Below are 106,175 nucleotides of genomic sequence, written 5' to 3' on the forward strand. Positions count from 1 at the left end.
ATAAAAACAACACACTCTTTTTCCACACGATAACTCCAGAAATACTTGTTATATTTTATTGAAATATCGTCTATTAAGTAGTTGTGATATATAACAAAAATCTTTCGAATATCGAGAGATATCGTTAAACAATAAAACAATATATAACCCAATAAATGTAGTGTGTTAATTAAGCGCGAAAAACACTAGCCGAATTTAAGCCATCTAATTTTCGTTCAAAGAGGGCGCGATGCACAATATTAGTGGTCGCACCCGTATAACTTTTGTCAAAAATTCAGGGGAAAAACTTGTCTTAATATACACTGCAGCATTTATTTTCGTTGCATTCATTGTTTTCGTCTACTGTTCCCGTCGATTTTAATTTTGTGAGTGTTATATATCACGACCAATTATTGAACGAAATTTTGATTCAATGGAATGTGTTTTTCTTTAGTTATCTTCTCCACTAAAAGGGTGTTTTATTTTTGTTCAATAAAAATTGACTTGTGTTTGGATTGAATTTTTCGCGAACTTACATTGAATTTTCTATAATCATATTTCGTTTTTCTTCAACGGTTCCCGTCAACTTTCAATGTCTTTGTTTCATATATCACGTCCAATCTTCAGACGCAATTTCAATTCAATGCAATGTGTTTTTCTGGAGTTATCGTCTCCACAAAGAGTGTTTTATTTTTGCAATTAAAATGGAGTGGTGTTTGGGTTGATTTTTTTCGCGAATAATACACTGTATTTTCTGTAATCATATTTCATTTTTCTTCAACGGTGTCCGTCCATTTTCACTCTCCTTGCTTCATATATCATGACCAATATTCAGACGAAATTTCAATTCAATGCAATGTATTTTTCTTGAGTTATCTTCTCCACATAAGAGTGTTTTATTTTTGTTCAATGAAAGCCGACTTCGGTTGGACAGATCTCTGCGTTCACAGAAGTCTTCAATTTACGGTGGTGACCGCTATTTGTGTAGCGCGCCCTCTTTTGGACGAAATTGCTGTTGGCAAAATTTATGTATGGGATTGCCCAAGGCCTAATTACACATTGCAGCAATTGTTTTCGTTGCATTCATTGTTTTCGTCAACGGTTCCCGTCGATTTTCACAAAGTTTGTGTCATTTATTACAACCAATTATTGAACGAAATTTCGATTCAATTCAATGTGTTTTTCTGGAGTTATCGTCTCCACAAAGAGTGTTTTATTTCTTGTGCCATTAAAATTGACTTCGGCTGGACAGATCTCCGCGGCTGCGTTCACAGAAGTCTTAAATTTACGGTGGTGACCGCTATTTGTGTAGCGCGCCCTCTTCTTTTTGGACGAAATTGCTGTTGGCAAAATGCCTTTTCATTATGGATGTCTAGAGTTGTTCGATATTTAGGGGACAAATTGGCACTAATTGCCGACGTTTGAGTTCAAGTCCAAGGCTTTCTAGAGTTGTCCGCGATTTAACATTGGAGGACAAATTGGCACTAGCTATAGCCGAGGCTCTTTAGCCCAAGAGCGTGAATTTCTAGAATAAGTCCGAGATTTAGGGAACGAAAGCACTAAACTTGCCGAGTTTTAAGGACTCCCCTTTCTACATTTCCAGCACGTTGTCGTAAAAGTTGGTACCTTGATCCGGTCTTAACTTCTTCTTTCAAATGGGGGCTTGCGGTCGCTACCAAAGTTAATTGAACGTGATGGGGAGTAATAAATAACCGTCTGATATTTTCTTCACAAACCCCCAGTGTAGGGGGTTTTGCATAGAAATTTTCAGATACCAACTTTTACGACAATGTGTTAGTAATGATTGGTTGCGCCTAAAACACTGTATTGTTACGGTCAATATTGCTTCATTGTTTGACGGTTTCTTATGAAATTAAATCTCGTAATGTTTAAACATGATGACAAATCACTGGACGAAAATTCAATTTAAAACATTTTGTGTTTCTGGAGTTGTTGCCCCTCAAACGAGTTTGGTGGTGGATTATCGACGGACCACTATTTATGTGGCGCGCCCTCTACTGAAAGAATATTAAAGTGCGAGACCAGCCGATGCTGCACCATTGAACAAAAATGAACAACTCGATTTCCGATGAACAACTCCAGAAATACATGTATTGAACTGAATTTTCGTGGACTGATTTTCCATGATGTGTGTAAGAGGTGTATCGAATATCACGAGAAACAGTGCGACAATACAAATGATATGGTCGTAACAATTTAGTGTTTTACACGCGAAAAATCCACATTGACTTTCATTCGGATTGCATTTGTCGCGCTTAAAACACTGTATTGTTACGGTCAATATAGCTTCATTGCTTGACGGTTTCTAATGAAATTAAATCTCGTAACGTTGAACATAATGACAAATCACTACTTGAAAATTAAATTTAATACGTCTTGTATTTCTGGAGTTGTTGCCCCCCCCCAAACGAGTTTGGTGGTAGATAATTTTCGACACCACTATTTATGTGGCGCGCCCTCTACTGAAACTTGACTAATTTTTAAACTCCTAGAATGTTTGCTTCCCTTTCTCTGAAACATCTTAGTCTTCATTTTCCTTGCTTCCCGTGCGCTTGTTGAGTGCACCTTCGTGTAATGTTGTATGCTGCCACCGTTGATTTTGTAATTCATTTTAGTAGCTAAAGGACATTTTCAATTTGACAGCAATTAATTTGACAGCTATTTTGTATAATGTGATTAAAAGAACTGATGTGAAAAAACTGAGAAATAGTTTTGTGTCTGATCGCGTCAAAATTCTAGTTTTATTGCGAATTATGATGTGAAATTTTTTTACAATAACATTACATGTAATTGTAGCACCTTATTTCTTCAAGTCTTTTTTTTTCACTGAAATTACACTACCAATTAATTATCAAGTTGAATTCGACCTGTTGCCTTCAAATTTGTTCCAGAAAAAAACGTCGAAAAATCAGATCAACCTGTACATTGTACATCAACACGAATTCCATTTAATATTCCCTCCTTAGTGTTACTAGTCCCGCCCCCATTATTGTTACCCCGCCTTCCTGCCTGCTGATCAATATTATATACATGCAACAGTCGTAGAATAAGCCCCATCCAGAAAAATCATGCCTAGTCTGGTACTCGTCTCCACGTTTCGCGTATGGATAAAGCTATGCGAAGGTATCAAGACTTTGCTATGACGTCATTTAGGTAGACGCCATTTTTGAGTAACGAAGTGATAATCGTGGAAAGGTGCAAGGATTTCCTTAGATTTCTTCATGTTGAATGGTTGACCGCTCTACTTTATTCAAATTTTCGGTAAGTTGAATAACATCCGTAATTTTCGTCGAAGTTGAAATCAAACGTGTGAATTCAGATCTTTGTTTGCGCTTGATTAAATCGTGGTCAATACATCATGTTGGATAAGTTTACACGCTCAATATTTCTGCATGGCACGAAGGGTGAGGGCGACATTTTCGGCGATCATGTAGTAGTGTAGGGCTCGGTTCCTTACAAGGGAACAAGATCCACTTTAACTTATGAGACCGACCAAACTAGTTGGCGATATTCTCAATAAACAGATAGGCCTAGTGGGCAGGTCAAGCCCAGGTTTTGATTTTTTGAGGGAAAATTGGGACTAAAAATGACGATGACATTGTGGGCGTGGCGACAACACGCAACCTGAAAATTTAATGGCGATCACCGCGCGATGTACTGTGAGCAAGCACGGTGTGCTGAATCGCAAAGGCACAGACCGTGCAGGAAAATCGTGATTTCTACCCCAAGAAACTGTTCAAAATTGCAAAACGGGTGCCGGGGTGTCATTAGAATTGAGAAAACTCTGCTTTTGATTGTAAAGGTGATTTTTGAGCACTAAAAAAAAAAAAAAACATTTTGACTCTAATTTCATCAAAACAAAACAGGGGCCCTACACTACACGATCGCAGCATTTTTTAGTCCCGAGTACAGTCGTTTTCCTAGCCCCAAATGTGGCCAGTTTACTGGACTGCCTCCGTAAACATAGGCCACACATCCGCCATCACTGAACCTACTCGGCAAAGTTTTCAAAGTGATTTCCACATTGCGACTTCAGACCCAGTTCATTAATGCTTTAAAAATACACTCACCCTCTTAATAACAAAGTTTGAACCTGCTTCCAGTGTCCGTTGCCCAGCTGCTGCGTAATTTACGATATTTTCTGGAGCCTTCTTGGCAACTTTTCGGTCCAACTGAACAATGACCTCGCGCAATACCTGACGGGATACGAACCAATATGCAGGGATTGTTCACCTGTCAATCACGCGTGCACGAGGCACGCCGCAGGCCCGGTGGTAGTCCAGTAAACTGGCCACATTTGGGGCTATCGTTTTCCAAGCTCCGGATTTTCCTGAGGTAAAGAATGTTGCATTCTGATGACACTTTTTTTCATCGTAAACTAGCTCGGTGGAGGTTACTCTGACACTGCAACTATGTTGAAAAGACATGAATCTGGGACTGAGAAACATTTCCAATTGAAAACACTTTGAAAATGCACTCAGCTCTCCATAGACAATGAATGATAGACTTTGTACACAACCAAAGAAGTGGCGTATGAATTGTGCGATTGTGTAGTTACGGCCCCTCTTTAGTTTCGACCAAATTAGAGTCAAGAGTGTTTTTTTAATTCAAAAATGACCCTTTCAATCATCAAATCTAAATCAAACTTCTCTCGATAAATGACACCTTTTTTTGTAGCTTGAAGTTTCCAGCTTTAAGGCTTAAGGTTCACATACTAAATTTTATAGGAAATATACTAAACATATACTTAAGGCGAAGTAAAAAAAACCATGTTTCTCGTCCCCCCCCCCCCCCCCCCCGCTTCCTTTCTTTTAAGGCCGCCTGGATTTTTTATTATTTTTTATTTTTGATAAATGCAGTAAAAAAAACCACCGAAAAAGTCAAATGCATCTGAAACTGTTCATTGTAGACCAATACAACTCTAAATGACACTGTAAATATGTTCAGTTCTCTTGTCCAACTTGTCTTTCATTTTAAAAGTGTCTTTGAACAGTGGAAACACCAACGGTTGCAGGAAATTTTTTAAATGTAGGCCATCTTGAAGAAAATAAAAAACAAAAAATAAAAAGGCCCGCTTCCTCCTTTTTTTTTTCAAAAACCCGGACAAGAAACATGTTTTTTTTTGTTTATTCGGCCTAAAATGCGGATGTCACAGTGGTCAGGTGATGGTGACATTTTTGGAATTTAGATTCCCATATATCTGGCCATCACTTGTCACCCTGTGCACAAACCGTATCAGACTGTTCTGAAAATTTCTAAAAGTGTTTTCTCAGTGAATACAAGTGTACATGTACTTCAATATTTTCCCTGCTAAATTTTACTTTTTGGGACATATCACTATTTCTGATGGCTGATAGGCCACTGAAGGGAAAAAATTAGTGATGGCCACATATGGGAATCTGTTAACGTTTTTTTCTGATATTTTCCATTTCCGTAAAACTTACAAGCAAAAATTCACCTATCAGTATCACAGGCTATAATCCTTAAAGGGAACATGCAATACGATTTTTATGACTGAAATACATTTAAAATATCTTTCTGGCTATGTAACTATGACTTTCTGACTCGTTTGTTGCAGTAAAAGGGAGTAATTTCAACATTTTAGTTTTTATGCTAATGAAATTTCCATATTCATGAACCAAAACGTGATGTCATTCAAGGCAGAACAGTAATGACTCCATAGCTTTCTGTACAAATATATATCAAACTTTTAAAATTTTCTTGGAGTAAGTTCGAATTTTTACTTGTTTATCATGTTGAAAAGCTTGTTTGGACAATAGTAGTGGCCAATATTCCTTCAAAACTTTTTTGTGGTTATAAATTTTGAAGGACTTATTTTTGTACTGTTCATATGCACTTTTGACACGGAGTACCTTTTGTGACAAAAGTAAAATAGCCCCCTCTTGTACCGATGAAAGCACTTGCTAATATGTAATATTTGAAAAACTACAACTTTTTTTATCACTTCCAATGAAAACAAGCATCAAGAATTTGTATGTGTTGTAGCAAAACAAAGTAATGTGCGTGAAGACAAGCTGAATTTCCACTGCATGTTCCTGTTATTGCAGCAAAGGATCCTCTCACAATGACAATACGATCAAGCTGAACCCTGGAAAAAAAGAGGTTTTTTTAGCGCAACTCCCGGAGTGCACATCTGCATTTTTTGGTCAGGTCATCTGATTTGTGTAAGTTGGTATAACACCACGCCGCTACACAGTGCTATACCATCTTTGGCCAGCAAGTTACCAGACTAGACCAAAACACCACTTTCGGGCAGCCCGCAGCAACTATTTGTCGACAACTGATCGGTTTTGCCTGGTAACCTATACACAAAATATAGCTCTTCCATCGAATGTTTGTTAAAGGGAATGTACATCATTGGCTTTTGCTGTAATTTTCAGAAATGAACTATTTGAGGGGTTAGTATAATAGATCAAATTTTGTTACACTGACATGTTTGAAGTTTTTTGTTTGAAAATGCTGGAAAAACCAAGAAAAACAAAAAAATGTTCAAGTAGTCTGGTTCCCTGACTCCACTAAAGATAAAATGGATCAATTTCAAGATGCCGGAAAAATTGTAAGGTAAGGGAACAAGTCTAGCTGACCTCCACCCATGTAACCAATTGCAAACAAAATTTGAACTGAATAAAAAACGGTAAATTTGGAGCAGTAGTTGCAAAATAGTTAGGTTTTTCCAACGGTGGTCAGCCCCCCCCCCCCCCCCCCACTGGAAATGTATACAAAAAAACAATTTTCTTGAAAATGACTTCAAACCAGGTGCCATAATTTTACAGGATGCTTTAGACTGTCATTTACCAACATCCTAGTAAGGTATTTCGTAAAAACTTGGTAGTTTTATTTTTCGATGTTTGCAAATGTTGTATATTCCCTTTAATATGAGTTGAAGAGTGTACAATATTTGTAAATTCACCAACACTCTGGACTCACTGCTAGCTACATGTAGCTGTCCCCATATTTGAAGTCCGAAGGACAATGGGGACAAGGATTCTCAGAGAACCACACTATGGGGGGAAAAATGATGATGTACATTTCACTGTAAATGTTGTGTTTACTACTGTCAGTGACACCGTTCATAACAAGTCATGCAGGAAATTTGAGGTTTCCTGTTCTGTTGTACAATTCTTCCTGCCCAGTGCCTATATCATGTTTACAAGTTCTCCTTGTATCCACGTGTGTTTTAATTGTCGAAGCCTTGATGTACCGGTAAGATAAGCAAACACGGTGTTGTTTTGGGTGAAATATTTTTAACGACAACGAATCCCCTTGGCGTGACATGGAGGAGTGAGTTAAAAACAAACAAGTTCCAAGTTCATCATCAGGACCCGTGCCAAATTCGTGTACATAGGAGAATGATCTAATCGCAAAAAAATTACACCTGTGTAATTCAACCATTGATCTTATATAAATAAAACAGGGTTCTAAAAACACACCTTCTGTAACTTGTAAACAACCAAAGATTGTTAGATAAAAAAACCCACATTAGTCATAATTTGGCAATTGGGATCTTTTACATTTTTGCAGTATTGATTGAATAAATTCTCCCTTCATACATTTACAGCCCATACAATGCTCACTGATGTAATCTTTTTCAGCGGCTAAAGAATAACAAATGAAGCGATATTTTGGTTGTGTTTCAAGACAAGTTGAAACATGTCCCTATTCACTGAACATGTACGAGTGGGGCAGTGGCTGAAGCATCACTTCTGAATTTGCCACTTTTTTTCACGGCTTTCACCGGGCATTGCGTTCTTGGACAGGATCCAAGAAAATTGTGACCTTCACCCATTGTGATGTAGATGGGCTATGACTAGTGTGTTATAATCTTGCACAACATGCGTTTATCAGCCAGAGTTCCTTTGATGAGACAGGGACCAATATGTTTGTGTATTACTTTGTCCTTGTTTACATGTGCCAACGTTGTCATCTTTGTGTGGACTTGAAAACAAAACAAGGTCCACACTATGCAGGTTGTGTGAACCTTCTGTGGACTAAGCCAGGTGCACACAAGGTTTCCCCCTCTCTGAAACACTGGTTTAGAGGCTTTAAACTTTGTACTCAAATTGTACCCAACAAAATAATTTGTTGCTAAGTACTGTACATTGTACATTCATGAACACATACATGTACAAATCCATATATTGTGTAGCTTTTCTGACAAACCATCCTAAAGTTCAGTCTTTTTGAACAGACATGTACACAATTTACATGTACAATGTTAGATTTAAAAAAAAATTGGCCTCACACTTGATTTTGGACTTTGGCAACAGCGTCCTACACATACATGTAGGTAAATCTTTTCAGAAATAACTTTCCGAGAAGTCCAGGTACCGGTAACTACTGTGGTAATTCTAGGTATTTTCAAAGCCCATTGAACCATAGAGAAAGCGAAACAAGAACGGAACCTCTCTCTGAAATAGTGGTTTCTTGTTGAGAATTAGAGTTTTGGAAGAGCCCAAACAATGAGTCATGATGATGTCATTTCACTATACAGACAAAGGATAACCCCCAACAGTCTCAATACAACAACCCCCACCACCCATTTGTTGACAAAAGTACCCAATCAAACCCAGTGATAAGGAAATCTGTTCTGGGCCCTGCAAACATGCCTGTGGTTGGCTAGCATTCTTCTTGCACAAAAGCGTAGCAATTTTTTATATTAAACTTTTGGTGGCATCCTGGTACTTGTAGTTTCCACTCGCTGATCAAGTTGACTGAATTTACTTGCTACACTTATTTTAACATTGTAAAAGCTGGTTACATGTACTTAGAATAGTCTGTTTCCCCATGGCTTGCATCGTTCTATACATTGTGAGTAAAAAAAAACGAAACCCAAATGTCGGGACCATTGTTTTAGTAAAGTTCTGCATGTAGCACTTTCAAAATCTAGCATATGAAAGCCCAATTCATAAGCTTTCTTTTAGTACAAGAATCATTTAAATCACTCATGTACTTTTCAAGTTATGGAATTTTGAACAGAACCACCGTTTTAAAGTTCTGTCCACGGATCACAAAAAAGGTGTGCGTTCTTCCAGCAAATACCCTATGTGATTTGTTTTCGTTTTGCTGAAAGAACACTTAACCTTCTTGTGATCTGTGGACAGAACAGTGGTTGTGGTTAAAATTCTGTAACTTGAAAAGTACTTAAGTGATTTGAATGATTCTTGTACTGAACGAAAGCTTACGAAATGGGCTTTCATATCCTAGATTTTCAAAGTGCTACGTGCAGAACTTCACTAAAACAATAGTCCCAACATTTGCGTTTCGTCTTTTTTTTACTCATCCTGTACACTTGTTTTAACTAGGAAAAGCTGGTTAGAACAGTCTGTTTCCCCATGGCTTGCATTCTTCTATATGTAGCATTTTTTTTATATAAAGTTTTGGTGGCTTCCTGGTAGTTTCCACTCACTGGTTAATTTTATTAAATTTAAACTGGTTAGATCCTGAAAAAGTCTGTTTCCCCATGGCTCGCATCGTTCTATACACAAGTGTAGCGATAGTTGTTTAAAGTTTCGGCGGTATCCTGGTAAATTCCACTAGCATTGCATGTCGGAAATGCTGGTAACATCCTCATGTATCCCCATTTGTATTGAATAGCAGTATTCATTTAGTTTCATTTCGATGTGGTAAGGATAATATTTCCGGTACATATTTCCTGGAAAGACAGAAATGTGGGATATTGCCTTTTTTATTATAACTTTGAGCGTAAAGGGAAGATACAACTTATGCAAACAGCAAAAAACAAAATTATCAAATTATCTCGAAATACTTTAAGTATTGGATTGTTAGGATATGACAGTCAATGACAAGCATCCTGTAAAATCGTAACTCCTGGTGTGCTGACATTTTCCAAGAAATATTGTATTTTTCCAATGCTGGTCGGCCGACCAGCATTGGAGAAAACTGTCTGTTTTCAAAAACTGCTTCTACATTTTCATATTTAGTTATTGCCCATTTTCTTTGCAATGGATTACACACCTGTGAAATAGGTACAAGCCTACCAGACTGATTCTCTGATCTTACAATTCCCCAAAGTCTATACATTGCTATGTTTCATCTTAAGTGGGGTCAGGGAACCAGACTACAAAAACATGATTGGTTTTCTTGGTTTTTCCAGCATCTACAAGTCCAAAACGTGAAACAAGCCAGTTTAACAATATTTCCAATAACATCCTCCAAATCCATTTATGTCGGAAATTGCAGCAAAAGCAAATGTTGTACATTCCCTATAATGGATTGCTTCATCCTTTGTGAAACGAGTCTGGAATCATTTTTCCATTCAAAACAAAATACTTTTCAATTAAAAATAAATATGATATAAAACAGTGCCTCCTTGTTCCAGAACACAGCACCTTCTGACTGTGCTCAGAAATGACATCACCAGATTGGAATTTCGACTGTGCATGACAAAGCGTTGTCATCTAACGAGCTTGACTATTGCATCCTAACATTTTAATTTTGCTGGAATGTCGGACATGGGCGTAACTTTTTGTCAGCAGATCAATAATTAACGGAGATATTTGGAGCAAGGTTTCAAGGTACGATTTAGACACGTGTTGCCCACATACATTTATTTTTAAAAAAAAGTCAAGATGTTTTTGAAATTTTGTTTAATATTTTTATCCATACCATCCCATATGTTTACAGACAGGAATAATTAAGCAGAATATCCTAGTTCCAAATACATTGTAAATGGTACGTGTAGGTGTTCATTGTTGCACTTTTCATAGCATCATATTAAAACTTTTAAATTTGGCCCGCACTTATATTTAATATGATTCTATCAATTAATCAGATTAAAGGGAATAAACAACATTTGCAAACATCGAAAAATAAAACTACCAAGTTTTTATGAAATACCTTACTAGGATGTTGGTAAATGACAGTGTAAAGCATTCTGTAAAATAACGGCACCTGGTGTGAAGTCATTTTCAAGAAAATTGTATTTTTGTATACTTTTCCAACGGTGGTCGGCCGACCACCGTTGGAAAAACCTAACTATTTTTCAACTACTGCTCCAAATTTACCCTTTTTTAGTCCAAATTCTGTTTGCTATTGGTTACATGTTCATGAACGGGTGCAGGCCAGCTAGACTGGTTCCCTTACCATACAATTTTCTGGCATCTATAAATTGATCCATTTTATTTTTTGGGGTGTCAGGGAACCAGACTACTTGAACATTTTAGTTTTTCTTGGTTTTTCCAGCATTTTCGAACAAAAAATTTCAAGCATGTAAGTGTAACAAAATTTGATCCATAATTATACTAACCCCTCAAATAGTTCATTTCTGAAAATTACAGCAAAAGCCAATGATGTACATTCCCTTTAACATTCAAAAACATACACACTTTACCGTCGATATATCCATATTACATGTACATGTGCTTGATTATTCGATATTATTGTGATATCGATATCGCCGAGATTTTTAATCATTTCAAAAATCTAAATTTTGGATATAGAGGAATGATATCGAAACTACCGGGTATACAAAATGTGTCAGATTGTCATCAAAATAAATCTCCGTTTGTGCTTTTACTTTGTGTTTAAAGTTTGCTGTACAATGAAATAAAATCTGGCGGCAACTTGTGCTTGTGACTCAAAAAAAACCATTGTGAAATGTAAAGCGGCGTCGCTTTGTGCTCTGCGTTCGCTGGAATTCGCGGTCTCCCCAATGTAAAACCTAAAAAAAACACCACCTAAAAAAAACACCACCTGTTCTGGACAGACTGTCGGTGCGGAGATTTCAAGATTTGTTTTAAAAAGTTTGAACAATATGCTCAAGAGAAAAAAAAAATCTAATTATGTTTCTTTTTTAATCAGAGTGTCATCTTTATGATTTTTAACTTTCACATGGGATAATCGATATATTGAATATTCTCGATATCAGATTAACCGGTAGATGTATCGATTGATTGAAAATTCTGATGTTGACTGTTTTTGCACACACTGTATACAGTTCATCTACGCATGTAATTGAACTACATGTACATGTATTGATAAAAAAAAATTAACATTTATGGTGAAAGTGCTCTGATAAATATCAATACAAACATTTGAAGGCAGAATTTTGATCAAATGTGCATGTGCTTAATTGAAGCATGTATTCTACTAAATTATACAACCAACCCTTTAAAATCCTGAGAACAATGTGCTGTCCCACACATGCGCATGCAAATGATGCCTTTTGTTCTGAAATTCAACGGTGCACCCCCACTCCACCCACCCCGCTGTCCCTTCCAAGGGCCTGTTATGGGCCGACGTGTCTAGACTTGTCCCATTGGCCTAGGCATTGAGCTTGCCCTGTCTCAAGTTGTTGCCATCACATTGTGGAAAAATGTTGTTGGGAGCAAAACAAGTTGTGAAGGCAGATTTGAAGCTTTGCTCACCGCATTGACTGAGATGGTTTGTTTTTAGCCAGGAAGGCTTGCGGTCGGATTATGGAAGACTACGCTGAAACCTGTGGTAAGGCAATGATTGACACAGAAAGGCATTCACCATCTAAATACACTGTGCTTTGAAAGTTTAAGAACCACAAACTTGTGTCTTCGACGTACACATGCTGTCTGTCTTTTACGTGCATTCTGTTGAGAAATTTGATCCTGTTTTTATAATTGACCAAGGCAATTGAATTTTCTGTTAACATTGTAGGCACATACCTTACGTATACATGTACATGTAACAAAACATTTTTCCTTTGAATACTGGAAATCCACTCTTTTTTGGAATTCTGCAAACTATTGTTCAAAAGCTGAAAACTCACTTTTATGCAGAACATCATACTGTTTTGTACGTGTACATGTACATGTATGTACACATAAATAACAAAATAAACCTGAAGGACAAGTTGTTGGGTTGACAAAAAAAAAAGTGCTTTACCTGAGCAATTTACAAGTAAGATATAAAATATTGGCAATTGTGTAGTTTAGGGCCCCTCTTTAATTTTGATCAAATTATAGTCAAGAGTTTTTTTTTTTTTATAATTCAAAAATGACCTTTTCAACCTAAAGCAGACTTCTCTCAATTGTAATGACACCTTTTTGTAATTTTGAACAGTTTCTTGGGGTGGAAATTGTGATATTTGTACAAGGTTTACGGTTGGTGCCGTGCGATTCAGCATGGTGTTGCGTGTTCATGGTACATCCCGGTGATCGCTATCTTTGTTTTTGTGTTGTATTTTGTCGTCGTCATCGTCATTTTACCCCCAAATTTCCCTCAAAAATTTGATGCTCTTAATGTGAATAATGTCGCCAACTATTTGGTAAACTAAAAGTGGATTTTGTTCTCTTATGGGGAACAGGGCCCTACACTACAGGGTGTAGGTTTCTATGTCACACATACCTGTACATGTACATAAAATTGAAAACCTAGGGGAAACATACATGTATGTAATTATTCATTTATTTAGAGTTCTTAATGAACATCTGTAATTTCTTGAGGGATTTCCCATGAGCAATCAGACACATCATCACCTAATTCCGACAATTTTTTTATAATTGCAAAATGACTTTCAGGCGTGAGCAACAATTACGTCTTCATTGCACTAGTGGACTGCAAACAAGGTTACACCTACAACATGAAAATCAGAAACGTGTTAGGTGTCATCTGATTGGCTATTACGAGGATGATGTCACTGCATCTGAGTGATGACATCATCACTAGGAGCTAGAGATGCTCAGAATTTGTACATGCACGAGTACAGGTGTCCCCTTTTAGGCCTTTTATTTATGCGCAATGTATTTTCCGTATAATTGGTTAAATATATGCATTATGTAATAATAATACTGTACAAATGTACGTACCGTACTTGTGCAATTTACACATTTGTACACGTGTACAAGTTCGAACATGTATTTGCATGCATCATTTTACAATTTCCTGCTTTAGCAATACAGTCTCAAATTAAAGTGTGACTAAATTTGAGGATTTTTGGAATGCGTCAGGCAAGTCCATGCATACATGCACACTTTTTTTGGACTCTGTTATTGTGCGTTGTCAGTCAAGCGTACGTACACTTGCACTTTTAAGCGGATGCTGTTATAAATTACTAGTGCCAGATGCTCTGAACCGTTGCATTATTCTCGTTATTTCCTCTGGAATCTTTTCTGCAGATTTTTTTTTATTATTAAATTTTATTGGGGTTTTCCCCTTTACTCACTGGAACTCCTGAGGATTGTTTGGACACATGTGTAACTCTGGGCTGGATGTACCTTTAGGGTCAAAATTGTTTTCCAATTTCTTCAAAATCCATTTTAAGAAACAGGTTCTGGTATCACATGCACAGGTTTAAGTACAATGTAGTGGTGGGAGCAACTGGAGATTTCAAAATCCCGATATCCAGTTATTTTGTCAAACTCTAAAATGGTTATTCGATTTCACCAGATCATCAGCTCACAGTCATGCCAACAAAAAGTGACGGGTGAGGTGTCACATGCAATGCCCTCCACAATGATTGGAATTTGAAGGATTCAATTATCATTCGGCCTTTATAAAAAACACTTGAGAGCTGTAATGTTGACAAAATGGGTAGGAACTCTCCGATAAGTTACATGGGCAGATTATTCATATACCAAGAACACCACCACTAGCAAGTTAATGCAGACTTTACGTTTACAATCAGAGACCACATAGCAAATTAGGGGATTCTTTAGCCTGTGTCACAAAAGAAATTGAAAAGTTGGTTTTGAATATCTTTTGATTGATTATTTAGTAGCATATCATCCTAATGATGTAAGGACACTAAAAAAGATTTCTCAAATAGTACCCAATATTAGGACATTTCAAATGCAAGGTATTTAAATTTTTAGGCGAGGTTGTCGATAAAATAAATTATTGCCGTACATGTACTAACAGAAATTTCTTTTATTGGCCCCTTTTCTTGTTTTAAACTTTAGTGACTTAACTTCAAGGGATCTTTCGTGAGCCACCCCCCCCCCCCTCATTAGTGATGTGGCTTTAATCCTAACTCCCTAGCGTCTTTTACTAGGAACCGGACCAAGTCCATCAAAATCCATCAATCACTGTGCGTTTAATACAAAACTGTACATGACATAATGGAATCCACCACTGACGCACTGGTTGACATTCATAGACTTGCTAAACATGGCTTTTATCACAATAGCATTACAGGAAGCTAGGCAAAATCAATTGGATACCCCTAGCACTGCTTTAGGCCATTAGGCCCAAGTCTGTCATACTCCATCAATATTTAGTCACGCCAGGCCTTCTGGACCAAGTCCCCCAAAATCCACCAAAATGGGGGATGGATTTTGATGGAGTTGGGGTGGTTAGGATTAAAGAATAACAGCGCAGAGTCGACCAAAGCACAATTTACCGGTATATCGTGCATGTACCGTGCATGTACATGTTCATAGTCATACGTGTAACTGTGGATGATTTACGTTTAAAAAAAAAAGGGGGTTAGGGGTAAAGTATCATGAACAAATTGATTGTGTTTTAATTTTCGGCCCAGGGGAATTTAGTGTTTTTCTTTGATTACAATGTAGTTTTTGCAGACCATGACACATTTTGTAAAAATGTTTTAGTGTTGCCTGTATCACATAAAAACCAGATGCCAGCCAACATTTGTTAAGAAAAAAAACGTATGAACTTGTCCAGTGTGCATTTGGGGACAGCTGCCCCTCAACGCCATGGGTTTCAAAAGAGGAACTGCGCGTATGCATTTCAAAATCACAAAAAATGAAACAGGGTTCGGGGTAGTTTATGTACCAGGTGGTACCAGCAACAAGTGTGCAATGTTTGAAACCCCCCCCCCCCCAAAAAAAATTGAAATCATCATGTCACTGTCCAATTTAAGCTGGGATGTTTAATTAAAGGGACACTGCGTCCTAGAGCAGCCCAATTGGGCTACGAAACGTGCTTTGAATGAAATGATGTTAATCGGAAAGAATATTTAAAATTATCCTTTAAAAACTGGGCTTTTTTGTGCTGTTCCTGTAATATGGGTGCGACAACGTCTTTCGGGCACTTTTGCGACCTCAAAAGTCGAGCTGCTTGGGTGCTAGTTGTGATTTCGCCTTTAGCGGATGTGTAAGAAACCACATTTTGTGCATTGGTGATTGGTCAGCGCTGTTCGCAAGCACGGTGCTGGGTACGTACGTGTGTTAAATACTAGACACACACAATGTACAATAATCATACATTGTATGAAACGACAGGAAAAACATTCGTACTCCGTCATGTCTGTTGTAAACAACTAGTTTTTTTTCCGTCTTTTCATGGGAACAGTAAGACATTAGGTTGGTTTCCTTTCAACCAGATGTTTGAAATAGGATAAGTAAAAAAGTGCAAAACATGAAGTCTTCGGTGATTTCAGGACCTACATGTAGTGCCCCTTTAAGGTAATGGACATGAGGGGCTTTATATTTGGGGGAACTCCCTAAATTTGTAAATCTTTACTGATAATGCCACACAGCTTGGGACTGTCGCTTCCATTTTGGCTTGTGGCCAAGACATTTGTTTTGTACCACCAGGATCACTGCAGAGTGAATCCCTAAAAAGAATGCTCCGTTGTTCACATCTGAGGTTGATATCTTGGCAAATGTCCAATTGTTTTTGCTCCTGTTTTGTAACAATAAACAAACCCCTCCCAAATGCTACATTGTGTGATATTTACGTGTTTGTACCTGATCTGATAATGCAATTCTTTAAGAAGAAATGCCCCCTTTTTCAAGGTGTTTTCCACACAAGTACCTGTGTAACCTAACACAGTAACAGAGGGAACAACCCAAAGAAAAATAGTATGCTGATAAAGTTGGACTGTCTTTTCCAAATTCCCGTTTTTTCCCCATTGCATGCATTAACGCATTATATCACCCTTATGATGTAAGGACACTCAAAAAGAAATTTCTCAAACAGTACTCAATATTAGATCAGTTCAAATGCAAGGTATTTAAATTTTTGCCCATGTCGTTTTTTTGTTAGGCGTAGTAATCGATAAAATAATTTATTGCCATACAGTACAGGGTACTAACAGTTATTGGCCCCTTTTTTTTGTTTTAAACTCTAGTCACTTAACTTCAAGGGATCTTTCGTGAGCCAGCCCCCCCCCCCCCCCAACCAGTGATTTGGCTTTTGGTTAGTGTTGCCTGTATCACATAAAAACCATAAGATGCCAGCCAACATTTGTTTAAAAAAAAACCCCAAAACATGTACATGTATGAACTTGTCCAGTGTGCATTTGGAGGCAGCTGCCCCTTGACGCCATCAATTTCAAAAGAGGGTATTTATTTCAAAATCACATACAGGGTACAAGGTAGTTGATGGATCAGGTGGTACCACTACCAGCAACAAGTGTGCAATGTTTTTGAGGTTTTGGGTTCGAAAATGCTATAAAAACCAAGAAAAACAATCATTTTCCTGTAGTCTGGTTCCCTGACTCCATATAAGAAGAAACAGAGCAGTTTACATACAATGGGGAATTGTAAGGTCAGGGAACCAGTCTAGCTGGCTTGTACCCGTTGAATAGGTGTGTAATCGATTGCAAACAAGTGCGATGGTCAATTGGGGCCAGTATTAGAAAAAAAGCCAGTGTTTTCCAACGCTGGTCGGCTGACCAGCGTTGGACATTGGAAAAAAATACCACTTTTCTTGAAAATGGCAGTATACCAGGTGCCATGATTTTACAGGATGCTTTACACTGTCATTCACTAACAGTCCAGCAAGGTATTTCAAAATGATTTGGTAGTTTTATTTTTGATGTTTGCAAATGTTGTAGTTTCCCTTTAAAGATGGGATGTGTATGTTCATGCATGGAGGAATGGTTCATGCAAATTCGGGACTCTATATTTTTATATTTGGGGGAAATTCCCATTGTAGCTTTACTGATGTTGCCACATGGCTATGGACTGTCACTTGTATACACATTGTATTTTGGCTTTTGGCCAAGACATTGTTGTGCTCCACCTGGATCATGGCAAAGTACATGTAGATCAATAAGAAGAATGCCCCATTGTTTTCATGTGAAATTAAAATCTTGGCAGATTTCCAATTTTGTTGCTCCTTTTTTGTAACAATTAACAAACCCCTCCCGAATGCTACATTGTGTAATATTTACGTGTTTGTACCTGATCTTTAAGAAGAAATCCCCCTTTTTCAAGGTGTTTTCCACACAAGTACCTGTGTAACCTAACAGAGGGAACAACCCATATACAATGTACATCTAATTTTTAAGCCTTGAATTTAGTTGAAATATAATGACCTAATGGTTTATTTTGCAATTGTTAAAATTCAAACATTTATGTCTGTATGGTACATACATGTGCATGTACCGGGTACATGTACATGTACAAATGTACATGAATGCACAGTACATACATGTACATCAAATGTTATTTTGCCGAACAGATACAAGTGTGTTAGGCAAAGTACATTGTACATGTAAGATACATGTACATGCACTTGTATGTACCGGTATATGTTGTACAAATACCAGTGCATGTACATGTACATGTACATGCCAACTTTTGTTTCAAAGGCGTGCATCGACTTGTCCAATGAAAATGGGAAATCCCATTCCACTTCACGTATCAGATGTCATACATGTATCAGATTTCATAAGTGAGAAATTTGATTTTGGAAAAAATATTTGTCCACCAATATATTGCCAGTCACTGTACAGTATGTATACATCATGCAATTTCAGTGAATGAAAGATGGCCCAAATTCTATGGCGCATTGACGTGTTCACACGTAAAAACCTTTGATGATTTTTTCAACCCAGTTTTGGGGATTCCCCTGTTTATTTTCTTGTATTTTTTTTAGCACAGTGACAGTCCACATTTTGATCATGCTTGGATGGTCACACAATGAACCTATTATTAAACATGTACGCACATAAAGCACAACTGCTTTGCAAAGTTATGATTTACCACATAGTGGGACTATTTAGATCTTTTGAAAAATTCCTGAATTTTGTTTCTTAAAACTTGAACAGCTACCACCCAAAACCCCGAGGGGATCCCCCCCTTTCCAGAAAAAAAAGTGTCGCAATATGGATAAGATCTAGTGACCTCTGTATGACTGATAATGATATGTACATGTAAAGGGAAAAGTCCATTTACAGTACATGTAAACTTTGGTTTACAGAATTAAAAAAAGAATACCACCTTTTTCTTGTTTCATGAGTAATGGATGGACAATCATGTAATTTTACTTTTACTGTGACACTTTACTTGTAAAATTTTCTTCACTGCTTGTCAGTGTTCATGAATGCCTTATTTGCTTCATGCCGCCTCCTCCCTCACCCCGGCCCCTCCCCTTTCCGAGTTTTTGGCAAAGACATAAAAAAAACACCCCAAAACAAAGAATGGGTTTTTCCATACACAGACATTGCATCTCAGGTGATAAGGAAATACATGTGCATCCTTAATTTAATCAACATTTGTTGGGAACTCATATACCTGTATACAGCCTGTCTAAAAAAAAAATGGTACAATCGAAAACGATTTTTTTTTTTTCAATATTAAATCCCAACATAAATAAGTCGTTTTGAGCATCACATTAAAGAAAAAAGACCAGGCTTTCCAATACTTTTTGTTTCATCTCATTTGCTTTTGTCAATCCAGAGATAACTCCAGTTTACTGCGGAACACAAAAATCGAGTTTGTGCCACTTTCTGGTTGCCATCTTTTGTGAGCTTCAAGACAGCATGGCACAGTGCTCGAAACAACTCTGCCCGTGCATAAAAGTGGCACAAAATTGATTTTGGTGTATCGCACTAAATTGATTATATCTCTGAATTGACAAAAGCAAATAAGATCAAACAAACACTATTGGAAAGCCCAGTCTTTGTTCTTTAATATTATGTCAAGTAAGAATGACTTAATTTTGAAATTTCATACTTAACCAATTTTTTTTTTCTGATTATACCATTTTTTTGAGACAGGCTGTAGTGTGGTCACTGTCAGTATAGAATATCTTTTCGTATTCTTTTTTAATTTTGGAATTCATGTCCTAAATGGGGAATTTTTTTTTTCAGAAGCATGTGATTGTTACTTGTATTACCATATATGGTACTGTACACTTTTGACAGTTGCAGGTAGTGTCGTGATGTGCAATTTTAAACAAAGCAATTAAAGTTATTTCTGTCATTTGCTGTGGTCATCGACATTAATAGAGAGTAAATGCAGAACAAACCAGTAATTTATTAGAAGCTTCTAGAGTTTGTGTACATGTACATGCGTTTCCTGTTTTGAAATTTCAGACTTCCCACACGGGATGTGAATATGTCACTAGCATGTCCGAAAAAAGCCACGTGTTTAGTTTCATTTTCAGTGGCAATAGATGACCTGGTGGTTTTAGCACTGAGGAAATTATGCAAAGCGGGGGAATACCCGTTTGAAAAACTAATTGTTCACTGCCTGGTATTTGCCGGAACTGTGCCGTTTGCCGGTACGTTTGTGTCGCGCGTGAGTGAGTGTCAGTACTAGGAAATGTACAAGAGATGGTGGTAACTTTCAGTTTATTGGTGAGCAGCTGCATATGACTTGCTTAATTTTTACATAAAGTTTCCACTCAAACATCGGGAAGTAATTTTTACCTGTTGTTGGTAAGTTCGGAATTGTTTGTTGTATTATCAAGTTGGGGGAAATGCAAAACTAAACAGATAATACCGGTAACTTGATTGAGGTTTAACTGCAGGTTTTACGAAGTTTCTCGAGGTTGAATCTCAGAGTTAACTCCCTGGGCCTTTTTGCTAGGATGTAGCCTCAATCCTGCAAAATCCTCCAATTGGCCTCATGGGAAAATAGCATATAGCCTCGATCCTGCAAATTCCTCCATTATTTCTTGAAAATGCTCCGTGGAGGGGTGGCCACTGCCTCAGCCAAAATCCTGCAAAATTCTGCAGCAGTGACTGTCAATATGTCGATGCTTGGCCAGTGACATCCTGGAGCAGCATGGATGATTTCAAGCATAATCCAGGCCTACATTAAGTGCATGGCTGGGCAAAAACAACACAAAGTCCGTAACGCACTTTTGCCATGTAACCTCAATCCTCTAAATTCCTCCACTTTGGCAAGGAGGATTTTGACGGATTCAGGGCGGTTAGGGTTAATTTCGCATTCTTCCCTTACATTGTGCATAAATTTGACTCTTCACCTTATAATCCATGCCTAATAGGACAAATTTCTGACTATGTGTACTGGTATATTCTGATTTTGTTATTAAAGAAGAAAAAAGAAGAAGTTTAATTTGGGTTGGCACTTGTTGGACAGAGCAGGCTTCACATTCATTTGGGTAATTCCAGCATTACGTAACAAGCTCAGTGAATAAACCTGAATTTGTATTTTCCTAATCTTTTTCATCCATTACCTAGTAATGGTCAAGAAGATTACAGATTTGAGTTTTGGATCATTTTTTGCTAAATATTTATAAAATTAGATACCATGGTTAATTGGCTCTGCTAGGGACATTACACTGCCTTTCATAACCTTGGAATAGCACATTTAATACTGTCAGTAGATTCAGATGAAAACTGTAATAGGGCACAGAAAAATCGAAGAGTCATAAACAGGTACATGTATAATAACACTTTTTTCTGCAGGGAGAATTTTCAACCACTGTGTCCGACCTTAAAGCTGTTGCTTTTTTTTTTAATGATTCACTCCAGACAAATAACACCATATGGGGATTCACCTCCTGAACAGTAATTTGCATGAATCACACACACACACATGTGGTCAACGTTGTAAACACTCTTCATTTGTTATGGCCGGGTTTTCCGTCCACACTATTACCCAAACAAATTAGCTAGACTAGTGACTCAAATGCATTGTTCATCTCCTTCATACATTATTCAAAAGTCCCGCATTTTGGTCTCCTGTGCAACAACAAGGTGAGTCGGCACCCTAAAATAACTGCCCAGTTCCTTTGTTCCTTGACTGCATGCGTGCAACGTTAGTCACAAAAGCACACACACACACACAGACTGGGTGGAGTTAATAATAGCCATGACTTTGGCCCCGCACGTGCCATGCAGTTGACTGTCTTTGTATATAGTGGGTTGTTGACAACTTTTGTGGTACAGTACTTAATTTGACACCAAACGATTCGGACCAAAGAGTTTTGAGCAGCGGGTGTACGCGGTGTTCGGAAGATATCTGCCTAGATCCTTTTCTACTGGTTGAGCCACCAAGCTGCTTACATTTTAACTTGTGTTTTACTAAACTGAACACAAAAAGCCTGCTTTTGCAAGTGTTGCACATAACATTGTATGTGTACATTACAATGTACATATTCAGAGTTGCTGCTCTGTGCACAAACCAACTTCTACAAGCTTCTATTTATTGCGGTCACCAGAGTTTTCTCCAGTTCACCTCCAGACACCATTGTGCTTGTTCACTGACCTTGATTTTGAACTCGACTTGCTGAAGTCGTTTATTCTGTCCACGTGCATCTAACACAACACAGTCAGTCCTGCATCAAACTTTTTTGTGTGGTTTCTAAACGGAAGATCTGAAGTCGGTGGAAATACAAATTCGGAGAAAAAACTGTCGAGTGCCACGTTGTATCTGAAGGAACGTACTTACCTGTGCCTTAGGCAAACCCTGAACTCAGAAACGATGGGTCATTTTTCACCGTCTATCAGTGCACAGTGCGTGTGCACGTGTACGTCGCCTGTCAGCCTCCATCCCACGCTGAGGATAAACCAAGGTAAGTAGTGGGGCATCCCTGACTGTGGCAGATTGAACATTGCTCCGTCCTGATAAAACGTGACTAATCAAAAGTACATGTCCAGTCACCAGTACACGACGTACTGTAGCACGTTGCGCATTATAAATTTTGTATGGTGGTGTGTCACAAGAGTGCGTATTGATTGTTATTGATTAGATTTTGTCTTACTGTCAAAGTCAAATGGCAAGATACAATGTACATGTTGTACATGCATACAGTGCATGTATTAGTACTAGAACCGGTGTACTGTACGTGTATGAAATGTTTTTAAAATTGTAAAAACGTGGATCATGACAAAATGTGCACTTTCATGTTCTAGAGTTACATACATGTACATGTACATATTATGTGTACACATGAGACTTGTCTGTTCATCACTCGGCTATTAAAACAAAATCTGCCAATAAAAAAGAAAGAATTTTTCCATTGCATTCAGAGTTAAAAACTTGCAGCTCATAAACTTTTTTAAACCCTGGCTGTGACTCTTTAAATTAACCCTCCTTTGCAAACACACATTCTGTGCCAAGTTGTCATTTCAGCCAAAATCAATCAAGTGGCTGTTTTCAACAGTTAAGAGCTCCCAGCCTACTGGTACATACATAGCAGGATTGACTGGCTGTGACTGTTTGTTTAACTTGACATACATGTAGCTATTCTTTGACTGTAGGTGATTGATAAGCCAGCTGTGCCTTCCACTTGCCTGTTTTTGTCTGTTGACTGAATTGGACTAGTCACAGGACTTGCTTGAAATAGGATCTGACTGTTGGGTGACTAGCCTGTGTAAAAGCCATGGCAGGGGAAGAGGATTGAATTTTTTTGACTGTCTGTGACTGTTCAGATAGCAGGAGGGGTAGGTCCAAATTCCACGGAACAAAGTATAACTTCACATTACATGTACATTTACATGTAAATGTCTGGGTTGGTTAAACAGTTAACAGAACATGTATGAAAATTGACATCGTCTTCCCTTGTTCACCCTAACATCACCTAAAGCTACAAAATACTACTCAGTGGTAACCTGTAGTATGCATTTCTTTCCATACAAGTGTGGTATTCCTGTAGTATTCTGTGGTATTTGGTACTTGTCTTGTCTTTGGTATTTTGCCTGTTTTCTTTCGAAGAGGAATTGTTTTGAGAGGGAGCGGGTTCCTTTTGCCTTTAAAGACGGGGAAAACAGTCCGAAACCCATTGTGCATCTTGCTCTGCATCCGTACTTTTATCCTCCATTGTAGAAGGGAGGCTACCACAAACACTTCCTGTTTCCGTCTCACAAATCCAGCATCATCATCGTCTTGTTTACCTCCAATGTTCGCTCCTCCAATGACTCATTCCTCATTAGAATGACAATGGCCCCCTACAGGGAGCCACAAGATCTGTGGTGTCCACCTCTTGACATCTACCTAACCCCTTGTCCTCAGGATGAACTCACTTTAGGGGGAAAACCAACAACAACATTGTAAGCGTAGCCTGCTCAGCGAACGTGCCACATTGCAATTATCTTTTATAATTAGATGTAGATCCTTCCATTGTACATTGTATGATGACGTTGCGTTGCAGTCACTGTGTGTATCTAGCTTACTCTCTGATGTGTCAGTTCACAGATAGCTTTAGGACATCCACGTAATTGCATTTTTTCGGGGCCATCTAGCACTGAGCATTATCTGATAACATGGATAATGGGTTTAGTTTTTTTTTATAATTTTATTTTTGTGATAGATCGTTAGCGCATTATTTTAGGCCATTTGACTTTCAGTTATTCACTTTTCTTTTTATATTTAACTATTTTTTTATGAGACAGTAACAAAATGAAGGAGTTATAAAGAAACACTGAAACCATTCTACCATCATTGATCACAAAGTTGGTACATATTACTATGAATATTATTTTTTTTTAAATAATGCAAAATGAAATCTAGAGAATTTATACTTTTTAGCAAAATATACAATTAATTAAGAGTTTATGATGGTGGCCCGATTTATATCTAAACCTTTGTAAAACTTTTTATTGACTTAAGATATTGATTAAAAAAGATATGGATTAAAAAAAAATATAATGGTAGTTAAAAAAAAATACAAACATTAATAAGTATGGGGTTGTAGAAGTATACAAGATTGTCATATTCTTCGAACTTTCCTAGTAGGGAGCTTCATTAAATTTCTATGTGGCACTCGTATCAATTAAAAATTTTACTTAAGAAACTTGACTGAGTATCATGAGTAACATTGACCTCTTTCAAATACACATTTTTTTGATAGACGAAACTGGAAAGTGTCAGAAAAAGTTCAGCTCAATTTTCCCTTGCTATGATTGGTCACACTTATGAAAGTATTACCTTGATCTTCTGTAACTCCTAAGCAGCCTCGCGGGTCCAGAATCTCATTAAATGACACAATGTTGATAACTTCCTGTCATGAGGCAACCTTGGCCCTGAAGGCTTGATAATCACTGTCTTCTTTGTTTTGATTATGTCGGAACCTTGTTTGTGTCCAGGCCCCAGCGTGCATGAACTGTACATGCCCCCCGGCCTATTGCATGGCCCGATGCGATCAATTTATTCCAATCTTTATCTCATTAGCGCCGTGACATCCAAACATGTGTGGTTTGCAAATTGAATCTCGGCACTCCCCGTGTGCATGGCAAGGACACAGCTCTTCATGTGAGATTGCAATCAATGTTTTGTCCGAGCGCGAGTCCTTAACCCGGCCAGTACGGGTTGGGCCGGATGCGCTTGGGGTGTACATGGACATGTATGCTCATTCTTCTGAGCATGCTCATTAAGTAGGGGATAACGCTGACCGCTATATTGCACGGCCATCTGTGCCAGTAACAGGTGTCCCTGAACGTTTGACATTCCGGATGAACTCGTTAACGCCGCCAAGCCTATTTAAGTGACGAGCCAAATCTGATTCCAGTTAGATGATAACTCTTGTCAGTGCTGTCCAGATCGGATCAATTCTGCCCAGCTCATTACGTAGACTATTGTGCGTGTAAGTGTTGCACAAACACGCTGCAAGACATATCTGACTGTAGCATTTGACAATTGGACTAGCGCATCACCAACAGCCATTGAGTAATTGAGATCACATTGTCATTCAGGCCAGCTGTGCTGTCGTCAACTGTTTCTGTGTTACCCTGCTTGATTTAAACAGTGAACTGGTTTTGCGTGCAACCATATCACACTGATTGAAACTAACGCAACTTTTGCGCCACTGTGAAGATGGCTGTACCTATCTTGCCTATTGAACTCATCAGAGTGTTCCTAATTCATCGTTTTATTATAGAAAACGAGGAGGACGAGACAAGACAGCAGCGGAATCCACAGCAGCAGCATCAGCCGCAACCCCACGAAGTGCCGTCCCACGCCGCCTCCTGCATGAGGCTGAATGACACCCCCACAGCCAATCTAGCCCAGCGGAGACTCAGCCGAACCGTCAACCCGCAAATCATGGCCACCTACCAGCCCACGACCACGCAAACAGAGAGACTGTCCCCCGACAACGAGGAGAATGTCGTCGAGCAGACGGAGTCAATAGTGAGAAACTACATGTATATCAGATACCAGACTGATATGCAGTCGGAGGAGAGCGAGTTGTCCATTGCCACGCCAAGGATACCAGAGTTCCGGTGCTTCACAGCAAATCCCCTCAGGTGAGTGGCCTTTTTACTTTTGAGACCGAATACTTTTTTGGTGTTCCCAAAAGTACCAGCCTACTGTCCTCTTTATATAGTGGTGTTCCCTAACGTTTCCCTCGACTTTCCTCATGTAGTGTTGCCATCCCTTTTTTTTGACGAACTTCAGATTCACTCAGTTAAATACTGGTGATTTTACCCTAATAGTGCTTGCTGTTGAGCCTTTGTGAACAATTTCAGTGTCATGAAATTTGGTTAAAATCAAAAACGGTGGTGTCCAGAAATTGGGCACAAAATCGGCAGAGTGTTCCCTAACATGGCGCATTTTGAACAAATCTCAGAAAAATCTCAAGTTAACATTTAAGAATGTTTTGTTGACAAATTTTGATAAAACCTTTCTTGTCTCCACTCATATACCCAAGTACAAGGTTGTCGGAAATTTTTTTTCTTGTTTTAATTGGGCGCATTGAGTTTCATTGTGTACAAATCCGAAAATCACGCCAAAATATAATTTCTCTGCTAATTTTGTAACAGGCAGGTAAATGTAAGATGTATGAACGGGAATGTTAAGAGCTTGATGAAATTTCGCTTACTGTGAAATTTCAGGTGCAACTTTTGCTCTAGCAAGGCCTAGAGGCAAAAGAATCTTAGTGCGCCACATTAGGGGCCGCGCCTCATTAGGGGACATCAGCAATACCTACATGTATGGCGTGGGGTTCGGAACCTGCTTAAGGGCACCTAAACAGACGCTTTGTGGTACGATCTGGGGCAAATTTCTGACCACTTTAACCTTTTTTTTGTAAGCAAAAGATCAACATTTAAACATCATAGTCGAGTTTGGAGTCATGGAATCAGCTATTTTGAGCTATAGAATCAAAAATTGGCTACAATTTATTATTCGGGGACAAAAAAGAGGGGGGGGGGAATGATATGATATCCCCACCACTTTCAAAAGACATGGGTCCCCCCCCCACCCCCCACCGATTGACGCCCATGGAGTAGAGAGTTAAAAAAAAAGATTTAAAAAATAAAAACCGAATATTCCCATGTTTTCCTGCTATGTGGTTAATTGTAGAAAGTTTGGGAAAATCCTATTGATGCCTTTTAATTTTGGATTAATCTTGATAATTTTTTTGGGTTTCACCAACAGCCCCACGTCACAGGTCGGACGACGGCTGGCGGAAATCGGCGACCAGATCAACTCCCAGTACCAGTGCGAATTTAGCGAGATGATAAGCCAGCTCCGCATCACGCCCGCCACGGCCTACGAGGCGTTTGCCGGGGTTGCTAGAAGGTAAAAAGCAAATTCAGGCAAAACTTCTGACCAAAAATTGACATTGTTTACAAACCACAGTGAAGGGGAATTTAACCTTTATAATTCCAGACTTCAATCTTGAAAACTTAATAAGTCTTGTAGATAAAAAGAAGGGACTAGCAAATCAGTTGTGAATCACTGGCTGTTTGGTGTTTCTCATGTTCTTAACTTGCTGAGGTCTAGGCTTTGCGTAGTTGTTTATTTGTTTATTATTGTTTATTTTCTAGTGCAATCAGTGTAGCATTCTTATTGCCAAGGGCAGCCCAGGGTTCCCTTTGGAGATGTTAAAGGGTTTCGAGTCAACTCGCACCCAAAACAACTCGGACCCAAGCCAACTCGTACCCAGACCAACCTGGACCTAAACCAACTCGTACCCAGACCGATTTGGCCCAAGACCAACTGGGACCCAAACCAACTCGTACCCTGACCAACTCGGACCCAGACCATCTCTGACTCAGACCAACTCGGACCCAGACCAACTCGGACTCTGACCAACTCGGACCCAAACCAACTCGGACCAAATACTTCTGCCCCATTTCAAGTACGTTTTAACTTACGGTATTTTGAGGTTTTTTTGTAATTCTGGGAATCAAACCCAGGCCATCAGAAATATAAATGGTTTTGGGGCTGAAGAAATTGACAGTTAATTAACCATATTCCCCTCACACGATTGTGTGAAGTACCATTCGCCATTGAATCTAAACTTGAAAGTGGGCACATCAAACCACAGAGTGTCAATAAAAAATGGCCTCATAATGTAGGGTCCCAGTAGTTCCTTTTAAGTTTGAGAGATCTTGCCAGAATATCAGACACTGCCTGGCCACAATAGAGACGTTTTGTACTATATGGAGTTAGAATATTGTAGTTACTGTATGTCATGCATAACTAATACCCTTTGTTTATATTTTTATATTTCATTTATTTAAACTTTTAGACTATTCACCCAAGGCATCAACTGGGGGAGAATAGCGGCCCTATTGTCTTTCGGCTACCAGGTGGCACTGAGCGTCAAGGCTGGCATTGGCGAGTTCATCAGCAAGATCATCAACAGCATCGTCAAGTTCATTTGTACCGAGAAGATTGCGCATTGGATATCGGAGCAAGGTGGATGGGTAAGTAATCTTTTGTTTGTTTGCTAAGTAAGCTATTTGTGATTGGATACAAAAATAGATTCAAGGGCGACTCGGCCAATCAAATGATATCTATTTTAAAAGTTGGGACAATATGAAGGAGTCTAGTAATAGTTTTTGCATCTTTTTATCCCTTCTTTTTTTCAATACTGCAGTCATCTATAGTTAAGGTTATTCTCACCTTCCATTACTTTTTCTGCGTACTCACGCGAAACGCTGCGAAACGCTGCGAAATGCTTAACGCAGTACCCTATTGGTACATGGGTAAATGTTAATAGGTTGACCTCTATGTGAGGTCAACCTGACAATCTACGCGCTACCTGGTACCCAACTTTAATTGGCTGTCCACAATAATCCTCCATTTTGAGTCTTTATTCAGACTTGTAATAACAAGCTTTTCAGGAAATAACAAGTGCGAGTGCACATAAGCTCTGGCAAAAAAAGCGAAGCCTATGGCACATATGGAACACCATACTTTTGGTCAATTTTCGGGACAGACAGATCGACAGACAGACCGACCACCAAGTGACATGTAGAAGCTCCTGTCAGAGCTTAAATTGTATGATAAAAAATGTACCCTCCATATTTTTTCTTCTTTTTTTTCTTCAACAGCGTGCTGCCCTCAGCTACAAGTTTGAGACTTCAGAAAGCCTCAGGTTATTTTTTGCAATCAGCGTGGCAGCAGCAGCAACAGCAGGCCTCATGTACTGGCTAGGACGTCGGTGAAACCTGCCTCCTCTCCACGACTTTTATCATCATCCATCGACGTCAATGAACACATGCGAAAGTACTAAGGGGCTTCTGGGAGAATTCTGCCCCACTGGCTCAACGCCTTTGACGGAATATTTGTACAGAAAAAAGACTGTACCAGCAGTGAATGCACAGAACAATGGACAGCTGCGTGTTATTGAAAACTCGGTTGTGCTTGAGTTTGATGACGGCTGAAACACGACAGTGCGATAAGCGAAGTCCGATTCACATAGTGAAAAACTACAAGCATCTTCAAAGCCAGATTAGGAAGTGGGTCTCCAACACTTCAGAATAATGTAAAAACCGACAGTTACCACATAGCTGTCTGCACACTCAATTTGGCCAACTCGTATATCAAAGTGAGTTGAACCTCATAGACCTTTGTGCAGGGAGGCGGAGTCCGAGGGCAATGGCTTTGTATTGCGTGGATCCATTGTTACTAAATTATAATAACAAAGCACGGCCTCTGAGATCCATGCAACGATTGGACAAAAAGCTGTCACGTGACTGATGGCTTTTTCTTGCTGCACTCATGTCAATATCATTACAGCATAAATCTAAACTTGTCCTTATCCCTACCAAGTTTCAAGAACGCTGTTTTTTTTTTGCAGTTGAATTTAGGGGGAAAATGTAAATGTAGGAAAAAAATGGCAAGGTATCTACAATGCTATTGGTTTTTTAACACTATAAATCTAAACTTATCTATATCTATACAAATTTTCAAGGATGCTGTTTCTTTGCAGTTGAATTGTGGGGGAAAATGTAAACGTTTGTGGAAAAAATGGCAACATATCCACAATCCTATTTTTTTTTTAAATTAATGAAACGGATCCGAATATACACTTGTAGATTTCCAGTTTTTCATTGGGCTCAACTTTGTGTGCAGACAGCAATCAGAAAAGTAAAAGTTCATGAATAATAGATTGATTTTGTTCATATTTTTTTTTTTTAAAGGAAAGACCTACGTACGTTGTGTATACAAAATGTAAAACTGTACAGAACCTGTAAAAATAATTGGGTTATCTTGTTCTTTTACCTGGTTTTGCGACAAGGCAGGAGAACTTTTTAAATGAACAAGAAAAAAACAAGATCCAAGCAAAACAGATTTTTTATTTCAAAATTCAAGTTCAACATTTTTTGAAAACTTGATTTTTTGGGGCATCGTAAAAAGAAAATGTCAGACACGACATTTGAAAGAAACAATTCCATTTGTCAGAAATTTAATAAATCCTGCTGTGAAATCAGATTGCACATGAACAATACACAGTTGAGCCACAGATGTCTAGTCTTATTTCGCTAAAATCGCAACGAATAATACCTTTAACCATTTAAGGGTCGGAATATTATCAACATATAGTCCATGCGCTCCTATACATCTCTTGCATGTGGATTCAGTGTTGAAATATTTTGTCACCAACTGCCTGCTGCTTAAGTTAATGCTGTATTTATTTTACGTGTGTGATTATACTCATTCATAATAATAATACCTTAAATGACGGGATGGACGTGTCACTTTCGAATTGACTTTGTAATTAATTTACACTAAAGACACGTACATGTTATCTATAGTACTCCTGTTTTAATGAAATATCCAGACCGTTTGTTGAGTCCATTGTTTATAAAGTACTTGAGTCTGATGTGTTAACGGTATCATTAGGTAAATTGAAATTTTCCTTAAAGAGTCAGATTTTATAAAAAATGTCAGTATAACTCATCCACCAAGTGAATCACTGAAGCACTGTTGATGGTATGCTGCATCGTATTAAAGTTAATATACAACATTTGCTTTTGCTGTAATTTTCAGAAATGGACGTTTCGGGGGTTGGTATTTTATAGCAAATATCGTTCCACTGACCTGTTTAACGTTTTGTGTTGATGAATGCCGGAAAATCAAGAAGAAAAATAAAACATAGTCTGGTTCCCTGACCCAATGCTTCAGACGAAATGCAACAATTTATAGACGTCTGGGAATTGTCAAGTCAGGGAACCAGACTCTGTGGCTTGTGCCGTTCATGGATATATAACCCATTGCAAAAAAATGTGGACTGACTAAATTCAGTCAATTGGGGCAGTATTTGAAAACAGGTTTTTTTTATTCCAATGATGGCTGGGCCGAACCATCGTTAAAAAATGACACAAAATTCCACTTTCCTTGAAAGTTACAGTATACCAGGCGAAACGATTCCACAAGATGCTCGAGACTGTTATTCACTTACAGTGCATGTATTTCATAATACTTGTAATGTGGTGGTTACCGTTTTCAATGTTTGCAAATGTTGTATGTTACCTTTAAACTATGTTGCCGCAATAATATAAGCACAGTAAAGTCAGTGCTGTTGAAGATTATTTTGGCCCAAGCTGAGCTTGAAAAGCCAGAAATTGTCAAGCTCCTATAAAATGTTTACATTATGGTACCATAAACAACACCTTTTGATTTGTGTGTGTGTACACGCCTCTACCTTGACTATAATGGACCTAATTGTGACCTCTCTTGATCGCATTTCTCGCCAAGATTGTTTTTGTACCACCCTTGCACCCCAAACTCCCAAATTATTGATTAGCCTTCGAAAAAATAGTCTTTGAATTGAATTTAGTGTTAAAATCATTAAGAGGAAATTGGTACAAGTATCGTGGTGTACTGTCCAGAAATTTATTGAAGTGAGCATTTTTTTTTGTACGGCAACTAAAACTTGAACAGATTAATTATCTTTTGTCTAAACTGAACAGATGCTGCATTTGGTACTGAAGTATTGTTGATGCATCCAAATTTTGTCAACAAAGTTTGTCTGGTTGTTGAGTTGTAATTATTTTTGGCTAATCTAGTGAAACGTCATTGTACGTGTACATTTCCTTGTCATATATGAATTGCGTATGGAGCATTTGATGCCTTGCAGAACGGTAGCCTGGCTGATCAGAAATCTTTATTTAATCAGATATTCCAAGAGTATCACTATGAATGGTGCAAGGATGGAAGCTAGGCTATTTTGTTCTCAGTTTGTGATAATCTCTGTAAACTGTACGTGTATATTATGGTTGTTTTCTTTTCTCTCTTTGATTTCACCAAATGTCAATAAATTTGATAATGTACAAATGAAAACGATAAATTTGAACAAATTTGTGTTTTCTATGGACGTAGTGTGGGGGTTTTTCAAAGGGGAATGTATTATTAATTATTGAGCGAGCAAAATCAACAGACTTTTTGGACTATTTGGTTTAGGTAAACTACAATAATGACCCAAATGTACTAAAAATAAATAGCGCCCTCCTGTTTTGTCCTTAAAAAAGTTTAACGTAAACCATAGGCTTGATTATTTTCATCGGGGTACAACAAAATAATCTGCCACCTCCCCCATAAGATTGTCATAGCGCCCTCTCTTGGTATTTCAGTCACGTGATCAACACAATCCCACGAAATTAATTCAAGATGGCGGACAATACTTGACATGTCAAGGATCTAGAGAAGGCTGGGCCACATTCCTTTTGTAAAGTAAGCTATTTTTATTTATCCAAAGTACGAAAATTTAGTATTCTATTTAAAGAATGAAGCTTAAAGGATACTTGTGTTTTTCGTTATTTTTTTTGGTCATTGTTTTCAGTTAAAATAAAGAGGAAATAAGCTTTCATTTTTTAAAGTCAAACTTCAACGACAACATGTTCAATCAATTAAAACATGATCAAAATGACATTGTCATGATTGTCGGCAAAATTAAATAGCAGAATACCCGGGTACCCCACCACTTATCTATCCTACCTCATAGCCGCCTATGTGGATATGGAGTCGTGCTTGACTGCTCACCCGAAGTACGCGTGCACTTCCCGCTCCGTATTCTCGTATCCGCGTTTTACGTCTAGCCCATAAATGTGGCCAATTTACTGGACTACCTCCGTAAATACGAAGTGGCTATCGTTACGGCAGCCGTTGTTTAGCGCCCTCTACGATACTTTTTTGATACGCACGCAGATATATAATTATTTGTTTCCCCACGATTTAGCGAGCAGTGCCACAGCTCAGTCGATAGAGGGTAGGATTTTGCACCGCGAGGTTGCGGGTTCACATTTCAGTTTTGCACTCGAATTTGTTTCCTTTTCTAACCTGAGGCTTTGGAGGATTTTTTTTAAAAGGGAAATAAAGTCCGAATTTCATAACGTTCAAATTCACTTTTTTCCTTCTAATTTTATATTTTCTTCTCATGTTTTTATATAAGTTGCAGTCTACCGTAACGATAGAAAATGGGAAATGCGTTACGGCTGCCGTAACAATAGCCACTGTGCCGTAAATAAAGGCCACACTTTGACATGTGCTTAGTTTTGTAGTTTAGTTTTGCTTTAGAAGCATACTCACCCTTTTTATTATAGGCTAATCAGAATGTGCTGCCTTTTTCAGATGTCTATTTTTTGTGAAATTTCCAGATTCATTAACACACTTTTGCGTATCAAAATTTCAACATGAAATTTTACGAAAAATAGACATCTGAAAAAAACAGTGCTTTCTGATTAGCCTATAAAGAGGGTGAATATGCTTTTGCTTCTAAAGCAAAAATAAACTACAAACTAAGCCTAAATGTGAAAATCAAAATTTGACAAAGTCCTACATATGTTTTTGTACATGTTCCAAGTGTGGCCTTTATTTACGGAGGTAGTCCAGTAAATTGGCCACATTTATGGGGCTACCCCGTATCCACTTTCCGAATTGACGAATATCTGTGTACTTTTTTTCATTGATTGGGGAAAGTTTCCAGTTCATTTCAATATTGCAAAGTGCCATTGTAAAAACCACAATATTAAATTGTTTACTTTTTAATTTGTTTTTCTTGAAGATCTAACTGCAGTTCTTTAACATGTTTGTAAATCATTTCCCAATTTTTCGTTTACTCTAGTTTGCTGTGCGCACACATTCTTCTGTTGATGGTGTACTCTATAAGTAAACCTACATTTATTCACTGAAGGACAACGTGGTCAACTGGTGAATTTGGTTCATGTGACACACACTATAAGATTTTGAGACGTTCGTTATGAAGACATGTTTTACCAGTAGTTGGAGGTTAATACCATATAACCATCATGTGTAAGTATAATTTCAGACATGTTATTTTTGATGAACTCTGGGTTGGTTTCCGTTTGTGTTTTCAGATTGTTGCTAATTTTGCATCCCTTTGCCTGGACTGAGGCCCCAAGTTTAGGAACAAAAAGCCTGAAAAACAAAAGCAGGCCAATTCACGCACCTTTGTTAAGAGCCAACGAAATTCTCTGAAATTGTACACATAGGGCCTTCTACTGGTTGTTTCTTTCACTATCACTGTCGTTTGAGCAAGTCTGTTATCTTGTATAAATACAGTTTTCCCATTCCTATTGGTTGAGAGCCTGTCACGTATATGGTCTTAAGCCGCTGTTTAAACACCGGTCAGCAATGTTTACGACCAGTGTTTAAAACTCTGTCTACGCGCCGCGTGCACCAGCTACCAGCAGCTGCTTGAGAACCACTAATATGATCTTATGTCAGATGTACATGTAAGGCCAAATAAAAAAAACATATTTAGCATCTCCGCCCGCCCGCTTCCTCTTTTGAGGCTGCCTCCTTTTTTTTTTTTAAATGAAAGAATTATGAATTTTAAACAGTGACACCATTTTGGCCTCTTGTCTGTTGCATCTAGCCCATATAAAGCTGGTATGTCATTCCTGAGTCCAAGTGGTGGCCTTTTAAAAAAAAAGATGGCGGCCATCTTGAAAAATAGCTCGGTCGGGCGGCCATTTTAGAAGAAAAAAAGGGGGGGCCTGCTCCTTTCTTTTTTTCAAAAATGCAGGACGCTAAACATATTTTTTTTTTATTTGGCCTATTAACAGGTACACCAAAAAAAAGTGGACCCCAAATTTATAAAACGACCCTGATCAGATCTGTACGTGGAGTAATAAAATTGTTGAAACATTGTCAACTTTTTGACTTTTTTGTGGCTTTTGATCGAAAAGTATTATGAATTGGAATGTACAATAAAGCAGTTAATACACATGGGATGTTTTCAACCGATTAGGGACCTGGCCACCGATAATAGCCCTAGCATTCGTCTTTTGGGTCATTATCAGCAGCCACAATATTATCGCAATATTACCCCTGATTGCATGGTATGATTTATTTTATTTCATTTACGTGTCAAATGTTCAGGCAATAAGCTTATCATAACCGGATGGACTTGCGACAATGCTCTTTCTACAGAATTACTTTTCTTTGAATTACATGTGTGTGCTATATTTACATGCATTTGACGTCCTGTTAACTTCTGTAATGGTTGGTTTTGTGGTTTTGTTTGTTTTGTATATTTTTTTGGGGGGGGGGGTTGGAAACATTTGTTTCTTTTCACAGGAATAAAAATGGACATGGGGTGTATGTACATGTACCCTTTTTTCACAAACCATGCACAATTTCAATACCTGTATGAAATGAGAGATATACGGTACATGTACATGCATTGTTCCCAAAACAAAATTGAAACAAAACTATAATTTATTGTTTTCATAGTTCAGTTCAGGAGGACTGACTTGTTTGTACAACTACTAAAACAAAATGAGAATAAGCTAATACCCTTCCGACTAGCCATTTTATGTAAATTTATGGACAGATTTATGACAACGGAAAGATTTAGTTTGGAAAGGATATTTCAGAATTTGAGGAGAGAGATTGTATTGAGAAAAAAACCCCAAGGGTTTTACCTTGCGTGACTTCAGACTATGAATAAAAAAAATATAGGCATACCTTCAGTATAAGGCCAAAAAAAAAAATTTGGTCTCTGGTCAGACCAAAGTTCCGTAATTGACGCGGCCACGCGGCTTTTTTTTTTTTATGCCCCGCGGCGAAGCCGAAGGGGCATACTGTTTCCGCCTTGTCCTTCCGTGGGTGGGTGGGTGTGTGGGTGTGTGTGTGGGTGGGTGGGTGTGTGGGTGTGTGTGTCCGGACAAATCTTGTCAGCGCGATAACTTGAGAAATACTTAACATATGAACTTCAAATTTGGTTGGTGGATTGTTCTTGGTAATCCTAAGAAGCCTTTCGCATTTGGGGCCAAAAGGCCAAAGGTCAAGTTCACAGTGGCTAAAACAATAGAAATCTTGTCAGCGCGATAACTTGAGAAATACTTTACATGTGAACTTCAAATTTGGTTTGTGGATTGTTTTTGGCAATCCTAAGCAGCCTTTCGCATTTGGGGCCAAAAGGCCAAAGGTCAAGTTCACAGTGGCTAAAACAATAGAAATCTTGTCAGCGCGATAACTTGAGAAATACTTTACATGTGAACTTCAAATTTGGTTTGTGGATTGTTTTTGGCAATCCTAAGAAGCCTATTGCATTTGGGGCCAAAAGGCCAAAGGTCAAGTTCACAGTGGCTAAAACAATAGAAATCTTGTCAGCGCAATAACTTGAGAAATACTTTACATGTGAACTTCAAATTTGGTTTGTGGATTGTTTTTGGCAATCCTAAGAAGCCTATTGCATTTGGGGCCAAAAGGCCAAAGGTCAAGTTCACAGTGGCTAAAACAATAGAAATCTTGTCAGCGCAATAACTTGAGAAATACTTTACATGTGAACTTCAAATTTGGTTTGTGGATTGTTCTTGGCAATCCTAAGAAGCCTATTGCATTTGGGGTCAAAAGGTCAAGGGTCAAGTTCACAGTGGCTAAAACAATAGAAAGCTTGTCAGCGCGATAACTTGAGAAATTCTTAACATATGAACTTCAAATTTGGTTTGTGGATTGTTCTTGGTAATCCTAAGAAGCCTATTGAATTTGGGGCCAAAAGGTCAAGGGTCAAGTTCACAGTGGCTAAAACAATAGAAATCTTGTATTTATTCTGAGATTATAGGGATTAGGGATTAATTCATATAAAACCTACAGAAGACACTAATGCTGTCAATGAATGTTCCATGTGACCAAGGTACATGTAAGTTGATGTTAAAAGAGTGGTGTTATGTCATGGGAACAGTCACGGTTGCGGGGCATTTGTGTTTGTAAACACACCTGACTTGTCTGTTCATATGTTTATCGGTGAACTGCGTAATATTTCATGCAGGTTTTGTGCCTGGAGGTTTAACGCATACGGTTTGGGCATTGCAAAGTTGCACATGGATGAGCTGAAATGCACAGTCGTTGTGGAGGAGTTTTAAATGAGTATTTCATGTGTGAAGCAAAAAGTGCAAGCCAATTGTGCACCTTTAGTTAATGCTAACTGTGTTCATTATGATGCATGTGCCAGACGTATTCAGACTGCTGCACTGGAAAGTACATGTACATTGTAATTGACCTATTGCCGTTTGAGAGTTAGCCACGCCCCTTAGACAACCCTATGGAATTTTTGTACGCTAATTTTTGTTTGTCTCAGATGTTGCGCGTTCCGCATCCGTTTGTATGACATGTAATTGGCCAATATTTCACAAGCTGTGTTGACACGATTCTAACGTGATTCTACTTCGATAGGTCAATTGTGCAATGAATACATGTACCGGTAACTGGCGTAATTATTGATGAAAAACATACTTGGTTCAAATATACATGTAGTAAGGGGACTAAACTCCCTGTAAAATGATTCTTTCTGGCAAGCTGTCATTTTGATGAAATCAACGAAAGAAGGCCTTTCCAATGGTGGGTCTTAAGAAGCACCATTGGAAATGTCCGTTAGTATTTCGTTTTTATGCCCCGCGGCGAAGCCGAAGGGGCATACTGTTTCCGCCTTGTCCTTCCGTGGGTGGGTGTGTGGGTGGGTGTGTGTGTGGGTGAGTTTGTCTTACATACGCAGTGTGGACTTCCGAACAAAAGACGTCCACATAATGTAGGTAGCACCGACGTTGTGTGGACTTACCCCACGTCCACACAGTGTTTCCCCATTTCTGGAAAACAGGTTTAGAGGCATTTTTGGGTTAGGTTTATCTGTAGCAGAATGAAGAGAAACACTAAAGGGAATCATAGAAAAAAAATTGGGTTGAAAGAGTTTTCACAGTTTGAGAAAAATGAGTTTTTTCACTGGTTTTTCTTAACTACACGAAAGCAATGGAAAGTCCACACTAGTCATGTGAAACAAGTATGGGTGGGTGTGTGGGTGTGTGTGTGTGTCCGGACAAATCTTGTCAGCGCGATAACTTGAGAAATACTTAACATATGAACTTCAAATTTGGTTTGTGGATTGTTCTTGGTAATCCTAAGAAGCCTTTTGCATTTGGGGCCAAAAGGCCAAAGGTCAAGTTCACAGTGGCTAAAACAATAGAAATCTTGTCAGCGCGATAACTTGAGAAATACTTAACATATGAACTTCAAATTTGGTTTGTGGATTGTTCTTGGTAATCCTAAGAAGCCTTTTGCATTTGGGGCCAAAAGGCCAAAGGTCAAGTTCACAGTCGCTAAAACAATAGAAATCTTGTCAGCGCGATAACTTCAGAAATACTTTACATGTGAACTTCAAATTTGGTTTGTGGATTGTTTTTGGCAATCCTAAGAAGCCTTTTGCATTTGGGGCCAAAAGGCCTAAGGTCAAGTTCACAGTGGCTAAAACAATAGAAATCTTGTCAGCGCGATAACTTGAGAAATACTTTACATGTGAACTTCAAATTTGTTTGTGGATTGTTCTTGGCAATCCTAAGATGCCTATTGCATTTGGGGCCAAAAGGTCAAGGGTCAAGTTCACAGTGGCTAAAACAATAGAAATCTTGTCAGCGCGATAACTTGAGAAATACTTAACATATGAACTTCAAATTTGGTTTGTGGATTGTTCTTGGTAATCCTAAGAAGCCTATTGAATTTGGGGCCAAAGGTCAAGGGTCAAGTTCACAGTGGCTAAAACAATAGAAATCATGTATTTATTCTGAGATTATAGGGATTAGGGATTAATTCATATAAAACCTACAGAAGACACTAATGCTGTCAATGAATGTTCCATGTGACCAAGGTACATGTAAGTTGATGTTAAAAGAGTGGTGTTATGTCTTGGGAACTGTCACCGTTGCGGGGCATTTGTGTTTGTAAACACACCTGACTTGTTTTTGCTTTTTTTTCTTTCTTCAAGCTTGGATTGTACAGACAAGGCGCGTACTATTTTGCTTTTTTTGGTGCCCTCATGTACATTGGTGTCCTCCATAATTTACCTTGGTGCTTTCGATCATTTGCCTTGGTGCAATTTCCCATTCCTTGGTGCTTTTTGGTAAAAAAAATTGAGGAGGTGCGGAAATAGAGGGCACTGTTGGAGCTACCGCGGAACATTTTGGAAAAAAAAAAAGATCGACGCGCATGATTAAAATCGACGCGCGCGCTGACCAGAGACCGACTTATTTTTTTTTTTGGCCTTATGCATACATGTATAACCAAAATTGCAAATCATACAGAAATACAAGCACATAAAGGGTTTGCATCTGAATCGGGATTCCGACTACCCGACCGCTGATGTCAGGAACCGGTTCCAGATTGTGGGATCGGGTACCCGTAACCAATTTGACAAATTAACTCAGTAGCTTCTCAGACAATGGACAAGAAAGGTTTTGAATGCCATTTGTGGGGAATTTTCAAAATGAAAACCAGGCTACATGGAAAACCAAAACAGATTTCACGTTTTCCAAATCGCAAATCCTGTATCCTGTGCTGTACACAGTATCTGCTGCATTGACGCACCGATGTGGTAGTGTTCTTGCGCGCACCTTTATGAATTTGAACAGAAACTTCCGGGATATTAATTTTTATTTCAACAGGGTACCTGCTTCCCAAACTACCTGCAAATGCACACCTACATGTACCAGTAAATTTACAATGTACCTGTCCCACTTATCCATTTACTAGTCAAGAAAAAAGCGATTCTCCCCCCCCCCCCCCCCTCAGAAAGGGCATGCCTGCTGTTAAACATGACATGTACAAATGTATGTGTACCATAGGCTATGTGTTATTTATTGTGTCTGGGCCAGTTTAACTGGTTGGGGGGGGGGGGGGGAGGGAATGAATTGTTTTGTTTTGGCCAAAATTTTATTCAAAAATTGTGTTAACCTTATTTCAAGAACACAATTCCAAAAATCTGTTCCTTGCTCTAATGTACATTGTACATGTATGCTTTAACAATGTATGTATGTACAGTTTAAGCACAATTTACATTAGCACTAATGAGTACTGTTATAATCCGTATTAGTACACGTATGTGTACTAAATCGATAACATGTATGTACTTGTACATGTACATGTAATAAGCTATCATTAAGGTTGAACATGATGGCACATTTTAATTACTTGCAGTGCATTAAGATGTATGCATGCACACGTACATGTATGTACATGGTTCATTTGTGCATTGTACACCGACATGCGAGGCCATACCCGTTAGCTTTTGAGTCATCATGTGCCTCATTTGCTGTCATTGTGCAAATGGGCGGATGGCTCATGGTACGTGTACTAAATATGATTCATTGTTTGGCTGCTGTGCATAAAATATGCCAGCATTTGTGTGTGTACATACATGATAATAAAGCTAATTACTAAATCCTTAATGGTATTACTGTGCATTGAGTTGTACATATGTACATGTACGTGTCAAACGTGTTGCATCAACCTACATGTACATAGAGTATGGTACAAATACGTGGGCATACATGTACATGGCAATTGACAACATGTGCATTGTACCATAGAGCAATGAACAGATTGTACAACCACAGCGCTACACATGTTGGGTTTTTTTATGATAAAAACAATAGAAATAAAGATAATCAAAATAATTTTTACAGTACATGTTATTGTTTGAAGAGAATATACATTATTGGCTTTTGCTGTAATTTTCAGAAATGAACTATTTGAGGGGTAAGTATAATAGATCAAATATTGTTAGACTGACATGTTTGAAGGTTTGTGTTCGAAAATGCTGGAAAAACCAAGAAAAACACAAATGTTCAAGTAGTCTGGTTCCCTGACTCCACTAAGAATTAAATGAATCAGTTTAATTTTATAGATGCCGGAAAATTGTACGGTAAGGGAACCAGTCTAGCTGGCCTGCACCCATTCATGAACATGTAACCAATAGCAAACAAAATTTGTACTGAAAAAAAAAGGTAAATTGGAGCAGCAGTTGAAAAATAGTTAAGTTTTTCCAACGGTGGTCGGCCGACCACCGTTGGAAATGTATACAAAAATACCATTTACTTGAAAATGACTTCACACCAGGTGCCATAATTTTACAGGATGCTTTAGACTGTCATTTACCATCATCCTGTAAAGTATTTTATAAAAAATTGGTAGTTTTATTTTTCGATGCTTGCAAATGTTGTATTTTCCCTTTAAAACATTTTTGTTATGTTAAATTGAACCACAGAAGAGTTGGCTGCAACTTGCACTATAGATGAAGCCATGTGAATATAAGGCTTTGTCAAACGGATGACTGCTTGTTCTTCCTGTCCAAATGCATACATTACAACGTCACATACTGAACGTCACATACATTTACAGAGATACAGTACATGTACATGTAGGCCCAGATGTATTTAAAGGGAATATACAACATTTGCAAACATCAAAAAACAAAACTACCCAATTACTGGACTATAGTGAATGACAGTCTAAAGCATCCTGTAAAATCATGGCACCTGGTGTGCTGTCATTTTCAAGAAACGTGGTATTTCTGTATCAATATCCAACGCTGGTCGGCCAACCAGCGTTGGAAAAAAACTGGCTTTTTTAAAATACTGCCCCCAATTTACCATATTTGGTTAGTCCGCATTTTGTTTGCAATCGATTACACACCTATGAAGGGGTACAAACCCATCCATTTTCTGGAAATTATAGCAAAAGAAAATGTTGTTCCTTTTAAATGTATGAAAACAATGTGACATCTCCTCTTGGTTAATTTTATTAAAAAGTGCACTTCTTTTAAACATTTATAAAGATGTCATGAATGCTTTTCCTGACAAATGAGGGCGCTGCTGCTGTGAGTGTGATGTCATTTCAGGAAGACAAAGTTCAGTTTAGGCGTTTTCTGTTCAAATTGTGAACCCAAAATTTGCTCACTGAAAACATTTGTGAGAAAACTATGCTCACTGGCTTACTGTCATCTACTGAAACATCAGCAAATCACCAAAGAAAAGAAAATTTCACGACAGCAAAATATCCAAAATTCGGGCTTCTTTTGGTGCTGAAATAGCTGTAACATTGAGGTTTCTGCCTGAAATGACATCACACATTTGCTTATGAATATGGAAATACCATTAGCATAAAAACCAAAGACGCACCAAAGTACCCTTAAAAATGGCGAAATGAAAATTGAAATTAAAGTTAAATGAGACACAAAGGTGTATTTTCAAGGATTGCATTAAACAAATTACATAACATGGGCCCTTTAATGTAAATGGTATATTTATGCACTTTGCTCATCAGGAAATGAAGTCAGATATTATTCTCAAATAGCCACACCAAAAATGAACTACCGATTCCATTGATTGCTAACATATTGCATAGTATACATGCACAGCAATTTGAAAAGGATCATTGTTGGGAACTGCACCTATTTCTATTGGTTTTGTGCTCTAAAACACACCCTGGTACATGCACATGTACATGTATGACACCTCAACAGTGGATGCGAAACACTGCTGTCATTAATTTATGCTACCACGCAGTATGCAATTATTTTAAATCTAAGAGGTGGTAAAAGCCCACATGATCCAACAAGATACATGTACGTACATGTAAGTGCTCTAACTAGAGAGTCTATAAAAGGATGAAATTGTTTTTGCTATTTTGACATTTTCTGACTGTTTGCCATGTTTCTCTCCCCCCCCCCCCAAAAAAAATCACTTGCATTCACATAAAGTATGTACCAGCCCGATTTAAAAAAATAAAATAAATGTGAACATAATTTTGGGAGATTTGGATTAACCATTTTTGCAACAATTTTTCCTATTTTGGTTGACAGCTGAAATGCAAGACTTCGCTGCTGTGGAACGTTCCAACAAAGAACGAGCTGACATTGTGATCAGATACGACAAGGTAAGTAACGCTGTCAACGTGCTTTTCTCTTAATTAACATAACAAAATTTGCTTTTGCTGTAATTTTCAGAAATGGATGGATTTTGGGGGTTAGTAGTTTATAACAAATATTGTTACACTGACCTACCGGTACATGTATTTAAAGTTTTGTGTTCATAGATGCTGGAAAAACCATGAAAAAAAATGCTGCTCTTGTAGTCTGGTTCCCTGACCCTACTTCAGACGAAGCGGAGTAATTTATAGACGTCTGGGAATTGTCTGGTCAGGGAACCAGACTAGCTGGCTTGCAACCGTTCACGGATGTGTAATCGAATGCAAACAAAAATGTGGACTAACTAAATTTGGTAAACTGGGGGCAGTGTAAGAAAAAAAGTCAGTTTTTTCCAACGATGGTCAGCCGAGCATCGTTGGAAATTGATATTAAAATTCCGCTTTTCTTGAAAATGACAGCAAACCAGGTGCCACGATTTCACAGGATGCTTGAGACTATTATTCACTTAGAGTCAAGTAAGGTATCTCTTAATAATTTGGTAGTTTTGTTTTTTGATGTTTGCAAATGTTGTATATATATTGCCTTTAAGAAGGTGTGGAAAAAATAAGTTTTTAACAACGAACTTCCCACTGGACTGGTGGACCGTGGCCAGTGATTTTGGTGTCAGTCTTGCAACATTGCAACAAAACAAGCCCGGCGGTCTAGTGTTTTTTTCCGAACATTTGGCAAATTCTTGTACATGTTTTTCCAAAATTTTTTTTCCAAAAAAACCCCCAACAGGTTAAGTAATTCACTTCTTTCATTTAATCCTAAATATTCTGCCACTACAATCTGCCCATAAAAAAAACCCATTTCGCACGACCAATCGCGACTTATCGACCTTGCGATCATTACGCACGTCCAATGTGCCAGTGAATGAAAAAAAAATTCAGATATCGTTTGCGCGAACATTGTCATACGGCTTACGTGCGTAAGTGAATACAAGTATATCCGATAGATCGAAACAACCTGGTATCCACCTTGGTTAGCTTTACATACATTGATGAATATTGTGTATCGGCAATGACTTGCCCATTCGCGCGAGTGAGTTTGCAGGTCATCGCTGGTACACAATTCTGTTGTGTACATGTACATGTACAGCAAGCCTATAGAATTCTGCGCTATGCTGAGTACATGTGCACAGCTACATGTATAATCCCTCCTGTTGCTGTATCGGTCTTGTAAAATGTGTTCCGGTCTAGTAAATTTAATGATGTACTGGCCCTGCAGTCCAGTGGATATTTTCCTGAAATTTGACCCCTGGTTTACTTTCATAATAATAATACCGGAGTCTTATATAGCGCACGTATCTACCAACAATTAGGTACATGTACTCAAGGTGCTGGAAATTATGTCTATTATTAAGGATAGGTACCGGTAAATGAAGTTTATGAGAAATATGAGACCCATTATGTAGCACCTTGTAAGGGTTTACAAGGTGCTGCGGCGCATATTGCAGCCACTGCCAGAAACACCGGGGCAAACCCCTTCTCTTAGCGATAAGTGTTACTGGGTTCTTTAACGTGCATTACACAACACACGGCACCTACGGCTTTACGTCCCATCCGAAGGACGAAGCAATAATGGTAAAGTGCCTTGCTCAAGAGCACAAGCACCATGTTCCCATGGTCAGGATTTGAACCCATGTACCACGGCACACAAGTCAAACACCGTAACCATTGGACCATAGCACCCCTTGCCCCTCCCCATAAGACTTGAATTGAAAATAAGTTGCCGTTATAAACATGTAGACCGTTTCACAGATACCGCCATCTTAGTGGTCATGTGATGATCTCAGGAGACATTTCATTCAAAAAATGTCCGTCGCGCCATTGCATCCTGAGCACGATGGGACAAGATTTTCAGTGAAATGCCCCAAGATCACCATGTGACTACGAAGATAGTGGCGTCCGTGAAACAGTCTGTGGATCTACTATAATTCAAGTACCTGTTTTGGTCTGTTCTATGACATGAACATTGTACTATGTGCCAAAAAACGTGTCCTGCTTTTGATCCTTAATTACTCTGTTGTTTACCAATGGAATCAAACCAAAATTTCAGATCATGTATTTAAACAAGGCATGACAACTTTTATGGAGCGAGTTTCATCAGCTTTGTCCAAGAAGGTGAGATTTAAACACCATACGAAAAAAACACTCACTTTCAGAATCTGCCACTTTTGACTTGGTGTCCTTCAATGTCGATACAGCGCTGGAGACGGTGGCGGAAGGCTCGTGCTGCAGCCGAAAGCTTCTGAAGGAATGCAGGATCACCCCTGATGTCATTGCACACCTCCTCGATCGTTTGGCACAACACAAGGTAGAGGAGGTGTGCAATGACATCAGGGATGATCCTGCATTCCTTCAGAAGCCTTCAGCCACAGCATGCTCCTTTCGCCAGTGTTGTATCGACATTCTGAAAGTGAGCATTTTTTTTTCGTATGGCGTTTAAATCTCACCCTCTTGCACAAAGCTGATGAAACTCGCTCCATAAAATTTGTCATGCCTTGTTTACATGATCTGAAATTTTGGTTTAATTCCATTGGTAAACAACAGAGTTATTTAGGATCAAAAGTAGGACATGTTTTTTTTTTTACATGTAGTACATGTACGTACATGTAGTGTACATGTATGTTAGGTGTCTTATTCCTGTAATTTTATTCAATCTTTATTCACCACTCCAAACATCTTGAATCATTCATGTGCAGCATCATTGCTAAAGGGTGTGTACATGTGTATACACGTGTTCATGAGTTGATTGAACTTCACGAGTCGATCGCCCACAAGCAGGCGAGGCGAATACTCGTTTTTCTGTCATAAACTGTTACGTTGTACGTTAAACAATAAGATGGGTGTGTCAATAAATGAGAATAAAGTACAAATGTCAATGACTGTTTTGTTGGTTGTGATCCACAAGTACATGTATGTACTGTGCACAAAGTGTGCTGGGGTTACAGAGACAACTGGATTCTTGGAAAGCTTCCTGCCTTATTGCACTGTTTACATGTTTCATGTGTGTGGACACTTCACACATTGTGTCTTTGGTTTTTCCTTCTCAGAAAATTTGTGTCCAAATGTAATTGGATGGTGCATGTGTACATGTACTAGATGTGTATCATACATCATGCATACATGTACATTTACATCATACATGTACATGTACATGTACATCATATATGTACATTTACATGTGTAATTTGTAGACATAAACCTTTATGTCAAGTACATGTACCATGGACTACATTTACATGCCTAATGAAATCAAAGTAAGTTTTCAAAAAGATTTACAGTCAGTAGCCATATTAGTTTATATACATAAGGCCTGGGGGAGTAGTGAATTTTTCTACTCGAATACTCGCAAAGAAAGTACTCCCGAGTAGTCGAATACTCGTTAGTAGTAAACTGAATTCCCATAAAAGCAGAAGAATGACATATAGTTTGACTGGAAGTACATTGTAACTACGAGCAAAATCATGCAAGTCACACCACACTCTTCAGCACTGAGATATCCTTAGGCCTATTGTGCAACGTTTTGAAATTTATTTGAAATTTTTTTGGGGGGCGAATGGAATCCTAGGGACAGATAGGTGATAATTCCCTGTTTGCAGGGGAGATATTAAGCAATGAACCCTAAACCCTAAATTGCTACTTACGAGTGCCTGCTTCTACTCGTGCCAGGACGAGTACATTTACTTGAGTAGATGAAAAACCATGTGTACAACAACGAGTACACATTAATTACTCGCGAGTACTTGAGTAATCGAGTTACTTGCCCAGCAGTAACATACATTGTATGTATATGTTTTAAAAAAAACTTGTGAGTTGTACAGAAATAACGTGTGCAGATATATGTACAAATGTACATTATTGTTATTATTATTATTAATTTCTGGTACTGAAACCAAGGATTCCTCAAAAGCGCCCTAGGCACTGTAGCTCACAAGCCTGATGAAACCTGTGGAGAGGAGACAATGAGAAGAAATTACAGTTTTAGAGGTGGGAGGAAAACCCCAGAAGAATATTCTGGGGAAAACCCACGGAATCAGGCAGGGACTGAAAACCCAATCCGCATATTGGCCCAGGCGGGATTCGAACCCGGGTCACAGCGGTGGAAGGCGAGGAAAGTACCGCTATGCTAACCTGACTCCTCAATGGCTCTGCATGTACATAACATGAACGTGTGCTTCAGTCTACCCAAACGGTGTACAAGTACATGTGTATACACATGCACATTGTAGTATTAACATTCAGTACTGCATGTGAATTTTTTTAAATTTACACATGTACATGTACATAAATGTAATTTTTTCTTTTGTGGAATTGTTTTTTAACTTGGAGCAATGATTTTTCCCTCTATGTTTGTACATGTACCGGTATGTTTGCATGTGCATAACATTTCCATGTGTTCATTTACATTTAAATCTTATCAAATCATCCTGGAGCCACCGGACTGGTACAGTACATGTATAAAAAGCGTACACTAAAATGTGAGAACGGTAACATGGCATTGTGCAACTGAAACAAATGCAGTGCAAGGGTGTAGCGTCCTATAATACCACACACTGCATCATCGTACATTGTACAACCGACTCAAATGAATTAATTATCTGGACATTGCCGGCAATAATTGCAGAATATCAGAATATTCATTACATGCCATCACAATTTCCATGCCACAAAGACCTCCAGGCTTTTGCTGTATCACATTACAATCCATCTATAACAGTTTACTCCCAAATGCGGGATGCGATGTTTATGTGCATGTGCATGGCTCTAGCGCTTCGATCACAGATTATACATGGGGGGAGGGGGGGGGGGGGGGAGAGAAGAACGTGATTGATTTTTGTCACTGAGTGAAGAACCCAGAATTAGATTACTCCTCTCGCACTGGTACGTAATTTGGTCTGTGTTACTATGTGGGACGAGGTCGCTTGGTCCCTGATTCACAAGGTGACAACAGATGGCGAACAGAACCTCCCCCTCCCCTAAATTAAATTTCTAGAGATGGATGTACAGCCCCTCTTCAGTTTAAGAGAAAATCCTTCGAGATGCTTTGGACTTATGTATGTAAAATGTCAGCTTCCCATGATTGATAAATGGGTCCTTAGGAAGCTTGTTAACTACAATTAGCCCTAACTCTATCTAGGTCTTTTTGCTAGGATGCAACCCCAATCCTGCAAAATCCTCCAATTGCATTCCATGTCAAGATTGGATACAGCCTCATTAACTCTGACTCCCTAGCATAATTTACTAGGAACCATACCCATTCTGGCAACTTCCATCACCGTGTGGGAAACTGTACACACATATTTTTGACTTTGATTTTGGAGGTGTGTCATGTCAGTTTAGGGGAACTGTATACCATCCTGAAAGATTCCAACACAACACGCCGTTGGGGTTTGATGGGTTGGGGGAAGTTAGGGTTAATCCTCCAAAGTCCTCTGTTATTTCTTGAATTTGTTCATTGGAGGGGTGACCACTGCCTCAATCCTGCAAAATCCTCCAACAATTAAACAATGTTGAGGCAGTGCCAATGATATCCAGTAGCAGTGCGGAAGATTTCAAGTATTGTCTAGGCCTAAATTTATTCATGGCTTTAAACATAAACAACACTATAAACATAGACTGCCTAAGTCCTTGACACATTTATGTACCTCCAAAGTCCAATATCAACAATACATTTTTGCCATACAGCCTCAATCCTTTGAAATCCTCCACTTGTGTGAAGAGGATTTGGGAAGATTTGGGAAGATTATAGGTTGAACATTACTGCAGTAGCAAATTATATTGTAAAAGAAAAATCCCTTTGAGATGCTTTGAATGTGCTTTGTACATGTAAGATGTATGTCATTGTACACAGATACTGTTTGCAAACTGCTACCATCAATCCAATGGCAAATACAGTATGCACATCCTGTGAGAGTGTACAGTGTACAAAGCTCCTGCCCTTGACATTGCTGGCGATAAATACTGCAACAAAGCCACTGTTTCCGTGCATGTAGGCCACATAATTCACTCTTTCAAATGTTGTACTTTGACCAGTCCGTCCAGGGCTTTGTATACAGTTGATATGCGCTGCAATTCAATAATACGAAAAGCGGCCCTTGGCAGTGAAAAGAAAGGACCCTTAAATGCTGACAATTTCACCGCTGGTATTTGAGGCTTGACATCTGAAGGGCTTTTCCTCTTGTGAATTCCATTGCTGTCTAATATAATAATATGCTGAATTTGGCTACGTGTACACGTCACGTACTTGCGCATGAATACATGAAATGTACATGTGTACATGTACCAGTATGTACATATTAAGTACATGGATTTACACTGTTCAGTCTAGTGTAGTGTACATGTACATGTACATCATGTACATTTGCACACAAAAATATGTGCTATGGTATTAGTCTGAAGATTTTTACTCATATTTGACAGTAATTACCGGTGTGTCAAATGTGAGTCGTTGCGAAAAATCCATTGTTGTCGAAACTGTTTTTATGATTAGATCCGCGTAAAATGTGAAAGAAATTTGAGGATATGCATCATACATGTACATCAATTCGTCAAGGAAGAAACTGGGTTTTCCTTAATGCGTACACAATTGACATTTCACGGTAAGCACTGTCGATGTATCAATAGTACTCGATTATTCGATATTACTTTGATATCGATATCGCCGATAGCAATTTTTCAATCATATCGAGATTTCAATATTGAGGAATCATATCGAAAATGTTGAAAATGGGTCACGTTATCGTCAAAATAAATCTCCCGTTTGTGTTTTGACTTTGTGTTGATCATTTTCCGTATAATGAAATCAAAAATATCCTGTGCTTGTGACTCTAAATAAAAACATCGCGAAATGCCAAGCGGCGTCCCTTTGTGCTGGAATTTGCGGTCTCCCCCAATGTAAAACCATGGAGGTAAAACTATAAAAAATAAAAAACGTCCGTTCTTGACAAACTCTCAGTGCTGAGATTTGTTTGAAAAAGTTTGAGCAATATGCTCCAGAGAATGCCATGGAAAATTGGGACTTTAATTTATTTTTTTTTAATCGAAGTGTCATCTTCATGGTCTTATAATTAGTTCTCGATAGTGGAATTATCAATTATTGACAATTTTGATATCGACGGTGCTTACATGAAGTTCACAGTCCTGTGTGCTAACAAATGCACAACAGTATGAAGACTGTCAAGTTGATTTACGGTATATTTTGCGTGGGGCACTTTGCAATGCAAATATTATTTGTGGAATGCAGAAATGAGTTTGACAGTTTCTGATGTGAATGTCTTCACACAATGGACTATTGAGAAGTAGTAAAAGGTCAAAAAAATCGAGTTTAATGGGAAGGATTAGCATTCACAATCACAAAAAAGGACCATTCCCCCTCCAACTATTCAAATGCTCTAACCATGCAGTTACATACTTGTACATGTTTATTTCAGTGCAGTTTTACAATGGTTTATGATGCTTTGTTGTGAAATGTGAACATGTACAAGTATACGATACATGTGTATTGAATGGTACATGTACATACTGTATGTACAGTTTCACAAACATACCCATGTGTCAACTACTGTACAAAAAATAAAAATTGTACAATAATTTTTACTGTGGCTCCACTGTTTACATGTATACATGTACATGTACATGTAAAATGTATATTGAACACAAATGCATACAGATCCTTGTGGAGACATTTCTTTGTTCTCGTGTAAAGTTTTCGAGTTTGAAAGTGAAGTTTGAAAATGCTCTTATTTTAACCAGAATTAATTTCCTTGGCTGAAATTCGGACTTAGTATCCCTTTTCTAAAACTCTTCCATTTGCGACGGATCAACCCACCTTGGAAATTCCTAGTTTTTGAGTAAAATCCATACCTTATCTATTTCGTGAAAACGTTGTGGAAACGTATTCATCTATAGAAATTGCCCTGTGGAGATGTATACAATCTTTTGTTCCCTATTGTGTGCATGTCTCCAGAGGGCACGGTGTATCAGATCATACCAGACATTATTCTATCCTATGTACAGGACTGCATACGCCCTACATGTATGTACATGTACATCCTTGACAGTGGCAGGATTTTATTTCCTTGGTTATAATGCCAAACATTCTTTGCTTTCAAGTTTCAAGTACATGTAGATGTGATATAAGGAAGGGTTAAATGACTAGCTTAGCCTGGTCTGACCTGGCTTCTGTGGCAGTACTGTGTCAGGGTGGATTGGGATTAAACAAGTGCGATTGCACAAAACTAGCTCTTGCATAAAAGTCTTGCATGAAATGATACAATTGCTCACTTGGTGGCAATTGTCAATTGAAATAAGAATTTCCCATTTTGTGGAAAGTCACAATGTAAAATAATAGTGACCTTCATAATGCAACTGTTTCACTCCTATGGAGACTCATCAAACTGACACAGGGCCAGAGGCAGGGGTGATGTATAGTAGAAGCCCCCTAACTACAGAAGTTCATAGCACATAAAAATACCATGTGACTATAACATTACCACACATTATCTTGCCTCTATTCCAAGAATTTCATAAACAATGTCACGAATTGTTACAAACAATTTTTGTCAAGTATTAAATGTATTTTGTTTACTTTTTTTGGACAGTTACAATTTGGTACAGTTTTATGGGTGAGTTAGGGGGTTCATTTTTGGTCAATTTTTTTTTTTTTTGGGGGGGACCGACCGACCAGCTGACCGACACCCGGGTGACTTATAAAAGCTCTGTGGCCAGAGCTTAAAAACCTGATCATTCTAGCTGATTGTTGAATGTCTTGAATTAAAAAATGATTTGAGTACATGTACATGTACATGTACCCAACTGGTTTCCATCTGGGCCCTGTATACATTACAAATTATTAATTAATGTTAAGCAAACTTAACTCATAAGGAAAAGTACATTGGTGAAACATACGACGAACAATAGAATGTTAGAAATATTACAGAAATAAAGCTATACACAGCACAAATTCATTTTAAAAGTTCTATTAGTAGAATTACACATGTACGTGTATAGCCGGTTAATTCTTGGAGAAATCTCAACTGTTGCTACAAACCTTTGCATCTGGTGTGGACCTTTAAACCGAGCAACTGTATACATTTTGACCCACAAATTATCACAGGCGGACTTGATTTAGATTGTAGCAGCTGGCTGAAACCTACAAATATTTTAAAGGGATATGTCAGATATTAAAATTGTGCACATGTACCGGTGCATGTACATTTTAATTTGTGTTGGCCCATTTTATACCATATGTCCTCATGATGAAAAAGTAGTATTGGCATGCAAATTTTTTATTCCCAATTCACATGGTTGATCCGTTTAACCTTTTTGATAGCTCTGCATGTATTTTTGTGTGTGTCTGTGGTTGATGATATTTTTGTTTTAATTACATACATGTCATTACGTCTTCTGGAATCATTTTTACCATGCATATGGTACATAATTTACATAAATTTCCTCTATCCTACACATGTACACACTGTACATGTTAATGTTTACGGATGTAGATAAAGTACCACACCCATTCGTGCACTTAACATGATCCATTGAACAGTGGGGTTGCCAAAATGCATGCTTGTCTCAAATTTAAGGACCTCCCCAACCTGTGCTACATGTATATCTCACTAATGGTTATGACACATTATCTATTCAGACTTGGACTGTATGCATACTGGTATTTATAGTCAGACGTGCAGATTTTTAAAGTTGTGCCATGCTTAAAGGGAATATGTACATGTACAACATTTGCTTTTGCTGCAATTTCCAGTAAAAAAATGGATTTGGAGGATTACATGTAGTATGTTATAGCAAATATTGTGAAACTGACTTGTTTCACGTTTTGGGCTTGTAGATGCTGGAAAAACCAAGAAAACCAATCATGTTCTTGTAGTCTGGTTCCCTGACCCCACTTAAGATGAAACAGAGCAATTTATAGACATTTTGGGGAATTGTAAGGTCAGAGAATCAGTCTAGCAGGCTTATACCCCTTCACAGGTGTGTAATCAATTGCAAAGAAAACGCGGAATAACTAATTATGAAAAATTAGGAGCAGTTTTTGAAAAAAAAGCCAGTTTTCTTCAACGCTGGTCGGCCGACCAGCGTTGGAAAAATACAATTTTTCTTGAAAATGTCAGCACACCAGGAGCCACGATTTTACAGGATGCTTGAGACTGTCATGAATTCCCTAACAATCCAGTAATGTATTTCGTGGGAATTTGATCATTTTGTTTTTTGATGTTTGCAAATGTTGGTATCTTCCCTTTAAATTTAAATCAAAATGTACTGCACATATATGCCTGTACATACCTTGTGTTTTTCTGAAATTTTTTCCCCATCGCTTTGCCCTTTGGACCCACAGAAATTGTACTTGTTGGCCTAATTTACGGCAGATCAGAGGGGATCTTGACTTGCCCCTAGTCACTTAGCTATAATTGCCTCCCCACTATATACTGCTATGTATCTGGCTTCCTCATCATGGTCAATATTGGCAAAGCCGTTACAATAACAGAAATAAATCCTTCATAATCTCCTGCAAGGTGTAGTGACTGTTTCTATGATTTGAATTAGTGTAAAAGGTCCAGTACGTTTAGCTTGCAGTACATGTATACACTGTACATAGGCACATATTGTACATGTATGTATTCATAATCATATGAGCATACATGTTTAACAACATGTTTTAAGATAAGTTCCGATACTGCATTCATGGTGCACATACATGTACATGTATGTATGTATGTTCTATGCATTTTTTCAAATTAGTCACTAAAATTTTGTAAACAGAACTTCTACCAAAGTTTAATAACAACTACATGTATGCAAAGCCTCAAATGTTACACATCTCTTCAAAATAAGATATGTATTTTTTTAATTTCAGGTTTTCATGCAGTTGCCTAAAGTACCTATGCTACAGCATTTATTTCTAAATCTAAAAGTCTGTTTTGAAGTTTATTTAATGAGTTACATGTATTACATGTGCATGTATGAATTCATGATGTGTAAATTTATAATAATAATAATATCGGCTTCTTATATAACGCTTTTAACTAAGATCAAAGTGCTTTAAATTATTATTGCCTATTAAATTCATATTTCTATGCTTCCTTCGCTGTGTGAGAATTTAATTGACAATATAACGTTTTAGGTTTTACATGTACATTGATTTGACTTTAATTTCAACAATTTATTTGATTTTTTTTTTTAAATCTCAGTAAAAATAATGTATAGTAAAAATAATGTATAGTAAACATGACCATGGTCTTGTTTAGGAACCTACCGTACATGTATTACATGTGTACATGTATACATACATAACATGCATGTACAAAAATGTAGGTCTTCTACATGTACTATACATGTACAAGCTCTGAGCCTTTATTTGGTTTAAAATACATGTATATGTATGTAATGTAAATAGTATGTACTGTATGATATGAAATACACCATTAACCAAACCATTAATACAGTTGATAAAATGGACTGTTTTTTTGTGTACAATCATATGGAGGCGTCTGCATGAAGTCAAGGGTAAAAGGCAGAAATTGATGGTTAGGCCAAACAAAAAAACATTCGGTCTCTGGTCAGACCAAAGTTCCGGAATTGACGTGGGGACGCGGCTTTTTTTTTTTTCTTTTTTTTTTTTTCTTCAAGCTTGGTTTGTACAGACAAAGTGGGGTACTATTTTGCTATTTGGTGTCCTCATGTACATTGGTTTCCTCCATATTTTGCCTTGTTGCTCTCGATCATTTGCCTTGGTGCAATTTCCCATTCCTTGGTGCTCTTTGGTAAAAAAAAATTGAGGAGGTGCGGCAATAGAGGGCACTGTTGAAGCTACCGCGGAACAATTTGGAGAAAAAAAAGATTGACGCACATGATTAAAATCGACGCGCGCGCTGACCAGAGACCGACTTATTTTTTTTTTTTTTGGCCTTATGGGTGTTTTTTTCTCATTTTTCCCATAAAAAAAAATAGGGTAGGGGCTGTCAGAATAGGGTAGGTTTGGGAAACCGGAAGCAGAACTATCTCTTTTTTTTGGCCTGATCTGACTGCTGGTGACTAGCCTTTGTTAAAAGTATAGCAGGGGAAGTGGAAGTAAATTTTGACTGTCCATGACTGCTTAAATACCCGGTAGCAGGAGGGATTTCAATTTAACCAAATCGAGATTGTTGACGGATGTGTCATCCCCCATCTACACCAATGTGTGTATGTGCCTATTATCTTACACCACATCGTAACATTTTGCTTGTAGTCAAAAGGGCAGATTTGAGACCAAAACCTCTTGCTTATCGTGGCAGATGGCCTTTTGATATGAGGACAAGAACACACTGTACTTGTGCACTCTGTAAGCTGAGTATTGGATCTTAGCCCCTCAGGGTATGAGATGCTGGACGATGGAGCATCAGTTTTGTAATCCAACCTACGCGAGATCATTCAAAGATACTTCACACTGAACTGGCAACCTCACAGGTTTTGTGATGTGTGTTCCTGCCAACCCTTGACTGTTTTGCGCAGACACATTCTTTTAGAACAAGTATGGGTACAGTTGCACATGTACTTGCACACGTTCTGTAACTGTAATAAAAAACCCGGATTGTTTACGGATTTGAGAATTGTGAATTTTATTGACACAGTATTTTTCCATCTGGGCAATTCCCTAAATTCTGACATACATGTCAGACACCTTAATGAGCTGCTTTTGGAAAAGTGAATGTGATACATCACTAATGTGTGACATTTAACCCTAACTCCTTAGGCCGTTTTGCTAGGATGTAGCCTCAATCCTGCAAAATCCTCCGATTGGCCTCATGGAAAAATAGCATATAGCCTCAATCCTGAAAATTCCTCCATTATTTCTTGAATATGGTCCGTGGAGGGGTGACCGCTGTCGGAATCCTGCAAAATCCTGCGGCAGTGACTGTCAATATGTTGAGGCTTGGCCAGTGACATCCTGGAGCAGTACGGAGGATTTCAAGCATAATCCAGGCCTATATATTTATGCATGGCTGAGCAAAAACAACACAAGGTCCGGGCCAAAACCTTGACAAAGTACATTCTACGAAATCAGTAACGCACTTTTGCCATGTAACCTCAATCCTCCAAATTCCTCCACTTTGGCAAGAGGATTTTGAAAGATTCAGGGCGGTAAGGGTTAAATTTACATCACTCCGAGAAAAATTCCATCTTATAAATTGACTGCAAGTAACTTGCAGTTGTTTGTGAAATGTTTGAAAAAATAAACTCATAAAATTTAGAACTTTGTCTTTTTTGTTTTGACAATTGCAGGGTCGTGAACCAGGTGCCCAAATAGACCCATGGGAGGATGCGTCTTACATCGTCTATAAGGTCACCGACAAAAATGGCTTCTTACAGTAAGTACACGTAGTTCACGCCACTTGGTTCTTTGTTCTTGGTTGGTTCTTCTCCTAAATACTCCACGTGGGAGTTTATACAGGAGGCCAGAAACACCGGGGCAAACCCCTTCTCTTAGCGATAAGTGTTTACTGGGTTCTTTTACGTACATTTATACAACACACGGGACCTACGGCTTAATGTCCCATCCGAAGGACGAAGCAATAATGGTTAAGTGCCTTGCTTAAGAGCACAAGTGTCTGCCGGCGGGCTCGAACCCACGTCACTGTTGCCTCTGAAACACCAGAACGCGAGAGCGGTGTTCTTAACCGCTAGGCCATCACACTTGCAAGCAAAAGTATTTGCACTTACGCATCTTCTCATGCAATTAATAGGAAACAACAACACTTACTGGGAAAAGTGATTAATTATCCTGTTTCGATTTGAGCAATGTACCAGTATGCTGTATACATGTATATTTCAACACCATTTCTTACAATCTGTCTATGCTTCCCTAATATAGTAAGGCAGTTTTCCTCTTTCAGTTTCCGTAGGTTTGCGGTTTGAAATGTCTGCCTGTATTCACACGATTGTAAATTTTGTTTCGGTTTTCATGTCTCTATTGGCAACAGAATGTTTCTTAAAACTGGGGCACAGATACTTTCAAGTACCAGTATACTCTAGAAAAAAAAAACAAGTCAAGGGCTGATTTCATGAAACTCATCTTATCTTGCAACTCATCTTAGGACCTAAGACGAGTCCCTGCTCTAAGATCGGTCTTAGCTAAGACGGGTCCTACATGTAAGACCGTTTTCACTTAACCCATCTTAAGAGCTCTAGACGCATAAAAAAACTACCAATTTGATGGCTGTTTCATGTTTGTTTTTACCGTTTCACGAAACAGGCGTTGAAAAGAAATGCACAAAACCAACGCGCGCATGCATAAAACACGAACTTTCGCCAGAAAATTTACGTTACTCAATAAATTTCATTTATAAGCAAGGTAGTTCTACACAAGATATGATAGAGTCATTCTTGCTCCCCGTTTCATCACTCTGTTTTAAAAAGTTCACAAGGTGTTGGCCTATAATTAATTTTTTAAAATAAAGCTATTTATTATTTTACCCACGTATCAGAAATCTTTTCAAATTTGTTTCTACGGTTTTCTTCCTCGAAACTATAACTCTAGGCCGACACTAATCTTCAATGGTATCCATAGATATACAGATTAACTCGTGCATTAATGAGATAAGACAACCCTCAGACCAATCTTAAGTCAAGACGAGTTCAGCCGCATTGCTGAGGAAGTTAGGACGTGTTGAACACGTCTTAAGTTTGGTGAAATCGATCCTAGGACGAGTTGCGACTTAAGATGAGTTACCCTTCCTAAGATGTGTCTTAGCATTTCGTGAAATTGGCCCCAGGAAATCTGTCGGTCTCTATAGGTCGCTTTTGGATGGAAGGGGGAGGGGCGCTTCAAATTAATTTGACTGAAATACCTTTTGTTTTCCACCTAAACAGGTATCCCATCCTTTTTAGTCCTATTTTAAACCTTTTTCAGCATCATAAATATGTCAGAATATTAAAGAAATTGCACAAATGAAGGATAATTGCACAGTAGGTTACAGTAAAATGTTTCACCATTTGAAGTACTTGTGTACAGGATGAAAAATTACCACTTTTACATAATTGACATTTTCTCAGCAACCCAAAGTGCTATTGTCATGATTTTTTTCAGTATTTGAAAGAAAAAGCTCTCAGCTTTAATTTGATACCTAAAACATAAAAATCCACCGATCCCTTTTATTTTTACAGGCAAATGTTTTAGGGTTGCATTTTTTTTGGCCACCCTGTATTCGAGGCCCCCTTCAATGGGTAAAGTATTGTGCAAGCTAGTGTGCAAGCTATTACCCCATGATGGATTATCTGAACTATTGCTAACACAATGCTCTTGCCATTGAAGGGGGCCTTCGTGATAGAATTGATAACGTGCCGGGATTGGTCTATTACAAAGTTCTGATATTCTTAGTAATGAAGCTGTTCATTATTTTCTTTCAGGGAGCATGAGTTACCTCCGAGCCCAGATGAAGAAGAAAGGAAGGTAAGAGGGGCAAAAAAACAACAAAAAAAACCCCCCAGAATAGCAACTATTGTCAAAAGACTTCAATATAAATGAAGCCCAGATTCTGTTGATAGTTAGAGATCAGTTTCTGTTCTCCGAGGAAAACCCCAGAAATTGTGGGTTGTTTTTTTAAGGAAAGTTAACTTCTTCAAGAAGGGCAATCCTATCATCCAAGCATAACTGCTGGGATGTGTGATCACCAGAGGTAGGACAACAGTGTAACTTCAAGTGGATCAGCTTGATCGGCCATCATCCTGCCTGCAGATTGTAAAGGATGCATGGTTGTTGCTACATACTCTATAACTTATTAATAATAATAATAATTATAATAATTTGGTGCTTATATAGCATTTTATACCTAAGGATTGAAAGCGCTTTACAATTATTATCCCTGTTCATCAGGAATGAGACTATTTGTTCTGTAGAGGATCGAGATAGCTCAATTTGGTCTGTACCTTTACAGGGGCCCATTTATACTCCTGGGTGGAGAGAGGCAATTGTAGTTAAGTGCCTTGCCCAAGAACACAAGCACCCTGTTCCCCGTTAGGGTTTGAACCCACGTACCAAGGCACGTGAGTCGAACACCGTAACCCTTGGACCACACCATTCTCGTTGTATCAAATTGTAACAGGGACCTCTATCCACAAAAAGTACATCTGGTTTCAAGTGTCAAGTGTCGGAGACCAAATTGGAGTCATGGGTCAAGTGTGAATCTAAGTAACAGGGCCCAATTTCATAGAGCTGCTTAAGCAGAAAATTTGCTTAAGCACGAAAAAACATTGCTTAGTAAAATTAGGTTACCGGCCAAAACTCCATGTGATGTACATTGCTTGTGACTGGTATTTAGCTGTTGTTTACTTAGCGTAACAATCGCATGGATTTTTGGCCGGTAACCTGATTTTATTAAGCAAGACGTTTTTGTGCTTAAGCAAATTTGGTGCTTAAGCAGCTCTATGAAATTGGCCCCTGGTGTATGAGTGAGGAAGGGAGTTCAGATTCACATATCAGTGTACTCAATCCTAAACAATTCATCAAAAAAAATATACAACCTGTTGTGCTTTCTGAAATTCATACCTCCCCGACCTGCCATTAAAAGCCTCTCTTTACTGTATTGGGGCACTGCATGGAGGGTTTTTCTTATACCGGTAGTTTGCACACTATCCAGTGTAGGGTCCGATCAGGGCCGGATTGCCAGATTATCCAACAGGCACAGTAGGCACTGTGCCAAGGGCCCACGCGAATTTTGGGGCCCACGAAAATGCCAGTGTTCCATAAAACACACATGCAAACGTGTTTTCACCGTCGATCGTGGACGTCCTATTGTCCCTCTTTTGTTTGTACTCTTAACTTTTTAGGAAGACTCCCGTAGGTTATGTACACGACCCCAATCGCGGACGTATGCTGGGAATCGTGGACGATATTGTTCTCTTTTGTTCTCTGGTATTTTTCGTCCACGGTTTGAAAAGATGAACACATACACACATGTCCACCCAGACACAGGAAAAGATTAAGCGTCTCTCTCTGACTGTGTACTGTGTGTGGTGCTATATGATCTTTGCCTACTGCAATGACGACGTTGACGTTGACTTTCCGGTACCCGGATGTGGGTCAGTGAGAGAGCCCTACATGTATTTGTTTGGTGCATGTATGTTTTCCTTGAAATGGCTTTAACCCTAACTCCCTAGGCATTTTTGCTAGGATGCAACCTCAATCCTGCAAAATCCTCAAACTGCCTCCATGTAAAAGTTGCATACAGCCTCAATCCTGCAAAATCCTCCGTTATTTCTTGAATGTGGTCCTTGGAGGGGTGACCACTGCCTCATCAATCCTGCAAAATCCTCCAGCAATCACTGTCAATATATTGAGGCAGAGCCAGTGACATCCTGGAGCAGTGCGCAGGATTTCAATTATAATGTAGGCCTAAATTTTATGCAAGGCTGAGCATAAACAACACAAAGTCCAGCCTAAGACCTTGACACAGTGCATCCTCCAAAATCAGCCCCACACTTTTGCCATACAGCCTCAATCCTGCAAAATCCTCCATTTCGCAAAGAGCATTTTGGAGGATTTGGGAAGGTTAGGGTCAAATAAAAGCTACAAGTTTACTGTCCTTCTGCAGTCCATGAATGCATGTCAGTTTTCTGAATTGACATGTGCAGCCCCAAGTCAGCAACTTAATCTGTGCATTTGCGATAGCTACAGGCTGTACACGTCATTTTCCTTGTCAAAAAAATTCAGACTATTATGCACACCGGTATGTGCATGGAAATGGACAGTGACAGGCAACAAAGTGCACAACATGAACCTTTCATGATCTGACCACAAGAGGGCTCCCGTCACTTGACTGTTGGAGTCCCACTCCTGGTTTTTTGGAGGTGTAAGGTTAATAAGGTGCAGAACCGTGAGTCATCCGTACATCCTTTTCACATGGTGGAGTATACAGTACGTGGAAGCTGTCACTGTACAGTTTGTCCAAGCCATTGCAGATCAGTGTAACTATTTATAGCGCAGGTCATCCTAAAAATACTCAGCTCTATAGGCGTGGGTGGCTTTATACACAGCTGTATAATAAACCCTCAACTTTTATTAACATGATTAACAGACTGAAGTTTTTACAAGATGGAGTTTGCGTCTGGGTGATGTAAATTCAATATTTGGTTTTGCCTTAATTCACCGACGTATTTTTTACAAACACTGTACACTCAGTGTTTCCCTTGAGTGATTGTGAGATAAAAAAAATCACTCGGGTGGGACTCGAACCCACGACCTCCTGCTTACTAGTGCAGATGTCTCACCACTCGACCACCGAGGCTGAAGTTTGACGTGCTCCTTGGTGGATGCGCCTCGCATCATTTGTTTTTTATTTTAACTCTTTCTCGCCCAGATTTTCTAAAATCCACTGAGAACTTTTGAAAGATTTTGCATATTTGTACATGTTGCATTCAGATGCACATGTGTGTGCACCTATTGCTTTTTGCCCTTCTGAAAATTCAAGTACATAGAATCTGCCATGTAGGTTTTCTGTACGTTTGAGGATTACAGAAGATTCAGGAAACTTCTTAGCAAAAATATGAGATAGGTCTAAGAGTTGCAGACATACAGTGTCTGAGTTTCGTAGAATCGTACTGCCCAGGTATCAAAAATAGTCTGCTGCCAAATTGTTATATAACATTCTGTTCTTTCTGTAGTTTGCACTTTATTTTTTTTTTTGAATGAAATGATTGATATTTTATTTGTTTGATGGCTCTTTTGCATTCCATTGAAACTCACGCACGATCACTGTTTGCTTGAAAAAAGTAACGGTAGGAACAAAGGAGAACGGGCTCAATCAACAAAACCTTTGGCAGGGGTGTGAAAACTCAGCTTTAAAGCTGATTTCAGCTTTTTTTTGTTTTGGATTTCAGCTTTTTTCCTCACTTACTGTGTACAAAAGTATAGGAGATTTCCAAAGTTCAGCTTTTTCAGCTGTTTTTAGCTATTTTTATCAGTGGTCACTCACACCCCTGTTTGGAATGACTCATTATTTATGGACGACAAGGTGTACCATTTTATAAGCAACAACACCTAAAACATACGCCCTTGCAACCTACTGGCATGGTCCACATCGACACCAAATTCTTCAGACAGCTTAACTCGCCACTTTTTCTTGGAATAGGTTTTTTTTGGCCTTTTCAACGGTGCTCGGTCATCCGTGACTGAAGAGATGCAAATTATGTATCAATGGGGGAAGCTAATGAGCTACCCTTTAAGATGGAGCCACTTTAACAGTGTTCGAGTTCATTTCTTTGACATAATAATCCATTATTTTGTTACTACTTTTTTTGTATACACCCTGTACATGTAGTTACTAAGAAAACAACTTGATCGGAAATATCTCTGATACTGCGGGCCAACAAATTCGTGTTCTTGCATGAGTCACGTGATTGTGCCATGTAATTTCTGGAAAGAGTAGTGTTTCGAGTAACAAAAATCAGGTTTTTGACCCCGGTGACCCCATGATGACCTTTGACCCAAGTTTAGTCATGTGACATGTTGGGCTTGGGCTACTGATACTTTTGACAGAGTTTGGTTGAAATCGGTCAAAATATGTAGCAATAGACAATGTTGACGTTTGTAACTAACTAACTAACTAATGGAGTAACGGAGAGACATGATGATTTGTTGAGCTGCTATCCCGCAGCTAAAAAATAGTGGGCTCATTTTAGTTCCTTTGGTACACTGAACTGAAGCAGCTAAGGAATAAAGACACACTTTCTAGAGAAGCCAAATTCATGAAAGTTGAGCACAGAAAAGATAATGTGCTCGTTTGTCTTTTACTGCGGTAGTAAAAATAAAATAATGCCTATGTCATACTAAATAGCCCTCATGTTTTATACGTGTAAGCTGTATAAAGATTGAAAGGAATAACTGTATTGATATGCAGAAATCCAGCATTAATCTGGCAAAGCCTGTTGCAGTTCCACTTTAAAGCCACAAATGAGTCCATGTCGCAGAGGAAATCAGCAAGCTAAAGGAAGCTATTAGTTCTTCCCAAGGGTAGGGGGATCAGGGCAGGGGATTTGGAGACTTTGTACAACTTGTAGCTGCATGACGCGGTACTACACAATGAACACACGCTATCTGTCAGTTGTCTACGTGGAAGTTTTTGGCTACACCCCGCCAACCATTTGTTCGTGAGAGAAGCCAATGCTTGTTATACTCTATGCGTCATGCAGCCTGAGTGAAGCACCCCGTTCTTGTGGCTCGTCGGCTGAAACAGTGGAGACTGAAATGTGCCGACGATGTCCTATATTAAGCAGTGAGAAACCCCTTGGCTGGACGACCAGTGTTTGCGCAGTGCAAGTGCTTCGGCCCTGCACAGGCAGAACGAAAATTAGTCTCAGGCCTCGGCACCGGTAACCGCACTTCCTCCATTGACTCCGCATTCACAAGTGAGTCACTGGTTTCTGACAACTTGCTGGGGCTTTGTTCCTGCCCCCCCCCCATCCCCAACGTTTCTACAGTGTGCAAAAGGCAGTGCGATTTGTGACACACTATTCTTGAGGCACAGGCGGCAAGCGTAGCTTCTTGACGTTCGGAACCAGACAACGCAACATGGCGGTGAGGACAGACGTACATGTAGGATGTCACAAATTACAGGCTGCTAGGCCATCATGAACTTCATCGGAGGCCAGTGGGTACAGTCCACCAAGGGTCTCTGTTTTGGTCTTTTCGTGCTGGACAGCCCACGCCATTGCAGCCATGTGGGAACTCTCTGATAATAGCCGACGTCCCATACAGTTGTACCTAGAGGGCGCTTTGCCTTAGCACAGTCACCACGATGACTTGACATGCACGTCATAACAATCTGGTTGGATCGCATCACCGATGTTTAACTGAAATTGGAGCTGCTTTGTGATTGTTTTGCATACTGCTGAAATACTCTTCTGTTGGTGACAAAGTTCAGTGTTTCTACATGGAATCTTACCAGAAAGATTACAAACAAATGGATGTTTAACTGGCTGCCTCACAATACCAGACACCTTGAAGTGATTGACAGGGAAAAAAATTGTGTGCAGATTCTGAGTGTGGTGTTTGACTCAAGTGGTGAAATCTCGTTGTTGTTTTGTGAGGATCACAAGTTGTCAACAGGAGTACTGCTTGTCATTCTGGAAACACGCAAGAACGGATCTTATTCAGTGATGCTCTGCTGTGGTGCGCTGTCAAAGATTTACATGTATGTTCCACATGTTGGAAACTTTGGATGTACCATATCAGCTTCAATTTCACAAGGATTTTTATTGAACTTCCTTCATACACTTTGTGTGTCTTCTAAGATTTGGATCATTATTCAATCATACCTCAAGGAGTACAACGTAAGAATTGGGTTTTGAGTATCCCGCTCGACTTTGCGGGCTTAATGTACCTCCACAGCTTCAAACAAAAACTCTTCCACTCTGTGAAGCAAATCAAACAGGCATACGACACAAACGTGCACGAGGACCTTCACTTTTGGCCTATGTATGTTAACGAATCGGCCATGACAGAGTTGGATCAAGAGATGTCCGAAGCTGATGATGACAGTATGGGAAACGCACACTCCGAGGTTTTTGAGGCCTTACCCTGGTCACAGACATTTTTGGTGAGTTTAATGAAACTGCAGTGTTGTAGTCGAGTTCTTTTTTCTGAGTACCAAGTACTGCCAAGTATTTAGGTTACTGAGTACGTGTGTGAGTACTTGTTCTTCCGAGTACAAGTACGAGTACTTGTTCTTCCGAGTACTTCCGAGTACTTGTTCTTCCGAGTACAAGTACAGGTCTCTGAGTACAAGAACTTGTAACTCCGAGTACAAGTATGATTACTTGTTCTTCCGATTACGAGTACGAGTACTTGTATTCCGAGTACGAGTACCGGTACTTCTATTTCCGAATACAGCCATATGGCAAATGGTTGTGCGTAAGTGGCTCAGGCCCAGTCAGACCAATATACGGACCCACTCATGGCTAGCTGTTCAATGTGTTTGTCTAGATGTGCACAGAGGAATATCGGGAAACTTCAATTTCTCCGCAAGCATCAACCATTTTAAACAGAAAGTGTCGATAAAATATGGCAGTGGTAAGTCAAGCTATGCCATTTTTTTTTCGAGTACTGCTATTCGAGTACGAGTACTTGGATGATTGAGTACAATTTTGACATGTCGAGTGCGAGTGCTTTGCTGCCCGAGTAGGAGTACCATCATCTCGAGTACGAGTACCTTGACATTTGAGTACTTTGACATTCGAGTACGAGTACGAGTACTTCAAAAAAAGTAATCGAGTAGTACTCGAGTACGAGTAGCGAGAACGAGTACTACCATGACTACAGCACCGTGAAACTGGGTTAAAATGGACAACTTTTTTTTAACGTTGTCATTACTTTCTACTCCTTGTCACATGCTCATTGAAGTAATGAGAGTCCAGTCTGCGGGTGTCCATTGCAATAATCTCCACTTGATGGTTCAAAAACTCAATTTTAGTGAAAAACTTTTTCTTCTTCTTGTAAAGGTCCTTTGCACACATCTGGCCACATTTTTTGGAGAGAATAATGTGGTGTTGAAATTCCGTACCGAGATTTTCGGTATTTTGGGATTTTACAACATCATTCGGTATTGCTCAGTATCAAAAACATATTGTTACCGTATGGTATAATTGAAAATATTGCCCAAGCCTAACCTAAATCCTACCTAGTACATTGTACACATATTGTGCAAGATGATAACCGAGCACTCTTTAATACATGTACATGTACTACAGGTAGCTTAAAGCTGGGCCCAATTTCACGGCACTGCTAACCACAGCATTCCGCGCTTACGATCGCCATTTTGTGCTAACTGCGCTAGCAGAAACATTCTGCGCTAGCAGCAAAATTCTGTGCTAACCAGTAAGCACAGAATCTTTAGTTATGGGATGTACGCATGCGCTGAAGCCAAAATTCCTCGCTAACCTGTGAAACAGGCTTACTATAAGCACTATATTTTCTGCTATACTAAGCAGGGATTTTTCGCTTACTCTAAGCAGAGCCAAAAAATTGGGCCCTTATCACAGTGCTTGTTTCAGAATTCAAAGCTTGCAACGCTCACAATAATACATATGGTTGACCGATCTGATGGAAACATGTCCTCCCAACCAAAGGTGACTGCAAAGTAAACTTCACAGTTGTGGAACCACTAAAAATGGTACTGAGTGGAGGTCACCTTCTCCAAATGGGTTTCTTTGTACAATTAAATGGGAGTTTGTTTTCACACATGGGTACACAAAGTATGGGAAGAATGCACAAATAATATTACTTGCCATTGTTTGCACCAGGACGTACATGTGCATTCACACATACTTGTAAGTGGTCCACATTTTGTATAGGTGAAAAAAACAAAACAATTGATCAACTTTCATTAATACATTTATCAATTGACCAGATAACCGTTGTGATATATGTGACCAGATGAACAATTGTTGACTGCTCTGATGTGGGATATGACGTTTTTAACACCCAAGGGGCGCATGGGGTGCTATACATGTATATATGCGCCCCGAGGGGGTTAAAAACGGCATATCCCACATCACAGCAGTCAACAGTTGTTCATCTGGTCACATATATCACAACGGTTATCTGGTCGGTTTTCTGACCATGCAGAAACGACTTTTGCAAATGACTGTCAAACAGCGGCGTAGCCAGGGTTCTCATCCTAGGGGGGCTTGTGGGGGGTTTGAGGTTACAATGGAGGGGCACCCAAAAAAATTAATCTGTGCTGAAAGGTAGACGGGTTCTTTTCTCCGGATACCCTACCTCTGTAAAATCAAAGGGGGGGGGGGGGGGGGGGGGGGGGGGGCTGGACACCATTTTCCCACGGGGGCGCTATTCAAAACCTATATCATGGTTATTGTTAGACAATAAATACCACTATTTGCTTTCCACAGACATTAAAATAAACAAGCCATTCGCGAAAACAAAGGGTTGTGATGAAAAATACGCTCAAAATCGCGGAATAAGTTATCGCGCATTATGTTATTCCCGCTAATCGTGGTAATTCATACGGCTGTGCTTTTCTCCGAATGTCAAATTTCCAGGGGGGGGGGGCCCGCAAACTTTTTATGGGGGCCATTTTTTAGGGAGGGGGCAGAAACTGAATCGAGGACTCCTCGGTTGGAAAACATGTACAAAACCAATGAGAGCTAACAAAAAATGTACAAACAAAGGAAAATGGAAGGGGAACCAAAAAAAAAACACCCCTCGATTTACTCCATAAACAAATGGTCTGTACATGTAGAGGTTTTACACACAATTCTGTTCTTTGGATGTAGTTTGAAGTTCATGTAAAAGTACACGTACTTCAAAACAAAGCTTAATTATCGAAACAGAAATTTTGAAAACCAGTATTACAATAATATACACATTCTGAGGTCACAAATATACATGTACATCTATACACCTGTACATGTACATGTAGCTACATGTATGTGTTTTATGCAGTCTTTTGCATGTTAGTCATGTCAATGCATTTAGTATACATGTATATTAAGTGAAATTTTGGACTTGCATGTGTAGTGTACATGTACATGAATTTAAATAAACATAAAAAAAAAAAATAGAATTTGACGGGGTACTAGTGTATGGTCAAACCCCTTTTTCAAACATTTTATCTGCCTCTGTTGTTGAAACCTATCATTTGCCGACCATAACGGTTTATTATCAAATCTTTTCACTAAAATAACTGTGCAGAACAAAAAGATTGTTTTTGTCCTTAAACAGTATCAGTTTCAAAATAGATCTAAAAGTTTTAATGGACAGCGGCAAGGAATACCCTTTTGTTCTCCCCTGAACCAATTTCAAGTTCATTAGAAATCCACATTCCTCTGCGTCGACCAACCCGATATCCTGTTTCTCTGCGGCACATTTCACGCACTGAAAACTCTCGCTTTTAAGAGCGCCCAATAATTGCATGTGTCACAAGTTGACCAGTTGTTTTCTAAAAAAATGGAATCGCTGAACCATCCCAAGGGAATATAGTTGAAAACAAACATTAGAACTTTCGTATTGATCATGCCATAACCGAAATGGAATTGGACAGGATTGCGTGTCACTGGCAGTTTAAACTGTTCCTGTTTTTCTGACACGATGAGTCGAGTTGTTCAGGAGAAATTGCTGCATTCTGCGGGTATAGAACCGGCTTCAGTCACACAATTATCTTTCATGGGTGCATCAGTTAGTGAAACAAGTGTAAGTACATGTAGGTTTTATCCACAAAATGAAACAGAACTGCGTAGCACTGACAATAAGTGCTCCATGGTCATACACATGGTTCATATGGCAGCTGCCAAAAGTGCAATACGTGCCTTCACCTCGACCACGTTCTAGCCGCGTCCTTCGCAATTCAGCTTCTCAGCTATGAGTAAGGATGATTAGCCCCCAAATTATTATTAATTATAGTTATTCTTTTTAGGATTACCTTCCAGATTTGAAGGGCCTTTCACACTTTCGAAATCTCTAAATTATATAAAAACATATATTTAATGTCGGCGAAATTGGCTCAATTGGCATTGAAATGTGACCAATTTTTAAAATTTGGCAACACAAATATTGGCTCTTAAAGGCATATAAGATCATTTGCAACACTCAAAAACAAAACTGTTAGTACATAATAGTATAAAACATCCTGTGAAATCGTTGAGCCTGGTATGTTGTCATTCTAAAAAAAAAAAAATATCTTGTGTGACAAGTGCCAGTTATCATGGTTATGAGACTATTCTGTTTTTTTGATATGTGAATTGTTTTTGTTTTGCCGAAATATCACTTACCTTTAATGTGATCCGTGGGCAAAATTATAAAACTGTTTTTGTGTTTAAAAGTCCATAACTTGAAAAGTACATGAGCGATATGAACAATTCTTTTACTGAAATAAAGCTTGTTAATTGGGCTTTTACATCCTAGATCTTGAACACGCTACCCGCAGAACTTCTTTAGACAATAGGGGGTACCATTTGGGTTTCCTTATTGGTGACTCATCCTGAACTGTTCATGCTACCTGTAGGACTCCGTACTGTTCTCACTGTACACAGCTTTGACAGAGACTGTCAGATGTGATAGCCTGGGTTTTCCTCAAGATTTGAGTCATCGGAGGTTTTCCTCCCACAAGTTAAACTGACATTTCCCTTGTCGTGTTCTCCCTAGGAATTGTGGCCACATTGAAGTACTGTACATGTACACGTAGATTTACGTTGACGTACTTAACCTTGTTAACATTTAAGTTGCCCTCTGCTTATGGATTTGGTGCCTGACAGTACTGGTATGCTGAGTGTGTCCAATTAATCCAGTTGCATGTTCGCATGAGCATCCGGCGTCGTCAGCAATGCAAACTGGTCCCTCCCAGTGGTCTTCCCCAACTCTCGCTTTTTAACAGATGAGTGGGCCCTTGTGCATACGGAGACCATTTGCCATCAAGAAGTACAAATGAATCAAGAAATGAAATACATTCATTGCATCTGCATGTACCTGTACTGTCTTAGATCTCATTTCTGTAAGCACCGATGAGCTTTTGTCCACTTGCAATTTTGCTTTTTGGCGATTCTGACATTGTAAATTGAATTTCACGTTGAGCTTCTGTTTCTGTAAAGTGTTCAGAAATGAAGGATGTTAAGCTGCTCTCAGGTCGACCTTGCAACGACTCAGATCAGTCGGCGACTGACTTTTCAGGATCAAGCTGCATCTGAGCTACGACCGTTTTCTGAACATTTCAGTCGCCAATTTTTTGTTTTGCGACCAGAGTGTAACTGTGACGATATTAAGATGATCCGCATTAGTCGGCGCTCAACAAAATCAACAGTCACAAGAGTAGAAACATTTTAACTTCTACAACGACGTCGTGCGCACATCAAGATCGTCCTTCATTGTGTAGCCAATCAGCACACTACACCGGCGCTCCGCGTTCTACGCATCATCAGGCAGTATGCACCACCCGCGCGTCAATCACCGTATAAAGAGATTGTTTACTACGACTCCCAAAAGGATATTCCATACCATAGCTAGAGGGGTGATTAAAAAAAATGAAGTAAAATTGTTCAACACAAAATCGTTGGAAATGTATAATTTTTGACTTGTGTTGACTTTTGCCTCAAAGGTATTTGTGAATGGGGAATACAAACTTACATTTAAGACCGAATCAGGGGAATGCGCACTGATAATGGCTCAAGCCGAACCGGCCAAGCATTATTTATACCCTTATTGTTAAGGAAGTCACATGACAGTCGATGATATGGAATCGTGGTGGATCGTCACGTCGTGGGTGACATGAGCATGATTACGATTATTTTGCGTCGGGATGCCGCCTGCTTCAAGCAAATCACACAATTTCTCAGTTTTGTGACCTGAGCATTATTTTTCTGCTTGATGCTGATGGTTCCGTCATGGCGCAAGCAAATCGCAGGTCGACCTGAGGCCAGCTTTACATCTGCAATGATAGACTAATTCGGTGAACAAAATTAGGAGCCATTTTTTAGGTGGAATGAGGCTCGCGCTCAGGCAGTACGCATGCAATTTGGGCTCCTCAGACCAATGGGTTTACAAAATGCGCATGCACCTTGCGTTTAAGACCATATGCACGGACGTTGTTCTCCCTCAAAATAGCTACTAATTTTGTTCGCCGAATTAGTCTACATGCATTGTTTCAGACAAGTACATGTTTATATGTGTTCTGAAGAGGAATTTTCTTGCCATGGGACTGACAGGAATGATAAGTTAAAAATAGACAAACCCTGTCATCCCTTACGTGAATCAGCCGAACATCAAGACTTTCTGTTCCTGCTCGGACGTCAACTGTTCCACCATGGACGTCAACAGCACCCGGTGGGACGAATGCAAGAAACTTGCACGCACATGTTGTATGCCCTACGCATTGGCCCAATTCCCTGGAAACTGTTCGCTTGCACACTGAAGCTAGTTTTAGGAAGTTGTCATTTCGAAAAGTCGCTGATTGAGATCTGCCATATTCCCACCTGATATGATTGGCGATGAAGTGATTGAGAAAAGTACACATAGGGTGTAGAAGGTTTAAATGTTGTGATAATGGCATTGACGTTTTGGGTGATTCTTCAGAAATTGAAACTAAATTAAGTTTTTTGGGAATTGTTTTTGTATGTGATGTAATACATGATCATTGTCACAAAAGTGTTGCTAGTAAGTAAAGATTATCTTCAGACGTTTCAGAAGTTGGTCCTTCCGTGCATAATTAAAAAAATTGTATTACAAAATGTCACACACACATGACCGATCAAAATGTCACACACGTGACCACAGAACAATTCCCAATTTAGTAAAACAAAAGCAGAGGGTGTACATGGTTTATGCATTCTGTAAAATCACAAAAGACAAGTCTTACTCCAAAATAAGTACACGTATGGGTGTGTCCTTAGAACTTTGGAGAAAAGCGTGAATTTCCAGTATGGGCCGGATACCATTTTTACATCTGATGTCACACACGTGATCAAACTTTGATGACCCCTCCTAATATTTTGACACAATTTGTGAAAGTAGAAACTATACTCTGAGGTAGGGAGTAAAAAGTACTAACCTGATGAATCAGTGAAAGTTATATGTCAGATGCAGTTAACAAGGGTGAAGCTTCAAAAGTCAGACGAGCCCAATTTTATGTCACACAGTGACCAAAGAATGGCCCTAATAGAGATCACTAGTATTTAGATCTGCCATCTTCAATGTGAAACGGTATGATTGGTAATGGTGGTTTAAATTTGTAATTGCATTGATGTTTTAGGGAATGTTATCACTGGTACCATGTGGATATACATGGTAGCGTGTAAGTCTCGCCAGTCCACGTTCACTTTTTAAGTGAACATCTCGATATCAAACACTGACTAGTCTAGCCACAGACTCCCGTGTTTGAATTGTTCTTGTTATCCTGCTGATCGATTGAACGGAAGTTGATGTCAACAATTTTAATTTTATAATAGTCATCAATTCACAATTCTTTCAATGTGTAGTAAATTGTGATGCTTTCTTTACTTTTGAAATACCCATTTGTTGCCTTTGATCAGATGGGCCTAGTCAGGACCCAAAATAAATGTAAAAAATAGGACGTAACACACGTTGTAGATCCTTTACAGGTTGATTCAGAATGATCTGGACCCAAACTAAAAAAAACATTAAAAAGATGTAGCAATTATCAAAACAAGTGCCAACGCGATATGTTATAGGCTGGTATTTTGGACATGAAAGTTTCATGTATATCCCTTGTACCATTTTGAAGAAAAGCGCTAGTAAGGAACACACACTAAAAAACACTCTGTCCACGATTCCATGGTTCAACAAATTTACTGAAATCGCGTACTGATGTGAAGCAGTGTAATAACAAATGAAAACCTAGTCATGGTGACTGACTCACTTGAAGTTATTGGCACATTTAACAAAAAGGCAAAACCAATTCCGTGTGTAGATTGGAAAATTAGCCACTTTACTGAAAATGGCATAACTCCTCACCACAGCCACTAATTTGAAAAAAAAAATCAAAATTCCCGTGGAAGACAAGGTAATAATCATGAAACACGCAGTTTTTTCCTCAATATTGTCTATTTGCCACCGAAAAAAATGGTGAACTTGGGTCCAGATCATTCTGACTCAGCCTGTACATGGTACCCAGATGTGCTGTATTCTCGTAAAATCTCGCAGGTTTTTCAGGTCAACTTGCACGCTGAATTGTTACGCAACTGCATTGGTATGAAGAGAGGGGTCAGTGCATAGCATCAGCTACAAATTATACTTTTGCATTTTTAATTTTTTGCATTTAACTTTTTTTTTTCTTCATTTTTTTTTCTTACAGCTTCGGGAGCAAGAAGTAGAGAGGACGAAAAAATGGGTGAAAATGATGAAGGACTGGAAACGATACTATCCCAGTGAAAAGGTGAGATTACTGAAAACCCAAGGCAAGCGAGGTCTGTCCGGTACATTTTTCAAACCTTTGAAATGCCGTCAGCTTTGGCGTCAAGCTCCAGTTTCACGGTTTTCAGACTTCGGATATTGGAGAAACAGACTCAGTACTGGTGCATTTTCTACTACTGAGCATCAAATCACAATAAACTGAGGCCAGTTGTCACTGCACTTTCATTTGCAGGTTTCAGCATATATTGTCCCTCCTGGGGCCGATTTCACGAAATACTAAGCGTCTTAGGAAGGGTAACTCGTCTTAACTCGTGACTCGTTCTAGGATCGATTTCACCAAATTTAAGACACGTTCAACTTCCTAACTTCCTTAGCAACGTTTGAACTCGTCTTAAGTTAAGATCGGTCTGGGGGTCGTCTTATCCCATTAATGCGTGCGTTAATTTGTATATATCGTCTGGAAATCATTGACGTTAAAGACGAGTGTCGGCTTAGAGTAACAGTTTCGAGGAAGAAAAGCGCTGTAGAAACAGATTTGAAAATTGGCTTTGCGCGTTTCTTTTCAACGACTGTTTTGTCAAGCGGTAAAAACAAACATGAAACAGCTATCGAATTGCTAGGTTTGATGCATCTTGCTTAAGTTGGGTTTAGTGAAATCGATCTTAGAATGTGTCTTAGCTGAGATCAGTCTTAAAGTGGGGACATGTCTGAAGTCCTAAGATTAGTCGCAAGATAAGACGAGTTTCGTGAAATCAGCCGTCTTCTGCACTTCACAACCCTCCAAGTTTTGCAAAACTGCTTTTGCCCATAGAGTTAGCCGCCCACACTTCAAATTCCTTTGAGGTATTCTTCTGTGGAGTATGGATGACACTTCAAATCCTTCCACAATTCTTTTGTGTGGTTAAGCTCAGGGCAAGCAGGCAGACTGGGCCACGCTGTACTGCCATCCACCATGCTATGTTTTCTGTGTGTGCAGTGACTCTCTGTGTGACACCGTTACTTACTGGTCTATCCCTTCACCTGAAACTGACCTACATGTACAGGCTTTTAAAGGGTTTCGCATATTGCTCTGAATATTGACTTCATCTTAGGAGGGTTAATCTGGAGCCTGAGGTAAAAGTCGCAGTTGAAACCGAGTTTTGAGAAATGTCCAAAATTGGGGTTGAGTAAAAAAGTGCTGTGGGTAATTAGGACGATCGGATTAAGGTCAGAGATTGGAACAACACATATGTGATACCGTTGGACTGTAATTCCAGTGCTTATACATTTCCCCCCTGTTATTTTGTTTGCCGTTTTCAGCTGTCAAGGCGTGTCTACAAGGGGATCCCTGACAGACTGAGGGGCGTCGTCTGGGCCCTTCTACTAGACCTGAACAAAGTCAAAGCCGAACAGCCAAATGTGTACGAGGTAAGAAGGCATTTCTTGGATCCTGGCGGTGTTTATTACCTAACCTGGGTGGGGTGGAGCAATGAGTGATAAAGTGCCTTGCCCAAGGGCACACGCACCACAACCCCGGGCTGGACTCGAACCCACAACCTACAGATTTACTCGCAGACCAGGAGCTCAATGCTCCAGACCACGAGGCCACGGCACACAAGGGAGAGTTGTTAAAGGGAATGTACAACATTTGCTTTTGCTGCAATTTTCAGAAATAAATGGATTTGGAGGATTAGTATGTTATAGCAAATATTGTTAAAATGACTTGTTTCACGATTTGGGCTTGTAGATGCTGGAAAAACCAAGAAAACCAATCATGTTCTTGTAGTCTGGTTCCCTGACCCACTTAAGATGAAACAGAGCAATTTATAAACTTTGCGGAATTGTAAGGTAAGAAAATCAGTCTAGCAGGTTTGAACCCCTTTACAGGTGTGTAATCAATTGCAAAGAAAACGCGGAATAACTAATTATGAAAAATTAGGAGCACTTTTTGAAAAAAAGCCAGTTTTCTCCAACGCTGGTCGGCCGACCAGCATTGGAAAAATCCTGTTTTTCTTGAAAATTACAGCAAACCAGGAGCCACGATTTTACAGAATGTTTTAGACTGTCATTCCCTATCAATCCAGTAAGGTATTTCGTGATAATTCGATCATTTCGTTTTGTTATGTTTGCAAATGTTGTATCTTCCCTTTAAGTGCAAGTTACTGCACTTTTCAAAGCCCCCAAAACATACAAAGTCTGGGGGGGACTATTATGCTTGTACACAGCCTCTTGTTTTTCTGAAGAATTCAGGGTGAGTAAAAAAAACTGCAATTATGCAAAGGAGTCGTCTTTATTTCAAAACCAGGTTGAAATGTTGAATTTTCAAAACCTTGTAAGAATGACATATTTGGTAGTAGCCTTGTGTGAAAAAAATGAAGTTAATCGCATTTACCGTTTGTCTTTTGTGAACCTTTTTACTGCAGTACCAGATATATGTTTTTATCCACGACGCATCTAAAAATTGCATAAGAGCACAAAGGTGTCCCCCAGAGCCGTTCTTTCCATGAGGTCTAGAGCTGAGACATGCATTGCCTTGCAGGGTTGCCAAGTAGAGGGCAGAGCGCCAATTATGTGAACAATGAAGGACACAGTAACTATACTATAGCCCAGAGAAACTTTGCATAAACATAAAGAATTAAAACCAAAAAATAAAGCTTGAGCTAAGGTTCAGTCAGTTTTAAATCTGTGTTTCAATGTCTTTATTGTACCATTTCTGCTCTTAAGCAAAATTCTGATGCCTCGTGGACAAAAATGTAAATCAGGTACCGCAATGAAAAGGTTCACAAAAGACAAACGGTAAATGCGATTAACTTCATTTGTACACACAAGGTTACTATCAAATATGTCATTCTTACAAGTTTACAAAGTTCAAAACTTCAACTTGGTTTAGAAAAAAAAAATGGCTCCCTTGCATTAGGCCAAATAAAAAAAATCTCCGGTTTCTGGTATGCGCGCGCGTCGCCGTAGCCATGCGCGTCGGCAAAATGAAAAAGTTTTTTTTTTTCAATGATAGATGATGTCTCAAAACCGCCAAACTCACTGATTTGACTGGAATTCTGCTGCTGCACGATTTTAACGTGTTTTTAGATGGGGTGACGATCGAGAATAAGCTTTATGTGGCCTCTCTGGACTCCCATATAATTGTGCTAAAGTTTAGTCGGGCACCATTTGCAGTCATCAGCCGACATTTGAAGCAAAAAAATCGGGTAAAAAAAAAAAAAGCCGCGTCGCCGCACCACTTTTTGGGCAAGCTCCATACCAGAAACCGGAGACTTATTTTTTTTGGCCTTATTGCATTTTTTTTTTACTCACCCTGTATGTTCAAACATAACACAAAGTGTGACAGAAAGTGTTACAACAGTGAAATCCCAACCAGGGATAAAAAAGAAAAGTTGTTTGAAGGAAATTATGTCAATTGCCTGTGATTTCTGACCCAATTTTGTTACGTATTCCACAGAGGATGCGGATACGAGCGCGCAAGCTTTCGCCGGACATCCGGCAGATTGATCTGGACGTGAACAGAACATTCCGGAACCATATAATGTTCCGTGACCGGTATGGCACCAAACAGCAGGCGTTATTCCATATACTCGCTGCCTACTCCATGTATAATACGGTAAGACACCTCGCTATTCAGTTATTTTTGATGTAGTCTGTCAATTTTTTTAAAATGGAATTCAACAACTACAAGCTACTTTTAGAAAAAAGAAAAGAAAGTATAAGCAAACATGGTGGCTGAAGGAATCTGTTGATAGGTTGCTTGAACTACAGTAAATCATATTGGGAATAAAATTAGAATTTTGGAAATTGGGTAAAGCTATAGTCCATCATTTGCAGCCATCCGAAAAAGTAACTGGCGTATTATTGTTGAAAAACATACTTGGTTGAAAGATAGTAAGTGGACTAAACTCCCTGTGAAATTATTCTTTCTGGCAAGCTATCACTTTGAAGTAATCAACGAAAGAAGGCCTTTTTAACGGTGCATCTTAAGACGCACCGTAGGAAAATTTAAATTAGTAGTTCGTTTTGTTATTCCGCGCAGCGCGCGCAAGCATTGGCACGACGCACAGGCGTGTGCGGTTGCTATAATTCGTCCGTCGGATCAGTGCGCGACATCGCGTATAGCTGCAATTCAAAACAATTCAAAACATGATTCAGCAACTTTTGATTTGAAATTGAGATCCTCGAATGCTGTTTTTCTCGGAATATACAGCTGAAGCTGAGCTGAAAGTTCATCAGGTTAGTTGTTCAGTGTCCTTCATTAGATTGTGAACACTTTTGTTGCTTCAAACGAACAAAATGCCAATTACAAATGATGGACTATATCTTTAAACTGTGAGGCAGAAAGTCAGCTCTTTTCAGAAGTAGTTTCATTATTCTCAACAGCTTCTGCATCCACACTTGTGAGCTGCCAAAGATTAGATGTGTTATTTCTCTCATACAGACCGTTCCCAGCATGCCATCACTGTAACACTCCCTGAGGCCCCCCTTCAATGGCAACAGTTTTTGTTAAGATATTAATAATAATATTATTATAACCAAAAAAATATACAATTAGGGAGACATTCCTATAGACTTGTGCTCACAATTTTTCTTACTTTCCTTACCCCTAACCCCAATTTAACCTTATCCTACCCCCACAAATTTTAGTATTTTTACCACTTGGACCACGAGCAATCGATCTAGCCTATTTGCGATGGTAAAATTTTGCATCTAAATAGGAGCTGAGGCATTAGGGAGACATTGAAATGTCTCCCTAATTCCACATGTCTTCTAAAGGTATACATGTAGCTTCTGACGCTAAGGTGTCTCCCTTACTGTACAATTTACGATAATAATTAATGATATTTTATTCGTGATATAGCGTTTTACCTTGAAATCTCAAAACGCTTTACAAAACTTAAATGCCACATAAAAAATAAACCAGCTAATGCTTTACAAAACATAAATGCCACATAAAAAGTAAACCAGTTAATTAAAAAGTAGTTAAATAAAATACCTTTTAAAAAGAAAGTCTTAAGCTGTGATTTAAAAATTCCCACTTCAGTAATGTTTCTTAAATAAGCTGGAAGTCTGTTCCACCGAGTCGGTGCATAGATGGCAAAAGCACGATCACCGTATGTCTTGCTAGGCTTTGGATGAACTTTACCATGGTTGAGCTTAACCCATAGAGCTATATTAAATTACTAGAGTGCTAACTCCTCATTCTGCGCGCGGAGACGCTTTGAAGCCGCTCTGGGCGCAGACATTTTGAATTCATGTGCGTGTTTGTAGAACACAATCAAAATAGAAGGATTGAATTTTAAAAGTGTACTCTACATGCAACGCGCAAGTAGAAGATACGCAAACAACTTAAGCGCGTCATGGCGGTTCAAAAAGCGTCACGGCAAAAAGCATCTGCAGCGGAGGGACGCGCACTGGTTGCGCTGTTTGTGTAGAGCAAAATGACACGCTCATTTGCTGATCGTGCGTTTCAGTTTTGGACGTATTGGCTTCGGTAACGCACCGGTATGGAATACAAACACAGAAATGCAAATAGCCGTACAAAATTTCTAGGTCTCCATAGGTTTGTGCACAAACATGGATGCGCCCAGCAGGCATTACTTTGTACACGAAGTTAGTGCTCTAGTAATTTAATATAGCTCTATGGCTATATAGTGTGAATGTTGGACACATGATCGGATATCAACTCTGTGCGGTACTATGCCGCTGACTCACCATATATAAGTTTAAAAATAATACAAAGGGTCTCGGATTCAACCTGCAGCGGAAGCCAATGTAGTTCCTGAAGTATGGGTGTCATGTCTACGTGACGATCCAGATTTCCCCTTTTACCAGTCGTGCAGCAGCATTCTGAATACGTTGTAGTTTCTTGAACTGATAATCGTATAAACCAGAAAATAAACTGTTACAATAATCCAACCGGGGAGTAACCAATGCATGTATTAGTTTCTCAGTATGTACTTGATCCAAAAGATTCCTAAGTTTACCAATCCGCCACAGTGAGTGAGACGCCACCTTACAAACACTAGAAATGCGAGCATCCAAGGTTCCAGCTGAGTCCAACATCACCCCAAGATCTTGTACTGTGGCAGAGGCCATAGTACAGACATCCCCAACCCGCACTTCAGTCCCAACAGTTTGGAGACTTGAATTTCTGAAGCGTGAACCATAAGATCTCAGTCTTACTGTCGTTCAATGTTAGCATATTTGTTCGCATCCAGCAACGAATCTCGTATGGACAGCAGTCAATGTGAGTTACATATGAATAGTCAACACGGGAGCCACAAGAAATGTATCTGACAGTCATCTGCATAATGAACAGAGTTTAGACCATGACATTGACGGGTGATAATGTCCTCGAGTGGATCGACAAGGAGAACAAAACGGGTTCGAGTACGGACCCTTGTGGAACACCGAAGACCCAATTGATACCCTTTGAGTTCTCATTCTCAAAAAGAGAGTTCAACCAATCGTAAACTTTCCCCCAATACCAAAACGAAGTCATTTGTTCGAGGGGTAGTTGCTTTGTCCAATACTGGTGCAGTGCTTTTGCCATTGAAGAGGGCCTTCATGAGTGTACAGTGATAGCACTTACAGTGAATGGTCTATAGAAATACCAACTTAAAAAGCCTTTTTTTCCCTCAAAATCCAACATTTTCACAGTATGGAAGGTTTCACAATTTTATCACTTATATCTTCTGCATTCTGATATAATCGGCAGTATCACCTGGGCAAGCCTGTCATGATTTTTGTCACAATTTTGGTGAATAAATTCATTGGTAATGATAGGATATAAAGATGGTTCCATCCTCAGTTACACTTCCTTACCATGATTTAATCTAACTTCACTATTCCCATTAACCCTCCTGCTCTCTGAACAGTCACAGACAGTCCAAGAATCAATCCTCTTCCCCTGCCATGCCTTTTACACAGGCCTGTCACCAACAGTCAGATCATATTGCAAGCAAGCACTGTGACTAGTCAAATTCAGTCAACAGACAAAAGAAGTAACTGGTAGGCACAACTGGCTTATCAATCACCAACAGTCAAAGCATCACTGCATCAAGTTACATAAACAGTCACAGCCAGTCAATCCTGCTTTCTGTAGGCTGGGAGCTCTTAACTGTTGAAAATAGTCACTTGATTGATTTTGACTGAAAGGACAACTTTGCTCAGAATGTATGTTTGCATAGGAGGGTTAACTGTGCCGGTCTGTTTGTCTGTCTCTCTGTCTCTACTTTTTTAACATATTTCTTCTTTTTTGGGGTTGGGTTTGTCTGTTGCAGGAGGTGGGGTACTGTCAAGGCATGAGCCAAATCGCTGCTCTGCTCTTAATGTACCTGAACGAGGAAGATGCATTCTGGGCCCTTCATGCCCTACTGACGGACACCAAGCATGCTATGCATGGTAAGTACATTAACCAGGATGCCATGGACATTTTTTTTGCAAGTTCGGCAGTGTCTAAAATGGGCATCCAGAGCTATGCTACGTGTTTTGTCAGTTTTTTTCCCACGTAGCTGTAATGACCAGAGATGAAAGTTTTCTGACTCTATAATCGAAAATCCGACTTGTTCAAATGTATTTACAAAATTCTGATTATTCTGACGATCTTTTCCCTGCAAAGTCTGATTTTTAAAATTATATTTCAACGAATTTGATGAAATAGGGCTTGAAGTGTGTACTAGTACATACCTACGTGTACATGTACACGTCACATGTAACTGCGGCGCGGCCCTGATTTCGGACAGGCATTTTTGTTCGGCCTATTTTCTGATTATTTTTCCCATAGGCCAGTTTCATCTCTGACCGACCTAGACAATAACTCTGTAGACAAGACATTCTGATGCAGGCTAAGATTCCTCAATCCTCCAATAGATCCCTACTTCCTCAATGTTCCAAAATCAACCAACAGGAAATCTTCTTTGTTCAAACGTTCATAAGGCTCACATCGTCCATTGGTTGAACCTTTTTTGTATTTTTCAGATAGTCTTAGGGTTATTACTTGCATTGACAAAGTGCAAAATTGCAATAAACAAATAATGCTTTGAATACCTGTGAAGTTCCAAAAATAAAATCTTTTAGTACTCTGGTGGCATTTTGGAAGATGGGGGAGATTTAGAAAGAGTGTAAGGTACCGTACCCCCTCCATTAACCAAAGTTAACTTCTAACTTGATGTTATTTTCTCCTGTTTGTTTTAGGCTTCTTTATTCCTGGTTTTCCCAAGCTGATAAGGTACCAGGACCACCACGAGCGCATCTTGAAGAAGTTCCTCCCGAAAGTCAAGAAGAACTTTGTAAGTATTCTGACATCTTGACCGTATCAATCCCTTTTCAGTCTTCTAAGGCTTATTGTACATTCAAACCATATCATCTATTTTTTGGTCAAATAATTATCTACATGGCAGATTGGGTTTGGGCAAAAAAAATTGTCAAGGCTGATATTGTTTTTTAGAGTGCTGGCAATTTTTTTGGGGGGGTTTTAAGATTTTTAGGAAATCTTCAAAATAATTGTGAACACTTTTGAAAATTTGGCCCCAGATTTTGACATTGATTCTGACTAACTGTATTGTGTCAAGGCCTTAAGCTGCACCTTATGTTGTGTATGCTCAGCCATGCAAAAATTACAAATGTATGCTAGACATCATCCACACTGCTTCTGGGTATCATTGGCAATTTCTTATTGTATTATGACAATGATTGTTTGAGGATTTTGAGGATTGAGGCAGTGGTCACCCCTTCACTGAACAACTGCAAGAAATAATAGATGACTGTGGAGGACTTTATGAGTCTGTATCAATTTTTTTTTTTACATGGTGGCAATTGGAGGATTTTGAAGGATTGAGGATGGATCCTAAATACATGTGATTGGATCTAGCAAAATGAGTCTTAACCAGTTCGCACCGTGATTATTTTGACATGACCGAAGCCAGGCGCAGGATTGTTTTCATGAACCTTGATGCCAGATGGGTTCAGGCTGTCATCTGCGGGTAGCACACCCTGATATTACCAGCCACGCTTGCTGCGAGTGGGTCACAGACAGATATTTCTGGCCTCATTCATTGCGTGTTTATCTGTCATCCATTCCGAATACCGCAAAATTTTGTGTACACGTCATCCGACGTGAACTGGTTAAAGATATAGTCCGTCATTTGTAATTTGTGCATTTTGTTCGTTTGAAGCAACAAAAGTGTTCAAAATCTAATGAAGGATACTGAACAACTAACCTGATGAAGTTTCAGCTCAGCTTCAGCTGTATATTCCGAGAAAAACAGCATTCTAGGATCTCAATTTCAAATCAAAAGTTGCTGAATCATGTTTTGAATTGTTTTGAATTGCAGCTATATGCGATGTCACGCACTGATCCGACAAATTATAGCAACCGCGCGCCTGTGCGTCGTGCCAATGCTTGCGCGCGCTGCGCCGAATAACAAAACGAACTACTAATTTAAATTTTCCCACGGTGCGTCTTAAGACGCACCGTTGGAAAGGCCTTCTTTCGTTGATTACTTCAAATGATAGCTTGCCAGAAAGAATAATTTCACAGGGAGTTTAGTCCACTTACTATCTTTCAACCAAGTATGTTTTTCAACAATAATACGCCAGTTACTTTTTCGGATGGCTGCAAATGATGGGCTGTAGCTTTAAGGAACCTGTACCAGCCCTCATATTTCTCCTGTCTCCTTCAGGACAAGTTGGAGATCCACACCAGCCTGTACTCCATGAAGTGGTTCTTCCAGTGCTTCTTAGACCGCGTCCCCTTCACGTTAACGTTGCGTCTCTGGGACATCTACATGCTGGAAGGAGACAAGATCCTGGTGGCCATGTCCTTCAACCTCATGAAGATGCACAGACGTAAGTACCTGGGGCCGATTTTACAAAACTCTAAGATGCCTCTTAGGGAGGGTAACTCGTCTTAACTCACGACTCGTCCTTGGATCGATTTCACCAAACTTAAGACACGTTCAACACGTCCTAACTTTCTTAGCAACATGGCTGAAACCGTCTTAACTTAAGATCGGTCTGAGGGTCGTCATTAATGCATGCATCTCATTAATGCATGCATTAATTTGTATAATCATCTAGAAATCATTGCAACATCGTCGTGTCCTTGCAACAAAGTTGTATCTCCTAAAATGGCGTGTGACGTCATGTGATCCGTGGACAGAACTTTAAAATGGCGGTTGTGTTTAAAACTCCGTAACTTGAAAAGTACATGAGTGATGTGAATGATTCTTGTACTGAAAGAAAGCTTATGAATTGGGCTTTCATATCCTAGATTTTGAAAGTGCTACATGCAGAACTTCACTAAAACAATGGTCCCGACATTTTGGTTTCGTTTTTTTTTACTCACTCTGTATTCGCTTTGTGACAGACCATGCTGTGTATTCCTTATGTCAGCAATGTTAACCTGATCACTAACATCATACTAAAATTAAAACTGTTGTTTTTTTCCTAAAGATTTTTTCCCCTGGACATGTAAAGCATCCATTTGTGAGATTTATCGTCGGAGGTATGGGTAGCAGAATAGACTTTTCTTATTTTAACTGGTTGTGATGCAGGGATGATGCTGAAGAAAGACATGGAGACGGTCGTCAGATACCTCCAGGAGCAACTCGTGGACAACTTCGGCTACAAGGATGATGAGGTCATAGAATCGCTACAGGAAGCTATGGCAGGTAATTCCACTTGATAAATCAAGACTTCACTATGGGCTCTGTGGGCCAACCAAAGAGGGCGCAAAGTACGCACAACTTCCTGAATGTGCCAAAACTATTAGCCACAGCGTCTTCGCGTGAGCGTCAGGCGTCGTGGGCGCGCAAATACACGTACGTTTAAATTTAACTTGATGGTCTCCCAGACTAATCCCCACCCCCAATAACTTTGGATCGTTCGAAATATGCAGTGGATGGATCGGGAACCAGTCTAGGTCACCCCCAACTCTCCTTTTCTGGCCGTTGAAGGGGTACTTGTGCACGGAGCCCATAGGAGATTCCAATATGTGAGGTTTCGGCAAGAAATATCGTACAAATACTGTAGAAATGACTCTTGCGAATCAGTATTTGTGGCGTTTGGCTGTATATCAGAAGTTGGCCAGAAAATTTTGCCTTTAGCAAAAATCGAAATTTTCGGCAAAAATAATCCCGTCGCAAAGTGGCTAATGGGACAAGCTCCCATTGTCTGAGAATTTGCAGTTGATGCACTATTGTTGATGGCTCAATGCAGCAAGGTGCCACAGACACTAACAGCTGATTCACTTTAGTGTGTATGGCTGGGGTCAGTGTTAATGAGTTTATGTCGGATGACGTGTATACACGCAAACGTTTTGCGGTATTCATGACCGATAAACGCGCAACAAGCGAGGCCAGAAATATCTGTCTGCGACCCGCTCGCAGCGAGCGTGGCTGATAATATCAGGGTGTGCTACCCACAGATGACGGCCTGAACCCGTCTGGCATCGAGGTTTGTAAAAACAATCCGGCGCCGTGTCAAAATAATCCCGGTGCAAACTGGTTAAGACTCGTTTGCTAGATCCATTCACATGTATGATTTTTCTAAACGTTTTGTTCTTTAAATCTTCTCTTCCAGAATTAAGACGAGCCAAGATGATTGCGCCCCCAATCGGCAAGACCGCAGAACTGCCCCAGGTTCCGTTTGGCTTGTCCAGGACCCCCAGCATCAGCCAGGCGACGGGGCTGCGCTCCCCCATGCAGCATCTGAGCAACGGCCGCGGCAAACAGGTAAACAGGAGGAGGAGGGCGCCAAAACGATAGTTAGACAGTCGCCGTCGTGTGAAGACCTTGAAATATAATCCAAAAACATGCCAAAAGTTGCGCATGCTGTGTGGTTTGGTTTTTTTTGCATTTGGCACGATTATTTTTTTTTCTATACAAATTGTGACAATGCAGTGATGTTCATATATATGCGTTATCCTCATTTCATTCAGTGAAATCCTTGCTGGCAGGCCATATTTATTACAAGAAATATTGAGTTTTACAGAGTAAGTCAAAGATTCGTGATTACCTTTCAAAAATTGTGCCAAAATTTTTCCTTCAAAATACAGATTTCAAGTACTTACTGTTTTTCTCATTTCATTTATTGAAATCGTTCGTGGCAGGCCATATTTATTAAAAAATATTGAGTTTTACAAAGTAAGTCAAAGATTTGTGATTAATTTTTCAAAAATTGTGCCAAAATTTTTCCTTCAAAATACAGAATTTATGTACTTACATGTATGCTATTTTTTTAAATAGACATTTCTGTCGTCACTTTCTGTTTAAAAAATAAATTATTTGAACCACAAACCCTCACGACAATCTGGCATATTCACAAAAACTGGAGGGGAAAAGTCACTGCAGAGGTACACATCTACAGTATATTTAGCTGCCAGCAAATATAAATGCAACCCACGCCATTTAGGTACCGGTAGCTACCGCAAACTACGGTAGCCTGTCATTTGTATATATTACTATTTATTGAAATCAAAATCACCAGTGACTAAGCCCACGATTCCCTTTACAAGAACTCTCTAATTCTCCACCAGATGATAAGAAAATAGCCAAACCTTTTTTTACAGAGTTTTCAGTTCCAGAGTTTTCCATCTTGTTTTGCACTATTTGTTGTGTTTGGACCCAATCATCAGCTGAGACGGTTTCATATTTGTTTCATTCGTATGTCCCTTTTCGGTCAACTGAAAAAAAACAACTTCTTGCATTTCTTGAACTATATGTTGGTGCCTAGGTTGTTACAGAACCAATTTAGGCAAAAAAAAATTCCAAATCATTATTTTTCCCAATTTTCACTATCATTGTTATCATAAGTGTCCATTCGTGTGAAACCTCCTGCACTTTTCTCCAAAAGTAGACAAGCTATCAGCAATTTCTTTCAGGGAAAATCGTTGCAGTTCCCTGGTACTCTGTTGAAGTAAAAAACTGGTTCCTTCATGCACCCACTTCATAATGCATCAAGCAAATTATGTCGTCTGCACCAGCTCCCCCCCCCAAAAAAAGTCACATTTTCCAGGCCCTATCATAATTTCCGGCAGGTTTTGAAAGCAGATCTGTACACCATTTCTTTAAAAAAAAAAAAAAATCTGGGCAACATTTTCCGTAATCCGTCTTTCCTGTTACTCTTGTTGTTTCAAGCCGTCTGCGAGTAGTACGTCCTCTCTAGTTGGCATGGCAACGCATGATTCATGACATATACCTTAAATATCGCTTTCATGTAAGTTTTTGAATATTTTTTTCTCCCTCCATAAGAGATCCTTTTGGTTGTCACGACGGACTTAATTTCAAATCGGTTTATTTTTTTTATCCACGAAGAATGCCGAACTTCGTCTGTGGCCAAAGTGTGCATTAATTACTAATTGTGATCATTTACTAACGGTGCATGATAAACGGATCGGAGTCTTTTGCACGTTGTGCTTGAAGGAAGGTGCCATTTTAAGTTTTTTAATTTTCTACCTCGAACCGCAGGTACGAGTACTTAGTGTTTTACTTTTTACATTTTAAATACTCAAAATTATGTTTGATATAAAAAATAACAGCATCTTTATAAATTAACAAAGGCATACCGGTAGTCATGAAGAATTTTTATCCAAAGACATTATTAACTGAATGGTTTTGGTAGAAGAATCAATGAAGTTTTGAATGATTTTGTTCTTAGTAAAAATATAAATGCTTAAAACAGGGTTCGAAATTAGCGGTAGCCCGCTAGCCAAATGCTAGTCGAAACAGCGGCGGGCTAGTCCAACTATTCCTTAACTAGCCCGGCTGGCTGGCGAGTGAACAATTATTGGGATGCGGCAAAGATGAACGCACAGAAAAAAAAAAATCATTACATTCAGAAAGAAAACCCCATCAATTTGTGTCCAATTTTTTTCACTGTTTTAAAGGGTTAAATTATTAGATCTGTTAATCAAAAACACTGACAAAATTGCCTCAGAATTGAGCCTGAAAGTACGCCATTGTGTATTTGAGATTAGAAGAAAAAAAAGCGGGCTAGTGAAAATGCCCGCGGGCTAGTTAAGAGTCCGTTTCAGTAGCCCGGCTGGCTAGTGAACAAAAAAAGTTAAGGTCGAACCCTGTTAAATCATATTTTTGTATATGTACACAATTTTGTATTTATCCATGGAACACAATTTACAGCTAGTATGATACTTTAAATATAAAGTTAGATATTTTGTGTAAATTATTTTAAAATGGGAGAAAAAGATCCTTCTTCGTTTCTCTGGTCAACAAGGATGAACATCCATTCAAACGTAAAACATGCTATAAATAACTTGGTTTCAGTAGAATACTAACAACACATGGGAGCCTAGCATGCACTGGTTGCCATAATTTAGTTTGCACATTGGATGATTGCAGTTTCTAATAATACACAGTATAACACGTAAACCACGCACGACAGAAGGGGGCGCTATTTATGTGTCTATTTTTCCAGTCGTTGTTAACCTGGTTTTTGATAACTTGTACAAAAATGTCACAGACAATGACAAAATCTGCATTTTAATGATAATTTACCAGACGTCTGAAGAATATGACATGTTTGGCGTATCTGCAGTTGGACATGTACTGTACGCACGTCAATTTTGGCTTATGACTGCTGTTGTGCAGTCTTCAGCACTAGGAGGTATATTTTAGTGGGTAAATGTAGACAGTGATAAAGAAATGAGGATATACAGAATATAGAATGTCCTGATATTGTACATAGAAATTATAAACTTTTGTCGCGATTGATTTCCAAATGGGCCAAAAAAAAACCACCCCCAAAACACCCTGTAAACTTTGACAGTTGCTTTGGCATGTTTTTAGCTCACGCCTGGCCAAGGGTGGATCCAGAACACAATTATTTTTTTTGGGGGGGGGGGGGGGGGGAGGTTCAAAAATTTGTTTGGTCCCCCAGAAAGTGGGTCCAAAAAGTTACGGCGTGGGGTTCGGGGCCCGAAATTGTTGGAATCTAGATGCTCTGTGGTGCGATCCGAGGGGATTTCGGACCGCTTTAACCAATATTTTTTTGAGGAAAAGATGGTGGTGTATGCAGTGCCTGCCTTTATAGCAAGTTCACTTTATTAAAACAAAAAAATTGGTTACTTGGTTGGTTTTTTTTTTGGGGGGGGGGCCTTTGTCCCCTGGATCCGCCCTTGTGTGTGGCACGTTGTAGACTGTTAAAAGTTAATTTTACCAGTGGGCTACATTGAGAAACATATTCGGCCATTTTCCTACTTTGATCTGATTTACCTTGAAAATAGTGTCTGTACGTATATTTTTAAAAGAATGGTTTAGTTACAGTTTATGCGGGTTTTGAAGACAATCAGTAAACTACATGTAGCCCAGCAGGCTAGTAAGAACGATTTTACTGCAAGGTCCAGCTCGGGATAATTGTAAATGTTGGTGCTGGCCACCACACATTCAGTTGTCACACATGCTTGTAAATAAATCGAAATTACGCCAGCTTCATTTTTGAAAAGATAAAGTAGTCTTTTTATTTTTAGCAAAGGAGAGGTGATTAGAAAAGCTGATTTGAAATTCTCTATTAAACATGTTAAAGGAATTGTTTATCCAATGTTTTTGCAAGGGGAGTATTCTTAGAGCATTATTGTTAGCATTAAAATAGAAATGTATGTCATAGTCTGAAGTGGTTTTGTTTGTACTTGTGCTAATTTGTTTTGTTGTTGATTTTATTTGTTTTTCTTTGCCTTTTTCCGTTATTGTGCACGTGAGTTTTTGTTGGATTTTGTTGTACCTTTACATGAACCTCCTGTTTGAGTATATAGCAGTGGTATATGGCCATTTGCAGATCATTTTCTAACCAAAGCATTTGATTCGTAGTGTGATTTTTTTTTTTTTTTTTAATCCTGCTCATTCAGATCCATTTTTTTTCTGTTGCCATGGTAAAGATTTTATTTTTCCCCTGAAATACTCCCTCTATTCATTTTTTATTTGGAAAATGACAAATCAAGTTAATATATCAGTTTTTTCAACTTTGAGCTTATACATTGGCACAAAGCAGGCAACATTAGCAAAATAAGTTTTCCTTGGTAGCAATAACAATGTCTTGGAAGACAGCCGCACGTCTTATCATCATATGTTTGTAACTTTGCTTCATATTTTTCACCCAGTCCATCATTTCACATCTCTCATTTGACCCATTTGGTACATGCGCCCAACCTCATCTCATGCCAACATACAAGTCATTTCACGTACCCCGTAGTGTTGGTGGTTTTCAAAACCAATTTGTGGCGCAGCTGTACCGATTTATCTCCTTAAACCACAATTCTCTCTCAATAGCTTGACAGCATTTGCTTTTTCTGTTCTGATATTCAGTTGTTTTTGCTTTTGACTCTAATCTTGTGTGTTTTTGTGTGTGTGGTTGGGGACGAGAAGAAAAGACGGCCATTTCCCAAAATCTCAGTTACAGATTCCGTAGGAGCACCCTTTTCAGAGATATGCTCTTAATATAGCTTGCGTGTGCAACTTGCTTTGCCCGGGTTTCCGTTGCATAATTTGCTGAGAATCTCACCAATGAATAATGTCGTATGTGTCTTGTTAACTGACTTTTAAAGTTTTTTTTTTATCCTGTTGGAACAAAATGTACAATCTGATCACTTGCTTTACTCACTAACACTCGCTTCTCATTTGGTGCATTGCCAGGTCATTAACATTGGCTTTGTTCTCTCACACCCTCTCCTTCCCCCGTCTCTTTCCGCTATCATTGTTGTCCCTCCGCCCTGGTCTGACTTCAATCCCAACACCCTTCCTTCAAACCTTACCAAATCACAGGTGGCCTCCTCATCCAGCACGTCCCAAACACCAACCGCCTCACCCAGCACCACCCTGTCCGTGTCCAATTCCACCTCCCGCCAGACCTCGCCGGAGAAGCGCAACAAGTCGGAGGACAACTACTACAGCAGCGTCACCTCCTTCGAGAGCCAGTTCTCCAACCAGGTGGCCGGGGCCCTGATGGCCGACCCCATGCAGGGGCTCCGCCAGCCCCGCTCGCCCCCCAGGACCGACGACGAAGAGGACCACACACCCACGCAGAAGGACTTCTTGGAGTACGAGGCCCGGCTGAGGGTCCTGGACGGCGGCGGCCGATCAGACAAGCGAACCCTGCAGGCAAGCCTGAGCTCACCGCCGGCTGACCGGCCTCAGAGTCTCCCCCCGTCAAGCCCGACCATGTCGGACCCCATGGAGCGTCGGTCATCCCTCTACGACAACATTGATGTGTATTATAACGATACCTACGAGGTTGATATGGAGGAATCGTTAGAACGATTGAACACCCCAACCGACCAAGAGCCGTTTACATTAGGGGAGCACGAGACATTAATGTACACACCTGTGGCAGGAAATTCCCCAGCCCGGGTTGCTCGGAGTAACGGAGCGAGCAGGGGAGACCCTGCTCACGTCGCTAGTACGTCGTCAACTCAAGGAGAGAGTCGCTCTCCAACCCGTATGATTGCCAGCAACTCACCCGTTCGCACGACTGCTGGTAGAACCGGCTCTCCATACAGAGAGACTCATTCCCCCCAACCATCCCCAGTGAAATACTCCCCTTATGGTGGCCCCTCCTACGCCCCCCACTCCACACATCAGCCCCCGCCCCCTCCACCCCGGACCCTACCTGTGAGTGAGCTACATCATTTTGACGGCGAAGGCTCACCCTATCGAGTCCGGCGTACCACTCCCGACAGAGAAACCTACGGTGGCAGCATGTTCACCACACAAGGGAAAGTCGATGGTCCAGCGGTCCGACCAAAAAACCTACACAGCCCTGTCAACGGAGTGCCATATTTCAAGACTCAAACAACTTACATATAACAAAGTAAGTAAAGGTTTAATGTAGCCTACTTTTGTATTTATCTACCTGTAACAAGTTATTACCCCTTTAACAAAAACATTACATGACCTGTTCTCATAAAAGGTGATTAGAAGTAGACCTATTGATTCATGTGTAATGGGGCCTTCAGCGTAGAGACTAAAGATCTTTAAAGACAACTTTCGCAAATTCAGGATATATGTTGACACGCTAATGACATTTTTTTTCCCGTATAAATTGGAATAAAATCAACACTTTAATGTCGTGAGGTTCCTTAAAATTATTAGTATGCATATTACATCAGTTCACATTCAACAAATGATATTTGCCAAATATCATGGGCTTTCCAACCATATGTACATGTCATTTTCTGAATTTTGTGATGTACATGTAAAGTCGTCATTGACTAGAGCAGCACTTGATTTCATGAAACGCTTCAATGCTTCGTAACGCAAGTTGCGACACGTAACATGTTGCAACTTGTGATGCATCCTGCGATCAATTTTTCAAAATTTTACGAAGTGTTGAACGTTTCGTCATGTTTTCTTCAATTGCAGTTTTTGGTGTGGCTTTGTCGAAATCTCTGGTTTGAAATAACGAATGCGGTTTCATGTTTTCATGTAGTTACGAAATGTCGACAACCTTCAATGTCATTCCAGATTGGAATGATTTCTAAAACAGTTATTCAAAGGTTGCTTCATGCTGCGGCGATCACACGTGTATACGGGCAGTTCCACGGTTACTCACGTAACATTTTTGATGTACTTTTGAGTTTCCTTGGGCTGTAATTACCTTACTGAAAAGGTTTAATAACTGTTATCCCCATGGTAGATAGACTAGACTTAGACCTACCTAAGCACCAAAGATGACATCCAGAAAAATGTGTAATTATGGTAAACAAGACGCACAAAATTGGTTACTCACGTTACATTTTCGTAGCGTGAGAAACCGTGGAATTGCCCACATGTAGAACTTATTGTAATTCTGTAAAATGATGGTTTCCATAGGGCTGTGCATCGGAACCGGGTACCGGTACCCGACCACTAATGTCAGGAACCGGTTCCAGATTATGGGATCGGGTACCCGTAACCAACTTTTCAAATTCCTCAGTAACTTCTCAGACAATGATAAAGAAAGGTTTTGAATGTCATTTCTGGGGAATTTTGAAAATGATAGCCAGGCTACATGGAAAATAAAACGGGTTTCACGTTTATGACGCTCGCAGAATTTGCAGTTTTCACCATAAAGCTATAAAGCTCACTGTACACACTTGTATCTTGCTGTATTGACGCACCGATGTGGTAGTATTATCATGCGGACCTTTATGGACAATCTGAACAGCAACTTCCGAGATTTGAAATTTGGGGTCGGGTTTCTTTAACAGGTACCCGTGTTGTTTTTTTCAATCGGGTAACTGGTTTCCATACTACCCGTAAATGCACCCCCCTAGGTGTCCATTCAATTTAGTCATGCCATATCCTTCAAATACACAGTTATTATGTGAGCAAACCCAACACAATTGAAAGGATAATTTGTAACTAGTTAGGACATAAATTTCAGGAAAGATGCTTTGCTCTCTTATGAAGTGTACATGTACTTGAAAAACAAAAATGAAGGGCCTTTTGGGTGTAAGCTTAGACGATATCATTTAATCCATATCCATTGAATGATCATTGCCAATGTGCTAGTAACACCAAACCAGCTTTGTTAGTTAAATTCTGTTGGGATAGGGTTGTATTTTAAAGCTAGCACCAAAACACGGTCTGAAACTTGGGAAAGGCTTTAATCCGGCGGGCACATTTTTGTAAACTATAAACTGAATTATGCGATTACATGTAAGTTCTTGTAATAGGTTGCGATTTACGTCAGACAGTTGTAGTTTTGCTGCTGCTGAATGAAGGCAGTGAAAACAAAATCCAAAAAAAAAATTGCTTGTGAAGTTTTGACATATTGGTAAGCGTGTAAGGCATTCAAAAAATGACGGAGAACAAAAGAGAACAATATCGTCCACGATTCCCAGCATACGTCCGCGATTGGGGTCGTGTACAAAACATATGGGAGTCTTCCTAAAAAGGAAATGAGGGACAATGGGACGTGCACGATGAGAGGTCGATACGCAACTGCGTGTGTGTGTTACTTGCATTGGTCTATTTAGCTACTGTTAGTTGTCAGTATTTTGTGTAGTGACAAAAGTTTCAATGGGTTTTATTTATAATTTGTGTGTGTTTCTGTAACAATTGACTGAAGGCAGCTGAGATTCCAATAATTATGCATTTTCCAACACAAATCTGACCTGCTGCAGAAAAAAATAATAATAATCTTGAGACAACTATCTGCCTGACAAAAGCAGCCAAAATGTGGTTTTGACTTCTGAACTTTCTTGCCCATTATTTTCCTCTAAAAGGATTTCATCTGGCACTTGATTGTCATCATTTATATCTTTTATATTTTGTTTCTTCATTTTTTTCATACATTGATTATTTGCTGCTTTCTCTTTTTTTCACATAATTGTTTAATTTCGTTGGCTGGTTTTCATTTTTTAATTTTTATTAAATAGTTCATTTGTATCTTTGCGTGGCATACTGTACTAACCGGCTGGAACACTTTGTGTCTCACTCTATCAAAATGAGGAATATATTTGGGGGGAAAAAGAAGAAATTTTCACTGGGAACAGCTGAAGGTTTGTAAAATAAACTTTCCAGTTATGTACATGTATGCACCAACTACAAATGTTTATATTGCCTAATTTGAAAATGAAGAAAGCAAAGTTGTTAAATTTCTGTCATCTTCAGAGCACTAAACAGAAAACATTGCATTTTCTCATTTTGAGAGTCAAAATATTGACCCCGAAATTTGTTCTCGCAACAATAACACCAAAACGGCCCATTCGTAAAGGATGGTTGTGTGGACGTTTATATTCTTCTTTTATATTAGTAGTTCTCTTAATAGTTGCTCTTTCCAATTAAAAGTTCAACTAAAATGCATTTTTGTAGCCCAATTAGGCGCTTTTCAAGGACGGAATGCCCCTTTAAGTCATGATCCAAAATTAACAGCTGAATCAAAAGTATAATAAACACTGTCACTAATATCACTAGGAAGATGTAGAAGAGACACATGTAGATAAGATACATGATCTATGCACTATCCTCGCAGGATTTGCGTTGACTTACAGATCATTTTTCTATCAACATTTTTTTTAGTGAATTTTCTTAAAGAGAGGAGGCTCTTGTTTCTCACACAGTTATAAACCAATAATCACTTTTTTATATATTTGTACAAAGATGAAGAAGACATGTTGAGAATTGAAGATAGATAAACATTCATGTAAGTTTCCTTTTTATAATCATTTTATAGCCGTTTTAGTAGCGTCACTTGTACATATGTGAGTAGGGTTGCTAGGCGGTTGTCGTGACAACATTTTGAATATGTAATAATGTTAATATCAAAACATGGATTGTAAGCATAGTGTGTTAAGCTCACTGCTCCAATCCTTTTTTGTGTGTGTCCCACGTTGCCACGGTTACACTTAGATGACAAAGGCTTTTGACCAATTCTCGTTTGGGTGAAATTATGTCATTTTTGAGTTCATGCCAAGTGAGATGCATGATGCTATTGTTGACGGATATGGATTAGGAAATTGGGGGAGACTACTTGAAAAGACATTCAAACGCTACCGGTATTTCGACGGTGCCTGGCGCTCACGCGAAGATGCTATGCATTCTGCATGTTCAGAGTAAAATATGCTGTGCATGCTTCGTGCAGTACATGCTCAAACCACTACATGCACATTGTGTTTCTATCCCGCTGAGGTTTTTGAGAGTGGTCACAACGTGCCATGTACTGTTCATGCCCAGAGTCTGTACACGGACACCCTGTGGCACTTTTGTTCTGATTCGTTTTCCAATTTTATACAACACGGAAAAAAATTTGATTGAAACCAAATTTTTGGAAGTCTCACTTTTTTTGGTCACATGAACACTCTACTTTAGTAAAATAGTGTGCCCAGAAAGGAGTGCCATATAACAAGCCAGTGAACAAAAAGCCCAAAAATGGTCATATCCGCTCCGTTCACAAGTACCTTCTCACCGACAAAGAAAGTACAGTTGGGGGTGACCGACCAACGCCATCTTGCCTGACTGCAATTTTGCTGCGACGCGTGGCCACTACGTGCACATAGTACAAATCCCCTGGTGTACATGTACGTGCGTACACAAGGAACGGTGCACGTCAACCAGCGAAATGTCCCGCCCATTGGCCGTCGTTGCTAGGTAAAAGGGCGCCCTCTTTCGTTGGCGCACGGAGCCCATAGAGGGTGTAATACTCTTTTCAAAAACTGGGAATCTGTCCTGTTTTATTCCTAATCTTGCTGTGTATATATGTATAAAATGAATGCTTCTTTATGTGAAGTTGTTTGTAGCGTAAGACAGATTGATGAAGTGAAGATAGTGATGTAAAGGTCATTGGTGGACTGAACTGAGTTCTTTCCTTAAAGCCAGATGACAAAAAAAGGTCGACTCGATTCATTGTTAGCCGAAACTCACTATTGTAGGAAGTGCATTTATTTTTTAATGCTTTTAGGGTTAACTTATGAAGTTCATTTGTATATTGTATATTACTTTTATTCGCAGAGCCGTTATTATGTATATGCAGAAAGAAAATGAAATAATTACAATAATGACGTAGTATTTATAAAAAAAAAACACAAGAAGTAAAACAAATCATTGAGAAAAATGGAATGTTTTGTAAATTAGAAGATTTGAAGTGCAAATTCATAGCTCTAGTCTCCAGTTAGGGTAAAAAAAGTGAAAAGCATTTTTAAAAAAAACACAACTTTTTCTTCTTTTTACAGCAGGGTTTTTTTTGGACAACAAATCACAAACAAACAACTTATTTTTACTACAACAAGTGGTTATTACAAATATTTGTAAATGAGGTATCAAAATGCAGAATTTCCATTTTTGTGGTGGTTATTTTCCTTTGAACCGTTTTTAAGAGTTATACTCCTTGGAGTGGGCAAAAAATGACTATAATTGAATTACATTTACCTGTTTTTTTAATTTAGCTTATAAAACCAACATGGAACTGATTTCAATAATATTCTTAGAGAATAATCTCAAGAGATGCAATTACCATTTCTTTCTATAATACTCTTCATCATACATGCGTACCGTCAACAAAAGTTACGTGTTGACTAATTGTACTCATTTTTATTATTCTTTTGAATAGCAATATTTATCAAATAACCCAGTCATTTCATACTTTTATTTTGAGTGTGTGATAAACAAAGTTGGGATAATTAGGGCCTGTTGCACTTCAATATGTACGGTGGATATCTGTGAATCTTTTTTGTAACTCCACTTGTTGTATAATTGTCATCTCCATTTTTAGCTGTTTTAGTTTTAACCCTTCATTTTTTCGTTGATTTTTGAAAACCTTTGCAGTTTTTCTTTCACTGTTTCAACCCAGCACCTCTGGTCTTGCACTCTGCTACCCACCCCATCAACCACCTCTCACAACCCATTTTAAACCCATCCAACTCTAGACCTGCACCCATTTCCACCCAGTGAAGCCCAATTTCTCACCCCATCCACCACCTCTCTCAACCCATTTCTTACCCATCAACTCCAGACCTGCACCCAGTGAAGCCCAATTTTTCACCCTGTCCAGCACCACCAAATAATACAGTATACACCCACAGCACCCTGCACAACCCTACACAACCCTAATCCAGTGCTCATTCTCACTCCAACTCACTTTGCATCATTTTGTTTTTACTCGGTTGCAAACAACTTTACTGCCCAACTCGACCTGCACCAGGGTTCAATTACAGTACGTAGACTATAACTACAGCTTAGCAAAAAATACAGCTTAATGGCAAGTATGGGTGCGTTCTAGCTCACCCGGATTGACTCGGGTAAAGGCAGATGGGTTAGCCACGACAGCCGGGCTAATCAAACGCTCAAACTCTGTCATCACGATTCTCATGTGACGTCCGTAGCCGTTGACAAAACACCCTTTTCGGACTGAGTCCTTCTTTTCAGATTTACTGCTTTTCTGTCAATCGCAAAAGTAACAACGTCGGGCTGGATTTACAGCCTCTAAACTCGCAATGAGATCAATAAATAATTGTTTACACTTCAAATAAACTTGATTTTGGGGTCCACTGGATCTTTTCGGCTGAACGGCCGCCATATTTGTCCCCTTCTTAGAATAAGCATTGCATGCAAGTGATGTATTTCCACCACTGACTCTGCTCCACGAGCAGGGTCTGTGGTGGCTGACCTGGGTGAGCCCTGAGAATGACGTCAGAGCTGACCGAACGGCACGGGGCTGACCCGAGTCGACCCGGTTGAGCTAATCGAACGCACCCAAAATGTGCAGAGCAAAGATAAGCCGAGTACCAGTCATAAGCGATGTATAGTGCACATTTTGGCTGGTAACCTAGATTTTGCTTATTGAATTTCTTTGCTTGGCAGTTGCATGAAATTAGCCCCAGTTAATGCACTCTTCACCCTCAACACACCCTGCCAATGGTGTTACTAATGGGGGGGGGGGGAAATGGATCTGATACCCCCCCCCCCCCACCCCTTCTCTCGACCAGTGCTGGAGAAAAAAAATGAGCTTTTTATTGCTAAAAACGCATTGAGTGCCATCATCCATAAAATGAGACCCCCTGTTTTCCCCCTGCACATTTTACCCCAGTAACGCTTCGTGCACCCCGTCTGGCCCCAGCTCCTTGATCAGGACAGTTAACGTCAAATCGCACAATTTAATATGCTACCTTCAGTTCACCGGCACATCAGAGTTTCAAAAACTTGCCAATATATATTCAAGCATCACTTGCTATCGTCCTACATACATGTACCTCAAATTGATGGCAAAGTGGCATAATCGACCTAATTCAGTTGTTATGTGTTACGTTGTTTCTAAATGTACCAACCGGAGTACTAGTACTCCCTACATACCAATATATTTCGGCTCATGGTTCGCTATTCAATTTTGCAGAAAGTTTTAGTGGGTTTTTTGGTTGTGATGTGGTCTTTGGGTATCTTTAAAACCATTTTTGACAAGCCCTAAAAGGGGCTAAATTGAAAATGCATACAACTGTTACAGTACAAGCACATGCTCACAATTGAAAGACTATTACACAAGATCGAGGTCAAATTTTAAATTATCTAGACAACCACTTACCGTCTTTGTGTGCATTAGCCTCTGAAAATTTGCAATACACAGTGTTCCCCGAGACAACAGGCATTGTATCTTTTCCCTTATAATAATGTCTTAATTTTTTGTTAAACTGCCCTTGTAGTGTTTCTTGTAGTGACTTGTCAAGAAGAATTTGATCTTCATTTCTCTAGCCTCGGTAGTAATCTTAGGGAGGCTGGGTCATGTTTTTTTTATCCGTAAATTACAATTCAATTAAAACATAGTTAACCATGTACAGAATGTTTTTGTACAGAAATCATTGTGTAAAACCTTAAACTAAATAAAGGAGAGAGACAACTCAATTGAGTGGTAATAAAACGGTCAGTGTTTAACCTCTGTCATAGTATACATCTTTTGTTATTGCATTAAGAACCATTTGAAAAATAACATGTTAAGTAATTAAGGTCAAGCTTGTTTTTGTTCTAAGAAAGGCAGACAGATGTTTGCAATATTTTTTTCAATACCCTGCCACATACAAATGTATGTCAAGGGGCATTTATTGTTCCCAACTTTTTTAGTGTATTGGAATTCTGGAAGAAAATTGTGGTCAAATTTTGTGGTTTTGTGGAATTGTTTTAATACATGGAAGAACATAGAATTTTCTGACGCCCTTTTCATGTTAATCCCTAGGAAACATTGAAACATCTTTAACAGTGGAAAATAGGTAAATGTATTAACCCTAACCCACCTCACTCCTCCAAAATCCTCCTGGCGGTTTTGGAGGATTCTAGAGGATTGAGGATGAATGGTGATTGAATCAAATGAGGATTCTGGAGGATTGAGGATGAATGGTGATTGAAGCACATGAGGATTTTGGAGGATTGAGGATGAATGGTGATTGAAGCACAAGAGGATTTTGGAGGATTGAGGATGAATGCATTTTGAGGGAGGACTGTCTGATGATTTTGAAGGATTTGGCATTGGTTATCCTTCATTTAAACACGAGTGCAAAGTTTTGGGATGAGGAGGATTTTGGAGGATTGAGGATGAATGCATTTTGAGGCAGGACTGTCTGACAATTTTGAAAAATTTAGGCGGAGTTGCAAAATTTTGGAAAATTTTGGAGGATTTTGGAGGATTGAGGATGGTTGTAAGCAACAAGGGCCTAGGGGGTTAGGGTTACGAGGTTGTTATAATTTTTTTTTTGTGGTTTTGTGGATTTGCGTTAATACATGGAAGAACAAAGAATTTTCTGACGCCCTTTTTATGTTAAGTCCTAGGAAATATTGAAACATCTTTAACAGTGGAAAATAGGTACATTTATTAAGAGGTTGGTATAAAAAAAATAAGGCAAAACATTGAACAACGCTTTTGAAAAATCTGCAAATGTTTTATTCAACTGGAAGAACTTCATGGTTACATGAGTGGAATAATTACCATTTTCAAGGTGTACATTTTCATTTGACTCTTTGTTCATTTTGTACAATTAAGTACACCATTTAAGGTATTTAAAAAATTGCTAGTACATGTACATGTATTAAGCAGTAGCACCACACTATTTTGTAAAGCTTAACTTGAAACATCAAACAATAACGTGAATTTTCAGGATAAACAAAATTCCCAAATCACCTTTCATTGACAGAGTTGTGAAATTTTGATATTTACATATGCATGTGTGTAAACCTTAGGTGCCACTACTTGTACATTTTGCAGATAAGTTTAGTACATTACTTCTACAAAAAGAAATCATTTCAGTACTGAGGTAAATACTTCTTAAAACAATATAGTCCACTATCGACAGTAATCTTAAACTCTTAATTTCCTAACCATAAGTCCAAAATCGGGAGCCAAATGGCACGTTCTTTATAATTCTACTTGTAACGCTGGTTCACACTTGGTGCGAAAACGATTGCGAATGCAAATCTGTGACATTTACGGCCAAGTATTTGTGCTGCAAATTCGCAGTAAACACCGCAAAAAAAGAAATTCCCCCCTTCATTGGAGGGGTTATAATTTTGAGTCTGATCGTCTTAAGATGACGTCATTTATATAGACCTTTGGGGAATGTTGTTGGCTACATTTTGATAACAAGTCTGCTATAAAAGGCTGTAAATCGTCCAAGATGGAGAACTGTTTATGAAAAATGATGCAGTTTGAAAAGTTGCAAATTTAAAAAGTCCGCGAGGACAAGTTGCTCTGAAGCTTAACCACACATGCCTGTAATTAGATCCTATCAACTGCGCATGGGTGTTTGAATATAGATTGATGCTCCTGCTGAATCCCAATGATTTTCTGCCTTGTTTGGAGAAAAGTTAATTTTTGACCAAATTTCATCAATTTTGGCTAAAAAATTTAATTGCTTCAAATTGCGGGAAAGATGCCTAATGGGCCTGCGAACACATTCCAATTCGATTTCTGGATGGATGGACACTTCAAAGGAATTTCTGTATTGTTTTGAGAAAAGTCCATTTCTGATCAAATTTCACTAAAAAAGTAAGGCTAACCCCTTGCATTTTTTTCAATTTTGGCCAAAAATATAAATACTTCAAACTTGCAGGAAAGATGCCTAATGGACCTTAGAACACATTCTAATTCGTTTCTTGGATGGATGGACACTTCAAAATAATTTCTGTATTGTTTTGAGAAAAGTTAATTTTTGACCAAATTTCACCAAAAAAGCAAGGTTAACCCCTTGCATTTTTTTCAATTTTGGCCAAAAAATGAAATTGCTTGAAACTTGCAGAAAAGATGCCTAATGGACCTTACAACACATTACAATTCGATTTCTGGATGGATGGACACTTAAAAGGAATTGCTGTCTAGTTTCGAGAAAAGTCAATTTTGGACCAAATTTCACTAAAAAAGTAAGGCTAACCCCTTGCATTTTTTCAAATTTTGGCCAAAAAATAAAATTGCTTCAAACTTGCAGGAAAGATGCCTAATGGGCCTGCGAACACATTCCAATTCGATTTCTGGATGGATGGACACTTCAAAGGAATTTCTGTATTGTTTTGAGAAAAGTTAATTTTGGACCAAATTTCACTAAAAAAGTAAGGCTAACCCCTTGCATTTTTTTCAATTTTGGCCAAAAAATGAAATTGCTTGAAACTTGCAGGAAAGATACCTAATGGACCTTAGAACACATTCCAATGCGATTTCTGGATGGATGGACACTTCAAAGGAATTTCTGTATTGTTTCGAGAAAAGTTAATTTTTGACCAAATTTCACTAAAAAAGCAAGGTTTAACCCCTTGCATTTTTTTCAATTTTGGCCAAAAAATTAAATTGCTTCAAACTTGCAGGAAAGATGCCTAATGGGCCTGCGAACACATTCCAATTCGATTTCTGGATGGATGGACACTTCAAAGGAATTTCTGTATTGTTTCGAGAAAAGTCAATTTTGGACCAAATTTCACTAAAAAAGTAAGGCTAACCCCTTGCATTTTTTTTCAATTTTGGCCAAAAAATTAAATTGCTTGAAACTTGCAGGAAGGATGCCTAATGGACCTTACAACACATTCCAATTCGATTTCTGGATGGATGGACACTTCAAAGGAATTTCTGTATTATTTCGGGAAAAGTCAGTTTTTGACCAAATTTCACTAAAAAAGTAAGGCTAACCCCTTGCATTTTTTCAATTTTGGCCAAAAAAATTAAATTGCTTTAAACTTGCAGGAAGGATGCCTAATGGACCTTAGAACACATTCCAATTCGATTTCTGGATGGATGGACACTTCAAAGGAATTTCTGTATTGTTTTGAGAAAAGTTAATTTTGGACCAAATTTCACTAAAAAAGTAAGGCTAACCCCTTGCATTTTTTTCAATTTTGGCCAAAAAAAAAATTGCTTCAAACTTGCAGGAAAGATGCCTAATGGGCCTGCGAACACATTCCAATTCGATTTCTGGATGGATGGACACTTCAAAGGAATTTCTGTATTGTTTCGAGAAAAGTCAGTTTTTGACCAAATTTCACTAAAAAAGTAAGGCTAACCCCTTGTATTTTTTTCAATTTTGGCCAAAAAATAAAATTGCTTGAAACTTGCAGGAAAGATGCCTAATGGACCTTAGAACACATTCTAATTCGTTTCTTGGATGGATGGACACTTCAAAGGAATTTCTGTATTGTTTCAAGAAAAGTCATTTTTTGACCAAATTTCATCAAAAAAGTAAGGCTAACCCCTTGTATTTTTTTCAATTTTGGCCAAAAATTAAAATTGCTTGAAACTTGCAGGAAAGATGCCTAATGGGCCTGCGAACATATTCCAATTCGATTTCTAGATGGATGGACACTTCAAAGGAATTTCTGTATTGTTTCAAGAAAAGTCAGTTTTTGACCAAATTTCATCAAAAAAGTAAGGCTAACCCCCTTGTATTTTTTTCAATTTTGGCCAAAAATTAAAATTGCTTGAAACTTGCAGGAAAGATGCCTAATGGGCCTGCGAACATATTCCAATTCGATTTCTAGATGGATGGACACTTCAAAGGAATTTCTGTATTGTTTCGAGAAAAGTAAATTTTGGACCAAATTTCACTAAAAAAAGTAAGGCTAACCCCTTGCATTTTTTCAATTTTGGCCAAAAAATAAAAATGCTTCAAACTTGCAGGAAAGATGCCTAATGGGCCTGCGAACACATTCCAATTCGATTTCTGGATGGATGGACACTTCAAAGGAATTTCTGTATTGTTTCGAGAAAAGTCAGTTTTTGACCAAATTTCACTAAAAAAGTAAGGCTAACCCCTTGTATTTTTTTCAATTTTGGCCAAAAAATAAAATTGCTTCAAACTTGCAGAAAAGATTCCTTATGGACCTTACAACACATTCCAATTCGATTTCTGGATGGATGGACAATTCAAAGGAATTTCTGTATTATTTCGGGAAAAGTCAGTTTTTGACCAAATTTCACTAAAAAAGTAAGGCTAACCCCTTGTATTTTTTTCAATTTTGGCCAAAAAATTAAATTGCTTGAAACTTGCAGGAAAGATGCCTAATGGGCCTGGGAACACATTCCAATTCGATTTCTGGATGGATGGACACTTCAAAGGAATTTCTGTATTATTTCGGGAAAAGTAAATTTTTGACCAAATTTCACTAAAAAAGTAAGGCTAACCCCTTGCATTTTTTTAAATTTTGGCCAAAAAATTAAATTGCTTGAAACTTGCAGGAAAGATGTCTTATGGGCCTGGGAACACATTCCAATGCCATTTCTGAATGGATGGACACTTCAAAGGAATTTCTGTATTGTTTGGAGAAAAGTCAATTTTGGACCAAATTTCACTAAAAAAGTAAGGCTAACCCCTTGCATTTTTTTCAATTTTGGCCAAAAAATGAAATTGCTTGAAACTTGCAGGAAAGATGCCTAATGGACCTTAGAACACATTCCAATGCGATTTCTGCATGGATGGACACTTCAAAGGAATCTCTGTATTGTTTCGAGAAAAGTCAATTTTTGACCAAATTTCACTAAAAAAGTAAGGCTATAACCCCTTGCATTTTTTTCAATTTTGGCCAAAAAATGAAATTGCTTGAAACTTCCAGGAAAGATGCCTAATGGACCTTAGAACACATTCCAATGCGATTTCTGGATGGATGGACACTTCAAAGGAATTTTTGTATTGTTTCGAGAAAAGTCAATTTTGGACCAAATTTCACTAAAAAAGTAAGGCTAACCCCTTGCATTTTTTTCACTTTTGGCCAAAAAATGAAATTGCTTCAAACTTGCAGGAAAGATGCCTAATGGACCCTAGAACACATTCCAATTCGATTCCTGGATGGATGGACACTTCAAAGGAATTTCTGTATTGTTTTGGGAAAAGTTAATTTTTGACCAAATTTCACTAAAAAGTAAGGCTAACCCCTTGCATTTTTTAAATTTTGGCCAAAAAATAAAAATGCTTCAAACTTGCAGGAAAGATGCCTCATGGACCTTAGAACACATTCCAATGCGATTTCTGGATGGATGGACACTATGAAGGAATTTCTGTTTTGTCGCGGGAAAGTAAATTTTGGACCAAATTTCACTAAGAAAGTAAGGCTAACCCCTTGAATTTTTTCAATTTTGGCCAAAAAATAAAAATGCTTCAAACTTGCAGGAAAGATGCCTAATGGACCTTAGAACACATTCCAATTCGATTACTGGATGGATGGACACTTCAAAGGAATTTCTGTATTGTTTCGAGAAAAGTTAATTTTGGACCAAATTTCACTAAAAAAGTAAGGCTAACCCCTTGCATTTTTTTTAAATTTTGGCCAAAAAATTAAATTGCTTGAAACTTGCAGGAAAGATGCCTTATGGGCCTGCGAACACATTCCAATTCGACTTCTGGATGGATGGACACTTCAAAGGAATTTCTGTATTGTTTCGAGAAAAGTTAAATTTTGACAAAATTTCACTAAAAAAGTAAGGCTAACCCCTTGCATTTTTTTCAATTTTGGCCCAAAAATTAAATTGCTTGAAACTTGCAGGATAGATCCCTAATGGACCCTTCAACACATTGCAATTCCTTTTCTGGATGGATGGAAACTTCAAAGGAATTTCTGCCTTGGTTGGAGAAAAGTCAATTTTTGATCAAATTTCACTAAAAAGCAAGGTTTAACCCCTTGCATTTTTGTCAATTTTGGCCAAAAAATGAAATTGCTTGAAACTTGCTAGAAAGATGTCTGAGGGGCCCTAGAACACATTCCAACTCCATCTAAGGACAAAAGTGATCTTCATAAGCAAAATGGCACCGAAAATATGGTGTGAAATCAGTCAAAAATATTTAATTTATTTTCAAAAATTTATATTCAAAGATTTTTGCCCAAATCTTCAAAATTTTGGGGTGTTTGAATATAAATTGATGCTTTTGCTGCACTCAAATGAACTTCTGCCTTGTTTAGAGAAATATTAATTTTTGGCCATATTATGATTAAAATGTAAGGTTAACCCCTTGCATTTTTTTGTCAATTTTGGCCAAAAAATGAAATTGCTTGAAACTTGCTAGAAACATGTCTGAGGGGCCCTTGAACACATTCTAACTGCATGCTCCCATGCATACAAGCACTGCGCAATCAATCTTCCCCGCCGTTCGTTTCCGGCAGTGTGATGTTCAGGCAGTGCAATTTCCACTCACATACTCTTTAAATTTGCAACTTTTCAGACTTCATCATTTTTTTTAAAGTTGTCAATTTTGGATGATTTACAGTCTTTGGTAGCAAAGGTGGTATCAAAATGTAGCTAACAACATTTCCCAAAGGTCTATATAAATGACATCATCATAAGACGATCAAGATTCAAAATTATGACCCCTATAATGTGGAGGACTTTTTTTTTTGTGGTGTTTAGTTGAACAGGTCTCAACTCTAGCGACATTTAATGACATCAAATTCGCTTTGCCTTTAAATGAAGTTATGAACTAGTCTTAAAATGGGGCATGCAAATTTGCAAGCCCTGTGTATTAGAAACGGTGGCCTGACCTGACGAACCCTGGAACCAATCTTGCCAAAACTCTTGGTGGTTTTCACGGATCTCGGAGGCTAAGGATTCTTAATTCCTTGCAAATGTCAAATATTGCTTGTTGACCTTATCAATTAACAGTTGGGCAAGCATTAAATTACATTCAAATAAACAGCACCTTTAGAATTTGTGAAATAACAACTGATAAAATATATGGAACATGCATATCAACAATTCTAACAATTTTAAAAAATCATCGCATTTGATCCAATATGTACACGAGTTCGAACATTATTATACAAATTTCTATAAAAAAATAAAACAGCAGTTTAAACAGGCAATTTATGCAACATCAGGAAAAAAAGATATTA

At 38.9% G+C, this 106,175-nt stretch overlaps 2 protein-coding genes across 3 annotated transcripts; both read left to right on the forward strand.

Annotated features, from left to right (window-relative positions):
- Positions 1 to 12,339: 12,339 nt before the first annotated feature.
- Positions 12,340 to 32,643, forward strand: LOC119722721 (bcl-2 homologous antagonist/killer-like). Of its 2 annotated transcripts, none has more exons than XM_038192990.1 (5): positions 12,340 to 12,483; positions 25,996 to 26,362; positions 27,495 to 27,638; positions 28,594 to 28,771; positions 29,402 to 32,643. In XM_038192990.1, exons 1-5 carry the CDS (start codon positions 12,459 to 12,461, stop codon positions 29,513 to 29,515), a joined length of 828 nt encoding a protein of 275 aa, XP_038048918.1. In that variant the 5' UTR covers positions 12,340 to 12,458; the 3' UTR covers positions 29,516 to 32,643. The 2 variants fall into 2 exon arrangements, with proteins under 2 accessions (XP_038048918.1, XP_038048917.1); XM_038192989.1 differs by lacking the exon at positions 12,340 to 12,483 and adding an exon at positions 22,280 to 22,692.
- A 239-nt stretch (positions 32,644 to 32,882) lies between these two features.
- On the forward strand, positions 32,883 to 92,064 carry LOC119722720 (USP6 N-terminal-like protein). Its single transcript, XM_038192988.1, has 14 exons — positions 32,883 to 33,026; positions 34,417 to 34,604; positions 43,447 to 43,520; positions 56,838 to 56,923; positions 58,962 to 59,004; positions 73,367 to 73,447; positions 74,725 to 74,832; positions 76,862 to 77,020; positions 80,694 to 80,814; positions 81,607 to 81,701; positions 83,094 to 83,259; positions 83,967 to 84,083; positions 84,994 to 85,145; positions 90,186 to 92,064. The coding sequence occupies exons 2-14, from the start codon at positions 34,601 to 34,603 to the stop codon at positions 91,224 to 91,226; spliced, it is 2,247 nt and encodes a 748-aa protein (XP_038048916.1). The 5' UTR covers positions 32,883 to 33,026; positions 34,417 to 34,600; the 3' UTR covers positions 91,227 to 92,064.
- Positions 92,065 to 106,175: the final 14,111 nt, after the last annotated feature.

Source organism: Patiria miniata, unplaced genomic scaffold (genome assembly GCF_015706575.1).
Source record: "Patiria miniata isolate m_02_andy unplaced genomic scaffold, ASM1570657v1 HiC_scaffold_16, whole genome shotgun sequence".
NCBI lineage: Eukaryota > Metazoa > Echinodermata > Asteroidea > Valvatida > Asterinidae > Patiria > Patiria miniata.

Bases quoted from the DNA above. Each gene is read 5' to 3' on its own strand.
- LOC119722721 (XM_038192989.1), top strand. From the start codon at position 22,602: ATGGGTCATTTTTCACCGTCTATCAGTGCACAGTGCGTGTGCACGTGT. The intron at 22,693-25,995 runs GTAAGTAGTGGG...GTTTTATTATAG, and splicing joins CACGCTGAGGATAAACCAAG to AAAACGAGGAGGACGAGACA. The intron at 27,639-28,593 runs GTAAAAAGCAAA...TTAAACTTTTAG, and splicing joins TTTGCCGGGGTTGCTAGAAG to ACTATTCACCCAAGGCATCA.
- LOC119722720 (XM_038192988.1), top strand. The intron at 43,521-56,837 runs GTAAGTAACGCT...TGACAATTGCAG, and splicing joins TTGTGATCAGATACGACAAG to GGTCGTGAACCAGGTGCCCA. The intron at 73,448-74,724 runs GTGAGATTACTG...TGCCGTTTTCAG, and splicing joins GATACTATCCCAGTGAAAAG to CTGTCAAGGCGTGTCTACAA.